Source organism: Oncorhynchus tshawytscha, linkage group LG03, assembly GCF_018296145.1.
Source record: "Oncorhynchus tshawytscha isolate Ot180627B linkage group LG03, Otsh_v2.0, whole genome shotgun sequence".
Taxonomy (NCBI): Eukaryota; Metazoa; Chordata; class Actinopteri; order Salmoniformes; family Salmonidae; genus Oncorhynchus; species Oncorhynchus tshawytscha.
In genome coordinates, this window is record NC_056431.1 from 73629494 (window position 1) to 73767611 (window position 138118).

Genomic DNA, 138118 nt, shown 5'->3' on the forward strand with positions numbered 1-138118 from the left:
TGGTGTGTAATGAGGAGCAACCAGACGCTGCTGGTCTGTGGTGTGTAATGAGGAGCAACCAGACGCTGCTGGTCTGTGGTGTGTAATGAGGAGCAACCAGACGCTGCTGGTCTGTGGTGTGTAATGAGGAGCAACCAGATGCTGCACTTGACACATTTATGAAACTACTTATTCCAGTTACTAATAAGCACACATCCATTAAGAAAATGACTAAAAACTGTTCAATCTCCTTGGATTGATGAGGAATTTGAAAATTGTATGTTTGAGAGGGATGAGGCAATAGGAATGGCAAATAAGTCTAGCTGCACAGCTGATTGGCAAACATACTGCAAATTAAGAAATGTGACTAAACTAAATAAAAAAGAATGACAAGCCACCGGGGTCTGACAATCTGGATGAAAAATTACTGTCGATAATAGCGAACGATATTGCCACATCTTCAATTTAAGCCTACTAGAGAGCATGTGCCCTCAGGCCTGGAGGGAAGCTAAAGTCATTCCGCTGCCCAAGAATAGTAAATCCTCCTTTACTGGCTCAAATAGCCAACCACTCAGCCTGTTACCAATCCTTACTTCTGAAAAAAATGGTGTTTTACCAGATACAATGTTATTTCACAGTAAACAAATTGACAACAGACTTTCAACACGCTTATAGGGAAGGACACTCAACAAGTACGGCACTTAAATGACTGATGATAAACTTATTGTGGGGGCTGTCTTGTTCGACTTCAGTGCAGCTTTTGACATTCTCGATCATAGTCTGCTGCTGGAAAAACTTGTGTTATGGCTTTACACCCCCTGCTATAATGTGGACAAAGAGTTACCTGTCTAACAGAACAAAGAGGATGTTCTTTAATGGAATGCTCTCCAACATAATCCAGGTAGAATCAGAATTCCCCAGGGTAGCTGTTTAGGCCCCTTACTTTTTCAATCTTTACTAACGACATGCCACTGACTTTGCGTAAAGCCAGTGTGTCTATGTATGCGGGTGACTCAACACTATACATGTCAGCTGCTACAGTGACTGAAATGACTGCAACACTTAACAAAGAGCTGCAGTTAGTTTTGGAATGGGTAGCAAGGAATAAGTTAGTCCTACATATTTCCAAAACTAAAAGAGTTGTATTTGGGACAAATCATTCACTAAACTACTTCTCGTAATGAATAATGTGAAAATTGAGCAAGTTGAGGTGACTAAATTGCTTGGAGTAACTCGGGATTGTAAACTGTCATGGTCAAAACATATTGATACAACAGTAACTAAGATGGGGATAAGTCTGTCCATAATAAAGCTCTGCTCTGCCTTCTTAACAGCACTATCAACAAGGCAGGTCCTACAGGCCCTAGTTTTGTAGCACCTAGGCAACTGTGCAGTAGTGTGGTCAGGTGCCAGAAAGAGGGACTTAGGAAAATTGCAGTTGGCTCAGAACAGAGCAGCACGACTGGCACTTAAATGAACACAGAGAGCTAATATTAATAATACGCAGGTCAATCTCTCTTGGCTGAAAGTGGAAGACAGATGGACTTCATCATTACTTGTTTTTGTAAGAGGTGTTGACAAGCTGAATGTACCGAGCTGTCTAAAATACTAGCACACAGCTCGGACACCCATGCATACCGCACAAGACATGCCACCAGAGGTGTCTTCATAGTCCGCAAGTCCAGAACAGACTATGAGAGGCACACAGTACTACATAGAGCCATGACTACATGGAACTCTATTCCACATCTGATAACTGATGCAAACAGTAGAATCAGATTTAAAAAGCAGGTAAAAATACAACAGGGACCGTGAAGAGACACAAAAGGTACAGACACATGTAAACACTACGCACACATTGTTTATTGTTTATTGTTTATTATTGTTTATTGTTTTATTTATTGTTTTATTGTTTTATTATTGTTGTATGGTGGTATTGAACATGTTGTGTTGTGGACGCGTGGTGGTGTAGGGATGTTATATATGTCCTGTTTTATCTTTAGTTCATTCAGTACAAACATAGTTCACTGTTTTATCTGTTATTTTATATGTAATGTGGGTGTTTTGGACCCCAGGAAGAATAGCTGCTGCCTTGGCAGGAACTAATGGGGATCCATAATAAACCCCAGGAAGAGTAGCTGCTGTCTTGGCAGCAGCTAATGGGGATCCATAATAAACCCCAGGAAGAGTAGCTGCTGCCTTGACAAGAACTAATGGGGATCCATAATAAACCCCAGGAAGAGTAGCTGCTGCCTTGGCAGGAACTAAATGGGGATCCATAATAAACCCCAGGAAGAGTAGCTGCTGTCTTGGCAGGAACTAATGGGGATCCATAATAAACCCCAGGAAGAGTAGCTGCTGCCTTGGCAGGAACTAATGGGGATCCATAATAAACCCCAGGAAGAGTAGCTGCTGCCTTGGTAAGAACTAATGGGGATCCATAATAAACCCCCAGGAAGAGTAGCTGCTGCCTTGGCAGGAACTAATGGGGATCCATAATAAACCCCAGGAAGAGTAGCTGCTGCCTTGGCAGGAACTAATGGGGATCCATAATAAACCCCAGGAAGAGTAGCTGCTGCCTTGGCAGGAACTAATGGGGATCCATAATAAACCCCAGGAAGAGTAGCTGCTGCCTTGGCAGGAACTAATGGGGATCCATAATAAACCCCAGGAAGAGTAGCTGCTGTCTTGGCAGGAACTAATGGGGATCCATAATAAACCCCAGGAAGAGTAGCTGCTGCCTTGGCAGGAACTAAATTGGGATCCATAATAAACCCCAGGAAGAGTAGCTGCTGTCTTGGCAGGAACTAATGGGGATCCATAATAAACCCCAGGAAGAGTAGCTGCTGTCTTGGCAGCAGCTAATGGGGATCCATAATAAACCCCAGGAAGAGTAGCTGCTGCCTTGGCAGCAGCTAATGGGGATCCCTAGTAAATACAAATACAAAGTGTGTAGATTGATGAGGATTTTTTTAAATATATATTTTTAATACATTTTAGAATAAGGCTGTAATGCAACAAAATGAGGAAAAAGTCAAGGGGGCTGAATACTTTCAGAATCCATTGTAGACCCATTGCTGATGATGTCATGATGTCTTGACTGCTGTGTCTGTCACAAGCTAAATACAAAAACGCCATTTTCCATTAAATTATTTGGAGTGTGTCGTATCAGTCGGCTCATAATGAGAACTCTCTCTGGTGGAATAGTGGGTCACCATTCCATTGCCCAATACTCACAATATCATAAAATGCCAGTGTACCAAGGCCAATAATGAATAAAAGGCATTATTGATCATTATCATACACATTACACCAGGGTTCCCTAACTGGCAGTGGTTATATTCGCCCCCCAAGTTCTCAGTCAAATGTTTTATTTTATTTTTAACAGCAGGAAATCAGCTCGTAGTGATTTTAGGCATAATAAAGAGGAATGTGATCGTATACAAATGAAAACCAGGTCTGAAATTATTGTTTCAGTCAAATATATTTGTTTGGGTTCTTGCGGCTAATTTGCACACGATCACAAATGATTTGTAATTATTTTTTCCGAACCCCCAAGAGATAAAAAAAAAAAAAATTGGGGCCTGCAGCTGAATCTAGTAGATGACACCTGCATTACACTAAATGATCTCTCTTAGAATTTCATCACAGGGATGAATAAATAACTAAACCCCTGATGTCAGTTAGACTATTATTTCTCACTAAGAGATACGTCCTCTTCTCTGCCATCCATTGATGTCTTCGTTTCTTCCTCACGTCAGTCTTTCACCCATATTTTCCCCATCCACTTCAAGATCTTTGTGATTGGGTGCAGCCGACATTAAAGGCGAGTCGAGACTGACTGATCAACCAATCACCTTGCATCATAAACAACAACTTAATATTGTTTATAGATCGGCCTGTCAGTCGCGGTGTTGATGCTCTCCAACACTGCCTTTCTTTTGTATTGTCAGTCAGTCTGGTTATGTGCTTTATGTTCTGTCCACCAGAGGGCGCTCTCTCTCTCTGTCTCTGTCCCCCCAGGCATGATGCTGACCTCATGGTACACCTCATCAGGCTGGGGGCTGCTCTGCAAGGCCAGGATGGAGGAGCACTGAGGATCCAACAGGTACTGTATGGGGTGGAGAGGGGAGAGGAGCGGAGACTTTGGTCACACTAAAGGCATCAGCTTGAAAACCGAATTAGTGTGCTCGCATACTCCCTTAATTAAAAGATATTCACTTAAAAAATTGGAACAAAAACACCAATAGTACTGTTTGTCTATCTAAATAGAATTCTAGAATTAATAGACAGAATGAATCTAATATAACTCAAGAAATCTAACATTCATTTTGACATTTTTTTTTGCAGAAGAGATCTTAGTCACGCAATTTTACATCTAAGATCTTTGGTGCAGAATTTCTCAAGTGAAAAAATGTGCATGATTTGTCTCTTGTTGAAAGACAATAAACACTTAATTTAAGAATCCCTACTGTTGACCAATCACAGACAAGGTGTGTAGGCTACCAACTTCGGCTTGCCTCAAGAAAAAAATGCTGTGCGCACAAAGAGCCAAAGAAACAACAACTCTTGACGAAGACTAAACCGAACGAAAAAGTCACAAAATGTTGTCATAATATATGCACGAACTGTTCTGAACTGTTTCGGATGGGAAGCAGGCGGACGCCTTAAAGGCCTTTAAAAGTAATCTCTTTAAAGGCCTTTCAGACTAATCTCAATTAACCAAAAACCTTGTGAAATTTGGTCATATTTTATTTATTTAACGAGGCAAGTCAAGTAAGAACAATTCTTATTTACAATGACGGCCTACCATAAGGCAAAAGGCCTCCTGCGGGGACGGGGGGTGGGATTAAATATAGGACAAAACACACATCACGACAACAGAGCTACACTACATAAAGAGAGACCTAAAGACAACAACATGGTAGCAACAACACAGAGTACAAACATTATTGGGCACAGACAACAGCGCAAAGGGCAAGAAGGTAGAGACAACAATACATCACACAAGCAGCCACAACTGTCAGTAAGAGTGTCCATGATTAAGTCTTTGAATGAGGAGATTGAGATAAAACTGTCCAGTTTGAGTGTTTGTTGCAGCTCGTTCCAGTCGCTAGCTGCAGCGATCTGAAAAGACGATCGGCCCAAGGATGTGTGCACTTTGGGGACTTTTAACAGAATGTGTCTGGTGTAACAGTTTAACTTTCATCCGTCCCCTCGCCCCAACCCGGGCTCGCACCCTCTGCACACACATCGTTACCCATCGCGCCACAAACGCCGCGACAGCACTTGCAGAGCAAGGGGAACAACTACTTTAAGGTCTCAGAGCAAGTGACTTCACCGATTGAAACGCTATTAGCGCGCACCACTGCTAACTAGCTAGCCATTTCACATCCTTTACACTGGCAGAACAGATGCACATTTATGTTTAAGCAGTCTGTCCACAAGAGATTAGACTAAAACCATTCATCATTATGCAAAGATATAACAGGACACACTGATTACATGGAACTCAGCCAAAGACAGAGCCTCATTGACAGTCCCCCCCCCTAAACAGCAGCATGAACATGTCATTTATGGGTTTGCAAAAGAACAACTGATACAGTTACTACACACAAAGAAACACACAGTGTATTATTCATTAAAACACACTGATCATGCGCCATACTGACCACTGTGAAATGTCCAGGCAGCTTGACCTTGGGTCTGAGGAAGCTGACCACCCTGTAGCAGTGCCAGAATGCTAGAACCACCAGGGGCACTGACACAGCCATCACCACAAACATCCCCAGGGCCATCACCCAGGGCCTGTCCTTGCCTGCAGACGGTTTGGGGTTGGGGAAAGTGGACACCGGGGACGAAGAATTGAGTTGAGCAAGAGTAGACTTGTACACGGAGAATCATTGAAGGCAACAATCTAATACTCATAATTTGTGTTTTTAACAGATGTAAAAACAAGGGGAGGACAAGAAAGAGAGAGAGATGGCGCTCACCCTTAGCGGTGCTCTCACACGTAACGTTGCTGGGCTGGCTTTGTTTGAAGAACCTTTCGGTTACCACCCAGACCTGAAAACAGTACCTGGTCCATTGCTCCAGCTCCAACACCACTTCATGCAGTTGGATGCCATTCATCCGTTTGACCTGCAGGGGGTGATAGAGGAGAATTAAGGAAGCAGTGAGCGCCACGCAATGAGTATGTTTTACATACATTGTAATTCTTTCATGTTAAACTGATTGGCAGCCGGGCACATTATGCAATAGTCATGTAAACACCTTACTCTGATTATCTTAAACATCGGCGTACGGTCAAAATTAAAGTAAGCATTCGCCGATTTAAACATCTGTTTTTTTCTGAGCCATCTTTTAAATGATTAGGACATGTAAAATCGGCGATCCAGCAGTGTAATTGATCTGCGCACGGGGCTAGCACCAACCGAGCCGTCCTCCCTCAGCGCGATTTAAGTGAGTTCGGGAACAACTGAATGTATGTGTGTCTCAGAAGTAGCTTTCACATACAGTAGTACAAACTTCGGTAACACTTCCTTTGAAAAGGGATCTTTACTACACCGCAATCAACCATGCATTTACACTGTAACAACTATTAGAGTTAACAATAACAACCCCGAGTAGTAGTTGCAGTATGTAATTACAGATGTGTACCAATGAATGGTTGTTACCATGCTTGTTTCAAATGGGCAGGTTTCCCACTAAATTCACCAACTTTGTGTGTTTTCCCTTCTTATCAGCTGCATACAAGCTACAACAGTCACAAAGGTTGTGACCCCTCGTCGGTGTGCCACCACATTCACCAACGCAGTGTTGTGTTTCTTCTCAGCTGCATCTGATTCAGCAACAACTGTCACAAAGGTTGTGACCCCTCGTCGGTGTGCCACCACATTCACCAACGCAGTGTTGTGTTTCTTCTCAGAATCATACAGTTATAACTGTCACAAAGGTTGTGACCCCTCGTCGGTGTGCCACCACATTCACCAACGCAGTGTTGTGTTTCTTCTCAGAATCATACAGTTATAACTGTCACAAAGGTTGTGACCCCTCGTCGGTGTGCCACCACATTCACCAACGCAGTGTTGTGTTTCTTCTCAGAATCATACAGTTATAACTGTCACAAAGGTTGTGACCCCTCGTCGGTGTGCCACCACATTCACCAACGCAGTGTTGTGTTTCTTCTCAGAATCATACAGTTATAACTGTCACAAAGGTTGTGACCCCTCGTCGGTGTGCCACCACATTCACCAACGCAGTGTTGTGTTTCTTCTCAGAATCATACAGTTATAACTGTCACAAAGGTTGTGACCCCTCGTCGGTGTGCCACCACATTCACCAACGCAGTGTTGTGTTTCTTCTCAGCTGCATCTGATTCAGCAACAACTGTCACAAAGGTTGTGACCCCTCGTCGGTGTGCCACCACATTCACCAACGCAGTGTTGTGTTTCTTCTCAGAATCATACAGTTATAACTGTCACAAAAGTTGTGAACCCTCGTCGGTGTGCCACCACATTCACCAACGCAGTGTTGTGTTTCTTCTCAGAATCATACAGTTATAACTGTCACAAAGGTTGTGACCCCTCGTCGGTGTGCCACCACATTCACCAACGCAGTGTTGTGTTTCTTCTCAGAATCATACAGTTATAACTGTCACAAAAGTTGTGAACCCTCGTCGGTGTGCTGGATGCCTGAGAAACTGCAGTAATAACTGCAGTCGACTGTGGTATTTTGGGCACATTAATTGCAGAACAACTGCAGTTACACTGCAAAAGTACTGCAGTAAAAAAGTTATTTATTTATTTTGGAGCGTACTGCACTATAACTGCCTTTATACTGCAGTGTACTGCGGTGATACTGCACTATAACTGCCTTTATACTGCAGTGTACTGTGGTGATACTGCACTATAACTGCCTTGATACTGCAGTGTACTGCGGTGATACTGCACTATAACTGCCTTTATACTGCAGTGTACTGCGGTGATACTGCACTATAACTGCCTTTATACTGCAGTGTACTGCGGTGATACTGCACTATAACTGCCTTTATACTGCAGTGTACTGCGGTGATACTGCACTATAACTGCCTTTATACTGCAGTGTACTGCGGTGATACTGCACTATAACTGCCTTTATACTGCAGTGTACTGCGGTGATACTGCACTATAACTGCCTTTATACTGCAGTGTACTGCGGTGATACTGCACTATAACTGCCTTTATACTGCAGTGTACTGTGGTGATACTGCACTATAACTGCCTTTATACTGCAGTGTACTGTGGTGATACTGCACTATAACTGCCTTTATACTGCAGTATAACTGCCTTTATACTGCAGTGTACTGCGGTGATACTGCACTATAACTGCCTTTATACTGCAGTGTACTGTGGTGATACTGCACTATAACTGCCTTGATACTGCAGTGTACTGCGGTGATACTGCACTATAACTGCCTTTATACTGCAGTGTACTGCGGTGATACTGCACTATAACTGCCTTTATACTGCAGTGTACTGCGGTGATACTGCACTATAACTGCCTTTATACTGCAGTGTACTGCGGTGATACTGCACTATAACTGCCTTTATACTGCAGTGTACTGCGGTGATACTGCACTATAACTGCCTTTATACTGCAGTGTACTGCGGTGATACTACACTATAACTACCTTTATACTGCAGTGTACTGCGGTGATACTGCACTATAACTGCCTTTATACTGCAGTGTACTGTGGTGATAAAGCTTACTGTGGTAAAGCTTCCCGGAAGTTTCACTTCACAACAAGGTACAGAGATGAAGTGAATTCTGGAATTAAACTTGCGGAAGCTTTAAAATGGAGGGCCAGATTGTCCGTATGGATCATGTACTGTAGTTAGTTACATTACATTAGTTACAAGTAAGTACACCTCAAGATACACTTCATTTGAACTAACTCCTAGTAATTACATTGTACTTAGGCAAACATTTAAATATAATATGCTTTGAAACAGGGTATTTATCCTCATCTGGGATGACCAAGTTAACCCAGATTGGTACATTTTATTTTGGCGGCAACCACTAGCAATAACATTGAGTGGAGATATATTTACAACAGTGCACTTTCATGGCTAAGTAATCAGAGCCTATTGAATAAAAAAATATATTGGGACACCCAGCGCACCGACGAGGGGTCACAACCTTTGTGACAGTTGTAACTGTACGCAGCTGATAAGAAACTAAACACTAAGTTGGCGAATGTATTGGGCAACCTGCCCTTTTATCACAAGCATGGAAAACAAGCATTCATTGTTACACCTTTTTTTTGTAATTACAGACCACAATTACTGCCATGTGGTTGTTACAGTGAATTACAATACTTGTTAAAGTGTAATTACACACACTGTAATAAGGACCACTAATAGGAACCACTAATAAGGACCACTAATAAGGACCACTGTAATAAGGACCACTGTAATAAGGACCACTGTAATAAGAATCACTAATAAGGACCACTAATAAGGACCACTAATAAGAACCACTAATAAGGACCACTGTAATAAGGACCACTGTAATAAGGACCACTGTAATAAGAATCACTAATAAGGGCCACTGTAATAAGGACCACTGTAATAAGGACCACCAATAAGAACCACTAATAAGGACCACCAATAAGAACCACTAATAAGGACCACTGTAATAAGGACCACTAATAAGGACCACTGTAATAAGGACCACTGTAATAAGGACCACTAATAAGGACCACTGTAATAAGGCCCACTAATAAGGCCCACTAATAAGGCCCACTAATAAGGCCCACTAATACGGGCCACTAATAAGGGCCACCAATAAGGACCACTAATAAGGACCACTAATAAGGACCACTAATAAGAACCACCAATAAGAACCACTAATAAGGCCCACTAATGAGGACCACTGTAATAAGGACCACTGTAATAAGGACCACTGTAATAAGGCCCACTAATAAGGCCCACTAATAAGGCCCACTAATAAGGACCACCAATAAGAACCACTAATAAGGCCCACTAATAAGGACCACTAATAAGGACCACTAATAAGGACCCCTGTAATAAGGCCCACTAATAAGGCCCCCCATTTAAAATGAAAAGCGTTAAGCCAAACTTTATACGTCCAAACTCAAATATACTTCCCAAAAATAAACAGATTGCTGTGGTATAATATTATTTCCATTGCCGATTTCCTGCATTTATCAGAGTGCCATCCGGTAGTCTGATTTCAGATGTATCCATGTTAAAAGTGGATTATTAGGGGAATCATTCTTCTTGCAAAGGATGTAAACGTTTTATATCAAACTATTATATTAATCTATCTACAATAATCCCATTATATATTAATCTATCTACAATAATCCCATTATATATTAATCTATCTACAATAATCCCATTATATATTAATCTATCTACAATAATCCCATTATATATTAATCTATCTACAATAATCTCATTATATATGAATCTATCTACAATAATCCCATTATATATGAATCTATCTACAATAATCCCATTATATATTAATCTATCTATAATAATCCCATTATATATTAATCTATCTACAATAATCCCATTATATATTAATCTATCTACAATAATCCCATTATATATTAATCTATCTACAATAATCCCATTATATATTAATCTATCTACAATAATCCCATTATATATTAATCTATCTACAATAATCATTATATATTAATCTATCTATATATTATATATTAATCTATCTACAATAATCCCATTATATATTAATCTATCTACAATAATCCCATTATATATTAATCTATCTACAATAATCCCATTATATATTAATCTATCTACAATAATCCCATTATATATTAATCTATCTACAATAATCCCATTATATATTAATCTATCTACAATAATCCCATTATATATTAATCTATCTACAATAATCTCATTATATATGAATCTATCTACAATAATCCCATTATATATGAATCTATCTACAATAATCCCATTATATATGAATCTATCTACAATAATCCCATTATATATGAATCTATCTACAATAATCCCATTATATATGAATCTATCTACAATAATCCCATTATATATGAATCTATCTACAATAATCCCATTATATATGAATCTATCTACAATAATCCCATTATATATTAATCTATCTACAATAATCCCATTATATATTAATCTATCTACAATAATCCCATTATATATGAATCTATCTACAATAATCCCATTATATATGAATCTATCTACAATAATCCCATGATATATGAATCTATCTACAATAATCCCATTATATATGAATCTATCTACAATAATCCCATTATATATGAATCTATCTACAATAATCCCATTATATATGAATCTATCTACAATAATCCCATTATATATGAATCTATCTACAATAATCCCATTATATATTAATCTATCTACAATAATCCCATTATATATTAATCTATCTACAATAATCCCATTATATATTAATCTATCTACAATAATCCCATTATATATTAATCTATCTACAATAATCCCATTATATATTAATCTATCTACAATAATCCCATTATATATATTAATCTATCTACAATAATCCCATTATATATTAATCTATCTACAATAATCCCATTATATATTAATCTATCTACAATAATCCCATTATATATTAATCTATCTACAATAATCCCATTATATATTAATCTATCTACAATAATCCCATTATATATTAATCTATCTACAATAATCCCATTATATATTAATCTATCTACAATAATCCCATTATATATTAATCTATCTACAATAATCCCATTATATATTAATCTATCTACAATAATCCCATTATATATTAATCTATCTACAATAATCCCATTATATATTAATCTATCTACAATAATCCCATTATATATTAATCTATCTACAATAATCCCATTATATATTAATCTATCTACAATAATCCCATTATATATTAATCTATCTACAATAATCCCATTATATATTAATCTATCTACAATAATCCCATTATATATTAATCTATCTACAATAATCCCATTATATATTAATCTATCTACAATAATCCCATTATATATTAATCTATCTACAATAATCTCATTATATATTAATCTATCTACAATAATCCCATTATATATTAATCTATCTATAATAATCCCATTATATATTAATCTATCTACAATAATCCCATTATATATTTATCTACAATAATCTCATTATATATTAATCTATCAACAATAATACCATTATATATTAATCTATCTACAATAATCTCATTATATATTAATCTATCTACAATAATCTCATTATATATTAATCTATCTACAATAATCCCATTATATATTAATCTATCTACAATAATCCCATTATATATTAATCTATCTACAATAATCTCATTATATATTAATCTATCTACAATAATCTCATTATATATTAATCTATCTACAATAATCCCATTATTGTGTGCATGTAACCGTACTCAATGTGTCACCAGATGATCACCCCTACGGTTATCAAGTTCACCATTGGCAGATGGAAAGTAGTTTATGTGCTCAGACCCTAAACCTGCATCTCATACTCCTTATTGGCTACTGTCACTATGACATCAGATGTGAAAGGTCAGGCAAACTGCTATACTTTGTTTCGCCATTCCTCAGATCCCCTGGTTGTAGGCAGTGGACATTACACTCCAAATGTATAATCCCAGATGGAAAGTAAAATGGCCACCATACCTTCTTCTCCTGGCCCTCCTTCCAGTAGGTGATGTTAAAGGTTGCATGATTGTAGATCTCTTTAAACTCAGAGATCCTGAGCACTGGGTCTTCGATGCTCACTTCAATGTTCGCACCACTGGAGACTAGAGTCACACTGGGAGGGCCTAAAGTGGCTGTGGAGAGAGACAGAGAGACATGGGAAAGAAAGTGATGACCTCTCAGGGGTAAAGAAATGACATGGCACCTGCTAGCGGATCACCATAGTCCATTAAAGAGCAAAAGCTGTCAGGCTCCAGTCTGTAATGATACACTCTGCTTTGCCCTAACCTCTGGTTAAACAGTACCTGTTATTACACTTTCATACCCATCTCTAGTGCACGGCAAAAAAAACTACTATGAAATGCCCATGTATGTCTTAGGGATAGGTTATGAATGTGTTATGAAATCCTTATGTAGATTGAAGTTACAGATGGGTAACTAGGAACTCACTGTGTTCATCCATGACAAACTCCTTAGTCTCCACCCAGTGAGATGTCTCTCCCTCTCGTTCTGCCCTCACTTGGAAAGTGTACACTCCAAATTTGTTTAGATGACTGGTGAAGTCACAGCATAGGGCAGTTGTGTCCAAACATACGACCCGGTAGCTGTTCCTGATGCTCTTCCTGTGTTCAAAACAAGACACCCCTGTATTGTTATTGCGGTAGACGGCAGGGTAGCCTAGTGGTTAGAGCGTTGGACTAGTAACCAGCAGGTAGCCTAGTGGTTAGAGCGTTGGACTAGTAACCAGCAGGTAGCCTAGTGGTTAGAGCGTTGGACTAGTGACCAGCAGGTAGCCTAGTGGTTAGAGCGCTGGACTAGTGACCAGCAGGTAGCCTAGTGGTTAGAGCGTTGGACTAGTGACCAGCAGGTAGCCTAGTGGTTAGAGCGTTGGACTAGTGACCAGCAGGTAGCCTAGTGGTTAGAGCGTTAGACTAGTAACCAGCAGGTAGCCTAGTGGTTAGAGCGTTGGACTAGTAACCAGCAGGTAGCCTAGTGGTTAGAGCGTTAGACTAGTAACCAGCAGGTAGCCTAGTGGTTAGAGCGTTAGACTAGTGACCAGCAGGTAGCCTAGTGGTTAGAGCGTTAGACTAGTGACCAGCAGGTAGCCTAGTGGTTAGAGCGTTGGACTAGTAACCAGCAGGTAGCCTAGTGGTTAGAGCGTTGGACGAGTAACCAGCAGGTAGCCTAGTGGTTAGAGCGTTGGACGAGTAACCAGCAGGTAGCCTAGTGGTTAGAGCGTTGGACTAGTAACCAACAGGTAGCCTAGTGGTTAGAGCGTTGGACTAGTAACCAGCAGGTAGCCTAGTGGTTAGAGCGTTGGACTAGTAACCAGCAGGTAGCCTAGTGGTTAGAGCGTTGGACTAGTAACCAGCAGGTAGCCTAGTGGTTAGAGCGTTGGACTAGTAACCAGCAGGTAGCCTAGTGGTTAGAGCGTTGGACTAGTAACCAGCAGGTAGCCTAGTGGTTAGAGCGTTGGACTAGTAACCGAAAGGTTGCAAGAACGAATCCCCGAGTTGACAAGGTACAAATCTGTCGTTCTGCCCCTGAACAGGCAGTTAACCCACTGTTCCTAGGCTGTCATTGAAAATAAGAATTTGTTCTAAACTGACTTGCCTAGTAAAATAAAGGTAAAAAATGTTTTAAAGACTATTGTTACCAGTGTTTGTAAGCTGTTTGTTTGTCCAGTGTTTGTACACTGTTTGTGTGCCTGAAACCAGTTCTGACAAGTAATTGTGTAAAAAAAAAAAGTGAAATAGTTGCACCTATTCCTTATAGATATAGTGAGTGTATGTTGATGTGTGTGTGTGTGAGGGTGTGTGTGTGAGGGTGTGTGTGTGAGGGTGTATGACACAGATTCTTCTGGGGACGACAACTTGTGGGTGTGTCATTTCTCCTCTTTCCCAGCACCCATAAGCAGGAAGTGTGCCATATTTAAATGTTCACCCTCACTTGGTTGTGTTGTTTGGTTCTGTTCATATTACCACTTGTATTCTGATCTGTAGGTGAGGTTTCCCATGTGGTTCTGAGGGGGATCCCACTCCAACACTAGTCCCATGTTGATGGAGGTAATTCTGATGTTACTGGGACTTGGAAGTTCAGCTGACACTGCTGGAAAAGCACAGTTATACACAGTTGAACATACTGACAAATACACATCATTCAGGGGGATTACAGGCTTTAGATACACAAGGGTATTGAGTCAGATGAGGAACATTTTATTTTATATATATTGGCCGATTTAAAGAGTTTTTTTTTAAGTTTTTTTTTTTAGAGAGAAATTAAGCCCATTGCACTTCCTCGAGATGACCACATATGGTATGTGGGTAAAACCTTAAGCCATTTGTGTATGTATATATTTAGCCTACATCATCAGTATGTCAATCTAACAGAGAGACCAACATGCGACGTGTTTCCATTGGTCCCCACTCTAGTGACAGTAAAAGTAGATTATGGAATGTATAAATGCTAAATAAATGTAGCCTATAAAAAAAGACTGTGAAATGATCACGAAATATCAACAACAACAACAAAAAGTTCGTAAACCAGTCGTGATATTGAATGGTTTAAAACAGTCATCTACAATCAAAGCCAATCGATTGACAACACGTTGGTAGACTCTGCTGTGGTAAAGTCGAAAGAGAAATACTGACCTGTCATTCCAGGTAAAGTTAAGCATAATAGTTTGACAAACGAGATAGTAAACACCGTAGATTGCATGTTGCCCAAGAGATGTTCTGTGTAGTCCAGCGACACTGAAATGTTCTGCTATATTTGCTTCAGGCCGCTCTTGAGAGTTTATTGTGTACTTTCTGAAAGGGCGGAGAATTGCGGGGAAGCGAAACCAAGCTGAGTGATATAAATACAGAAGAAGCCCGGGCAGGTTTCCATTGAACCACGTTTAGTCGATGTCGGAAAAAACCTTTAGGCTTGTTTTTAGCTTAATGGAAACGGCAGATATAATATTCATTTTCAAAAGATCGACAAAATGTGTATCCGTTCGACAGGGGTGGATCTTTATTTTGTCTTACTTTATTGCGACAAATTATGATTGAATGAGCAGTGTTTTTCGAGTAAATGATTGCCTAATACGTTCGATAGAAAACAGGGCACGTGATGTTTCGCCATAACTATATAGTTTCACTCCACATTTCATCCTAAATGCCTACTGCTTGTCAAGTAAATTTTCTAATATAAAAATGATATTTATTTGTCAAGTATTGTTCTGACTTGCAAGATTGCCTGAACTGCTGCTTCACCTTGCTTCTTTGTAACGTTACATTCGTTACTTTGATTTCTGAGTCAAAACGGAAAAAGGCTCATTTATTGTTCCCGAATTTGAAAAACGGAAATCGACATTGTTTGTCATTTATGGTGTCAGAATTAGACAGGGAATAATGGGAAACAAACAACAATATTTATTAAATTTATATTTCCGTTTTGTTCCTACCAAGAAGTACAGAATATTCTGTACTTCTTGGTAGGAATATAGAATATTCCTGGTGCTTTAGGAGTGTTTTCAGCCTGGGTTACCAGCACAAAGAAAGGAGTCGACTGTGTGAGTGTGACAGGAAATCAAAATACTCATCTTATTTTAAAGACAGGCTCCTGAAAGAGGGACATTTCTTTTTTTGCTGAGTTTATATATACAGTTGAAGTCGGAAGTTTACAGACACTGAAGTTGGAGTCATTAAAACTTTTTTTTTTTTCAACCACTCCACAAATTTCTTGTTAACAAACTATATTTTGGCAAGTCGATTAGGACATCAACTTTGTGCGTGACACAAGTAATTTTTCCAACAATTGTTTACAGACAGATTATTTCACTTATGATTCACTGTATCACAATTCCAGTGGGTCAGAAGTTTACATACACTAAGTTGACTGTGCCTTTAAACAGTTTAGAAAATTCCAGAAAATTATGTAATGGCTTTAGAACATTCTGATAGGCTAATTGACATCATTTTAAAAATAGAATTATTTGGCCATAATGACCATCGTTATGTTTGGAGGAAAAAGGGGGACGCTTGCAAGCCGAAGAACACCAAGCCAACCGTGAAGCACGGGGGTGGAAGCACCATTTTGTGAGGGTGCTTTGCTGCAGGAGAGACTGGGGCTCTTCACAAAATAGATGGCTTCATGAGGAAAGAAAATGATGTGGATATTTTGATGCAACATCTCAAGACATCATTCAGGAAGTTAAAGCTTGGTCACAAATGGGTCTTCCAAATGGACAATGACCCCAAGCATACTTCCAAATTTGTTGCAAAATGTCTTAAGGACAAAGTTAATAAATTGGAATGGCCATCACAAAGCCCTGGGCAGAACTGAAAAAGCATGTGCGAGCAAGGAGGCCTAGAAACCTGACTCAGTTACACCAGCTCTGTCAGGAGGAATGGGCCAAAATTCACCCAACCTGAAACATTTGACCCAAGTTAAACAATTTAAAGGCAATGCTACCAAATAGTAATTGAGTGTATGTAAACTTCTGACCCACTGGGAATGTGATGAAAGAAATAAAAGCTGAAATGATTCTCTCCACTATTATTCTGATATTTCACATTCTTAATATAAAGTGGTGATCCTAACTGACCTAAGACAGGGAATTTTTACTAGGATTAAATGTCAGGAATTGTGAAAAACTGAGTTTAAATGTATTTGGCTAAGGTGTATGTAAACTTCCGACTTCAACTGTATATCATCTCTCAGTATGTGATCACACATTTTGGTACTTGTTTCTCTACGTTAATAATCTTGATTTATGTTCAACCAAATAGAGAAATGAGCCGGATGAGGCACAAGTTCGGATTTGAGGAGATTTTTCGAGAAAGCTATCGCACAGCATTACACTTTCAATTTGTAGCTGTAAGTGATATTTCTTTCCATTTCCCCAGTATAGTGAAGGGCGACTCTGGCAGCACCGGAGTGAAGGGCGACTCTGGCAGCACCGGAGTGAAGGGGCAGCACCTGAAGCAGCACACCGGAGTGAAGGGCGACTCTGGCAGCACCGGAGTGAAGGGCGACTCTGGCAGCACCGGAGTGAAGGGCAGCACCGGAGTGAAGGGCGACTCTGGCAGCACCGGAGTGAAGGGCGACTCTGGCAGCTACTGACTGACGGGCGGCTCTGGCGGCTCCGGACAGGCGGGAGAACCTGGAGGGAGGAGACGGAGAGACAGCCTGGTGCGTGGTGCTGCCACAGGACCCACCAGGCTGGGGAGACCTACAGGAGGCCTGGTGCGTGGAGGAGGCACCAGATGGACCGGGCTGTGGGGGAGCACTGGAGCTCTGGTGCGCAGCCTTGGCACCACTCCCCAGGCTGGATGACCACTTTAGCCCGGACCCTCCAGAGTGCAGGCACAGGTTGAACCGGGCTGTTGGTAAGCACTGGAGATCGAGTGCATACCACTCGCACCTCTCCCTTAGGCTCAATGCCCACATTCGCCCGGCACGTGCAGAGTGCAGGCATAGGGCGTTGAGCCCTCTCCCCCTGAACCTGTGGGTTACAGATGAGCCCTCTCCCCTGAACCTGTGGGTTAGAGATGAGCCCTCTCCCCCTGTGGGTTAGAGATGAGCCCCCTCCCCTGAACCTGTGGGTTAGAGATGAGCCCCTTCCCCCTGAACCTGTGGGTTAGAGATGAGCCCTCTCCCCCTGAACCTGTGAGATGAGCCCCCTCCCCTGTGGGCTAGAGATGAGCCCCCTCCCCTGTGGGTTAGAGATGAGCCCCCTCCCGCTGTGGGTTAGAAATGAGCCCCCTCCCCTGTTGGTTAGAGATGAGCCCCCTCCCCTGAACCTGTGGGTTAGAGATGAGCCCACTCCCCTGAACCTGTGGGTTAGAGATTAGCCCCCTCCCCTGAACCTGTGGGTTAGAGATTAGCCCCCTCCCCCTGAACCTGTGGGTTAGAGATGAGCCCCCTCCCCCTGAGGGTTAGAGATGAGCCCCCTCCCCCTGAGGTTTAGAGATGAGCCCCCTCCCCTGAGGTTTAGAGATGAGTCCCCTCCCCTGAGGTTTAGAGATGAGCCCCCTCCCCTGAGGGTTAGAGATGAGCCCCCTCCCCTGAGGGTTAGAGATGAGCCCCCTCCCCTGAGGGTTAGAGATGAGCCCCCTGAGGGTTAGAGATGAGCCCCCTCCTCCTGAGGGTTAGTGATGAGCCCCCTCCCCTGAGGGTTAGAGATGAGCCCCCTCCCCCTGAGGGTTAGAGATGAGCCCCCTCCCCCTGAGGGTTAGAGATGAGCCCCCTCCCCCTGAGGGTTAGAGATGAGCCCCCTCCCCTGAGGGTTAGAGATGAGCCCCCTCCCCTGAGGGTTAGAGATGAGCCCCCTCCCCTGAGGGTTAGAGATGAGCCCCCTCCCCTGAGAGTTAGAGATGAGCCCCCTCCCCTGAGGGTTAGAGATGAGCCCCCTCCCCCTGAGGGTTAGAGATGAGCCCCCTCCCCTGAGGGTTAGAGATGAGCCCCCTCCCCTGAGGGTTAGAGATGAGCCCCCTCCCCTGAGGGTTAGAGATGAGCCCCCTCCCCCTGAGGGTTAGAGATGAGCCCCCTCCCCCTGAGGGTTAGAGATGTGCCCCCTCCCCTGAGGGTTAGAGATGTGCCCCCTCCCCTGAGGGTTAGAGATGAGCCCCCTCCCCCTGAGGGTTAGAGATGAGCCCCCTCCCCTGTGGGTTAGAGATTAGCCCCCTCCCCCTGAACTTGTGGTGGTGTAATTCTTAGAGCGAGAGGTGAGTTTCCTTGAACACAAACAGTGTGTGTTCTGGTGAGAGGAAGTAGTCGGAAAAAAACACACGTATCTACATCTGCAGTACGAGGTAAAGAACCCCTCAGAGAGGAAAAATGTGCCGGATGTAATTATTATATTAGACTAAATACTGATCTACTTTGTCATCCTCAGTCCTGGTGTTATTGTCAGGTTCTATTCAAAAGAAAATGTGAGTGGGTTTGGACCAGATTCTCAGAACTTGCTTTCTTTTCTAGGTATATGTACCTTTTGACGCATCTCTACACTGTAAAACAACAACAACCTCCAAATGATGTAGATCCAGTGCATTCGGAAAGTATTCAGACCCCTTCTTCACGTTACAGCCCTTACATGGATTAAATCACTTTTTTCCCCTTTCTCTCTATTTCTACCAATGGTGTGCCTGTCCTAGACTACAGTGAGTCAGTCTTTTGCCTTTACCATGTAACCAGCTGAAATGAAAGCACTTACTCAGCAGCTACACGAGAAGGATCGAATAAGGAAAGCAGTTAACTCAGCAGCTACACAAGAAGGATAGAACAAGGAAAGCACTTACTCAGCAGCTACACGAGAAGGATTGAAAAAGGAAAGCACTTACTCAGCAGCTACACGAGAAGGATAGAACAAGGAAAGCACTTACTCAGCAGCTACACTAGAAGGATAGAACAAGGAAAGCACTTACTCAGCAGCTACACTAGAAGGATAGAACAAGGAAAGCACTTACTCAGCAGCTACACTAGAAGGATAGAACAAGGAAAGCACTTACTCAGCAGCTACACTAGAAGGATAGAACAAGGAAAGCAGTTAACTCAGCAGCTACACTAGAAGGATAGAACAAGGAAAGCATGGGACTGAAGAGTAAGAGTGTACCTGAGGCTCTGAACTGTGAAGTGGGTGTTGGCAGGAGTCCCTGAACAGGGCAGTCAGGTCAGAGTGTGCTCAAGGTTGAAGGAGACAATGGACACGTTGCTAAAGACTGGGGGCAGGCACACCACTGAAACATATAGACATATAGAGAGAGAGGGAGGGAGACGCAGACAAAAAAAATATAAAATGATAAGACAGTCACAGAACAGGACAGCCAGAGAGACAGGTATTAAACAGGACACCAGCCAGAAAGACAGGTATTAAACAGGACACCAGCCAGAAAGACAGGTATTAAACAGGACACCAGCCAGAGACAGGTATTAAACAGGACACCGGCCAGAAAGACCGGTATTAAACAGGACACCAGCCAGAGAGACAGGTATTAAACAGGACACCAGCCAGAGAGACAGGTATTAAACAGGACACCAGCCAGAGAGACAGGTATTAAACAGGACACCAGCCAGAGAGACAGGTATTAAACAGGACACCAGCCAGAGAGACAGGTATTAAACAGGACACCAGCCAGAGAGACAGGTATTAAACAGGACACCAGCCAGAGAGACAGGTATTAAACAGGACACCAGCCACAGGTATTAAACAGGACACCAGCCAGAGAGACAGGTATTAAACAGGACACCAGCCAGAGAGACAGGTATTAAACAGGACACCAGCCAGAGAGACAGGTATTAAACAGGACACCAGCCAGGACACCAGCCAGAGACAGGTATTAAACAGGACACCAGCCAGAGACAGGTATTAAACAGGACACCAGCCAGAGAGAGGTATTAAACAGGACACCAGCCAGAGAGACAGGTATTAAACAGGACACCAGCCAGAGACAGGTATTAAACAGGACACCAGCCAGAGAAACAGGACAGCCAGAGGGTATTAAACAGGACACCAGCCAGAGACAGGTATTAAACAGGACACCAGCCAGAAAGACCGGTATTAAACAGGACACCAGCCAGAGAGACAGGTATTAAACAGGACACCAGCCAGAGAGACAGGTATTAAACAGGACACCAGCCAGAGAGAGATATTATAGTAGAGCAAAATATTAGTACCAGAGATACACAAATCAAACATGTCAAGATACTGTAGGTAACGGAAGCTGCTCTTTCCATGACACACTGACCAAGTGAATCCAGATTAAAGCTATGATCCCTTATTGATGTCACTTGTTAAATCCACTTCAACCAGTGTAGATGAAGGGGAGGAGAGGGGTTAAAGAAGGATTTATAAGCCTTGGGACATACATTGTGTGTGCCATTCAGATGGTGAATGGGCAAGACAAAATATTTAAGTGTCTTTGAATGGGGTATGGTAGTAGGTGTCAGGCGCACCGGTTTGAGTGTCAAGAACTGCATCGCTGCTGGGTTTTTCACGCTCAACAGTTTCTTGTGTGTATCAAGAATGGTCCACCACCACATCCAGCCAACTTGACACAACTGTTGGAAGCATTGGAGTCAACATGGGCCAGCATCCCTGTGGAACGCTTTCGACACTATGTGGAGGCCATGGCCCGACGAATTGACTGATCTGAGGGGTGCAACTCAATATTAGGAAGGTGTTCCTAATGTTTTGTACACTCAGTGTATTTCTTTGCTGTCCATTTTGATGTAATATTTTGAAGTGTTTGCTGTATTAGTTGTGTTTCTGTGGTTTGAAGGATATCTGTCAGGAACATGAAACTTATAATGTTGTACTGAATAGTTTCTTAACTGTGTTTATAACAAACAATGAAACAAAATGTTCAGATGGTAGAAAAATGTTTTATTACATACAACATTAAGGATTTAAAAAAGATTTATAAAAAATTAATTGGCGTGAACAAATATGACATTTATTTTACCGATAAACGTTGATTGCAAAATTTGTATAATACACACTTCAAAAGGACTACTTTTTCCTGAATATATAACAGATTAAATGTTTCTTACAATATAGCAAAAAGCAAGTAAACAAGTACTACTACGATGATCGCATAAACACTAAAAAGTATGTTGACCTTCTGAATAAGTACAGAATACTGTATTGTATAGCTTGACCAGTGATGACCTTGACGTTTGCCCGTTAGCATTAGTACTACTGGCTAATGCGGTCTGTGAACATCGATAATATAACCCCAAAGTACTTGTAGACCGAATGTAACTTTTGATAATGGCTCTCACATTCAAGTTAGCAACTTGAGAACTCCGCTGAGGTAATATGTACTTTACATTGCTAACACACTAAAACGACATGCACAGCACACTTATTTAAAATGACACACAGGGAGCAAAACCTCTTCTCAATTCTCCAAAAGTCTAAAGACATTTTCTGCTTTCCACACATTTTGCATTCAAAATGACACTTTTTTAAATGCACTACACACGGTTCTCTGCATAAGACACAACAATCTGACATAAAGTCACATGTGTACCATTTCAAAACACTGCCATTCAAAATGACACTTTTTTAAATGCACTACACACGGTTCTCTGCATAAGACACAACAATCTGACATAAAGTCACATGTGTACCATTTCAAAACACTGCCATTCAAAATGACACGACATGAGCTAATTGGCCAATACATGTGCCACCTGGCCAAACACCTCAATGGTTCATTGTTACCACTTCAATCAGGAAGTAAGCACCATGAAAAGACCACAGGTGAGCACCTTTTGTTTTACAACAATGGAAGCCGTTGCAGAGAGAGGAAGAGGAAGGGTGAGAATGAGAGGGGGAGGAAGAGTGAGAGGTAGAGGTAGAGCTGGTAGAGGAATTCATGGCCAAAGACAACTTTCAAATGAAATCAGAGCAACCTTAGTTGATCATGTCATCAACCATGCGCTGACAATGCGAGAGGCTGGACAGAGAGTGCAGCCCAACTTGAGACGTTTTACTGTCGCCTGTGTCCTCCGGACATTGAGACTGGAGTACAGGTATGTAACCAACACTTATTTCACACTATGTAGTACACCCCATGTCATAGTGTATCAGTTGGGTGACACCTGTTTACTTCATGAATGGCTGATGTCATACACTAACTGCAGAACATTTCAGCAAACCCACCATTTCTCGTGCAATACCTCCCACCATACTCACCATTTCTGAACCCCATAGAAGAGTTATTTTCGGCACGGCGGTGGAAGGTTTAGGACCGGCAGCCCTTTGTGAGCATGCCTCTTGTGCAGGCTATGGAACAGGTATGTGATGAGATTGATGTGGGTGCGATTCAGGGATGGATAAGGCACTCAAGGCACTTCTTCCCTCGATGTCTGGCAAGGGAAGATATTGCCTGTGATGTGGACGAGGCGTTGTGGCCAGAACCAGCTGTGCGGTTCATATTTTTGTTCAGTCCAATGTAAATATATCTGCTGTGCGTATGTTGCACTGACTTGTTTTGGTGAAAAATTAAATGTTTCAACAGCATGTGTGTGTATCTGCAAATATTTCTGTGAATCTGAAGAATCTTCTAGAATTTGAACTATTATAGTATTATGGCAAAGCATCCTAAAGATGAGAGTGCTTTTCATTATGCCCAACAGTGTGCAGTTGGTTAGACAAACATCTGGGAATATGAATGAAGTGTGCGCCCATTTCGTGCTAATGTTTGATTTTGATATATGAAGTTTGTTGCAGTGCTTCATTTTGCAGTTTGGGTGTGTGGTTTTGTGAATTGTGTTAAGTATTTGGATAAAACCAGCCTAGTTTACAAAATTGTGTTTTAGCAATTGGGAAAAACTAACAATTTAATGATGTAAAAAAACCAACATAATTCTATGTCTAAATACTTTAAAAAAAACTGCAATAATATAGTACAGTCCATATCAATACTATTGGTTGGCCGATGACTCAAACTAAATACTCCGCTGTTCTGTCGTTCGCTACATACTTCAGTCAAACTGACATTAAAAGGAGGGGTGTTGTACAAAACAAAGTCATCAGCGATTGGATCATCTCTGACCAATCAGAGTATCAAAAACCCAATGACACATTTTCTAAATGCCGCTTTATCCACGTGTTCTGGCTCTGGTCCAATCCATCAGTTTCTGGGACCAATCAGAATGGTTAGAAAGTGTTTGCATTCTAGAAATCGTTGGGGAGGTACTCGGATCCAGACTCATTGCGGAGAAGAAACTAATGTCTGTGGGCGTGGCGTAGCATATGGCCAGAGCAAGGAGTCTGGGTAGTCAGGCAAATACATTGGCTCTTCTCTTTTAAATTTGAACTGGTCTGAAAATACAAGAGAAGTCAAAGCAATATGATGGAGAGATAAACAGTTATTTTCACCTAATGCAGATAAAGGAGCAGTCGGTAGCCTAGTGGTTAGAGCGTTGGACTAGTAACCGAAAGGTTGCTGGATCGAATCCCGAGCTGACAAGGTCAAACATCTGCCGTTCTGCCCCTGAACAAGGCAGTTAACCCACTGTTCCCCGGTAGACGGTCATTGTAAATTAGAATTTGTTCTTAACTGACTTGCCTAGTTAAATAAAGGTTATAACAAAAATAAAGGAAGGACAAGGAAGCCCCTTCAGGCTACCTTGGGACCTTGATATTTATGCTAGAAGAGTACACTGAATGTCCACAGGTAGGCACCATATGGCTTTCATTAACAAATAAAAAAAACCTCCTGGCAAAAAAAAAAAAATGGAATGGTTAATTGTGCAACAAATTACTTCTCTCATCGCCTCATGTAACCAAAATACTCCTCATCTTCCTCCTCCTCTTCCTCAGAGGTAGCAGTGTGCGTCTGTGTTATGGCAGGCTCTGTGGCCCAACACTTGGTGTCAGAGGGCAGGAAGGGAGTGGTGGGCTCAGGGGGCTCCCCCAGAGCGCGGGGTTCTGGATCCTTCATCTCCTCATGTCTACCTAGGGTTACAGACAGCAGGTTGACATCCAAGCAGCTCTCCTCCTCCTCCTCCGGATGAAATCCCCCTGTGTCCCTCTCTGCGGAAAGACTGAAGCTCAAGTCCCGTCCCCGTGAGGCACATTGAGCTGGCTCTGTAAGCTGACTGGTTTGTGAGGGTCCAGACGGTGGATGGTTGTTTGATAGAGACATTGAGAGGCCATCAGGTCTGAGCAGAGATTCAGGCTGCTGGTCGCTGGTTATGAAGAGAGGAACGTGAGGGCGGTTGGACTGCGTCTCAGCGGTGGTCTGAGTGTCAGTGGGATATGCCAGCGAGCGTGTGCTTAGACAGGGGTGTAGGAACACCTCTGCTCTAGAGGAAGAGGAGGAAGAGAGGGGGTTATGAGAGGTACGACCAGCAGTGATCCCTCGTGTCTTGTATCCTTGTCCTCCCCCACTGCTTCGCTCTGTCTCTGCCTCGCTTTCTTCCTCACTCTCTGTGTCCTTCCCAGTGCTTCCTGAAAGGGGCGATGGTGGCACGAGAAGCACTAAGGGACATGGTTTCTCATCACAGGGCACTGGGTATAGGCTCTCCTCGTGGTGTTGTATTGAGCTCTGCAGAGGAGAGATAGAGTTAATCTGTGAGGTGAGTAGTCGGACACGTACCACAGAATAAGACCATGGCTACCGAAAATGTTTGTAAATACGTAGATTTAAAAAAAAAAAAAAAAAGTCTTAAATCAACAGAGCGTTGTGCCTCTTTTGACACCATGTCAAAAGAGGCACAACGTGACTAAGGTCACCTCATGAATACTAAAAGCACCGCTGTGGTCAACACTTCATGATAGAACAAATCAAACAGTGAGCAGATGGGAAACAACCTAGCTTTCATTGGCACATTGTTAGCCTGGACTCCCCCACTGTGTGATATGTTAATTCAGCTGTGTGGTTTAAATCAGACCCCCTCCGTGATATGTTAATTCAGCTGTGTGGTTTAAATCAGACCCCCTCCACTGTGTGATATGTTAATTCAGCTGTGTGGTTTAAATCAGACCCCCTCCGTGATGTGTTAATTCAGCTGTGTGGTTTAAATCAGACCCCCTCCGTGATATGTTAATTCAGCTGTGTGGTTTAAATCAGACCCCCCTCCGTGATATGTTAATTCAGCTGTGTGGTTTAAATCAGACCCCCTCCACTGTGTGATATGTTAATTCAGCTGTGTGGTTTAAATCAGAACCCCCCTCCACTGTGTGATATGTTAATTCAGCTGTGTGGTTTAAATCAGACCCCCTCCACTGTGTGATGTGTTAATTCAGCTGTGTGGTTTAAATCAGACCCCCTCCGTGATATGTTAATACAGCTGTGTGGTTTAAATCAGACCCCCTCCACTGTGTGATGTGTTAATTCAGCTGTGTGGTTTAAATCAGACTCCCCCCACCTCCGTGATATGTTAATTCAGCTGTGTGGTTTAAATCAGACCCCCCCTCAACTGTGTGATATGTTAATTCAGCTGTGTGGTTTAAATCAGACCCCCTCCACTGTGTGATATGTTAATTCAGCTGTGTGGTTTAAATCAGACCCCCTCCACTGTGTGATGTGTTAATTCAGCTGTGTGGTTTAAATCAGACCCCCCTCCGTGATATGTTAATACAGCTGTGTGGTTTAAATCAGACCCCCTCCACTGTGTGATGTGTTAATTCAGCTGTGTGGTTTAAATCAGACTCCCCCCACCTCCGTGATATGTTAATTCAGCTGTGTGGTTTAAATCAGACCCCCTCCCCACCTCCACTGTGTGATATGTTAATTCAGCTGTGTGGTTTAAATCAGAACCCCCTCCACTGTGTGATGTGTTAATTCAGCTGTGTGGTTTAAATCAGACCCCCTCCACTGTGTGATATGTTAATTCAGCTGTGTGGTTTAAATCAGACCCCCTCCGTGATGTGTTAATTCAGCTGTGTGGTTTAAATCAGACCCCCCCCGTGATGTGTTAATTCAGCTGTGTGGTTTAAATCAGACCCCCTCCACTGTGTGATGTGTTAATTCAGTTGTGTGGTTTAAATCAGACCCCCTCCACTGTGTGATCTGTTAATTCAGCTGTGTGGTTTAAATCAGACCCCCTCCACTGTGTGATATGTTAATTCAGCTGTGTGGTTTAAATCAGACCCCCTCCACTGTGTGATGTGTTAATTCAGTTGTGTGGTTTAAATCAGACCCCCTCCACTGTGTGATATGTTATTCAGTTGTGTGGTTTAAATCAGACCCCCCCTCCACTGTGTGATATGTTAATTCAGCTGTGTGGTTTAAATCAGACCCCCTCCGTGATGTGTTAATTCAGCTGTGTGGTTTAAATCAGACCCCCTCCGTGATATGTTAATTCAGCTGTGTGGTTTAAATCAGACCCCCTTCCCCACCTCCACTGTGTGATATGTTAATTCAGCTGTGTGGTTTAAATCAGACCCCCTCCACTGTGTGATGTGTTAATTCAGCTGTGTGGTTTAAATCAGACCCCCCCTCCACTGTGTGATGTGTTAATTCAGTTGTGTGGTTTAAATCAGACCCCCTCCACTGTGTGATGTGTTAATTCAGCTGTGTGGTTTAAATCAGACCCCCTCCACTGTGTGATGTGTTAATTCAGCTGTGTGGTTTAAATCAGACCCCCTCCACTGTGTGATATGTTAATTCAGCTGTGTGGTTTAAATCAGACCCCCTCCGTGATGTGTTAATTCAGCTGTGTGGTTTAAATCAGACCCCCTCCGTGATGTGTTAATTCAGCTGTGTGGTTTAAATCAGACCCCCTCCACTGTGTGATGTGTTAATTCAGCTGTGTGGTTTAAATCAGAACCCCCCTCCAGTGTGTGATATGTTAATTCAGTTGTGTGGTTTAAATCAGACCCCCTCCACTGTGTGATATGTTAATTCAGTTGTGTGGTTTAAATCAGACCCCCCCAGTGTGTGATATGTTAATTCAGCTGTGTGGTTTAAATCAGACGCCCCCCCTCCGTGACATGTTAATTCAGCTGTGTGGTTTAAATCAGACCCCCTCCACTGTGTGATGTGTTAATTCAGTTGTGTGGTTTAAATCAGATCCCCACTGTGTGATGTGTTAATTCAGCTGTGTGGTTTAAATCAGACGCCCCTCCACTGTGTGATATGTTAATTCAGCTGTGTGGTTTAAATCAGACCCCCCTCCACTGTGTGATATGTTAATTCAGCTGTGTGGTTTAAATCAGACCCCCCACACTGTGTGATATGTTAATTCAGCTGTGTGGTTTAAATCAGACCCCCCTCCACTGTGTGATGTGTTAATTCAGCTGTGTGGTTTAAATCAGACCCCCTCCACTGTGTGATGTGTTAATTCAGCTGTGTGGTTTAAATCAGACCCCCTCCACTGTGTGATGTGTTAATTCAGCTGTGTGGTTTAAATCAGACCCCCTCCTCCACTGTGTGATATGTTAATTCAGCTGTGTGGTTTAAATCAGACGCCCCCTCCGTGATATGTTAATTCAGCTGTGTGGTTTAAATCAGACCCCCTCCACTGTGTGATGTGTTAATTCAGTTGTGTGGTTTAAATCAGACCCCCTCAACTGTGTGATATGTTAATTCAGCTGTGTGGTTTAAATCAGACCCCCTCCACTGTGTGATATGTTAATTCAGCTGTGTGGTTTAAATCAGACCCCCCTCCACTGTGTGATGTGTTAATTCAGCTGTGTGGTTTAAATCAGACCCCCTCCGTGATATGTTAATACAGCTGTGTGGTTTAAATCAGACCCCCCTCCACTGTGTGATGTGTTAATTCAGCTGTGTGGTTTAAATCAGACTCCCCCACCTCCGTGATATGTTAATTCAGCTGTGTGGTTTAAATCAGACCCCCTCCCCACCTCCACTGTGTGATATGTTAATTCAGCTGTGTGGTTTAAATCAGAACCCCCTCCACTGTGTGATGTGTTAATTCAGCTGTGTGGTTTAAATCAGACCCCCCTCCACTGTGTGATATGTTAATTCAGCTGTGTGGTTTAAATCAGACCCCCTCCGTGATGTGTTAATTCAGCTGTGTGGTTTAAATCAGACCCCCTCCGTGATGTGTTAATTCAGCTGTGTGGTTTAAATCAGACCCCCTCCGTGATGTGTTAATTCAGCTGTGTGGTTTAAATCAGACCCCCCCTCCACTGTGTGATGTGTTAATTCAGCTGTGTGGTTTAAATCAGACCCCCTCCCCCCTCCACTGTGTGATGTGTTAATTCAGCTGTGTGGTTTAAATCAGACCCCCTCCACTGTGTGATGTGTTAATTCAGCTGTGTGGTTTAAATCAGACCCCCTCCACTGTGTGATATGTTAATTCAGCTGTGTGGTTTAAATCAGCTGTGTGTTAATTCAGCTGTTTTAAATCAGACCCCCCTCCACTGTGTGATGTGTTAATTCAGTTGTGTGGTTTAAATCAGACCCCCTCAACTGTGTGATATGTTAATTCAGCTGTGTGGTTTAAATCAGACCCCCCCTCCACTGTGTGATATGTTAATTCAGCTGTGTGGTTTAAATCAGACCCCCTCCACTGTGTGATGTGTTAATTCAGCTGTGTGGTTTAAATCAGACCCCCCCCCCTCCGTGATATGTTAATTCAGCTGTGTGGTTTAAATCAGACCCCCTCCACTGTGTGATGTGTTAATTCAGCTGTGTGGTTTAAATCAGACCCCCCACCACTGTGTGATATGTTAATTCAGCTGTGTGGTTTAAATCAGACCCCCTCCACTGTGTGATATGTAAATTCAGCTGTGTGGTTTAAATCCCCCCCCCCGTCCACTGTGTGATGTGTTAATTCAGCTGTGTGGTTTAAATCAGACCCCCCTCCACTGTGTGATATGTTATTCAGTTGTGTGGTTTAAATCAGACCCCCTCCACTGTGTGATATGTTAATTCAGCTGTGTGGTTTAAATCAGACCCCCCCCTCCGTGATGTGTTAATTCAGCTGTGTGGTTTAAATCAGACCCCCCTCCGTGATATGTTAATTCAGCTGTGTGGTTTAAATCAGACCCCCCCTTCCCCACCTCCACTGTGTGATATGTTAATTCAGCTGTGTGGTTTAAATCAGACCCCCTCCACTGTGTGATGTGTTAATTCAGCTGTGTGGTTTAAATCAGACCCCCTCCAGTGTGTGATATGTTAATTCAGTTGTGTGGTTTAAATCAGACCCCCCTCCACTGTGTGATATGTTAATTCAGTTGTGTGGTTTAAATCAGACCCCCCCTCCAGTGTGATATGTTAATTCAGCTGTGTGGTTTAAATCAGACCCCCTCCACTGTGTGATGTGTTAATTCAGCTGTGTGGTTTAAATCAGACCCCCTCCACTGTGTGATGTGTTAATTCAGCTGTGTGGTTTAAATCAGACCCCCTCCACTGTGTGATGTGTTAATTCAGCTGTGTGGTTTAAATCAGACCCCCCTCCGTGATATGTTAATTCAGCTGTGTGGTTTAAATCAGACCCCCTCCACTGTGTGATATGTTAATTCAGCTGTGTGGTTTAAATCAGACCCCCCTCCACTGTGTGATGTGTTAATTCAGCTGTGTGGTTTAAATCAGACCCCCCTCCACTGTGTGATGTGTTAATTCAGCTGTGTGGTTTAAATCAGACCCCCCTCCACTGTGTGATGTGTTAATTCAGCTGTGTGGTTTAAATCAGACCCCCTCCACTGTGTGATATGTTAATTCAGCTGTGTGGTTTAAATCAGACCCCCTCCACTCCGTGATATGTTAATTCAGCTGTGTGGTTTAAATCAGACCCCCTCCACTGTGTGATGTGTTAATTCAGTTGTGTGGTTTAAATCAGACCCCCACTCCACTGTGTGATATGTTAATTCAGCTGTGTGGTTTAAATCAGACCCCCCCCCCACTGTGTGATATGTTAATTCAGCTGTGTGGTTTAAATCAGACCCCCCTCCACTGTGTGATGTGTTAATTCAGCTGTGTGGTTTAAATCAGACCCCCCTCCGTGATATGTTAATTCAGCTGTGTGGTTTAAATCAGACCCCCCTCCACTGTGTGATGTGTTAATTCAGCTGTGTGGTTTAAATCAGACCCCCACCCACTGTGTGATATGTTAATTCAGCTGTGTGGTTTAAATCAGACCCCCCTCCACTGTGTGATATGTTAATTCAGCTGTGTGGTTTAAATCAGACCCCCTCCACTGTGTGATATGTTAATTCAGCTGTGTGGTTTAAATCAGACCCCCTCCACTGTGTGATGTGTTAATTCAGCTGTGTGGTTTAAATCAGACCCCCCCTCCGTGATATGTTAATACAGCTGTGTGGTTTAAATCAGACCCCCTCCACTGTGTGATGTGTTAATTCAGCTGTGTGGTTTAAATCAGACTCCCCCACTGTGTGATATGTTAATTCAGCTGTGTGGTTTAAATCAGACCCCCTCCCCTGTGTGATATGTTAATTCAGCTGTGTGGTTTAAATCAGAACCCCCCTCCACTGTGTGATGTGTTAATTCAGCTGTGTGGTTTAAATCAGACCCCCCCTCCACTGTGTGATATGTTAATTCAGCTGTGTGGTTTAAATCAGACCCCCCTGTGATGTGTTAATTCAGCTGTTGGTTTAAATCAGCTGTGATGTGTTAATTCAGCTGTGTGGTTTAAATCAGACCCCCTCCACTGTGTGATGTGTTAATTCAGCTGTGTGGTTTAAATCAGACCCCCTCCACTGTGTGATAATTCAGCTGTGTGGTTTAAATCAGACCCCCCCCTCCACTGTGTGATATGTTAATTCAGCTGTGTGGTTTAAATCAGACCCCCTCCACTGTGTGATGTGTTAATTCAGCTGTGTGGTTTAAATCAGACCCCCCCTCCACTGTGTGATATGTTAATTCAGCTGTGTGGTTTAAATCAGACCCCCCTCCACTGTGTGATATGTTAATTCAGCTGTGTGGTTTAAATCAGACCCCCCTCCACTCCGTGATATGTTAATTCAGCTGTGTGGTTTAAATCAGACCCCCCTCCACTGTGTGATATGTTAATTCAGCTGTGTGGTTTAAATCAGACCCCCCCCCTCCACTGTGTGATATGTTAATTCAGCTGTGTGGTTTAAATCAGACCCCCTCCACTGTGTGATGTGTTAATTCAGCTGTGTGGTTTAAATCAGACCCCCTCCAGCTGTGTGGTTTAAATGTGTGTGATGTGTTAATTCAGCTGTGTGGTTTAAATCAGACTCCCCCCACCTCCGTGATATGTTAATTCAGCTGTGTGGTTTAAATCAGACCCCCCTCAACTGTGTGATATGTTAATTCAGCTGTGTGGTTTAAATCAGACCCCCTCCACTGTGTGATATGTTAATTCAGCTGTGTGGTTTAAATCAGACCCCCTCCACTGTGTGATGTGTTAATTCAGCTGTGTGGTTTAAATCAGACCCCCTCCGTGATATGTTAATTCAGCTGTGTGGTTTAAATCAGACCCCCTCCACTGTGTGATGTGTTAATTCAGCTGTGTGGTTTAAATCAGACTCCCCCACCTCCGTGATATGTTAATTCAGCTGTGTGGTTTAAATCAGACCCCCTCCCCCACCTCCACTGTGTGATATGTTAATTCAGCTGTGTGGTTTAAATCAGAACCCCCTCCACTGTGTGATGTGTTAATTCAGCTGTGTGGTTTAAATCAGACCCCCCCTCCACTGTGTGATATGTTAATTCAGCTGTGTGGTTTAAATCAGACCCCCTCCGTGATGTGTTAATTCAGCTGTGTGGTTTAAATCAGACCCCCTCCGTGATGTGTTAATTCAGCTGTGTGGTTTAAATCAGACCCCCTCCACTGTGTGATGTGTTAATTCAGCTGTGTGGTTTAAATCAGACCCCCTCCACTGTGTGATCTGTTAATTCAGCTGTGTGGTTTAAATCAGACCCCCTCCACTGTGTGATATGTTAATTCAGCTGTGTGGTTTAAATCAGACCCCCCTCCACTGTGTGATGTGTTAATTCAGTTGTGTGGTTTAAATCAGACCCCCCTCCACTGTGTGATATGTTATTCAGTTGTGTGGTTTAAATCAGACCCCCCTCCACTGTGTGATATGTTAATTCAGCTGTGTGGTTTAAATCAGACCCCCTCCGTGATGTGTTAATTCAGCTGTGTGGTTTAAATCAGACCCCCTCCGTGATATGTTAATTCAGCTGTGTGTGGTTTAAATCAGACCCCCCTTCCCCACCTCCACTGTGTGATATGTTAATTCAGCTGTGTGGTTTAAATCAGACCCCCCTCCTCCACTGTGTGATGTGTTAATTCAGCTGTGTGGTTTAAATCAGACCCCCTCCACTGTGTGATGTGTTAATTCAGTTGTGTGGTTTAAATCAGACCCCCTCCACTGTGTGATGTGTTAATTCAGCTGTGTGGTTTAAATCAGACCCCCTCCACTGTGTGATGTGTTAATTCAGCTGTGTGGTTTAAATCAGACCCCCCTCCACTGTGTGATATGTTAATTCAGCTGTGTGGTTTAAATCAGACCCCCCTCCGTGATGTGTTAATTCAGCTGTGTGGTTTAAATCAGACCCCCTCCGTGATGTGTTAATTCAGCTGTGTGGTTTAAATCAGACCCCCTCCACTGTGTGATGTGTTAATTCAGCTGTGTGGTTTAAATCAGAACCCCCCTCCAGTGTGTGATATGTTAATTCAGTTGTGTGGTTTAAATCAGACCCCCCTCCACTGTGTGATATGTTAATTCAGTTGTGTGGTTTAAATCAGACCCCCTCCAGTGTGTGATATGTTAATTCAGCTGTGTGGTTTAAATCAGACGCCCCCTCCGTGACATGTTAATTCAGCTGTGTGGTTTAAATCAGACCCCCCTCCACTGTGTGATGTGTTAATTCAGTTGTGTGGTTTAAATCAGATCCCCCCCCACTGTGTGATGTGTTAATTCAGCTGTGTGGTTTAAATCAGACCCCCCCTCCACTGTGTGATGTGTTAATTCAGCTGTGTGGTTTAAATCAGACCCCCCCCACTGTGATATGTTAATTCAGCTGTGTGGTTTAAATCAGACCCCCTCCACTGTGTGATATGTTAATTCAGCTGTGTGGTTTAAATCAGACCCCCTCCACTGTGTGATGTGTTAATTCAGCTGTGTGGTTTAAATCAGACCCCCCTCCACTGTGTGATGTGTTAATTCAGCTGTGTGGTTTAAATCAGACCCCCCTCCACTGTGTGATGTGTTAATTCAGCTGTGTGGTTTAAATCAGACCCCCTCCTCCACTGTGTGATATGTTAATTCAGCTGTGTGGTTTAAATCAGACGCCCCCTCCGTGATATGTTAATTCAGCTGTGTGGTTTAAATCAGACCCCCCTCCACTGTGTGATGTGTTAATTCAGTTGTGTGGTTTAAATCAGACCCCCCCAACTGTGTGATATGTTAATTCAGCTGTGTGGTTTAAATCAGACCCCCCCTCCACTGTGTGATATGTTAATTCAGCTGTGTGGTTTAAATCAGACCCCCTCCACTGTGTGATGTGTTAATTCAGCTGTGTGGTTTAAATCAGACCCCCTCCGTGATATGTTAATACAGCTGTGTGGTTTAAATCAGACCCCCCTCCACTGTGTGATGTGTTAATTCAGCTGTGTGGTTTAAATCAGACTCCCCACCTCCGTGATATGTTAATTCAGCTGTGTGGTTTAAATCAGACCCCCCTCCCCACCTCCACTGTGTGATATGTTAATTCAGCTGTGTGGTTTAAATCAGAACCCCTCCACTGTGTGATGTGTTAATTCAGCTGTGTGGTTTAAATCAGACCCCCTCCACTGTGTGATATGTTAATTCAGCTGTGTGGTTTAAATCAGACCCCCTCCGTGATGTGTTAATTCAGCTGTGTGGTTTAAATCAGACCCCCTCCGTGATGTGTTAATTCAGCTGTGTGGTTTAAATCCCCCCCACTCCGTGATATGTTAATTCAGCTGTGTGGTTTAAATCAGACCCCCTCCACTGTGTGATGTGTTAATTCAGCTGTGTGGTTTAAATCAGACCCCCCCCCCTCCACTGTGTGATGTGTTAATTCAGCTGTGTGGTTTAAATCAGACCCCCCTCCACTGTGTGATGTGTTAATTCAGCTGTGTGGTTTAAATCAGACCCCCTCCACTGTGTGATATGTTAATTCAGCTGTGTGGTTTAAATCAGACCCCCCCACTCCGTGATATGTTAATTCAGCTGTGTGGTTTAAATCAGACCCCCTCCCACTGTGTGATGTGTTAATTCAGTTGTGTGGTTTAAATCAGACCCCCCTCCACTGTGTGATATGTTAATTCAGCTGTGTGGTTTAAATCAGACCCCCCCCCACTGTGTGATATGTTAATTCAGCTGTGTGGTTTAAATCAGACCCCCCTCCACTGTGTGATGTGTTAATTCAGCTGTGTGGTTTAAATCAGACCCCCTCCGTGATATGTTTAAAATCAGACCCCCCTCCACTGTGTGATGTGTTAATTCAGTTGTGTGGTTTAAATCAGACCCCCCTCCGTGATATGTTAATTCAGCTGTGTGGTTTAAATCAGACCCCCTCCACTGTGTGATATGTTAATTCAGCTGTGTGGTTTAAATCAGACCCCCCTCCGTGATGTGTTAATTCAGCTGTGTGGTTTAAATCAGACCCCCTCCGTGATAATTCAGCTGTGTGGTTTAAATCAGACCCCCCTCCACTGTGTGATATGTTATTCAGTTGTGTGGTTTAAATCAGACCCCCCTCCACTGTGTGATATGTTAATTCAGCTGTGTGGTTTAAATCAGACCCCCTCCGTGATGTGTTAATTCAGCTGTGTGGTTTAAATCAGACCCCCTCCGTGATATGTTAATTCAGCTGTGTGGTTTAAATCAGACCCCCTTCCCCACCTCCACTGTGTGATATGTTAATTCAGCTGTGTGGTTTAAATCAGACCCCCCTCCACTGTGTGATGTGTTAATTCAGCTGTGTGGTTTAAATCAGACCCCCTCCACTGTGTGATATGTTAATTCAGTTGTGTGGTTTAAATCAGACCCCCCTCCACTGTGTGATATGTTAATTCAGTTGTGTGGTTTAAATCAGACCCCCTCCAGTGTGTGATATGTTAATTCAGCTGTGTGGTTTAAATCAGACCCCCTCCACTGTGTGATGTGTTAATTCAGCTGTGTGGTTTAAATCAGACCCCCCTCCACTGTGTGATGTGTTAATTCAGCTGTGTGGTTTAAATCAGACCCCCCTCCACTGTGTGATGTGTTAATTCAGCTGTGTGGTTTAAATCAGACGGTGATATGTTAATTCAGCTGTGTGGTTTAAATCAGACCCCCTCCACTGTGTGATATGTTAATTCAGCTGTGTGGTTTAAATCAGACCCCCTCCACTGTGTGATGTGTTAATTCAGCTGTGTGGTTTAAATCAGACCCCCTCCACTGTGTGATGTGTTAATTCAGCTGTGTGGTTTAAATCAGACCCCCCACTGTGTGATGTGTTAATTCAGCTGTGTGGTTTAAATCAGACCCCCCCTCCACTGTGTGATGTTAATTCAGCTGTGTGGTTTAAATCAGACGCCCCCCGTGATATGTTAATTCAGCTGTGTGGTTTAAATCAGACCCCCCTCCACTGTGTGATGTGTTAATTCAGCTGTGTGGTTTAAATCAGACCCCCCCTCAACTGTGTGATATGTTAATTCAGCTGTGTGGTTTAAATCAGACCCCCTCCACTGTGTGATATGTTAATTCAGCTGTGTGGTTTAAATCAGACCCCCTCCACTGTGTGATGTGTTAATTCAGCTGTGTGGTTTAAATCAGACCCCCTCCACCGTGTGATATGTTAATTCAGCTGTGTGGTTTAAATCAGACCCCCTCCACTGTGTGATGTGTTAATTCAGCTGTTGGTTTAAATCAGACTCAGTGATATGTTAATTCAGCTGTGTGGTTTAAATCAGACCCCCCTCCACTGTGTGATATGTTAATTCAGCTGTGTGGTTTAAATCAGACCCCCCTCCACTGTGTGATATGTTATGTGTGTGGTTTAATTCAGCTGTGTGGTTTAAATCAGACCCCCCTCCACTGTGTGATGTGTTAATTCAGCTGTGTGGTTTAAATCAGACCCCCCCTCCACTCCGTGATATGTTAATTCAGCTGTGTGGTTTAAATCAGACCCCCTCCACTGTGTGATATGTTAATTCAGCTGTGTGGTTTAAATCAGACCCCCCTCCACTGTGTGATGTGTTAATTCAGCTGTGTGGTTTAAATCAGACCCCCTCCACTGTGTGATATGTTAATTCAGCTGTGTGGTTTAAATCAGACCCCCTCCGTGATGTGTTAATTCAGCTGTGTGGTTTAAATCAGACCCCCTCCGTGATGTGTTAATTCAGCTGTGTGGTTTAAATCAGACCCCCCCCCCTCCACTGTGTGATATGTTAATTCAGCTGTGTGGTTTAAATCAGACCCCCTCCACTGTGTGATATGTTAATTCAGCTGTGTGGTTTAAATCAGACCCCCTCCACTGTGTGATATGTTAATTCAGCTGTGTGGTTTAAATCAGACCCCCCCTCCACTGTGTGATGTGTTAATTCAGCTGTGTGGTTTAAATCAGACCCCCCTCCACTGTGTGATATGTTAATTCAGCTGTGTGGTTTAAATCAGACCCCCTCCACTGTGTGATATGTTAATTCAGCTGTGTGGTTTAAATCAGACCCCCCTTCCCCACCTCCACTGTGTGATATGTTAATTCAGCTGTGTGGTTTAAATCAGACCCCCCCTCCACTGTGTGATGTGTTAATTCAGCTGTGTGGTTTAAATCAGACCCCCCTCCACTGTGTGATGTGTTAATTCAGCTGTGTGGTTTAAATCAGACCCCCTCCGTGATGTGTTAATTCAGCTGTGTGGTTTAAATCAGACCCCCTCCACTGTGTGATATGTTAATTCAGCTGTGTGGTTTAAATCAGACCCCCCCCTCCACTGTGTGATATGTTAATTCAGCTGTGTGGTTTAAATCAGACCCCCCTCCGTGATGTGTTAATTCAGCTGTGTGATATATGTTAATTCAGCTGTGTGGTTTAAATCAGACCCCCCCACCCCACCTCCACTGTGTGATATGTTAATTCAGCTGTGTGGTTTAAATCAGACCCCCTCCACTGTGTGATGTGTTAATTCAGCTGTGTGGTTTAAATCAGACCCCCCCCTCCACTGTGTGATATGTTAATTCAGCTGTGTGGTTTAAATCAGACCCCCCCTCCACTGTGTGATATGTTAATTCAGCTGTGTGGTTTAAATCAGACCCCCTCCACTGTGTGATATGTTAATTCAGCTGTGTGGTTTAAATCAGACCCCCCTCCACTGTGTGATGTGTTAATTCAGTTGTGTGGTTTAAATCAGACCCCCCTCCACTGTGTGATGTGTTAATTCAGCTGTGTGGTTTAAATCAGACCCCCCTCCACTGTGTGATGTGTTAATTCAGCTGTGTGGTTTAAATCAGACCCCCCCTCCACTGTGTGATATGTTAATTCAGCTGTGTGGTTTAAATCAGACCCCCTCCACTGTGTGATATGTTAATTCAGCTGTGTGGTTTAAATCAGACCCCCCTCCACTGTGTGATGTGTTAATTCAGCTGTGTGGTTTAAATCAGACCCCCTCCACTGTGTGATGTGTTAATTCAGCTGTGTGGTTTAAATCAGACCCCCTCCACTGTGTGATGTGTTAATTCAGCTGTGTGGTTTAAATCAGACCCCCCCTCCACTGTGTGATATGTTAATTCAGCTGTGTGGTTTAAATCAGACGCCCCCCTCCGTGATATGTTAATTCAGCTGTGTGGTTTAAATCAGACCCCCTCCACTGTGTGATGTGTTAATTCAGTTGTGTGGTTTAAATCAGACCCCCTCAACTGTGTGATATGTTAATTCAGCTGTGTGGTTTAAATCAGACCCCCCCTCCACTGTGTGATATGTTAATTCAGCTGTGTGGTTTAAATCAGACCCCCTCCACTGTGTGATGTGTTAATTCAGCTGTGTGGTTTAAATCAGACCCCCTCCGTGATATGTTAATTCAGCTGTGTGGTTTAAATCAGACCCCCCCTCCACTGTGTGATGTGTTAATTCAGCTGTGTGGTTTAAATCAGACCCCCTCTCCAATTCAGCTGTGTGGTTTAAATCAGACCCCCCTCAACTGTGTTAATTCAGCTGTGTGGTTTAAATCAGACCCCCTCCACTGTGTGATATGTTAATTCAGCTGTGTGGTTTAAATCAGACCCCCTCCACTGTGTGATGTGTTAATTCAGCTGTGTGGTTTAAATCAGACCCCCTCCGTGATATGTTAATACAGCTGTGTGGTTTAAATCAGACCCCCCCACTGTGTGATGTGTTAATTCAGCTGTGTGGTTTAAATCAGACCCCCCCACCTCCGTGATATGTTAATTCAGCTGTGTGGTTTAAATCAGACCCCCCCTCCCCACCTCCACTGTGTGATATGTTAATTCAGCTGTGTGGTTTAAATCAGAACCCCCTCCCACTGTGTGATGTGTTAATTCAGCTGTGTGGTTTAAATCAGACCCCCTCCACTGTGTGATATGTTAATTCAGCTGTGTGGTTTAAATCAGACCCCCTCCGTGATGTGTTAATTCAGCTGTGTGGTTTAAATCAGACCCCCCACCGTGATGTGTTAATTCAGCTGTGTGGTTTAAATCAGACCCCCCCCCTCCACTGTGTGATGTGTTAATTCAGCTGTGTGGTTTAAATCAGACCCCCCTCCACTGTGTGATGTGTTAATTCAGCTGTGTGGTTTAAATCAGACCCCCTCCACTGTGTGATATGTTAATTCAGCTGTGTGGTTTAAATCAGTCCACTGTGTGATGTGTTAATTCAGCTGTGTGGTTTAAATCAGACCCCCTCCACTGTGTGATATGTTAATTCAGCTGTGTGGTTTAAATCAGACCCCCCCTCCACTGTGTGATATGTTAATTCAGCTGTGTGGTTTAAATCAGACCCCCTCCCCACCTCCACTGTGTGATATGTTAATTCAGCTGTGTGGTTTAAATCAGACCCCCCCCTCCACTGTGTGATGTGTTAATTCAGCTGTGTGGTTTAAATCAGACCCCCCTCCACTGTGTGATGTGTTAATTCAGCTGTGTGGTTTAAATCAGACCCCCCTCCACTGTGTGATATGTTAATTCAGCTGTGTGGTTTAAATCAGACCCCCCTCCACTGTGTGATATGTTAATTCAGCTGTGTGGTTTAAATCAGACCCCCTCCACTGTGTGATATGTTAATTCAGCTTGTGGTTTAAATCAGACGCCCTCCGTGACATGTTAATTCAGCTGTGTGGTTTAAATCAGACCCCCCTCCACTGTGTGATGTGTTAATTCAGCTGTGTGGTTTAAATCAGACCCCCCCTCCACTGTGTGATGTGTTAATTCAGCTGTGATCAGACCCCCCTCCACTGTGATAATTCAGCTGTGTGGTTTAAATCAGACCCCCCCCCCTCCACTGTGTGATATGTTAATTCAGCTGTGTGGTTTAAATCAGACCCCCTCCACTGTGTGATATGTTAATTCAGCTGTGTGGTTTAAATCAGACCCCCTCCACTGTGTGATGTGTTAATTCAGCTGTGTGGTTTAAATCAGACCCCCCCCCACTGTGTGATGTGTTAATTCAGCTGTGTGGTTTAAATCAGACCCCCTCCACTGTGTGATGTGTTAATTCAGCTGTGTGGTTTAAATCAGACCCCCTCCTCCACTGTGTGATATGTTAATTCAGCTGTGTGGTTTAAATCAGACGCCCCCCTCCGTGATATGTTAATTCAGCTGTGTGGTTTAAATCAGACCCCCTCCACTGTGTGATGTGTTAATTCAGCTGTGTGGTTTAAATCAGACCCCCCTCCACTGTGTGATATGTTAATTCAGCTGTGTGGTTTAAATCAGACCCCCCTCCACTGTGTGATGTGTTAATTCAGCTGTGTGGTTTAAATCAGACCCCCCTCCGTGATATGTTAATACAGCTGTGTGGTTTAAATCAGACCCCCTCCACTGTGTGATGTGTTAATTCAGCTGTGTGGTTTAAATCAGACTCCCCCCACCTCCGTGATATGTTAATTCAGCTGTGTGGTTTAAATCAGACCCCCCCCCCCCACCTCCACTGTGTGATATGTTAATTCAGCTGTGTGGTTTAAATCAGAACCCCCTCCACTGTGTGATGTGTTAATTCAGCTGTGTGGTTTAAATCAGACCCCCTCCACTGTGTGATATGTTAATTCAGCTGTGTGGTTTAAATCAGACCCCCTCCGTGATGTGTTAATTCAGCTGTGTGGTTTAAATCAGACCCCCTCCGTGATGTGTTAATTCAGCTGTGTGGTTTAAATCAGACCCCCTCCGTGATATGTTAATTCAGCTGTGTGGTTTAAATCAGATCCCCCTCCACTGTGTGATGTGTTAATTCAGCTGTGTGGTTTAAATCAGACCCCCTCCCCTCCACTGTGTGATGTGTTAATTCAGCTGTGTGGTTTAAATCAGACCCCCTCCACTGTGTGATGTGTTAATTCAGCTGTGTGGTTTAAATCAGACCCCCCTCCACTGTGTGATATGTTAATTCAGCTGTGTGGTTTAAATCAGACGCCCCCCTCCGTGATATGTTAATTCAGCTGTGCCAGACCCCCTCCACTGTGTGATGTGTTAATTCAGTTGTGTGGTTTAAATCAGACCCCCTCAACTGTGTGATATGTTAATTCAGCTGTGTGGTTTAAATCAGACCCCCTCCACTGTGTGATATGTTAATTCAGCTGTGTGGTTTAAATCAGACCCCCCTCCACTGTGTGATGTGTTAATTCAGCTGTGTGGTTTAAATCAGACCCCCTCCGTGATATGTTAATTCAGCTGTGTGGTTTAAATCAGACCCCCTCCACTGTGTGATGTGTTAATTCAGTTGTGTGGTTTAAATCAGACCCCCTCCACTCCGTGATATGTTAATTCAGCTGTGTGGTTTAAATCAGACCCCCTCCACTGTGTGATATGTTAATTCAGCTGTGTGGTTTAAATCAGACCCCCTCCAGCTGTGTGAAATCAGACCCCCTCCGTTAATTCAGCTGTGTGGTTTAAATCAGACCCCCCTCCACTGTGTGATATGTTATTCAGTTGTGTGGTTTAAATCAGACCCCCTCCACTGTGTGATATGTTAATTCAGCTGTGTGGTTTAAATCAGACCCCCTCCGTGATGTGTTAATTCAGCTGTGTGGTTTAAATCAGACCCCCTCCGTGATATGTTAATTCAGCTGTGTGGTTTAAATCAGACCCCCTTCCCCACCTCCACTGTGTGATATGTTAATTCAGCTGTGTGGTTTAAATCAGACCCCCTCCTCCACTGTGTGATGTGTTAATTCAGCTGTGTGGTTTAAATCAGACCCCCTCCACTGTGTGATGTGTTAATTCAGTTGTGTGGTTTAAATCAGACCCCCTCCACTGTGTGATGTGTTAATTCAGCTGTGTGGTTTAAATCAGACCCCCCTCCACTGTGTGATGTGTTAATTCAGCTGTGTGGTTTAAATCAGACCCCCTCCACTGTGTGATATGTTAATTCAGCTGTGTGGTTTAAATCAGACCCCCCTCCGTGATGTGTTAATTCAGCTGTGTGGTTTAAATCAGACCCCCCTCCGTGATGTGTTAATTCAGCTGTGTGGTTTAAATCAGACCCCCTCCACTGTGTGATGTGTTAATTCAGCTGTGTGGTTTAAATCAGAACCCCCCTCCAGTGTGTGATATGTTAATTCAGTTGTGTGGTTTAAATCAGACCCCCCTCCACTGTGTGATATGTTAATTCAGTTGTGTGGTTTAAATCAGACCCCCCTCCAGTGTGTGATATGTTAATTCAGCTGTGTGGTTTAAATCAGACGCCCCCTCCGTGACATGTTAATTCAGCTGTGTGGTTTAAATCAGACCCCCTCCACTGTGTGATGTGTTAATTCAGTTGTGTGGTTTAAATCAGATCCCCCCTCCACTGTGTGATGTGTTAATTCAGCTGTGTGGTTTAAATCAGACCCCCTCCACTGTGTGATGTGTTAATTCAGCTGTGTGGTTTAAATCAGACGCCCCCCTCCGTGATATGTTAATTCAGCTGTGTGGTTTAAATCAGACCCCCTCCACTGTGTGATATGTTAATTCAGCTGTGTGGTTTAAATCAGACCCCCTCCACTGTGTGATGTGTTAATTCAGCTGTGTGGTTTAAATCAGACCCCCTCCACTGTGTGATGTGTTAATTCAGCTGTGTGGTTTAAATCAGACCCCCTCCACTGTGTGATGTGTTAATTCAGCTGTGTGGTTTAAATCAGACCCCCTCCTCCACTGTGTGATATGTTAATTCAGCTGTGTGGTTTAAATCAGACGCCCCCCTCCGTGATATGTTAATTCAGCTGTGTGGTTTAAATCAGACCCCCCCCCACTGTGTGATGTGTTAATTCAGTTGTGTGGTTTAAATCAGACCCCCTCAACTGTGTGATATGTTAATTCAGCTGTGTGGTTTAAATCAGACCCCCTCCACTGTGTGATATGTTAATTCAGCTGTGTGGTTTAAATCAGACCCCCTCCACTGTGTGATGTGTTAATTCAGCTGTGTGGTTTAAATCAGACCCCCTCCGTGATATGTTAATACAGCTGTGTGGTTTAAATCAGACCCCCTCCACTGTGTGATGTGTTAATTCAGCTGTGTGGTTTAAATCAGACTCCCCCCACCTCCGTGATATGTTAATTCAGCTGTGTGGTTTAAATCAGACCCCCTCCCCACCTCCACTGTGTGATATGTTAATTCAGCTGTGTGGTTTAAATCAGAACCCCTCCACTGTGTGATGTGTTAATTCAGCTGTGTGGTTTAAATCAGACCCCCTCCACTGTGTGATATGTTAATTCAGCTGTGTGGTTTAAATCAGACCCCCTCCGTGATGTGTTAATTCAGCTGTGTGGTTTAAATCAGACCCCCCTCCGTGATGTGTTAATTCAGCTGTGTGGTTTAAATCAGACCCCCCCCCCTCCACTGTGTGATGTGTTAATTCAGCTGTGTGGTTTAAATCAGACCCCCCCCCCACCTCCACTGTGTGATATGTTAATTCAGCTGTGTGGTTTAAATCAGACCCCCTCCACTGTGTGATATGTTAATTCAGCTGTGTGGTTTAAATCAGACCCCCCTCCACTGTGTGATGTGTTAATTCAGCTGTGTGGTTTAAATCAGACCCCCTCCGTGATATGTTAATTCAGCTGTGTGGTTTAAATCAGATCCCCCCCACTGTGTGATGTGTTAATTCAGCTGTGTGGTTTAAATCAGACCCCCTCCCCTCCACTGTGTGATGTGTTAATTCAGCTGTGTGGTTTAAATCAGACCCCCCCCACTCCACTGTGTGATGTGTTAATTCAGCTGTGTGGTTTAAATCAGACCCCCCTCCACTGTGTGATATGTTAATTCAGCTGTGTGGTTTAAATCAGACGCCCCCCTCCGTGATATGTTAATTCAGCTGTGCGGTTTAAATCAGACCCCCCCTCCACTGTGTGATGTGTTAATTCAGTTGTGTGGTTTAAATCAGACCCCCCTCCACTGTGTGATATGTTAATTCAGCTGTGTGGTTTAAATCAGACCCCCCTCCACTGTGTGATATGTTAATTCAGCTGTGTGGTTTAAATCAGACCCCCTCCACTGTGTGATGTGTTAATTCAGCTGTGTGGTTTAAATCAGACCCCCCTCCACTGTGATATGTTAATTCAGCTGTGTGGTTTAAATCAGACCCCCCTCCACTGTGTGATGTGTTAATTCAGCTGTGTGGTTTAAATCAGACCCCCTCCGTGATATGTTAATTCAGCTGTGTGGTTTAAATCAGACCCCCTCCACTGTGTGATATGTTAATTCAGCTGTGTGGTTTAAATCAGACCCCCTCCACTGTGTGATGTGTTAATTCAGCTGTGTGGTTTAAATCAGACCCCCCTCCATGTTAATTCAGCTGTGTGGTTTAAATCAGACGCCCCCCTGTGATATGTTAATTCAGCTGTGTGGTTTAAATCAGACCCCCTCCACTGTGTGATAAATTCAGCTGTGTGGTTTAAATCAGACCCCCCCACCTCCACTGTGTGATGTGTTAATTCAGCTGTGTGGTTTAAATCAGACCCCCCTCCACTGTGTGATATGTTAATTCAGCTGTGTGGTTTAAATCAGACCCCCCTCCACTGTGTGATGTGTTAATTCAGCTGTGTGGTTTAAATCAGACCCCCCTCCCACTGTGTGATGTGTTAATTCAGCTGTGTGGTTTAAATCAGACCCCCCTCCACTGTGTGATGTGTTAATTCAGCTGTGTGGTTTAAATCAGACCCCCTCCACTGTGTGATATGTTAATTCAGCTGTGTGGTTTAAATCAGACCCCCCCACTCCACTGTGTGATATGTTAATTCAGCTGTGTGGTTTAAATCAGACCCCCTCCACTGTGTGATGTGTTAATTCAGTTGTGGTTTAAATTCACTGTGTGATGTTAATTCAGCTGTGTGGTTTAAATCAGACCCCCTCCACTGTGTGATGTGTTAATTCAGCTGTGTGGTTTAAATCAGACCCCCCCACTGTGTGATGTGTTAATTCAGCTGTGTGGTTTAAATCAGACCCCCCCCCCCCACTGTGTGATATGTTAATTCAGCTGTGTGGTTTAAATCAGACCCCCCCTCCACTGTGTGATGTGTTAATTCAGCTGTGTGGTTTAAATCAGACCCCCCTCCACTGTGTGATGTGTTAATTCAGCTGTGTGGTTTAAATCAGACCCCCCCTCCACTGTGTGATCCAGCTGTGTGGTTTAAATCAGACCCCCCTCCACTGTGTGATATGTTAATTCAGCTGTGTGGTTTAAATCAGACCCCCTCCACTGTGTGATATGTTAATTCAGCTGTGTGGTTTAAATCAGACCCCCTCCATGTGTTAATTCTGTGTGATGACCCCCTCCACTGTAATTCAGCTGTGTGGTTTAAATCAGACCCCCCCTCCACTGTGTGATATGTTAATTCAGCTGTGTGGTTTAAATCAGACCCCCCCTCCCCTCCACTGTGTGATGTGTTAATTCAGCTGTGTGGTTTAAATCAGACCCCCTCCACTGTGTGATATGTTAATTCAGCTGTGTGGTTTAAATCAGACCCCCCCACTCCCAGCTGTGTGGTTTAAATCAGACCCCCCTCCACTGTGTGATGTGTTAATTCAGCTGTGTGGTTTAAATCAGACCCCCTCCACTGTGTGATATGTTAATTCAGCTGTGTGGTTTAAATCAGACCCCCTCCACTGTGTGATGTGTTAATTCAGCTGTGTGGTTTAAATCAGACCCCCCTCCGTGATATGTTAATACAGCTGTGTGGTTTAAATCAGACCCCCTCCACTGTGTGATGTGTTAATTCAGCTGTGTGGTTTAAATCAGACTCCCCACCTCCGTGATATGTTAATTCAGCTGTGTGGTTTAAATCAGACCCCCTCCCCACCTCCACTGTGTGATATGTTAATTCAGCTGTGTGGTTTAAATCAGAACCCCCCTCCACTGTGTGATGTGTTAATTCAGCTGTGTGGTTTAAATCAGACCCCCCTCCACTGTGTGATATGTTAATTCAGCTGTGTGGTTTAAATCAGACCCCCCCCCACCTCCGTGATGTGTTAATTCAGCTGTGTGGTTTAAATCAGACCCCCCTCCGTGATGTGTTAATTCAGCTGTGTGGTTTAAATCAGACCCTCCGTGATATGTTAATTCAGCTGTGTGGTTTAAATCAGACCCCCCTCCACTGTGTGATGTGTTAATTCAGCTGTGTGGTTTAAATCAGACCCCCTCCCCCCTCCACTGTGTGATGTGTTAATTCAGCTGTGTGGTTTAAATCAGACCCCCTCCACTGTGTGATGTGTTAATTCAGCTGTGTGGTTTAAATCAGACCCCCCCTCCACTGTGTGATATGTTAATTCAGCTGTGTGGTTTAAATCAGACCCCCCCCCACTCCGTGATATGTTAATTCAGCTGTGTGGTTTAAATCAGACCCCCTCCACTGTGTGATGTGTTAATTCAGTTGTGTGGTTTAAATCAGACCCCCCTCCACTGTGTGATATGTTAATTCAGCTGTGTGGTTTAAATCAGACCCCCCTCCACTGTGTGATATGTTAATTCAGCTGTGTGGTTTAAATCAGACCCCCTCCACTGTGTGATGTGTTAATTCAGCTGTGTGGTTTAAATCAGACCCCCCTCTGTGATATGTTAATTCAGCTGTGTGGTTTAAATCAGACCCCCTCCACTGTGTGATGTGTTAATTCAGTTGTGTGGTTTAAATCAGACCCCCCCCACGTGATATGTTAATTCAGCTGTGTGGTTTAAATCAGACCCCCTCCACTGTGTGATATGTTTCAGCTGTGTTCAGCTGTGATGTTTAATTCAGCTGTGTGGTTTAAATCCCCCCTCCGTGATCTGTTAATTCAGCTGTGTGGTTTAAATCAGACCCCCTCCACTGTGTGATATGTTATTCAGTTGTGTGGTTTAAATCAGACCCCCCTCCACTGTGTGATATGTTAATTCAGCTGTGTGGTTTAAATCAGACCCCCTCCGTGATGTGTTAATTCAGCTGTGTGGTTTAAATCAGACCCCCTCCGTGATATGTTAATTCAGCTGTGTGGTTTAAATCAGACCCCCCCCACCTCCACTGTGTGATATGTTAATTCAGCTGTGTGGTTTAAATCAGACCCCCTCCTCCACTGTGTGATGTGTTAATTCAGCTGTGTGGTTTAAATCAGACCCCCCTCCACTGTGTGATGTGTTAATTCAGTTGTGTGGTTTAAATCAGACCCCCCCTCCACTGTGTGATGTGTTAATTCAGCTGTGTGGTTTAAATCAGACCCCCCTCCACTGTGTGATGTGTTAATTCAGCTGTGTGGTTTAAATCAGACCCCCTCCACTGTGTGATATGTTAATTCAGCTGTGTGGTTTAAATCAGACCCCCTCCGTGATGTGTTAATTCAGCTGTGTGGTTTAAATCAGACCCCCTCCGTGATGTGTTAATTCAGCTGTGTGGTTTAAATCAGACCCCCTCCACTGTGTGATGTGTTAATTCAGCTGTGTGGTTTAAATCAGAACCCCCCTCCAGTGTGTGATATGTTAATTCAGTTGTGTGGTTTAAATCAGACCCCCCTCCACTGTGTGATATGTTAATTCAGTTGTGTGGTTTAAATCAGACCCCCTCCAGTGTGTGATATGTTAATTCAGCTGTGTGGTTTAAATCAGACGCCCCCCTCCGTGACATGTTAATTCAGCTGTGTGGTTTAAATCAGACCCCCTCCACTGTGTGATGTGTTAATTCAGTTGTGTGGTTTAAATCAGATCCCCCCCTCCACTGTGTGATGTGTTAATTCAGCTGTGTGGTTTAAATCAGACCCCCCCTCCACTGTGTGATGTGTTAATTCAGCTGTGTGGTTTAAATCAGACCCCCCCTCCGTGATATGTTAATTCAGCTGTGTGGTTTAAATCAGACCCCCCTCCACTGTGTGATATGTTAATTCAGCTGTGTGGTTTAAATCAGACCCCCTCCACTGTGTGATGTGTTAATTCAGCTGTGTGGTTTAAATCAGACCCCCCTCCACTGTGTGATGTGTTAATTCAGCTGTGTGGTTTAAATCAGACCCCCCTCCACTGTGTGATGTGTTAATTCAGCTGTGTGGTTTAAATCAGACCCCCTCCTCCACTGTGTGATATGTTAATTCAGCTGTGTGGTTTAAATCAGACGCCCCCCCCTCCGTGATATGTTAATTCAGCTGTGTGGTTTAAATCAGACCCCCTCCACTGTGTGATGTGTTAATTCAGTTGTGTGGTTTAAATCAGACCCCCTCAACTGTGTGATATGTTAATTCAGCTGTGTGGTTTAAATCAGACCCCCCTCACTGTGTGATATGTTAATTCAGCTGTGTGGTTTAAATCAGACCCCCTCCACTGTGTGATGTGTTAATTCAGCTGTGTGGTTTAAATCAGACCCCCCTCCGTGATATGTTAATACAGCTGTGTGGTTTAAATCAGACCCCCCTCCACTGTGTGATGTGTTAATTCAGCTGTGTGGTTTAAATCAGACTCCCCCACCTCCGTGATATGTTAATTCAGCTGTGTGGTTTAAATCAGACCCCCCCCCCCCACCTCCACTGTGTGATATGTTAATTCAGCTGTGTGGTTTAAATCAGAACCCCCCTCCACTGTGTGATGTGTTAATTCAGCTGTGTGGTTTAAATCAGACCCCCTCCACTGTGTGATATGTTAATTCAGCTTAAATTCAGCTGTGCTGTGTTTTAAATCAGACCCCCCTCCGTGATGTGTTAATTCAGCTGTGTGGTTTAAATCAGACCCCCTCCCCCTCCACTGTGTGATGTGTTAATTCAGCTGTGTGGTTTAAATCAGACCCCCCCCTCCACTGTGTGATATGTTAATTCAGCTGTGTGGTTTAAATCAGATCCCCCCCCACTGTGTGATATGTTAATTCAGCTGTGTGGTTTAAATCAGACCCCCCCCCTCCACTGTGTGATGTGTTAATTCAGCTGTGTGGTTTAAATCAGACCCCCTCCGTGATATGTTAATTCAGCTGTGTGGTTTAAATCAGATCCCCCCTCCACTGTGTGATGTGTTAATTCAGCTGTGTGGTTTAAATCAGACCCCCTCCCCCTCCACTGTGTGATGTGTTAATTCAGCTGTGTGGTTTAAATCAGGCCCCCTCCACTGTGTGATGTGTTAATTCAGCTGTGTGGTTTAAATCAGACCCCCCCCTCCACTGTGTGATATGTTAATTCAGCTGTGTGGTTTAAATCAGACCCCCCCCACTCCGTGATATGTTAATTCAGCTGTGCGGTTTAAATCAGACCCCCTCCACTGTGTGATGTGTTAATTCAGTTGTGTGGTTTAAATCAGACCCCCTCCAACTGTGTGATATGTTAATTCAGCTGTGTGGTTTAAATCAGACCCCCTCCACTGTGTGATATGTTAATTCAGCTGTGTGGTTTAAATCAGACCCCCTCCACTGTGTGATGTGTTAATTCAGCTGTGTGGTTTAAATCAGACCCCCACTGTCCGTGATATGTTAATTCAGCTGTGTGGTTTAAATCAGACCCCCTCCACTGTGTGATGTGTTAATTCAGTTGTGTGGTTTAAATCAGACCCCCCCTCCGTGATATGTTAATTCAGCTGTGGTTTAAATCAGACCCCCTCCACTGTGTGATATGTTAATTCAGCTGTGTGGTTTAAATCAGACCCCCTCCACTGTGTGATGTGTTAATTCAGCTGTGTGGTTTAAATCAGACCCCCCTCCGTGACATGTTAATTCAGCTGATGTGTTTAAATTCAGTGACATGTTAATTCAGCTGTGTTTTAAATCAGACCCCCCCTCCCCAACTGTGTGATGTGTTAATTCAGCTGTGTGGTTTAAATCAGACCCCCTCCGTGATGTGTTAATTCAGCTGTGTGGTTTAAATCAGACCCCCTCCACTGTGTGATATGTTAATTCAGCTGTGTGGTTTAAATCAGAACCCCCCTCCACTGTGTGATGTGTTAATTCAGCTGTGTGGTTTAAATCAGAACCCCTCCACTGTGTGATGTGTTAATTCAGCTGTGTGGTTTAAATCAGACCCCCCCACTCCGTGATATGTTAATTCAGCTGTGTGGTTTAAATCAGACGCCCCCCCCACTGTTAATTCAGCTGTGTGGTTTAAATCAGACCCCCCCTCCACTGTGTGATCTGTTAATTCAGCTGTGTGGTTTAAATCAGACCCCCTCCACTGTGTGATATGTTAATTCAGCTGTGTGGTTTAAATCAGACCCCCCTCCACTGTGTGATGTTTAATTCAGCTGTGTGGTTTAAATCAGACCCCCTCCACTGTGTGATATGTTAATTCAGCTGTGTGGTTTAAATCAGACCCCCTCCACTGTGTGATGTGTTAATTCAGCTGTGTGGTTTAAATCAGACCCCCCTCCGTGATATGTTAATTCAGCTGTGTGGTTTAAATCAGACCCCCCTCCACTGTGTGATGTGTTAATTCAGCTGTGTGGTTTAAATCAGACCCCCTCCACTGTGTGATGTGTTAATTCAGCTGTGTGGTTTAAATCAGACCCCCCTCCACTGTGTGATGTGTTAATTCAGCTGTGTGGTTTAAATCAGACCCCCTCCACTGTGTGATCTGTTAATTCAGCTGTGTGGTTTAAATCAGACCCCCCTCCACTGTGTGATCTGTTAATTCAGCTGTGTGGTTTAAATCAGACCCCCTCCCACTGTGTGATATGTTAATTCAGCTGTGTGGTTTAAATCAGACCCCCCCACTCCGTGATGTGTTAATTCAGCTGTGTGGTTTAAATCAGACCCCTCCGTGATATGTTAATTCAGCTGTGTGGTTTAAATCAGACCCCCTCCCCACTCCACTGTGTGATATGTTAATTCAGCTGTGTGGTTTAAATCAGACCCCCCTCCACTGTGTGATGTGTTAATTCAGCTGTGTGGTTTAAATCAGACCCCCCCTCCACTGTGTGATGTGTTAATTCAGCTGTGTGGTTTAAATCAGACCCCCCCACTGTGTGATATGTTAATTCAGCTGTGTGGTTTAAATCAGACCCCCCTCCACTGTGTGATATGTTAATTCAGCTGTGTGGTTTAAATCAGACCCCCCCTCCGTGATATGTTAATTCAGCTGTGTGGTTTAAATCAGACCCCCCTCCACTGTGTGATTCAGCTGTTAATTCAGCTGTGTGGTTTAAATCAGACCCCCTCCACTGTGTGATGTGTTAATTCAGCTGTGTGGTTTAAATCAGACCCCCTCCACTGTGTGATATGTTAATTCAGCTGTGTGGTTTAAATCAGACCCCCTCCACTGTGTGATGTGTTAATTCAGCTGTGTGGTTTAAATCAGACCCCCTCCACTGTGTGATGTGTTAATTCAGCTGTGTGGTTTAAATCAGACCCCCCCCTCCACTGTGTGATATGTTAATTCAGCTGTGTGGTTTAAATCAGACCCCCCCCAGCTGTGTGGTTTAAATCCCCCCCCTCCACTGTGTGATGTTAATTCAGCTGTGTGGTTTAAATCAGACCCCCCCCTCCACTGTGTGATGTGTTAATTCAGCTGTGTGGTTTAAATCAGACCCCCCTCCACTGTGTGATATGTTAATTCAGCTGTGTGGTTTAAATCAGACCCCCTCCGTGATGTGTTAATTCAGCTGTGTGGTTTAAATCAGACCCCCTTCCCCACCTCCACTGTGTGATATGTTAATTCAGCTGTGTGGTTTAAATCAGACCCCCCTCCACTGTGTGATGTGTTAATTCAGCTGTGTGGTTTAAATCAGACCCCCCTCCACTGTGTGATGTGTTAATTCAGCTGTGTGGTTTAAATCAGACCCCCCCTCCACTGTGTGATGTGTTAAGCTTCAGAACCCCCTCCACTGTGTGATGTTAATTCAGCTGTGTTTTAAATCAGACCCCCCTCCACTGTGTGATGTGTTAATTCAGCTGTGTGGTTTAAATCAGACCCCCTCCACTGTGTGATGTGTTAATTCAGCTGTGTGGTTTAAATCAGACCCCCTCCACTGTGTGATGTGTTAATTCAGCTGTGTGGTTTAAATCAGACCCCCCCTCCACTGTGTGATGTGTTAATTCAGCTGTGTGGTTTAAATCAGGCCCCCTCCACTGTGTGATGTGTTAATTCAGCTGTGTGGTTTAAATCAGACCCCCCTCCACTGTGTGATATGTTAATTCAGCTGTGTGGTTTAAATCAGACCCCCTCCACTGTGTGATATGTTAATTCAGCTGTGTGGTTTAAATCAGACCCCCCTCCGTGATATGTTAATTCAGCTGTGTGGTTTAAATCAGACCCCCTCCGTGATGTATTAATTCAGCTGTGTGGTTTAAATCAGACCCCCTCCGTGATATGTTAATTCAGCTGTGTGGTTTAAATCAGACCCCCCTTCCCCACCTCCACTGTGTGATATGTTAATTCAGCTGTGTGGTTTAAATCAGACCCCCTCCACTGTGTGATGTGTTAATTCAGCTGTGTGGTTTAAATCAGACCCCCTCATATGTTAATTCAGCTGTGTGTTTAAATCAGACCCCCCCCACTGTGTGATATGTTAATTCAGCTGTGTGGTTTAAATCAGACCCCCTCCACTGTGTGATATGTTAATTCAGCTGTGTGGTTTAAATCAGACCCCCAACCCTCCACTGTGTGATATGTTAATTCAGCTGTGTGGTTTAAATCAGACCCCCTCCGTGATATGTTAATTCAGCTGTGTGGTTTAAATCAGACCCCCCCCTCCCACTGTGTGATATGTTAATTCAGCTGTGTGGTTTAAATCAGACCCCCTCCCTCCACTGTGTGTGATTGTTAATTCAGCTGTGTGGTTTAAATCAGACCCCCCCCACTGTGTGATATGTTAATTCAGCTGTGTGGTTTAAATCAGACCCCCCTCCACTGTGTGATGTGTTAATTCAGCTGTGTGGTTTAAATCAGACCCCCCTCCACTGTGTGATGTGTTAATTCAGCTGTGTGGTTTAAATCAGACCCCCCCACCTCCACTGTGTGATATGTTAATTCAGCTGTGTGGTTTAAATCAGACCCCCTCCGTGATATGTTAATTCAGCTGTGTGGTTTAAATCAGACCCCCCTCCACTGTGTGATATGTTAATTCAGCTGTGTGGTTTAAATCAGACCCCCTCCACTGTGTGATGTGTTAATTCAGCTGTGTGGTTTAAATCAGACCCCCCTCCACTGTGTGATATGTTAATTCAGCTGTGTGGTTTAAATCAGACCCCCTCCGTGATGTGTTAATTCAGCTGTGTGGTTTAAATCAGACCCCCTTCCCCACCTCCACTGTGTGATATGTTAATTCAGCTGTGTGGTTTAAATCAGAACCCCCCCCTCCACTGTGTGATGTGTTAATTCAGCTGTGTGGTTTAAATCAGACCCCCTCCACTGTGTGATGTGTTAATTCAGTTGTGTGGTTTAAATCAGACCCACCCCTCCACTGTGTGATATGTTATTCAGCTGTGTGGTTTAAATCAGAACCCCCCTCCACTGTGTGATAAGTTAATTCAGCTGTGTGGTTTAAATCAGACCCCCCTCCACTGTGTGATGTGTTAATTCAGCTGTGTGGTTTAAATCAGACCCCCCTCCACTGTGTGATGTGTTAATTCAGCTGTGTGGTTTAAATCAGACCCCCTCCACTGTGTGATGTGTTAATTCAGCTGTGTGGTTTAAATCAGACCCCCTCCACTGTGTGATGTGTTAATTCAGCTGTGTGGTTTAAATCAGACCCCCCTCCACTGTGTGATGTGTTAATTCAGCTGTGTGGTTTAAATCAGACCCCCCCTCCACTGTGTGATATGTTAATTCAGCTGTGTGGTTTAAATCAGACCCCCCTCCGTGATGTGTTAATTCAGCTGTGTGGTTTAAATCAGACCCCCTCCGTGATATGTTAATTCAGCTGTGTGGTTTAAATCAGACCCCCCCCTCCGTGATGTATTAATTCAGCTGTGTGGTTTAAATCAGACCCCCTCCGTGATATGTTAATTCAGCTGTGTGGTTTAAATCAGACCCCCTCCACTGTGTGATATGTTAATTCAGCTGTGTGGTTTAAATCAGACCCCCTCCACTGTGTGATGTGTTAATTCAGCTGTGTGGTTTAAATCAGACCCCCTCCGTGATATGTTAATTCAGCTGTGTGATTTAAATCAGACCCCCCCGTGTGATATGTTAATTCAGCTGTGTGGTTTAAATCAGACCCCCCTCCGTGATATGTTAATTCAGCTGTGTGGTTTAAATTCCGTGATGTAAATTCAGCTGTGTGGTTTAAATCAGACCCCCCAACTCCGTGATATGTTAATTCAGCTGTGTGGTTTAAATCAGACCCCCCTTCCCCACTGTGTGATATGTTAATTCAGCTGTGTGGTTTAAATCAGACCCCCCCCCTCCACTGTGTGATGTGTTAATTCAGCTGTGTGGTTTAAATCAGACCCCCCTCCGTGATATGTTAATTCAGCTGTGTGATTTAAATCAGACCCCCTCCACTGTGTGATATGTTAATTCAGCTGTGTGGTTTAAATCAGACCCCCCCCCACTGTGTGATATGTTAATTCAGCTGTGTGGTTTAAATCAGACCCCCCAACCCTCCACTGTGTGATATGTTAATTCAGCTGTGTGGTTTAAATCAGACCCCCCTCCGTGATATGTTAATTCAGCTGTGTGGTTTAAATCAGACCCCCCCCCACTGTGTGATATGTTAATTCAGCTGTGTGGTTTAAATCAGACCCCCCCTCCACTGTTGTGTGATATGTTAATTCAGCTGTGTGGTTTAAATCAGACCCCCCACTGTGTGATATGTTAATTCAGCTGTGTGGTTTAAATCAGACCCCCTCCGTGATATGTTAATTCAGCTGTGTGGTTTAAATCAGACCCCCCTCCACTGTGTGATATGTTAATTCAGCTGTGTGGTTTAAATCAGACCCCCCCTCCACTGTGTGATCTGTTAATTCAGCTGTGTGGTTTAAATCAGACCCCCTCCACTGTGTGATCTGTTACTTCAGCTGTGTGGTTTAAATCAGACCCCCTTCCCCCCCTCCACTGTGTGATATGTTACTTCAGCTGTGTGGTTTAAATCAGACCCCCTTCCCCACCTCCACTGTGTCATGTGTTAATTCAGCTGTGTGGTTTAAATCAGACCCCCCCCTCCGTGATATGTTAATTCAGCTGTGTGGTTTAAATCAGACCCCCTCCACTGTGCGATATGTTAATTCAGCTGTGTGGTTTAAATCAGACCCCCCTCCACTCCGTGATATGTTAATTCAGCTGTGTGGTTTAAATCAGACCCCCTCCACTGTGTGATATGTTAATTCAGCTGTGTGGTTTAAATCAGACCCCCCCTCCGTGATATGTTAATTCAGCTGTGTGGTTTAAATCAGACCCCCCCTCCCCAACTCCACTGCGTGATATGTTAATTCAGCTGTGTGGTTTAAATCAGACCCCCTCCCCAACTCCACTGTGTGATGTGTTAATTCAGCTGTGTGGTTTACATCAGACCCCCACCTCCACTGTGTGATATGTTAATTCAGCTGTGTGGTTTAAATCAGACCCCCCTCCGTGATGTATTAATTCAGCTGTGTGGTTTAAATCAGACCCCCCTCCGTGATATGTTAATTCAGCTGTGTGGTTTAAATCAGACCCCCCTCCGTGATGTATTAATTCAGCTGTGTGGTTTAAATCAGACCCCCTCCATATGTTAATTCAGCTGTGTGGTTTAAATCAGACCCCCCTTCCCCCACCTCCACTGTGTGATATGTTAATTCAGCTGTGTGGTTTAAATCAGACCCCCTCCACTGTGTGATGTGTTAATTCAGCTGTGTGGTTTAAATCAGACCCCCCCGTGATATGTTAATTCAGCTGTGTGATTTAAATCAGACCCCCTCCACTGTGTGATATATTAATTCAGCTGTGTGGTTTAAATCAGACCCCCTCCGTGATATGTTAATTCAGCTGTGTGGTTTAAATCAGACCCCCCCCTCCGTGATGTATTAATTCAGCTGTGTGGTTTAAATCAGACCCCCCTCCGTGATATGTTAATTCAGCTGTGTGGTTTAAATCAGACCCCCCTTCCCCACCTCCACTGTGTGATATGTTAATTCAGCTGTGTGGTTTAAATCAGACCCCCCTCCACTGTGTGATGTGTTAATTCAGCTGTGTGGTTTAAATCAGACCCCCTCCGTGATATGTTAATTCAGCTGTGTGATTTAAATCAGACCCCCCTCCACTGTGTGATATGTTAATTCAGCTGTGTGGTTTAAATCAGGCCCCCCCCCACTGTGTGATATGTTAATTCAGCTGTGTGGTTTAAATCAGACCCCCCCTCCACTGTGTGATATGTTAATTCAGCTGTGTGGTTTAAATCAGACCCCCTCCGTGATATGTTAATTCAGCTGTGTGGTTTAAATCAGACCCCCCTCCACTGTGTGATATGTTAATTCAGCTGTGTGGTTTAAATCAGACCCCCCTCCCACTGTGTGTGATATGTTAATTCAGCTGTGTGGTTTAAATCAGACCCCCCCCCACTGTGTGATATGTTAATTCAGCTGTGTGGTTTAAATCAGACCCCCTCCGTGATATGTTAATTCAGCTGTGTGGTTTAAATCAGACCCCCCCTCCACTGTGTGATATGTTAATTCAGCTGTGTGGTTTAAATCAGACCCCCCCCTCCACTGTGTGATCTGTTAATTCAGCTGTGTGGTTTAAATCAGACCCCCCTCCACTGTGTGATCTGTTACTTCAGCTGTGTGGTTTAAATCAGACCCCCTTCCCCACCTCCACTGTGTGATATGTTAATTCAGCTGTGTGGTTTAAATCAGACCCCCCTTCCCCACCTCCACTGTGTCATGTGTTAATTCAGCTGTGTGGTTTAAATCAGACCCCCCCCACTCCGTGATATGTTAATTCAGCTGTGTGGTTTAAATCAGACCCCCCCTCCACTGTGCGATATGTTAATTCAGCTGTGTGGTTTAAATCAGACCCCCTCCCGTGATATGTTAATTCAGCTGTGTGGTTTAAATCAGACCCCCCCCCTCCACTGTGTGATATGTTAATTCAGCTGTGTGGTTTAAATCAGACCCCCCTCCGTGATATGTTAATTCAGCTGTGTGGTTTAAATCAGACCCCCCCCCCCAACTCCACTGCGTGATATGTTAATTCAGCTGTGTGGTTTAAATCAGACCCCCCCTCCCCAACTCCACTGTGTGATGTGTTAATTCAGCTGTGTGGTTTAATCAGACCCCCACCTCCACTGTGTGATATGTTAATTCAGCTGTGTGGTTTAAATCAGATGCCCCCCACTCCCTGATATGTTAATTCAGCTGTGTGTTTTAAATCAGACCCCCTCCGTGATATGTTAATTCAGCTGTGTGGTTTAAATCAGACCCCCCCCTCCACTGTGTGATGTGTTAATTCAGCTGTGTGATTTAAATCAGACCCCCCTCCACTGTGTGATAAATTCAGCTGTGTGGTTTAAATCAGACCCCCCTCCACTGTGTGATCTGTTAATTCAGCTGTGTGGTTTAAATCAGACCCCCTCCGTGATGTATTAATTCAGCTGTGTGGTTTAAATCAGACCCCCTCCGTGATATGTTAATTCAGCTGTGTGGTTTAAATCAGACCCCCCCTCCACTGTGTGATATGTTAATTCAGCTGTGGTTTAAATCAGACCCCCCTCCACTGTGTGATGTGTTAATTCAGCTGTGTGGTTTAAATCAGACCCCCCTCCACTGTGTGATGTGTTAATTCAGCTGTGTGGTTTAAATCAGACCCCCCATCCACTGTGTGATGTGTTAATTCAGTGTGTGGTTTAAATCAGACCCCCCTCCCCTGTGTGATGTGTTAATTCAGCTGTGTGGTTTAAATCAGACCCCCCCTCCACTGTGTGATGTGTTAATTCAGCTGTGTGGTTTAAATCAGACCCCCTCCACTGTGTGATATGTTAATTCAGCTGTGTGGTTTAAATCAGACCCCCCTCCGTGATATGTTAATTCAGCTGTGTGGTTTAAATCAGACCCCCCCTCCACTGTGTGATCTGTTAATTCAGCTGTGTGGTTTAAATCAGACCCCCTCCACTGTGTGATATGTTAATTCAGCTGTGTGGTTTAAATCAGACCCCCTCCGTGATGTGTTAATTCAGCTGTGTGGTTTAAATCAGACCCCCTCCGTGATATGTTAATTCAGCTGTGTGGTTTAAATCAGACCCCCCTTCCCCACCTCCACTGTGTGATATGTTAATTCAGTTGTGTGGTTTAAATCAGACCCCCCTTCCCCCTCCACTGTGTGATGTGTTAATTCAGCTGTGTGGTTTAAATCAGACCCCTCCCCTCCACTGTGTGATGTGTTAATTCAGCTGTGTGGTTTAAATCAGACCCCTCCCCTCCACTGTGTGATATGTTATTCAGCTGTGTGGTTTAAATCAGATCCCCCCACTGTGTGATATGTTAATTCAGCTGTGTGGTTTAAATCAGACCCCCCCCCACTCCGTGATGTGTTAATTCAGCTGTGTGGTTTAAATCAGACCCCCTCCGTGATATGTTAATTCAGCTGTGTGGTTTAAATCAGACCCCCTCCGTGATGTGTTAATTCAGCTGTGTGGTTTAAATCAGACCCCCTCCACTGTGTGATGTGTTAATTCAGCTGTGTGGTTTAAATCAGACCCCCCCCACTGTGTGATGTGTTAATTCAGCTGTGTGGTTTAAATCAGACCCCCCTCCACTGTGTGATGTGTTAATTCAGCTGTGTGGTTTAAATCAGACCCCCCTCCACTGTGTGATGTGTTAATTCAGCTGTGTGGTTTAAATCAGACCCCCCACCTCCACTGTGTGATATGTTAATTCAGCTGTGTGGTTTAAATCAGACCCCCTCCGTGATATGTTAATTCAGCTGTGTGGTTTAAATCAGACCCCCTCCACTGTGTGATCTGTTAATTCAGCTGTGTGGTTTAAATCAGACCCCCCCTCCACTGTGTGATGTGTTAATTCAGCTGTGTGGTTTAAATCAGATCCCCCCTCCACTGTGTGATATGTTAATTCAGCTGTGTGGTTTAAATCAGACCCCCTCCGTGATGTGTTAATTCAGCTGTGTGGTTTAAATCAGACCCCCTTCCCCACCTCCACTGTGTGATATGTTAATTCAGCTGTGTGGTTTAAATCAGAACCCCCCTCCACTGTGTGATGTGTTAATTCAGCTGTGTGGTTTAAATCAGACCCCCTCCACTGTGTGATGTGTTAATTCAGTTGTGTGGTTTAAATCAGACCCACCCCTCCACTGTGTGATATGTTATTCAGCTGTGTGGTTTAAATCAGAACCCCCCTCCACTGTGTGATAAGTTAATTCAGCTGTGTGGTTTAAATCAGACCCCCCTCCACTGTGTGATGTGTTAATTCAGCTGTGTGGTTTAAATCAGACCCCCCTCCACTGTGTGATGTGTTAATTCAGCTGTGTGGTTTAAATCAGACCCCCTCCACTGTGTGATGTGTTAATTCAGCTGTGTGGTTTAAATCAGACCCCCTCCACTGTGTGATGTGTTAATTCAGCTGTGTGGTTTAAATCAGGCCCCCCTCCACTGTGTGATGTGTTAATTCAGCTGTGTGGTTTAAATCAGACCCCCCTCCACTGTGTGATATGTTAATTCAGCTGTGTGGTTTAAATCAGACCCCCTCCGTGATGTATTAATTCAGCTGTGTGGTTTAAATCAGACCCCCCCGTGATATGTTAATTCAGCTGTGTGGTTTAAATCAGACCCCCTCCGTGATGTATTAATTCAGCTGTGTGGTTTAAATCAGACCCCCTCCGTGATATGTTAATTCAGCTGTGTGGTTTAAATCAGACCCCCCCCTTCCCCACCTCCACTGTGTGATATGTTAATTCAGCTGTGTGGTTTAAATCAGACCCCCTCCACTGTGTGATGTGTTAATTCAGCTGTGTGGTTTAAATCAGACCCCCTCCGTGATATGTTAATTCAGCTGTGTGATTTAAATCAGACCCCCTCCACTGTGTGATATGTTAATTCAGCTGTGTGGTTTAAATCAGACCCCCTCCCCCACTGTGTGATATGTTAATTCAGCTGTGTGGTTTAAATCAGACCCCCAACCCTCCACTGTGTGATATGTTAATTCAGCTGTGTGGTTTAAATCAGACCCCCTCCGTGATATGTTAATTCAGCTGTGTGGTTTAAATCAGACCCCCCCCACTGTGTGATATGTTAATTCAGCTGTGTGGTTTAAATCAGACCCCCCTCCACTGTTGTGTGATATGTTAATTCAGCTGTGTGGTTTAAATCAGACCCCCACTGTGTGATATGTTAATTCAGCTGTGTGGTTTAAATCAGACCCCCCTCCGTGATATGTTAATTCAGCTGTGTGGTTTAAATCAGACCCCCCCTCCACTGTGTGATATGTTAATTCAGCTGTGTGGTTTAAATCAGACCCCCCTCCACTGTGTGATCTGTTAATTCAGCTGTGTGGTTTAAATCAGACCCCCTCCACTGTGTGATCTGTTACTTCAGCTGTGTGGTTTAAATCAGACCCCCTTCCCCACCTCCACTGTGTGATATGTTACTTCAGCTGTGTGGTTTAAATCAGACCCCCCTGTGTCATGTGTTAATTCAGCTGTGTGGTTTAAATCAGACCCCCCCACTCCGTGATATGTTAATTCAGCTGTGTGGTTTAAATCAGACCCCCTCCACTGTGTGATATGTTAATTCAGCTGTGTGGTTTAAATCAGACCCCCCCCCACTCCGTGATATGTTAATTCAGCTGTGTGGTTTAAATCAGACCCCCTCCACTGTGTGATATGTTAATTCAGCTGTGTGGTTTAAATCAGACCCCCCTCCGTGATATGTTAATTCAGCTGTGTGGTTTAAATCAGACCCCCTCCCCAACTCCACTGCGTGATATGTTAATTCAGCTGTGTGGTTTAAATCAGACCCCCCTCCCCACTGTGTGATGTGTTAATTCAGCTGTGTGGTTTAAATCAGACCCCCACCTCCACTGTGTGATATGTTAATTCAGCTGTGTGGTTTAAATCAGACCCCCCTCCCTGATATGTTAATTCAGCTGTGTGTTTTATCAGACCCCCCGTTATGTTATTCAGCTGTGTGGTTTAAATCAGACCCCCTCCACTGTGTGATGTGTTAATTCAGCTGTGTGATTTAAATCAGACCCCCTCCACTGTGTGATCTGTTACTTCAGCTGTGTGGTTTAAATCAGACCCCCTTCCCCACCTCCACTGTGTGATATGTTACTTCAGCTGTGTGGTTTAAATCAGACCCCCTTCCCCACCTCCACTGTGTCATGTGTTAATTCAGCTGTGTGGTTTAAATCAGACCCCCTCCGTGATATGTTAATTCAGCTGTGTGGTTTAAATCAGACCCCCCTCCACTGTGCGATATGTTAATTCAGCTGTGTGGTTTAAATCAGACCCCCTCCGTGATATGTTAATTCAGCTGTGTGGTTTAAATCAGACCCCCTCCACTGTGTGATATGTTAATTCAGCTGTGTGGTTTAAATCAGACCCCCTCCGTGATATGTTAATTCAGCTGTGTGGTTTAAATCAGACCCCCTCCCCAACTCCACTGCGTGATATGTTAATTCAGCTGTGTGGTTTAAATCAGACCCCCCTCCCCAACTCCACTGTGTGATGTGTTAATTCAGCTGTGTGGTTTACATCAGACCCCCACCTCCACTGTGTGATATGTTAATTCAGCTGTGTGGTTTAAATCAGATGCCCCCTCCCTGATATGTTAATTCAGCTGTGTGTTTTAAATCAGACCCCCTCCGTGATATGTTAATTCAGCTGTGTGGTTTAAATCAGACCCCCCCTCCACTGTGTGATGTGTTAATTCAGCTGTGTGATTTAAATCAGACCCCCCCTCCACTGTGTGATGTGTTAATTCAGCTGTGTGGTTTAAATCAGACCCCCCCTCCACTGTGTGATCTGTTAATTCAGCTGTGTGGTTTAAATCAGACCCCCTCCGTGATGTATTAATTCAGCTGTGTGGTTTAAATCAGACCCCCCTCAGCTGTGTGGTTTAAATCAGACCCCCTCCACTGTGCGATATGTTAATTCAGCTGTGTGGTTTAAATCAGACCCCCCCCCCACTGTGTGATGTGTTAATTCAGCTGTGTGGTTTAAATCAGACCCCCTCCACTGTGTGATGTGTTAATTCAGCTGTGTGGTTTAAATCAGACCCCCCTCCACTGTGTGATGTGTTAATTCAGCTGTGTGGTTTAAATCAGACCCCCATCCACTGTGTGATGTGTTAATTCAGTTGTGTGGTTTAAATCAGACCCCCTCCCTGTGTGATATGTTAATTCAGCTGTGTGGTTTAAATCAGACCCCCTCCACTGTGTGATGTGTTAATTCAGCTGTGTGGTTTAAATCAGACCCCCCTCCTCCACTGTGTGATATGTTAATTCAGCTGTGTGGTTTAAATCAGACGCCCCCTCCGTGATATGTTAATTCAGCTGTGTGGTTTAAATCAGACCCCCCCCCACTGTGTGATGTGTTAATTCAGTTGTGTGGTTTAAATCAGACCCCCCTCAACTGTGTGATATGTTAATTCAGCTGTGTGGTTTAAATCAGACCCCCTCCACTGTGTGATATGTTAATTCAGCTGTGTGGTTTAAATCAGACCCCCCTCCACTGTGTGATGTGTTAATTCAGCTGTGTGGTTTAAATCAGACCCCCTCCGTGATATGTTAATACAGCTGTGTGGTTTAAATCAGACCCCCTCCACTGTGTGATGTGTTAATTCAGCTGTGTGGTTTAAATCAGACTCCCCCCACCTCCGTGATATGTTAATTCAGCTGTGTGGTTTAAATCAGACCCCCTCCCCACCTCCACTGTGTGATATGTTAATTCAGCTGTGTGGTTTAAATCAGAACCCCCTCCACTGTGTGATGTGTTAATTCAGCTGTGTGGTTTAAATCAGACCCCCCTCCACTGTGTGATATGTTAATTCAGCTGTGTGGTTTAAATCAGACCCCCCTCCGTGATGTGTTAATTCAGCTGTGTGGTTTAAATCAGACCCCCCGTGATGTGTTAATTCAGCTGTGTGGTTTAAATCAGACCCCCCTCCGTGATATGTTAATTCAGCTGTGTGGTTTAAATCAGATCCCCCTCCACTGTGTGATGTGTTAATTCAGCTGTGTGGTTTAAATCAGACCCCCCCCTCCACTGTGTGATGTGTTAATTCAGCTGTGTGGTTTAAATCAGGCCCCTCCACTGTGTGATGTGTTAATTCAGCTGTGTGGTTTAAATCAGACCCCCTCCACTGTGTGATATGTTAATTCAGCTGTGTGGTTTAAATCAGACGCCCCCCTCCGTGATATGTTAATTCAGCTGTGCGGTTTAAATCAGACCCCCTCCACTGTGTGATGTGTTAATTCAGTTGTGTGGTTTAAATCAGACCCCCCTCAACTGTGTGATATGTTAATTCAGCTGTGTGGTTTAAATCAGACCCCCCTCCACTGTGTGATATGTTAATTCAGCTGTGTGGTTTAAATCAGACCCCCCCTCCACTGTGTGATGTGTTAATTCAGCTGTGTGGTTTAAATCAGACCCCCCCCACTCCGTGATATGTTAATTCAGCTGTGTGGTTTAAATCAGACCCCCTCCACTGTGTGATGTGTTAATTCAGTTGTGTGGTTTAAATCAGACCCCACTCCGTGATATGTTAATTCAGCTGTGTGGTTTAAATCAGACCCCCTCCACTGTGTGATATGTAAATTCAGCTGTGTGGTTTAAATCAGACCCCCCTCCGTGATGTGTTAATTCAGCTGTGTGGTTTAAATCAGACCCCCCTCCGTGATCTGTTAATTCAGCTGTGTGGTTTAAATCAGACCCCCTCCACTGTGTGATATGTTATTCAGTTGTGTGGTTTAAATCAGACCCCCTCCACTGTGTGATATGTTAATTCAGCTGTGTGGTTTAAATCAGACCCCCTCCGTGATGTGTTAATTCAGCTGTGTGGTTTAAATCAGACCCCCTCCGTGATATGTTAATTCAGCTGTGTGGTTTAAATCAGACCCCCCTTCCCCACCTCCACTGTGTGATATGTTAATTCAGCTGTGTGGTTTAAATCAGACCCCCTCCTCCACTGTGTGATGTGTTAATTCAGCTGTGTGGTTTAAATCAGACCCCCTCCTCCACTGTGTGATGTGTTAATTCAGTTGTGTGGTTTAAATCAGACCCCCTCCACTGTGTGATGTGTTAATTCAGCTGTGTGGTTTAAATCAGACCCCCCTCCACTGTGTGATGTGTTAATTCAGCTGTGTGGTTTAAATCAGACCCCCTCCACTGTGTGATATGTTAATTCAGCTGTGTGGTTTAAATCAGACCCCCCCTCCGTGATGTGTTAATTCAGCTGTGTGGTTTAAATTAGACCCCCTCCGTGATGTGTTAATTCAGCTGTGTGGTTTAAATCAGACCCCCTCCACTGTGTGATGTGTTAATTCAGCTGTGTGGTTTAAATCAGAACCCCCCCTCCAGTGTGTGATATGTTAATTCAGTTGTGTGGTTTAAATCAGACCCCCTCCACTGTGTGATATGTTAATTCAGTTGTGTGGTTTAAATCAGACCCCCTCCAGTGTGTGATATGTTAATTCAGCTGTGTGGTTTAAATCAGACGCCCCCCCTCCGTGACATGTTAATTCAGCTGTGTGGTTTAAATCAGACCCCCCTCCACTGTGTGATGTGTTAATTCAGTTGTGTGGTTTAAATCAGATCCCCCTCCACTGTGTGATGTGTTAATTCAGCTGTGTGGTTTAAATCAGACCCCCCTCCACTGTGTGATGTGTTAATTCAGCTGTGTGGTTTAAATCAGACCCCCCCCCCACTCCGTGATATGTTAATTCAGCTGTGTGGTTTAAATCAGACCCCCTCCACTGTGTGATATGTTAATTCAGCTGTGTGGTTTAAATCAGACCCCCTCCACTGTGTGATGTGTTAATTCAGCTGTGTGGTTTAAATCAGACCCCCCTCCACTGTGTGATGTGTTAATTCAGCTGTGTGGTTTAAATCAGACCCCCTCCACTGTGTGATGTGTTAATTCAGCTGTGTGGTTTAAATCAGACCCCCTCCTCCACTGTGTGATATGTTAATTCAGCTGTGTGGTTTAAATCAGACGCCCCCCTCCGTGATATGTTAATTCAGCTGTGTGGTTTAAATCAGACCCCCTCCACTGTGTGATGTTAATTCAGCTGTGTGGTTTAAATCAGACCCCCTCCACTGTGTGATATGTTAATTCAGCTGTGTGGTTTAAATCAGACCCCCTCCACTGTGTGATATGTTAATTCAGCTGTGTGGTTTAAATCAGACCCCCCACTCCGTGATATGTTAATTCAGCTGTGTGGTTTAAATCAGACCCCCTCCACTGTGTGATGTGTTAATTCAGCTGTGTGGTTTAAATCAGACTCCCCCCACCTCCGTGATATGTTAATTCAGCTGTGTGGTTTAAATCAGACCCCCTCCCCACCTCCACTGTGTGATATGTTAATTCAGCTGTGTGGTTTAAATCAGAACCCCCTCCACTGTGTGATGTGTTAATTCAGCTGTGTGGTTTAAATCAGACCCCCCCTCCACTGTGTGATATGTTAATTCAGCTGTGTGGTTTAAATCAGACCCCCCTCCGTGAGTGTGCTGTGTGGTTTAAATCAGATGTGTTAATTCAGCTGTGTGGTTTAAATCAGACCCCCCCTCCACTGTGTGATGTGTTAATTCAGCTGTGTGGTTTAAATCAGACCCACCCCTCCACTGTGTGATATGTTATTCAGCTGTGTGGTTTAAATCAGATCCCCCTCCACTGTGTGATATGTTAATTCAGCTGTGTGGTTTAAATCAGACCCCCCCTCCGTGATGTGTTAATTCAGCTGTGTGGTTTAAATCAGACCCCCCTCCCGTGATATGTTAATTCAGCTGTGTGGTTTAAATCAGACCCCCCTCCACTGTGTGATGTGTTAATTCAGCTGTGTGGTTTAAATCAGACCCCCTCCACTGTGTGATGTGTTAATTCAGCTGTGTGGTTTAAATCAGGCCCCCTCCACTGTGTGATGTGTTAATTCAGCTGTGTGGTTTAAATCAGACCCCCACTGTGTGATATGTTAATTCAGCTGTGTGGTTTAAATCAGACGCCCCCCCTGTGTGATATGTTAATTCAGCTGTGTGGTTTAAATCAGACCCCCCCTCCACTGTGTGATGTGTTAATTCAGCTGTGTGGTTTAAATCAGACCCCCCCACTCCACTGTGTGATATGTTAATTCAGCTGTGTGGTTTAAATCAGACCCCCTCCACTGTGTGATATGTTAATTCAGCTGTGTGGTTTAAATCAGACCCCCCCTCCACTGTGTGATATGTTAATTCAGCTGTGTGGTTTAAATCAGACCCCCTCCACTGTGATATGTTAATTCAGCTGTGTGGTTTAAATCAGACCCCCCCCACTGTGTGATGTGTTAATTCAGCTGTGTGGTTTAAATCAGACCCCCTCCGTGATATGTTAATTCAGCTGTGTGGTTTAAATCAGACCCCCTCCACTGTGTGATGTGTTAATTCAGCTGTGTGGTTTAAATCAGACCCCCCTCCGTGATATGTTAATTCAGCTGTGTGGTTTAAATCCCCCCCTCCACTGTGTGATATGTTAATTCAGCTGTGTGGTTTAAATCAGACCCCCTCCACTGTGTGATATGTTAATTCAGCTGTGTGGTTTAAATCAGACACCCCCCACTCCGTGACATGTTAATTCAGCTGTGTGGTTTAAATCAGACGCCCCTCCGTGACATGTTAATTCAGCTGTGTGGTTTAAATCAGACCCCTCCCCTCCCCAACTCCACTGTGTGATGTGTTAATTCAGCTGTGTGGTTTAAATCAGACCCCTCCCCTGTGTGATGTGTTAATTCAGCTGTGTGGTTTAAATCAGACCCCCCTCCACTGTGTGATATGTTAATTCAGCTGTGTGGTTTAAATCAGAACCCCCTCCACTGTGTGATGTGTTAATTCAGCTGTGTGGTTTAAATCAGAACCCCCCTCCACTGTGTGATGTGTTAATTCAGCTGTGTGGTTTAAATCAGACCCCCCCCCCTCCGTGATATGTTAATTCAGCTGTGTGGTTTAAATCAGACGCCCCCCACTATGTTAATTCAGCTGTGTGGTTTAAATCAGACCCCCCCTCCACTGTGTGATATGTTAATTCAGCTGTGTGGTTTAAATCAGACCCCCTCCACTGTGTGATATGTTAATTCAGCTGTGTGGTTTAAATCAGACCCCCTCCACTGTGTGATGTTAATTCAGCTGTGTGGTTTAAATCAGACCCCCCCCTCCACTGTGTGATATGTTAATTCAGCTGTGTGGTTTAAATCAGACCCCCTCCACTGTGTGATGTGTTAATTCAGCTGTGTGGTTTAAATCAGACCCCCCTTCCCCTCCACTGTGATATGTTAATTCAGCTGTGTGGTTTAAATCAGACCCCCTCCACTGTGTGATGTGTTAATTCAGCTGTGTGGTTTAAATCAGACCCCCTCCACTGTGTGATGTGTTAATTCAGCTGTGTGGTTTAAATCAGACCCCCTCCAGCTGTGTGGTTTATATGTTAATTCAGCTGTGTGGTTTAAATCAGACCCCCTCCACTGTGTGATATGTTAATTCAGCTGTGTGGTTTAAATCAGACCCCCCTCCACTGTGTGATGTTAATTCAGCTGTGTGGTTTAAATCAGACCCCCTCCACTGTGTGATATGTTAATTCAGCTGTGTGGTTTAAATCAGACCCCCTCCACTGTGTGATGTGTTAATTCAGCTGTGTGGTTTAAATCAGACCCCCCCCCCTCCACCGTGTGATATGTTAATTCAGCTGTGTGGTTTAAATCAGACCCCCCCCCCTCCACTGTGTGATATGTTATTCAGCTTCCCCCCTCCACTGTGTGATATGTTAATTCAGCTGTGTGGTTTAAATCAGACCCCAATCAGACCCCCCTCCACTGTGTGATCTGTTAATTCCCCAGACCTCCACTGTGTGATGTGTTAATTCAGCTGTGTGGTTTAAATCAGACCCCCTCCTGTGTGGTTTAAATCAACCCTCCACTGTGTGATATGTTAATTCAGCTGTGTGGTTTAAATCAGACCCCCCTCCACTGTGTGATATGTTAATTCAGCTGTGTGGTTTAAATCAGACCCCCTCCACTGTGTGATATGTTAATTCAGCTGTGTGGTTTAAATCAGACCCCCTCCACTCCATGTGTTAATTCAGCTGTGTGGTTTAAATATGTTAATTCAGCTGTGTGGTTTAAATCAGACCCCCACTCCGTGATATGTTAATTCAGCTGTGTGGTTTAAATCAGACCCCCTCCACTGTGTGATATGTTAATTCAGCTGTGTGGTTTAAATCAGACCCCCCTCCACTGTGTGATGTGTTAATTCAGCTGTGTGGTTTAAATCAGACCCCCTCCACTGTGTGATGTGTTAATTCAGCTGTGTGGTTTAAATCAGACCCCCCCCTGTGTGATGTGTTAATTCAGCTCCACTGTGTGATGTGTTAATTCAGCTGTGTGGTTTAAATCAGACCCCCTCCACTGTGTGATATGTTAATTCAGCTGTGTGGTTTAAATCAGACCCCCTCCACTGTGTGATGTGTTAATTCAGCTGTGTGGTTTAAATCAGACCCCCCCTCCACTGTGTGATCCAGCTGTGTGGTTTAAATCAGACCCCCTCCACTGTGTGATGTGTTAATTCAGCTGTGTGGTTTAAATCAGACCCCCTTCCCCACCTCCACTGTGTGATATGTTAATTCAGCTGTGTGGTTTAAATCAGACCCCCTCCACTGTGTGGTTTAAATCAGACCCCCCACTGTTAATTCAGCTGTGTGGTTTAAATCAGACCCCCCCCACCTCCACTGTGTGATATGTTAATTCAGCTGTGTGGTTTAAATCAGACCCCCTCCACTGTGTGATATGTTAATTCAGCTGTGTGGTTTAAATCAGACCCCCCCCTCCACTGTGATATGTTAATTCAGCTGTGTGGTTTAAATCAGACCCCCTCCACTGTGATATGTTAATTCAGCTGTGTGGTTTAAATCAGACCCCCCTCCACTGTGTGATATGTTAATTCAGCTGTGTGGTTTAAATCAGACCCCCTCCACTGTGTGATATGTTAATTCAGCTGTGTGGTTTAAATCAGACCCCCTCCGTGATATGTTAATTCAGCTGTGTGGTTTAAATCAGACTCCACTGTGTGATATGTTAATTCAGCTGTGTGGTTTAAATCAGACCCCCTCCCCAACTCCACTGTGTGATGTGTTAATTCAGCTGTGTGGTTTACATCAGACCCCCACCTCCACTGTGTGATATGTTAATTCAGCTGTGTGGTTTAAATCAGATGCCCCCCCCTGTGTGATATGTTAATTCAGCTCCCTGATATGTTAATTCAGCTGTGTGTTTTAAATCAGACCCCCCCCTCCGTGATATGTTAATTCAGCTGTGTGGTTTAAATCAGACCCCCTCCACCACTGTGTGATGTGTTAATTCAGCTGTGTGATTTAAATCAGACCCCCTCCACTGTGTGATGTGTTAATTCAGCTGTGTGGTTTAAATCAGACCCCCTCCACTGTGTGATCTGTTAATTCAGCTGTGTGGTTTAAATCAGACCCCCCCCCACCGTGATATGTTAATTCAGCTGTGTGGTTTAAATCAGACCCCCCTCCACTGTGATATGTTAATTCAGCTGTGTGGTTTAAATCAGACCCCCTCCACTGTGTGATATGTTAATTCAGCTGTGTGGTTTAAATCAGACCCCCTCCACTGTGTGATGTGTTAATTCAGCTGTGTGGTTTAAATCAGACCCCCCCACTCCACTGTGTGATGTGTTGTGTTAATTCAGCTGTGTGGTTTAAATCAGACCCCCCCTCCACTGTGTGATGTGTTGAATTCAGCTGTGTGGTTTAAATCAGACCCCCATCCACTGTGTGATGTGTTAATTCAGCTGTGTGGTTTAAATCAGACCCCCCCTCTGTTAATTCAGCTGTGTGGTTTAAATCAGATCCACTGTGTGATATGTTAATTCAGCTGTGTGGTTTAAATCAGACCCCCCTCCCCTGTGATATGTTAATTCAGCTGTGTGGTTTAAATCAGACCCCCCCTCCCTGATATGTTAATTCAGCTGTGTGTTTTAAATCAGACCCCCCCTCCGTGATATGTTAATTCAGCTGTGTGGTTTAAATCAGACCCCCCTCCGTGATATGTTAATTCAGCTGTGTGGTTTAAATCAGACCCCCCTCCACTGTGTGATGTGTTAATTCAGCTGTGTGGTTTAAATCAGACCCCCCTCCCCTGTACGACACATTAATGTAAATTCCGCAGTGGTTTAATGCTGTGTTCAAAACAACTGGGAACTTTGAAAAATACAAGGTCAAATAATGACGTCATTGATCTTCAGAGACAAAGCTGTAGAAAGAGGCCTGGGTTGGATTACTGTTTTTCCACATTTAGTTACGTTACAGCCTTATTCTAAAATGTATCACATTTGTTTTTTTCCCCTCATCAATCTACACACAATACCCCATAATGACAAAGCAAAAACTGTTAAAAAAATAAATAAATGTTTGCAAATATGGACTTCGACCTCATTGGTTGTTTTTTTTGCTCTGACATGCACCGTCTACTGTGGGACCTTAAATAGACAAGTGTGAGCCTTTCCAAATCATGCCCAATCAATTTAATTTACCACAGGTGGACTCCAATAAAGTTAATCGAAACATCTCAAGGATGATCAATAGAAACAGAATGCACCGGAGCTAAACTGAGTCTCATCGCCAAGGGTCTGAATTTTTTACGTAAATACGTTTCTTTTTTATATACATTTGCAAAAATGTTTAATAACTTGTTTTTTGCTTTGTCATTACGGGGTATTGTGATGTCATTACGGGGTATTGTGATGTCATTACGGGGTATTGTGATGTCATTGTGATGTCATTACGGGGTATTGTGATGTCATTACGGGGTATTGTGATGTCATTATGGGGTATTGTGATGTCATTATGGGGTATTGTGATGTCATTACGGGGTATTGTGATGTCATTACGGGGTATTGTGATGTCATTATGGGGTATTGTGTGTAGATTGATGAGGGAAATGTTTTATTTCATAAACTTTAGAATACAGCTGTAACGTAACAAAATGTGGAAAAAGTCAAGGGGTCCGAATGGTTTCTGAATGCACCGTATACAAAAGTATCCGATAAAGAGACTAGGAGAGAAACAAGAAGGCTTTTGTTTGAACCAAGTTGGTTGCAGCAGCCTGGGGCTTCAGCTGTCTGGTAAACACGGTGCCGTTTCAGTCTTTGTGACCACAGCACAACTACATGCATCACAGTTGGTTGGGTTTGTGTGTGACTTGCAGCTCTTTCCGGCATTGTGCAGGGCTGTCTTTCTTTTAGGGTATAGATCAGCTTTAACAGTGCAGACAGATTGTAGCTTCTATCAATGTAATTGTCTGCATCACTTCCAATCCCCCTGTATATTTTTGTTGTTGTAAACATATACAGTACCAGTCAAAAGTTTGGACACCTACTCATTCAAGGGTTTTTCTTTATTTTTACTATTTTCTACATTGTAGAATAATAATGAAGACATTGACTGGTACTGTATATATTAAAATATATTTATATTTTCCTTTATTATTTCCCCCTAACTTTACCACTCCTCCTCTAATTGGAGTAAACTAATGGACAACAACACTTAGGCTTCTACTTCCAGTTTATACATACTACTGTATATACATTTTACTTGACACAATGTATTTTACAATAGTTATCGTGTGTTTTTTATTTATTTTTAAATCCCATCCTTCAGCTACCACGAACCCCTCCCATCGATCTCTGAAGTCCATCCAGTTTTATTTATATTTTTCAACTGTGCTGTTATTTTTCACAAAAGTTCTGAACTTATATACACGGACAAAGTATACTTTACATTAGTTATCTTGTAGTTTCTAATCCCATTCTTCAGCTCCACACAACCCCTCTCAGAAAATCTCTTCACACCATCACTTTTGTATTTCTACTTGCCATATATTTTTCAACTGTGCTATAAAGTTCACAAAATATTTTTCAACTTTTCACAAAAGTTTTGAATCTTTCTTTATTGTCATAGTTTCTACTGATTGTATATTTAAGATTTTTTTTTAAATTGCTAAAAGTATTACTATATTATTTATCAAATCACCCAGTAGTGCTAACTGCTGAGTTAGTTCCAAGTCAATGTTGCACTTCTCCAACCATCCTGGACCTGCGACCAAAAACAATCTACACATGTACAAAATTATTTATTCAAATTTTTTATACTAATTTAAATAGACAAAATTAAAGTTTTGAATCCACCGTTATTTTGCTGCAATTAGTTGATTGTAATTCTGGGTACAGCAGACATTAGAATCCTGACTAGAACCAAAAAATTTGATCATATTACTCCAGTGCTAGCCTCTCTACACTGGCTTCCTGTCAAAGCAAGGGCTGATTTCAAGGTTTTACTGCTAACCTACAAAGCATTACATGGGCTTGCTCCTACCGATCTCTCTGATTTGGTCCTGCCGTACATACCTACACGTACACTACGGTCACAAGACGCAGGCCTCCTAATTGTCCCTAGAATTTCTAAGCAAACAGCTGGAGGCAGGGCTTTCTCCTATAGAGCTCCATTTTTATGGAATGGTCTGCCTACCCATGTCAGAGACGCAAACTCGGTCTCAACCTTTAAGTCTTTACTGAAGACTCATCTCTTCAGTGGGTCATATGATTGAGTGTAGTCTGGCCCAGGAGTGGGAAGGTGAACGGAAAGGCTCTGGAGCAACGAACCGCCCTTGCTGTCTCTGCCTGGCCGGTTCCCCTCTTTCCACTGGGATTCTCTGCCTCTAACCCTATTACAGGGGCTGAGTCACTGGCTTACTGGGGCTCTCTCATGCCGTCCCTGGAAGGGGTGCGTCACCTGAGTGGGTTGATTCACTGATGTGGTCATCCTGTCTGGGTTGGCGCCCCCCTTGGGTTGTGCCATGGCGGAGATCTTTGTGGGCTATAATCGGCCCTGTCTCAGGATGGTAAGTTGGTGGTTGAAGATATCCCTCTAGTGGTGTGGGGGCTGTGCTTTGGCAAAGTGGGTGGGGTTATATCCTTCCTGTTTGGCCCTGTCCGGGGGTGTCCTCGGATGGGTCCACAGTGTCTCCTGACCCCTCCTGTCTCAGCCTCCAGTATTTATGCTGCAGTAGTTAATGTGTCGGGGGGCTAGGGTCAGTTTGTTATATCTGGAGGACTTCTCCTGTCCTATTCGGTGTCCTGTGTGAATCTAAGTGTGCGTTCTCTAATTCTCTCCTTCTCTCTCTCGGAGGACTTGGTTTACATACTCATCTCATATGTATATACTGTACTCGATATCATCTACTGTATCTTGCCTATGCTGCTCTGTACCATCACTCATTCATATATCCTTATGTACATATTCTTTATCCCCTTACACTGTGTATAAGACAGTAGTTTTTTGGAATTGTTAGTTAGATTACTTGTTCGTTATTACTGCATTGTCAGAACTAGAAGCACAAGCATTTCGCTACACTCGCATTAACATCTGCTAACCATGTGTATGTGACAAATAAAAATTTGATTTGATTTGAGCCCTAGGACCATGCCCCAGGACTACCTGACATGATGACTCCTTGCTGTCCCCAGTCCATCTGACCATGCTGCTGCTCCAGTTTCAACTGTTCTGCCTTATTATTATACGACCATGCTGGTCATTTATGAACATTTGAACATCTTGGCCATGTTCTGTTATAATCTCCACCCGGCACAGCCAGAAGAGGACTGGCCACCCCACATAGCCTGGTTCCTCTCTAGGTTTCTTCCTAGGTTTTGGCCTTTCTAGGGAGTTTTTCCTAGCCACCGTGCTTCTACACCTGCATTGCTTGCTGTTTGGGGTTTTAGGCTGGGTTTCTGTACAGCACTTTGAGATATCAGCTGATGTACGAAGGGCTATATAAATACATTTGATTTGATTTTGATTTGATTTCCATGTATTTCTGTAAACTGCATGTGTGACTTAACTCCACCAGTCATATTTATGATATAATTTATAAAGATTATACTTTTTTTTGTAATGTTTTTTTTTTTTTTTAATCTATTAGTATATTTGAGTTTAACCACAATATCTGTTTTATTATTTGTTCTGTCTTTTCTGGTGGATTAAACTGAAATTGAAACCAACTTTCTAAGGCTTGTTTTAAATATAGCAATATTTTGGAGATTATTTCATTTAAAAATATCCGAAAGTAATAGATCGTAATCTGAATAAAGGGAAAAAGGCCATTCTTGAACATGGGGTGAGACATTCTTACTAATTTGCTAGAGAACCAGTCTAGATTTAATATAACGTTTGTATGACTGAAGCTTTTAGTAAGAGGTCTAATCCTTCAATATTTAATCATTTCTGCCCTCCGAATTCATCTTCATTATATAAATAATCCTGTTTAATTTTGTCTGATTTGCCATTTCAGATAAACTTGAATATTTTTTGATGATATCATTTAAAAAAAACAGGTTGTTAGGTATAGGCAGGGTCAAATCCAGTCAGCTGATGTTCTGAAAGAGCTGCAAAATCTGGACCCATACAAATCAGCCGGGCGAGACAATCTAGACCCTTTCTTTCTAAAATGATCTGCCGAAATTGTTGCAACCCCTATTACTAGCCTGTTCAACCTCTATTTCGTGTCATCTGAGATTCCTTTTATTTTACCCCTTTTTCTCCCCAATTTTGTGGTATCCAATTGTTTAGTAGCTACTATCTTGTCTCATCCTTTATCTCATCGCTTATAAATTCCAGGCATACTTAATCAAAATCCTTTTTAAAGTCAGCTATGAATACCAGGCCTGGTTTCCCAGATTATTTTTTATAGTGTTCTATTGTTTCCAGTATTTATCTTATATTATCTCCATTGTATCATCGATAGTCTTCTGACTATATTAAAAGTGTGGTATACTTCCACTGGTATGCCATCCAACCCTGGAGTTCTCTCAGACATACATAAAGCCTTTAATTGTGTCAAGAAATTCATCCTTTGTAATTTGGCCTTCACATGAGTCTCTGTACAGTTGTTAATTTTACATTAATAGTAGAAAAAAAATCCATACAATTATCTTCGGCTAGTGGACTAAAACAAAAAACATGTGCTTAAAGTACTTTGCTTCCCCTTTCAAAATATAGTTTGGTGAATCATTGGTTATTTTTAGTAGCATTTTCTATGTTGAAGATTTAAAAAATAATTGTGCAGGGCTGTCAATCTCCACTGTCTGAGCCTCCTGTTGACATTTTAGCATGAGCTAATGTTAAGATTTGTGACCCAACACTCTTCAGTCAGTTCTACCTTGTTCCAGACTTCTTTTTCCTCCCCAATTTCATGGTATCCAATTGGTAGTTAGAGTCTTGTCTCATCGCTGCAACTCCTCAAGAGAGGCGAAGGTCGAGAGCCATGCGTCCTCCGAAACACAACCCAGCCAAGCCGCACTGCTTCTTGACACACTGCTTGGTTAACCCGGAAGCCAGCTGCAACCGTGTGTCGGAGGAAACGCCGTACAGCTGGCGACCAAAGTCAGCGTGCATGCGCCCGGCTCGCCGCATGGAGTCGCTAGAGCACGATGGGACAAGGACTACGCCAAACCCTCCCCTAACCTGGACTAACTTGCGAGCCGCCTCATGGGTCATCCGGTCTCGGCCAGATGCGTCACAGCCTGGGATCAAACCCGGGTCTGTAGTGACGCCTCTAGCACTGTGATGCAGTGCCTTAGACCGCTGCGCCACTCGGGAGGCCAGTCCCAGACCCCTTCTGATCGAGTATTCCAACCATGTCCTGCCTTCTAGGGTGTTTTTCCTAGTTTCTGTGCTTCTGCATTGCTTTCTCTCTGGGGTTTTAGGCTGGTATCTGTGAAGCACTTTGTGACAACTGCTGTTGTTAAAAGACATAAAATGTATTTTATTTATTGATTGATTGAAACCAGGGTTAGAATAGATCTATCTGTATCAGTCTATAGCTTACCAGTACTTCTGGAAGGTGTTGTCTCAGACAGATGAATCCAGTGCGGAACAGTAGGGTAGTAGTAAACAGCCCAGACAACACAAGCAAACACAAAACCACTGAGATCTCTGCGCCTGTGGAGAGAGATCGACAGTCAGAACACAAAGACCACATATGTGCTTGCGCGCGCACAAACACACACACACACGTGTACCTGCGTTGTACTTGGCAGCTGTGAAGGCACAGCGTGGTTGGCTGTAGGAAGAGTTCTTGTCGCTTCTCTCCTCGCTGTCCCTTATTCTGACGGAGACACAGTACTCTCTGCCTGGAGCCAGGTTATTTAGAATCTTTTCTTTCAGAGACTTCATCTCCTCAGAGTACTGGACACAACAGAAACCAATCAAACCAATGCGTCATGCTTGAATACACCGAGTTATTCAGCACTGAAATGTGAACATGGCATGCAATAAGTAAAGCATCTCTGACGATGCAGTGATGATGTTATACTGTGTGTGAATCTGTCACTCAATATCAAAATGACCCATGTAGCTCCAACCCTTAGGCATGTTTTAGATTTTCAAAAGGTTTGGCTCTTCCTGTCCTCACCTTAGCTCCATGCCTGTTGCTTCTGATGCTTAAACTGTAGCGGAAACTGTCGTAGACATCCCACAAGCCGTCCACAGGAGGCCTCAGGTTCACACACAGAGTGCTGCCGCAGGCCTTAACACTCACCACGGGCGGGTCCAGGATGGCTACAGGACACACAGAGGAACAAACAGCACTTAGTGGCTGCTGTTCAACCAAGCAGTTTTAAAGTCTCTCCAGAAAGGGGAGAACATGTTTTTAAAATGAAGAACGTGTCAGCCTACTAGTTGTTCTGCTAGCGCTTCTGAACACAACTCCAAAGTATTATAACATTAACCCTACAAACTCCATTCCCGGCCCCTCCTTCCCCCACAACCCTGATAAGCACTGGCCTGCTCTCCTTTTTCGGGCGTGACTGAGGAAATGCTGACACTCACTGCCATCGATGGGTTTAAAGCCGCTTTGGTTGCCCGGGGGTGAAACTTCGTTCCCAGACACAGCGAACACCCTGTTGTAGTAGGTGTGACTGCGGCTTGAGAATGCTTTAGTCAGGTTACACACCAGAGGGGACTCCACGTGCTCACAACCAGCCACCACCTCCCAAGACTGGCCACCCCTATTTTAAATGAGGGGGAGAAAAGAGAGAGGTAATGATAGACAGAGAGAGAGAGAGAAGTTCAAGTCTAGTTTATTTGTTTGCTAGTTGGCCATTACACAGTACCGTAATTTACGGACTATAAGCCGCTACTTTATTCCCACGCTTTGAACCTCGCGGTTTATACAATGACGCGGCTAATTTATGGATTTTTCCCCGCTTTCACAAGATTCATGCCACCAAAAAAACTGAGCACCGTCACATAATGTGACGTAAATCGAGCGCGCTCAAACTTCCCATCATTCTGATTACGGTAGTAATCGGTAGTAATCATTTTGTCACCCTCATCATGGCAAAGACACGGAGAAATGCATACGATGCATCTTTCAAGTTGAAGGCGATCGATCTGGCTGTTGGAAAAGGAAAGAGAGCTGCTGACAGCGTGGAGCATTGTCAAAACATCCACTATCATCAACGGGTTTCGAAAGGCTGGACCGCTGCGTGTTGAAGAGGGCAGCGATCCAACATCGGATGAAGCAATTCTGAGGTTATTCAACTCCGACACCGAAGGAGATGACTTCAGTGGTTTCAGTGCACAAGAGGAGGAAGATAGTGACCAATGACTTTCTTGGTAGGCTACTGTTTACTGCTATTTAAAAAAACTTTTTGTTACAAGCCGTGTTTCGTTTAAAAGCTGTGTAAAGTTCATTAGTTTCAATGTACCGGTAGGCACTTGCGTCTTATAGACATGTGCGGCCTATTTATGTACAAAATAAAATAAATAAAAAAATTCAGTGGGTGCGGTTTATAGTCCAGAAATTACGGTAGTTAGTATGGTGTGTGTGTATCATTGAGCTAAAATACAAGAAGACACTCCCAAGTCATGTTCTGACAAGTCTATCTTCACCTAGGTATATGATATAGTTCGGTTCTAATTCTCATTATGAAAGCTTAACCAAGTTTATTCTTCCCAGAGGGTCAATACAACTGCATTAGACAAAACGTGTTTCCACCACTAGTATATATATATACACTCCAATTTAGGCACAACTCCTTCTCTCCAATCCTTACATCTATTATGGTTTGACAGGAAGACTAAGTAATAGGGCAATAAAGCATCATTTCTCCTTTTAAGGGGACCTGATCTGACCTCAACCCCTCATTTTCCTAACCCACAGATCACCGTCCGTATCCCCTATAGCAATCCTGTGACTTCCTCCCGTCCACCCAAACACATTCCAAAGCCATCTAGCTCCTATAGATAACCATTAACTTCTGATGTAAAACAAAACCAGTCGCTATCACTCCTTAAACAAGATACTTCTGAATATAAACAATGGTCTAAGTTTAACCCAGAATCAAACAATATGTTGTGATTACAGTACTGAATCATTCAAAGAGCAAAGACATCAAGGGAAAGCAGTTTGGCCTATTTAACTGAGAGGATCAAAGAGCGAGAGAGATACTCATACTGAATGACACACCTACATCATACCTGCTAGAGAAAATCATTACGCGGTAGTACACGCTCCTGGGGGACCCCGAGCCTGGGTCCCACCTCAGCTGGTGGACAAAATGTCTGGAGGAGAGAGTCACATTGACTGGAGCAGGCAGATCACACACAGCTGAGAAAGAAGAGGAAAATACATTTTATTTAGTGTGTCGTTTGGGTCCTGGATGCTGATTGGCTGAAAGCCTGTGGTATATCAGACTGTATACCACAGCATACTATGACACAAAAATCACTTGTTTTACTGCTCTAATTACATTGGTAACCAGTCTTTAATAATAGCAGTAAGGCATCTTGGGGGGGGGTGTGATATATGGCCAATATACCACAGCTAAGAGTTTTATCCAGGCACTCCACTTCGTGTCGTGTGTAAGAACAGTCTTTAGCCGTGCTATATTGGCCAAATACCGCACCCCTTCGGGCCATATTGCTTAAATATACCACACCCACTCAGGCCTTATTGATAAAAGTAACTTAAAGTATAGGCCTACACCCACACCATTTTGTTGTTGGGGTACGGACACACCATTCAAACTCAGGAAAGATTATTTTTAACATATTTAGTTTTCCATCCCCCAAAAAATGCTATTTCACTCATAATGTAATTAATTATAGGTCATTATTTCAAAGAAATCACACTGGACAGTCACTCGGAAATACAGTAATGATGACTACAATTATGAAGCCGTAACATTACTGAGGAAAATATATATTGTGCAAGATGCAGAGGGACGACAAGCTATTCAAAAATGTCTCACCTGAATGTGCCTGTAGTAACCAGGTAACCATCCATATCACTGGAGACATGACACCATTGCCACAACACTCGGTGTGTCATGTCAATCAAGTTGACTGGTACATCCTCCACCTTGACTCCACTGTGCAGCAGCGCTCATGTCCATCCTCTTCTAGCTGAAAAGGACAGACGGGCTTCATTGTCTCTTTGGGTGTGGTGTTTGTTCACTTGGTTTCAAAGGATCGGATGATTGAGTTGTGGATGTACTGTTTAACCATGTTCATTCTTATGTGGTTGAGGGCGTCTGGGGTTCATAATTCACAACTCAAACCAACATTGTGCTGGAATTTTGGAAAGATAAAAGGAAAAACAGACTAATTTGGTAAGCTACATTAGGCTATTGCAACCGGGGTGGTGTCAGAATGTGTTTCTTTTCCTTAACTCTTTTTTTTACAGAAATCTGCTGCTTTGTGATAATGGAAATGGGAACTTTTGTAGCTATGTGGCATAACTAGTTGATATCACAAATTCTCGTTTCAGGTGGCCAACTAGCAGAGGTGGATACTTGAGTAAAAGTACCTCAATAGAAAATGACTCGAGTAAAATTCACCCAGTAAAATACTTACTTGAGTAAAAGTCTAAATGTATTTAACTTTAAATATACTTCAGTATCAGAAGTAGAAATCTTTTAAAATTGCATATATTAAGCAAACCAGACCGCATAAATGTATGGTTTTTTATTTACGGATCGTCAGGGGAACACTCCAACACCCAGACATAATTTACAAGCTGAATCATTTGTTTAGTGAGTCCGCAGATCAGAGGCAGGAGGACCAGGGATGTTCTCTTGATTAAGTGCGTGAATTGGACCATTTTCCTGTCCTGGCTAAGCATTCAAAATGTAACATGTACTTTTGGGTTGTCAGGGTTAAAATGTATGGAGTAAAAAAAGTACATCATTTTCTTTAGGAATGTAGTGAAGTAAAAGTTGTCAAAAAAATATAAAATAGTAAAGCAGATAAGTAGTTTTACGGGGGTAACGTTAAGTGGTACTTAAAGTATTTTTTACACCCCTGCCAACTAGCTACATCAACATTACCAAAATAAACGTGCAGAGAGATAGTAAGAACAAAACACGATAACCGCTAGTAAAACAACAGCTGTCGGTTCCACTAATGCCATGATTCCGTTAGCTTCTCGCTAACAAAGCCTAGGCCAAACGGTGGATATCCTTTGACAACACCAAGCATAATGCAATTACAATAAAACATAGCTACCGTTATGAGATGACATTTCTGCCTGGTTGGCAACAGAAAGTCAAACAAGAAGAGCCAGTCCTCTGCCACAATTGGGGTGCTTTCCGTAACTGCTGCCTTGCCAGCTTGTAGAAATACAAAAAGGGTTTTGCCGCGTTCAAATCAACTGGGAACTCGGAAATCTCCGATTTACAGGCGTTAAAAAAACGAGTTACGGTTGGGAAAATCATTTCGAACGGTCATCCAACTCGGAATTCCAAATCGGGAACTCGGGCCTCTTTCTAGAGATCAGATTTTCTCACATGAAGATCATCGACCTCGTATTTTTCCGAGTTCCCAGTTGTTTTGAACGCGGCATAACAACGCTGCTGCTGGAAATGACGACAATGTTGAGCAACCAACCATAGATCTTTATAAGAACGGATTGGCTTTTCCAGGGGAACATTGTTTCACACGAAGCATTTCTTTTTTAGAGAGCAGTGTACTTTAACATGACACACAAGTCTCGACGTATCAAGGAATTTCCCACATAATAACTTTTACAAACAATAGCCTAAAAAACACACACATTCTACACAAAAACCGGGTCACGATTTGATCATTGAGCTCTAATTATTCTCTCATCAAGGAATTTCCCACATAATAACTTTTACAAACAATAGCCTAAAAAACACACATTCTACACAAAAACCGGGTCACGATTTGATCATTGAGCTCTAATTATTCTCTCATCAAGGAATTTCCCACATAATAACTTTTACAAACAATAGCCTAAAAAACACACATTCTACACAAAAACCGGGTCACGATTTGATCATTGAGCTCTAATTCTTCTCTCATAAAATTGCACGTACATTACAATGAATGAAACGGACACATCAGTGGTATTCAAAGTCGGGGTGGAGGAACTGCATTAATGTCACCAAATAACAAAAACAAATTAATGGTACATGCTATAGTATGGGACAATATACAAACGTTTTTGAGAAAGATCATTTAAAAAATCAAGTGTATCTGAATGAACAGAATCCTGATAACACGTAGAGACATTTTAAGGCTGTCATTAGTTTTTAGGGTGAGGATCGGGAAAGTGTGAATACCTCTGTTTTACACACTTTCTCAACAGAAGACAATATTTGGGAAGGAATGGACGTGATAGAAGGCATATCCAACCAAGTGGAATATCTGTGCAATTATCAGCTAAGACACTTACACTGTAGGCCTACACGGCATGCATGTGTAGCAGTGTGATGTTGTTCCCCTAGATTATGCACCAAGTTGCACACAATGACCAATTCAAATAGGCCAGGTCACTGAGGGGATGTTAATCATTTGATAATAATAATTCAGTGTATTTTTTAAATTTAATTACAGCTGCATAGCTAATGTTTTTCTTTGGTGTACAAACACTTTTTCATATCAATATTGTACATGTGATTGTAAAAGTTTTGTATATTTTGGTTTGGCCCATCGCGGGTTATCTGTATTTCCATACACCCTTATTGTTCTCTTTTGCCTGACCTTCGGCTAGCAAGGTGCCTGAGAGCTATGACTGTGCCAAGGGTTAACATAATGTGTGTTGTCTCTTCGTGTGCAGGGCAAATAAAAATAATTCAACTAGCAGACCTTCAGTTGTGGCAGCGTCCTAATTAAAAGTACACACCGCAGAACGAACCACGCTACACACGCACGCATCAATGTCCCATATAGCCTGAGAAGTCTTCTTCTTCCTCCTCCTCCTCCTCTGTCTCATTGTGAGACTGCACAGTGCCAGTGTGCGTTACCAGGCAGTCAGAGTATGTATTTGTACAGCTGGCAGCATGTCTATCTGAATATTCAAAGTATTTGTATGTGCAGTCTGCCCGTGACAGTACTAGGCCTGTATCCTCCTGTATCTCACCCTGTGATCCCATGCTGTCCAGTCCTAATGTCCTCTGTAAGGAGTCTATGGGAAGTAGAGGCTTCTGCTCCTGTTTGGAACAGCCTAATAAAACATCTGTCTCATGCTCCTCCTCCTCCTTCTTTAAAGCCCCCAGAGTCACAGAGAACAGATTGACGTTACCAGAGGTCTCCTCCCTCATCTCTTTCTCCTCCTCTCCACCCAACCCTACAAGTCCCAGAGGTCTGGGTTGATCTCCGTCTAGGCTGGAAATGACCTTCGTTAGTTCACCTTTGACCTCGCTCTGACCCTGACCTCCAAGCACCACCACTCCCACAGGAACTTCCTCTTCCTCCTCAGCTGCTGTCTCAAAACTCAACCCCCCAGAATGCCCTGCTACGTTAAGAAGGGCAACATTAGCCCCTGATGCTTCCTGGGACTGTATGGTGCTGGAGCTGCTATCAAAGGAGAGCCCCGCATCGCGGTCCATGTAGACCGCGCCGTTTCCCCCCTCCTCCTCTTCATCCTCCTCCTCTTCCTCCCCTGCTCGGTTCGAGTTCTCTCTGTTGTGGTGTGCTTTTGTTGTGAGGGCCTTCCCTTGTTGCTCTGGCTCAGAGGATATGGAGACCAGGTCAGGAACTGTTCTCTCTGGGGTGACTAGGTAGCCCTCAACCAGGGCAGTCTGCAAGGGGAGAGGGAGAAGAGAGAGGCTGTGTTAGACACAGAGAAAAGCACAGTGATGTCACTGCCTGAAGCTGATTTAACTTTAGGTGGACAACAGGGCATGAAAGAGTTGAAGTTAATGTTATTTGCCTTTTGCAGGAATTTACGTTGGCTTTGCATTTCTTAAGCTCCTCAAACTCACATCCAGGACCAACAAATCAACAATGGCAAAGCCAAACAAATAATATCATAGACAAACAGTGAGAGAGTTGTGAGAAATGGGTTTGATAAATGTAAACATATGTTTCCCATGCCACTAAAGCCCTTTAAATTGAAACAAATGAGTGAGAGTGTAAGGTGTGGTTAGCTACAAGATAGAGCCATTTCTCACCAGTGATCTAGGCAGATGGGTCTTCAACTTGCACAAGAACCCAGTGTAGAACAAGATAAACATGAGAACCATCAGGCCTGCCCCACTCACAATGAGGAGAGCCGACACCCCAGCTACAACAGCAGGGACTGGAGGGGGGGACGGACAAGTCATGGTTATACCCCAATCCAAGGTACACTGAATGAACAGAATAATCCTGATAACATAAAGAATTCCATGCAATATATTTAAAATAGTAAAACAATGCCAACACATGACCTAATATCTGGCATGGTAAAACTGAGGATGAAGCATTGACTAACATAACTATAGACAATATTCACCTCTGTTAGCCTTCACAATACTGGTGTGTGCACACTTCCACTCAGAAAGCTGTGTTTTTTGGTTGGTGGTGATCATCGTATGCACCCTCACACAGTACTCTGTGTCCACATTCAAGTTCTCCAGCATATAACTTAAATGAGTTGTACGGGTCTCTTTGATCTGAAAATGAATATGATCAAAGAGTATTCATTTTTTGATTAAATGGTCCTCATTCTCATTAAATGGACATCATTTGTAAAAAAAAAAAAACATAAAAAATTAAATAATAATATGTATAGAATTTGACACTACAATGAAGACAGGGAAAGGAGAGGCAGGAAAGGATAGGCATTGTTGTTTTTACCCGAGTCTCTCCTGCGCTCTTCCAGTCGATCTGAAAGGATACACTGCCCCGTAGACATTTTGAATGGTTTCCATCTCAGGCAGTGTGATGTTGATTACCAGACAATTGCCACATCCATCCAAAGACAGTGTCGGAGGACCAATAACAGCTGTAGAAGATATGATACTGTAGCATCATTTCACAATTAAATATTTGTATTTTTTATTTTTTTACAACAACATATTATATTACATATTATAAGACACATTGACACACAAATACATGCCTAGATTGTGTTATGTGATGTCAAAGAATGGCCCTCACACAAACACCTGGTTAAAATCCCTAGCAGAAGTATAGTCATCCACCAATTAGCAAGACAGAATGACCAGTAGACGTACTCTGTGTGTAGGGGGTGAAGGTGATCACGGTCAGGGGCGACTCTAAGAGCTCGTGGGAAGCCTGAACACACAATCTGTATTCTTCTTTGGGGTACTTCAGATCCAGCTTCTGATTTGTCATGTTGGTTTGATGCTGTAGCTGTAGGGTCATGTTGTTTTCTCTGTTAGGATAGAAACGAGGAGGTACATTTTTAATGTAGCGAATAAAATTACAAAGTAGACCCAGTTAAATTACTTCATTGACAAAATACAGTGAGTTCATTTTGGATTCCAAATCATTATAATTTTGAATCAATGTGGCCTTCAGACCTCAACAAGATATATTCTCTCAGAGTGGTGTTGTGTAACCACATTTCCAACCAGAAAGTAGTCTTTCCTGTTCCATAATGGCTTACGAGTATTTATCCATGCATATATTATATTCCAAAAAGATTGGAAATGTATCTGATGATTTATCCATATTGGAAATGTATCTGATGATTTATCCATATGTACATTAGATGATGCCCACATTGATCATGTCCAGGGTTAATACATATCTGGGTATCTGGATTGACGAAAAAGCTATCTTTCTAAAAAAGCAAATTGCTGAGTTAGTTAAGAGGTCTTTAGGAATAGGGAATGTCTTTCGTTAAATAGCAGAAAACAAATCATTCAGTGTACATTCATTCCGATTTTAGACTACGGCGATGTCCTCTATATCAGGTTTTCCCAAACTGGGGAACACGCAATGCCGTCGGGGGTACGCCAAATAAAAATGTGATTCACAGACCAAAAATATTATAATCAAACAGCACATTTTATATTTTTCCAACGGGACTATACATTTGGGTGAGTTTTTTTTCTTCCCCTCACCTGAGTAGCCTCATTTCACTGCCAGAAAGAAGATAAACCATCTGGCGAAATAACAACAATGTCAAATACAGGTAGCCTTGTCAAATTATTAACATCCAATCACATTAGCCGTTACTCATCCAATCACATTAGCCGTTACTCATCCAATCACATTAGCCGTTACTCATCCAATCACATTAGCCGTTACTCATCCAATCACATTAGCCGTTACTCATCCAATCACATTAGCCGTTACTCATCCAATCACATTAGCCGTTACTCATCCAATCACATTAGCCGTTACTCTCTCGATCGAAACCTTCACTCTTGCGCAGACATTTAGAAATGAAACATGACAATGTGAAAAATAAACCACATTTTTTTTGAGCGAGAATTAAGATGACTTTCGAGTAGTAAGACATGTATAAAAGCAACAGATACCATTAATAAGAAGGGGCTAGAAGCGTCTTATATGGTGAGTTACCGAGTGGCTAGGACAGGCAAGCCCCATACTATTGTGGAGGACTTTATTCTTCCTGCTGCCGCGGATATGGGCTGGGACAATGCTGGGGGAAAAGGCCCAAAACAACGATACAGACAATGCCTTCATCAAACAACACTGTTTCACAACGCATAAGTGACATGGCATGAGATGTTTTGAAACAAATACTGCTTCGCATACAAGTCAGTGAATTCCCTGCGTTACAGCTGGATGAGTCAACAGACGTGGCGCGCCTGGCACAGCTCCTGGTGAGTGTCCGTTACGCTTACGGGGGGGTCAATTAAGGAAGACATCCTCTTCTGCAAACCACTGGAAACCAGGACAACAGGAGAGGATATTTTTAAAGTACTGGACAGATTTGTGACATCAAATGGACTTTGGTGGTCAAGATGTGTTGGGATCTGTACTGATGGAGCAAAAGCCATGACAGGGAGACATTATCATTACTACACCTAACGTCTGACACACGTTACAACCCAGTCATATCAAGTGTCATGGGAATCAGATCTCCATCATTCGTCTAAAGTCCATAAACCTTAACCACAATGCAGTAATAGCATTATCCAATATGATAAACACAAACAAAATCATGATGATGGGTGATACTATAATCTAGAATTTAATATGGGGGAAGGGGGGGGTGTAGGTGACAACCTGTGTAAGATCTTGTACATGGTCCCGGGTGGTGTGCCTGGCCCAGGGGTCCAGCGGAGAACATGGTGGAAGTTGAGAGAATCGATGGTAACATTGACCGGAGCAGGGAGGGTACACAGGGCTAGGATGGCAAAAGGGGATACAGAGAGGGACTGTATCGTTAAACTCGTAAATGAAGATAACATACAGTATGTCAGTACAAGACACTATACTGCCCACAGACACAGACTGTTTGTGGGTGTGTCTTATCCCAGCCAAGGTACAGTAAATCAATAACTTGCTACCTAGCCGCCAGTAACCCCACCATGTTATGTAATCAACGGCCAATGGTTCCTTTCTTAATTTGACTATGACAGTTTATTACAAATCAGTCTTCAGTCTAAAAGACAGTATGGTTTGAAGTTTTTACCTTTTTTTAACTAGGCAAGTCAGTTAAGAACAAATTCTTATTTTCAATGACGGCCTAGGAACAGTGGGTTAACTGCCTGTTCAAGGGCAGAACCTTGTCAGCTTGGGGATTTGAACTTGCAACCTTCCGGTTACTAGTCCAACGCCCTAACCACTAGGCTACCCTGCCGCCCCTGACATGCATCCGAAAGGTACTGAGAAGTTCAGGAGACCATCAGGCAATAACGTTGTGTGATCTTCTGTGTTGAAAATAACACCATCATTGACAATGTTCTTTCCCCCTCTGATTTAGAGCCTGGTTTTGTCCGCGCCATTCTAACATCTTGTGGGCATAGTAGCTGGAAACAAGTGTTCCTGAGTCGTGTCTTTCAGTGAAAGGCGTCATAATATTGTTACGCTTAAAACGTTAAAAAGAGAGCGACATTTACAGGAAGAAAACAGAAACCGGTCTGTTAATTACAACCGCATCTTGAATCTGCCCCAAATTTTGTCTTGCGACCGCATTTTCAACTTGACCCCTAGTTTGGGAAACTCAGCACTGTTTAGCAGTAAACACGCTCAGCGGTAAACACGCTCAGCGGTAAACACGCTCAGCGGTAAACACGCTCAGCGGTAAACACGCTCAGCGGTAAACACGCTCAGCGGTAAAACACGCTCAGCGGTAAAACACGCTCAGCGGTAAAACACGCTCAGCGGTAAACACGCTCAGCGGTAAACACGTTCAGCTGTAAACACGCTCAGCGGTAAACACGTTCAGCGGTAAACACGCTCAGCGGTAAACACGCTCAGCGGTAAACACGCTCAGCGGTAAACACTAAACACGTTCAGCGGTAAACACGTTCAGCGGTAAACACGCTCAGCGGTAAACACGTTCAGCGGTAAACACGTTCAGCGGTAAACACGCTCAGCGGTAAACACTAAACACGTTCAGCGGTAAACACGCTCAGCGGTAAACACGTTCACTAAACACGTTCAGCGGTAAACACGCTCAGCGGTAAACACTAAACACGCCAGCGGTAAACACGTTCAGCGGTAAACACGTAAACACGCTCAGCGGTAAACACTAAACACGCTCAGCGGTAAACACGCGGCGGTAAACACGCTCAGCGGTAAACACGTTCAGCGGTAAACACGTTCAGCGGTAAACACGTTCAGCGGTAAACACGCTCAGCGGTAAACACTAAACACGTTCAGCGGTAAACACGTTCAGCGGTAACCACGCTCAGCGGTAACCACGTTCAGCGGTAAACACGTTCAGCGGTAAACACGCTCAGCGGTAAACACGCTCAGCGGTAAACACGCTCAGCTGTAAACACGCTCAGCGGTAAACACGTTCAGCGGTAAACACTAAACACGTTCAGCGGTAAACACGTTCAGCGGTAAACACGCTCAGCGGTAAACACTAAACACGTTCAGCGGTAAACACGCTCAGCGGTAAACACGCTCAGCGGTAAACACTGCTACGTTGAACCTGTTCATAAACCCATAATAGCAGTGGACAACTTACCATAAAAACACTGCAACATCAAATAAATAGATAGAAGGAAATATTTCATATCTTTTTTTATTCCTAAAACCCTTTAAAAAGATTATCGAGAGGACTGGTCCATTGTTGGTCAACGTTCTGAAAAACAAAAGACATTGAATACAGAAGTGAAAATGAAGTTCTCAGTCACACAAAAGGTTAAGGTAATGCAGTACTGTGAGGTTTGTGTGGCGTCTATTGCTCTAACGATCAGGTTGTATGATCTAACGTTGGGACAGGTGAACAACACTTGACTCAATCTATGCTTACTTTAGGCTACTGTTACGTGTTTATATAAATATGTTGTCTACAACCAGCATGCAACTCTTGAAACGATTAAACAACAAACAATTTTAATGAAGAAAATAAAATATAGAGATTTGTGTCGTCTTCCAAGTCTACAGTGTTTCTAATAATGACTTCGCTTGTAAAAGGGGTAACGTTTTACGCTTGTCCTACACGTTTCTTGATCCGAACTAAATGCTGGCATTAAATAAATAATTGTACCTGAAGATATGCCTTCCTTGATGAATCCCTTTCAAAGAACGTGATATTTTCCCCCGTGGGTAAAAGCAGAAGAGAAAATAGACATGTAAACACAAACAGTCTGACCGTGCTGTGAATACTAGCAATTTGTTCGTTTCTTTCGGTCACGTGTGTTTTCCAAACGTCACTAGTTTTCGTGAAATCACATGATAACCAGGTCGGACGCTCCCAAAAGGCAATGGGCAAATATGTGTATAACTAAACCAAGATAGACCAGGGCATGCCATTTGCAATGGGAACAAATGAGTCATATTGAGAGGAGATCCTATTCGCCCATTCTAGCAGATATCTGCATATTCACGTTAGGGAACCCTACTCGGTGAAGTGCGCGTGTGCAATAACTAAATTCGTCTTTGCGTTCCTTCTAAACAATGCATTTTTTTACAACTTTGGCAAATGTTAAAGTCTACAAAACGTAGTCCACTCTGTTTACAACAGATTCTAGTTTTCGGAACAGAAAACTGTATTGAGATAAAAAAAATGTTTAATCGATGAGAAAATGTGCAGAATGTTGGCCAAAATCCATCTCGTTGCGTCTTCTACCACTGCCGGCCACTGGGCTTCCTCTCACTACCATATTTGGTAGGGAGTTTAAACGCCAAGCGGATGCTTTACATTTATACATCTGGTGAAATATCTGTCTCATTGTTCTATTTGTGGAATGGACTTCTTCTATGGTATATTGACGATCGCACAATTAAATGTGCATCCGGCAACCTGCTGTGCGGGATGGAAACAGGATTCCCCAAAATGGAACAAAATACCAACAACAACAAAAAACTAACAAAAAATAAACTAAATCAAACAACTTTTCTGTTAACAAAATAAACCATATGATCCATACACAGGCTCACGGGGAACATGGGAGGGCGGGCCTTCAGAAGTAAGATCCTTAAGTCCCAAAAATGTCTGGCGCAAACACAACAATGTCCAGTTTCTTATTCTTATTCTTATACTTATTTGAGACTTGTGCCGCACAGTTTATAACTGTGAAATGAAATGAACGCCACAAAATCCATCTTTTGGCTGGCAGCAAACATTTACTACAGACTGTGTTGCGTCCACAACCACATATTCACTAGCATCACTTATTTTCTCAATTCTGTTAATCGCTTCTGCATAAGAGATTCGATTGACCGCTCTGATTTTTGTCACCTCAATCTCCTTCACGTTTACAGGGCACTCCAGGATGTCTGGATTAGTTTATTTTGTAAATATTTTCTTAACTATATTTTCTGAAAACTGCATTGTTCGTTAAATAAAGGCTTGAAAAGAATCATTTCACGGTAAGGTCTACACTTCACCAGGGCGTAGCCTAACGTGATCAGAAATCTGAACTAGCAAGCAAATCGCAGCAATGAAGAATTGAGTGCGTGCGCGTTCACGCGAATGGTGGATTCTGGCAGGGGGGAGATTTTCCGCACAACACCGGTCCTTGGCGTTATGCCGGAAGAGGCGAGACCAAAAAAATTCGCCCCCGCACAAAACTAGAATAGTCCCAGTAAGCATAATGACGTTAAAAGGACGTCTAAAATACGTATTTACAAGACGAAGTCCAGGATTTCCAGGATTTCCAGGATTTTGAAAAGGCATCTTTTCCTGAAAAAAAAACATATTTTATGGATGTTGAAATCAGGTTCATTTTCGGTTCTGAATGAAAGTTGAAAATAAGTAATTTATATACGTCTATGTTTGGGCCAAATCAAGAATGGTCTAGACTGGACAAAAACTGAACCTTGCATATGATTGGTTCAAATTTGGTCCGGATCAAAAATCTATGTCTGTGGACGTTGAAATCAAGGCCTGTTCGGAACTGCACCAAAAAAAGACATCCTCCTGTGCTAACTGAGGTATAACTTACAGTGTTGCCTAAAATTACATTCTTTATGAATGCCCATAGATGTGGTAAACTTAGATGTCGGCTTGTGCTTACTGGGGTGTGGCCTACAATGTCATCCGGCAATGGAATTTTATGAATGCCCATCCATGTGGTAGGCCCACCATTTGTAAAACAGGAAGTTGCATTGGCTTTATTAGTCCTGATTCCTGTGACTAATTCATTTGTCTATTTAAGCTCTGAAATCAGCTACTCAACTTCATCAGGAGTTCTCGAGCCTATTTGCAGTGTGTTTACACATAGTGGGAAATGTAGAAGTATTTGTCTTGTTTCGCTATGATCAGCTTGTCAAACATGGACCGATATAAACTTGAAACCACTGATCATGACAATGGGAGTGAAACTCCTGGACAACAGTTGTGATTTCTCCATTCTTGTCCTGTTTTTAGGATATGAGTGCCATTTAGGTTCCGGTATTTGATCTGGAGAAACCTACATGATGTAAAAAGTGTCTGCATCATTATATATATTTTTATTTCCAGTCTGTAGGCAATAGAAAAGGCCACACTCTTTCTACCATATCCTATTTCTGCTACATGATTTACGTTAGATTAATGAAAAACATTGGTGGAGCACTTAAGAGATGCGTCCCTCCACCCTGGAGAGGTGCGCAGGGAATGGACAAGCAAAATATGTTGCAGTGGGTACTGCTTATTAAATGCGGCATAAGCACACACCTAAAAAGCCCATATGCTACTGGTTGAGAGAAATTGTAATTGTTTGTGGGCAGAATTATGTGAGGTTTTGTGTGTGTTGTTAATGGAGGTGCATCTTGGTCAGTTTAGGTCGTTGATCTGCCGCCATATTCGGCCGCCTAATGCCCCATGAGCGTGCCCGACAAGCTCTTTATCAAAAAACGACAGGTCCTCAGACTTTCTTTTTCTTCATTCACCCAGTGGCAGCGGATCAGACACCAGAGGATCAGACACCAGAGGATCAGACACCAGAGGATCAGACACCAGAGGATCAGACACCAGTGGATCAGACACCAGAGGAACAGACACCAGAGGAACAGACACCAGAGGATCAGACACCAGCGGATCAGACACCAGAGGAACAGACACCAGAGGATCAGACACCAGAGGATCAGACACCAGTGGATCAGACACCAGCGGATCAGACACCAGTGGATCAGACACCAGCGGATCAGACACCAGCGGATCAGACACCAGAGGATCAGACACCAGCGGATCAGACACCAGAGGAACAGACACCAGCGGATCAGACACCAGCGGATCAGACACCAGAGGATCAGACACCAGCGGATCAGACACCAGAGGAACAGACACCAGCGGATCAGACACCAGCGGATCAGACACCAGAGGATCAGACACCAGCGGATCAGACACCAGCGGATCAGACACCAGAGGATCAGACACCAGTGGATCAGACACCAGCTGTCAGACACCAGCGGATCAGACACCAGAGGAACAGACACCAGCGGATCAGACACCAGCGGATCAGACACCAGCGGATCAGACACCAGCGGATCAGACACCAGCGGATCAGACACCAGCGGCTCAGACACCAGTGGATCAGACACCAGCGGATCAGACACCAGCGGATCAGACACCGGAAACCAACCACAGCAGGAGTTTTCAGGTAAATGGTATTCAAACTGAACATCTGTCGTCACCCTTGAGATGACTCCTTTGACGGGTGCTCTACAGCGAAGTTCAAAACCCAACACTTCTGTTGTTCGGATTCTTTTCAGGCTCACTGCAATCTTCCTCTGTTCTTCAGAAAAACAATTAATACATTTGTACTCCACTTTTTCCCAGCGTTTTCACAATTTTCGACACCTCAAACGGGTTTCCCACATATGCATCCCAACAAGAAGCGATTCATTATCATTCATACACATATCCTCCACTCCAATTTTAGCCAATTTCCTTTTTGTTACAGTTTTCACTACTACCGTTGTCCATTCAGAACATTCGTCTTCATCAACTTGGCTCGACGCGCTGTTTGATTCGAACTCAGGATCCACTTCCGCCATCTTTTTCTTTAGCCGGAACCATAGTCCTCAACGAATGGACTTCTTCTACGATATAATGGCAGTCCGCAAACCAACGTTAAAGGTGCATGCCGCCACCTACTGGGCTGGAGTGTGTGGTCAATCACAGTTTGCAACATTTCTAAATCCTCCTACCTAACTCAGTACTTCTGAGAAAATACAAAATAACCCTACTAACTTCTAATAGACCCTCCCCTTCCCACGAATGCCTTCCAACCCCCCCAACCCCCCCAACCTCAATGACCCCACACTTCAATCTTTCCCTCTCTTCAACATACTTACAACAATATAACAACACATGCTGCACAGTTTCGCGACCATTCACTTCAGACACAAACCATTGACATGCTTGCTAACCAGTTGTAATGACGAGTTCAATGTACAATGTCCTAAGCGCTGTCGAGCAAACACCACCTCTTCCTTCCTGATCTGACCTTTGAATCTTGGTCCACCGACATTTCTTTGGAGGGCATATAAAATGCCGGCCATTGGGCTCAGAGTCCCATCTCTTCTGCATCTCTCAAAATGTCTCTGATCTTAAATTTGGTCTCACCTCTACCCAGTGGAACATTAATATAAATTATGTCTCGTTTCAAAGCTCTTTGAGCTAACTGGTCTACAATTTCATTCCCTTCCACACCTGAATATGCTGGGACCCAGCAGAATCTCACTATCACACCCAGTGTCTCAACTCTCCATAATAACATGAATACCTCCAATAGTAAATCCCTCCTATCAGATTTACCAGATGATAAACTATCCAATCCAGACAGAGAATCTGAGCATCCTATAATTCTAACAGGTTGTACGTCCTCCACCCACTGGAGGGCAACTATTATCACCAACAGTTCAACTGAGTGTTCTGACAGTTCATCTGTCACTCTTCTACATATCTGCACATCAAATCCAGGAAGGTCAACGCTCCTGTGCTCCACTATCTGGGTTCTTGGATCCATCTGTAAAAAGTGGTAAAAAAGCATAACTTCTACCAATGTAAATGTCAACCAGTTTCCCTTTATCACTGACTTCTGACCAATCTTTCCTTTTTCTCTAGCAAGGTTATATCAACAACAGGATCTGGGAGTAACCATGGAGGAACATCCTCTATCAACACAGAAAAGGCCAACCTCCAACTCCCTTAAACCACTGTCATCAGCAAGCTTTCCAACGGTCCAACCAAAACCACTGCCTTGTCTACTAGTATATTCCCAACAGTCATCTAGAACAGTAGCAGTGGGAGGCTCAACCTCACAGCCGTTCAACCCAATAAGCTAATGACAATTTATTACACCATATATCCAAAGGCATCTCACCTGCCTCCACTAGTAAGACACATACAGATGTTGATTTAAATGCACCGATACGTATCCTTTAAGCTATATACCAGATTCTGTCCAGCTTCTGAATCAAAATCTTTGCTGCTGTTCCATAAACTATACACCTGGAAAAGGGAATGGATTTGAGTTGGTGCCCCTCAAAACATTGAATGTTTTTGTACTTTGCTGTTTGTGTAGCTCCAAGGTGCCCTCTATGGGCCATGCACTGACACCTGTAAATGTGTGCGCACATCGACACAGAAATAATTGCGTTTTAGACATTGTCACTTTTATTGGTTTTTAATAACATAATACTCATATTCAACATTAATGGAGTGTAGACAGAGGCCATAACCCACACTCACCTATATAAACAAATTATTTCTACCTTATAAAACAGTCAATAATCTGCCTCGAACCAAATTATACACAAATAAAAGCCACCAAACTGTGATACGTGATTTATTGATGACGTATTAAATATGTCATCGAAGGCTTGTACCCAGAGCAATTTATACAGCCAGTCCCAACACCAGAGAGCCTGTACTTATCTATATGTCATTTATACATGTTTCTGCAAAGCATACATTTGAAGTCGAAAGTTTACATACACTTACGTTGGAGTCATTAAAATTCGTTTTTCAACCACTCCACAAATTTCTTGTTAACAAACTATAGTTTTGGCAAGTCGGTTAGGACATCTACTTTGTGTGACACAGGTAATTTTTCCAACAATTGTTTACAGACAGATTATTTAACTTATAATTCACTGTATCACAATTCCAGTGGGTCAGAAGTTTACATACACTAAGTTGACTGTGCCTTTAAACAGCTTGGAAAATTCCAGAATATGATGTCATGGCTTTAGAAGCTTCTGGTAGACTAATTGACATGATTTGAGTCAATTGGAGGTGTACCTGTGGATGTATTTCAAGGCCTACCTTCAAACTCAGTGCCTCTTTGCTTGACATCATGGGAAAATCAAAAGATATAAGCCAATACCTCAGAAAAATAATTGTAGACCTCCACAAGTCTGGTTCATCCTTGGGAGCAATTTCCAAACGGCTGAATGTAACAAGTTCATGTGTACAAACAATAGTATGCAAGTGTAAACACCATGGGACCAAGCAGCCGTCATACTGCTCAGGAAGGAGACGCCTTCTGTCTCCTAGAGATGAACATACTTTGGTGCAAAAAGTGCAAATCAATCCCAGAACAACAACAAAGGATCTTGTGGAGATGCTGGAGGAAACAGGTACAAAGGCCTCTATATCCACAGTAAAATGAGTCCTATATCGACATAACCTGAAAGGCCGCTCCGCAAGGAAGAAGCCACAGCTCCAAAACTGCCATAAAAAAGCCAGACTACGGTTTGCAACTGCACATGGGGACAAATATCATACTTTTTGGAGAAATGTCCTCTGGTCTGATGAAACAAAAATATAACTTTTTGGCCATAATGACCATCTTGGAGGAAAAAGGGGGAGGCTTGCAAGCCGAAGAACACCATCCCAAAAATGAAGCACGGGGGTGGCAGCATCATATTGTGGGTTTGCTTTGCTGCAGGAGGGACTGGTGCACTTCACAAAATAGATGGCATCATGAGATAGGAAAATTATGTGAATATAATGAAGCAACATCTCAAGACTTCAGTCAGGAAGTTAAAGCTTGGTCGCAAATAGGTCTTCCAAATGGACAATGACCTCAAGCATACTTCCAAAGTTGTGGCAAACTGGCTTAAGGACAACAAAGTCACGGTATTGAAGTGGCCATCACAAAGGCCTGACCTCAATCCTATAGAAAATTTGTGGGCAGAACTGAAAAAGCGTGTGCGAGCAAGGAGGCCTACAAACCTGACTCAGTTACACCAGCTCTGTTAGGGGGAATGGGACAAAATTCCCCCAACTTATTGTGGGAAGCTTGTGGAAGGCAACCTGAAACGTTTGACCCAAGTTAAACAATTTAAAGGCAATGCTACCAAATACTAATTGAGTGTATGTAAACTTCTGACCCACTGAGAATGTGATGAAAGAAATAAAAGCTGAAATAAATCACTCTCTACTGTTATTTTGCCATTTCACATTCTTAAAATAAAGTGGTAATCCTAACTGACCTAAAACAGGGAATTTTTACTATGATTAAATGTCAGGAATTGTGATAAACTCAGTTTAAATGTATTTGGCTAAGGTGTATGTAAACTTCAAACTTCAACTGTAGCTACCTTCAAAAAATGTCCTGATATGATACAGTGAAGAAAAAAAGTGCTTGAATCAAAAGGTGCTTTAAAATCAAAGTAGCAACACTAGTTAACAAACATAACATGAAACACAAGCACCCATCTCCTGCTACGGAGGCTCATGGATCGTTCTGCCTGGATTGTGAGTGACTGAGATATACTTTAGGGTGCAGACAGTGAGCGTGAGGAGCGACACATTTTGTGATGACCTAGCCTAAATAAATCACAGTAAATGGTTCCCCAGAGGTGTGACCTAAATTCCCCAAATGGGAAGCACTAGCGTCAGATTGCTGTCTCTACAGAGAGAGCCTGTGCTTGAGAGATTGTATCCAAGATGTGTTCGGTCCTCATTAACATGACATAGGAAATGTTTTAATATTCCACTGGAATATTTCACTAATGCTATGTAACCGAATGTGTAGAATTAGAGACCATATTCAACATTGCCAGCTGGTTCATCTGGTTGGGATCTGATGCGTCTGAATGTTGTAGTGTCATGTCAATGTAGAATAATCCAGAAAACTTAATTTCCCAACTGTCATTAGTGAGTGTGTTCTGGAGTGACCTAATCTAGAAAACTTCATTTCCCAACTGTCATTAGTGAGTGTGTTCTGGAGTGACCTAATCTAGAAAATACCCACCATTGCTCACCACAGGGCAGGCAGAGGAACTGAAGCGTCACGTCACCCATCTTCAACAATTATTTACAAGACGAATATAAGAATATGCATGTACACTCGCACGCCTAGGCACACGCAGAACAGAAGTGTTGGCTGCAGTCGGTTTGTGAGGGTGGTTTTAGATGAATGATATGACTATGTCTCTCTCCGGATGTCAGCTAAAAATAAAACATGTGCTATTTGTTTTTTGAGTTGGAGATTAGAAAATATTTCCTAACACCTCTTGTGACGTTTCTTCTTCTCCCTCTTATTATTATTTTTTTTTTTTAAACCAAAGGGTAAGATTTATTAACTTTTACTAACATAGTCTAATCCCTGGCCAGGGTACTACTTAAAAACTAAAAGGGTACAGACATGCTCATTCTAGAACATGAGCAGAATGACATATTGTGGACCATAGGGGTGAGACCAAGGCCGTTCCAGGACAAGCCTGTATTCTAGAACACCAGAAACGCAGTGATGTAATCAATCCAACATGGGCCGGACGGACCCAGTCACCAGAGCACACCAGTCCAAAAGGCTTCTACGTCAGCTTCATCTTGAATTACAAAACCCAACCAAGTCCAGCTTAAGGTGGGCCCACAACCGTACAGTTCAACTAAGAACATGACCTGACGATGACCTCACATGACCTGACGATCCATTAGGGTTCCAACCAGGAAGACCCATTTATAGGGGAGCCATGGTAACCTGCTTCAAAACAACATGCCTTAATAGGCCATCTGCACCGAATAACTGAAGAAAAGAGCAGCTGGCAAAGCTAACTGTCAGATAGCATTCATAACAGCAGGCCTATAAGCTAACTGTCTGATAGCATTCATAACAGCAGGCCTACAAGCTAACTATCTGATAGCATTCATAACAGCAGGCCTACAAGCTAACTATCTGATAGCATTCATAACAGCAGGCCTACAAGCTAACTATCTGATAGCATTCATAACAGCAGGCCTCCAAGCTAACTATCTGATAGCATTCATAACAGCAGGCCTACAAGCTAACTATCTGATAGCATTCATAACAGCATTCATAACAGGCCTACAAGCTAACTATCTGATAGCATTCATAACAGCAGGCCTACAAGCTAACTATCTGATAGCATTCATAACAGCAGGCCTACAAGCTAACTGTCTGATAGCATTCATAACAGCAGGCCTACAAGCTAACTGTCTGATAGCATTCATAACAGCAGGCCTACAAGCTAACTGTCTGATAGCATTCATAACAGCAGGCCTACAAGCTAACTGTCTGATAGCATTCATAACAGCAGGCCTACAAGCTAACTGTCTGATAGCATTCATAACAGCAGGCCTACAAGCTAACTATCTGATAGCATTCATAACAGCAGGCCTACAAGCTAACTATCTGATAGCATTCATAACAGCAGGCCTACAAGCTAACTATCTGATAGCATTCATAACAGCAGGCCTACAAGCTTTCTGTTAGTCTTTAGAGCAGCAGACGGATGCCGTCCTTGTCTCGTTCTCTGTCTCGTTCGCAGTCTCTTTCCATCTCTTCTTCTCTGCCTTGCTCTTGCATTGATACTGCAAGATGTCTCCTTCTTCTTCTCAGAGATGGTTGTCTTGTCTTGTCCAGAGTCTTCTTGTGGATATTGGAATAGTGTTTTCTGCAGCGTAGAAACGCACTATATAGAAACAAATTGAAAAGCAGCATAGCTCTCTGCACATCAAGTCCATTCAGTAACATCAGGGTGAATGGAGCTCTTGCACTTACCACTTCAGTGTTATCCATCCAGCCCAGTCTAGTTTCCATAGATCTATTTAGCTGAGGGACTGACCCAGCCCTGCTCTCTGCTCAGAGCCTACAGGTCTAGTAGATGAAGGTGAAGAGGCAGTCCTGTTGGGGGTCTGGGGGCTGGTCCAGAGGGGTGGAGGGGTACAGGGGCTGGTCCAAGGTGGTGGAGGGGTACAGGGGCAGGTGGGGGAAGTACTGGGAGAGGGTGGGCATGGGAGGGGCGCTCACACTGTAGGCCTTTAGGGACGATAAGCCATTAAGCAATGCTACATCCAGGAAGGAGACATGGAGGATAGACGAGGGGTCAGTGGAGGCTAGGGACCCCATCCCGTCTATATCCTCAGTCCCAGAGGCGATTGTGAGGACCTGCTCCGGGTGTGGGGCACCCTGGGCAGCGCTGTGGACCCTCAGCTTACGGAGACCGAACAGGGCCAGGTACTGGGTGGGGATAGCCAGGGACCCGGGTCCACAGTAGGACAGGCGCAGGTCTGGCACCACACTCCCATTCAGTAGCTCTGTGAGGACCCAAGGCTCTCTGAGCCACATGGTCAAGCTACCCTGCTCCCTCAGGCCCCCAGGGGTCAGCTCTGAGTGTGACATGGTGCGGCAGCTGCACAGCAGGTTTGCCAACGCCTCGTCACAGTCCTGGATGTGGGTGGAGCAGCTGCATTTCCGCAGGCTGTTGCCGTGGGCGGCACTGTTGAAGAGCAGGGTGCTGTTGCCGGGGCCCGTGGTCGAGGCGACGGTCGTGGGGAGGAGTAGAACCCACAGAGTCCACAGTAGCCACGGCAACAGGGCAGGAGAGAAGCGACAAGAGGAGGCCCTGTTTAGAGACATCTCCACGGAAACCAAATGGACTACATCTTCACTGAGTGGATATCCTGAAGCCTGTAAGCAAATCTGTAGGATGGGAGGTGAAAGTTATGCAGATTTTTAAAGAGCAAAGTGTACTTTGAGATAGATTTCAACCTAATATAGACACCAAGACAAATCAAAAACAAAGCAAAATTGAAACCAAGACAAATCTTACCAGTGGGAAAAATGTGTCAGATAACCTTCTGCCTCCGTCACAGAAGAACTCAATCATACTCACTCGCTCAGAATAGCACATGATAAATAGCTGTTCTGTCCTACAGTAACCTAGCTGCTTCTTATTTAAAATGCCAGTTTATTGGTTGGAGGTCCGTGAGAGACAACCAGCTGAATTCAGCTCTTTATTTCCAGGCGCCCGTAATTTAGCACTTTTTTTTTTGTTGCTCTCCAACTTTATTGGGGAGAGGTCCTTCAGGCCTTGGGCTACTGCGGATGGCATACGACTGTCTATAAAAATGCCTGCACCGTGCTGCAGTAAAGGCAGAAGCCAGCCACATTAATACTGTCAGGAAAAATAAAAAATGCCTCTTTCTTTCCCCATCGAGGAGCAGAGGAAAGGTGGGATGAATAAAGGACTTCCAGAATAACTTTTTCCCTCTTTTTGTTTTTAAAGGAGAGGACTTTCCGATGTTGTGATTGGCATCACAGTTGGACAAAATGTACTTAGTTGTCTGAAACAAGTCTGAAAAAAAAAGGATGGCTCTGGTCACAAAGAATCCTATTTATTTATCTCTTATATAACCAGCATATAGCACTGATGATAGTCTGCCAGTCTGGCACTGTCGTGGCAACTGAAGCTATGTAAGAGGATATGTTTGGTTGAAAACCCAGACTAACAGAGGATTCGGCTATGTCGATCCCCACTCCTCAGCCTAGCATCAAACATCTCTTATCCATCACAAAACATCAAGACATTCTCAGTCTTTAAACGGAATATACCATAGACCTTAAACCTAAACTAGAAGCTCAGCAGCCATGAATCCATACAACACTGTGTCAACTTACTCCCACTCTGTGTTAAGGTGTCTGACTGCTCCATGTAGCCTCTGTATCCTTCAATCACCGGGTCCCTACTAAGTACACAGACCACAGCCCAGTCTACATTACCGGAGCCCGAGCTCTACAGACTACTGCTCTGTTCCATTCCTATACAGACCACAGCCCAGTCTACATTACCGGAGCCCAAGCTCTACAGACTACTGTTCTGTTCCATTCCTATACAGACCACAGCCATGACTCACAGGTCTGCATTACTATAGAGCTCAGTGCAGCTTTATAGACTACTGTTCTGTTCCCTTCCTTCCCACTCCTTTACTGTTCCAGTCCAACTTATCCCCCCTCTCTTTATGTCACACCAAACTTTGCCTCTCCCTCTGTCTCTCTCCCTTTTTGCCTCCCTTGCTCCCTTCATTAGCTTCAAGCTCCAGCTGCTGGGCCGGATGCTGAAGGAAAGGAAGACGGGGAGGGAGAGAGAGAGAGGAAGGTGGCTGCTGTTCCAGTCAGCTATGAGGAGCGGCGCAGGGCATTCCTCTGACATCATGTTCCGCATGCGGCCGCAAGCACCCAACCGAATCCTCCCTCTCTTTCTCTTTCTCTGCCTCTCCAAATCATCCCTCTCTTTCTCTTTCTCTGCCTCTCCAAATCATCCCTCTCTCCCTCTCCAAATCATCCCTCTCTCCCTCTCATCCCTTTCTCCCTCTCTGCGTCTCCAAATCATCCCTCTCTCCCTCTCTAAATCATCCCTTTCTCCCTCTCTGCCTCTCCAAATCATCCCTTTCTCCCTCTCTGCCTCTCCAAATCATCCCTTTCTCCCTCTCTGCCTCCCCAAAACATCCCTTTCTCCCTCTCTGCCTCTCCAAAATACTCACTCTTTTTCTCTGCCTCTCCAAATCCTCCCTCTCCTTCTTCCTCGAAATCCCATTTTCTGTCTGAGTCTGTCTGTCACGTACACACACACACACACACACACACACATACATAGGATAAATGAGACGATGTGGCTTGATTATTAAAAGTATGGCTACTTACAGGGAAGAGCGCAGGCAGCAGTCAGGGAGGCATGTGCTTCTCAGACGTTATGATTCAGCTCTGCTCCAGACGCAGCAACTTAGCCTTCCCCATCTGTTGGCAGACACAGTGGAACTCCTCACCCGTCTAGCAGACGCAAGGGGGAGAAACAGTCAGCCCAGAGAGAGGCACAGAGGGGAGAGACAGAGAGAGCTGGGAAGAGTGAGAGAAGGAGAGGAGAAAGAAAGACAGACTTACTCTCTGAACATGGGATAGCACGGACAGTCTTCGGTGATGATGACACGGGACATAAATAATCTGCCCATTTTCTCCGCATGTCACTCGCTTTCATTCCCTCTCCCTCTTCTTTCTTCCCTCCCTCTTCCTCCCCCCCTCCCTCTCTTATTTCCCTCCCTCCCTCTCTTATGTCACTCCCTCTCTCTCTTATTTCACTCCCTCCCTCTCTTATTTCCCTCCCTCCCTCTCTTATGTCACTCCCTCCCTCCCTCTCTTATGTCACTCCCTCCCTCTCTTATGTCACTCCCTCTCTCTCTTATTTCACCCCCTCTCTCTCTTATTTCACTCCCTCTCTCTCTTATGTCACTCCCTCCCTCTCTTATGTCACTCCCTCTCTCTCTTATGGCACTCCCTCCCTCTCTTATGTCACTCCCTCCCTCTCTTATTTCCCTCCCTCCCTCTCTTATGTCACTCCCTCTCTCTCTTATTTCACTCCCTCCCTCTCTTATTTCCCTCCCTCCCTCTCTTATGTCACTCCCTCCCTCTCTTATGTCACTCCCTCCCTCTCTTATGTCACTCCCTCCCTCTCTTATGTCACCCCCTCTCTCTCTTATTTCACCCCCTCTCTCTCTTATTTCACTCCCTCTCTCTCTTATGTCACTCCCTCCCTCTCTTATGTCACTCCCTCCCTCTCTTATGTCACTCCCTCTCTCTCTTATGGCACTCCCTCCCTCTCTTATGTCACTCCCTCCCTCTCTTATGTCACTCCCTCCCTCTCTTATTTCCCTCCCTCCCTCTCTTATGTCACTCCCTCCCTCTCTTATGTCACTCCCTCCCTCTCTTATGTCACTCCCTCCCTCTCTTATGTCACTCCCTCTCTCTCTTATTTCACCCCCTCTCTCTCTTATTTCACTCCCTCTCTCTCTTATGTCACTCCCTCCCTCTCTTATGTCACTCCCTCCCTCTCTTATGTCACTCCCTCTCTCTCTTATGGCACTCCCTCCCTCTCTTATGTCACTCCCTCCCTCTCTTATGTCACTCCCTCCCTCTTATGTCACTCCCTCCCTCTCTTATGTCACTCCCTCTCTCTCTTATTTCACCCCCTCTCTCTCTTATTTCACTCCCTCTCTCTTATGTCACTCCCTCCCTCTCTTATGTCACTCCCTCCCTCTCTTATGTCACTCCCTCCCTCTCTCTCTTATGTCACTCCCTCTCTCTCTTATGGCACTCCCTCCCTCTCTTATTTCCCTCCCTCCCTCTCTTATGTCACTCCCTCCCTCTCTTATGTCACTCCCTCCCTCTCTTATGTCACTCCCTCCCTCTCTTATTTCACTCCCTGTCTTATTTCCCTCCCTCCCTCTCTTATTTCACTCCCTCCCTCTCTTATTTCACCCCCTCTCTCTCTTATTTCACTCCCTCCCTCTCTTATTTCCCTCCCTCTCTTATTTTCCTCCCTGCCTCTCTTATTTTCCTCCCTGCCTCTCTTATTTCCCTCCCTCCCTCTCTTATTTCCCTCCCTCCCTCTCTTATGTCCCTCCCTCCCTCTCTTATTTCCCTCCCTCCCTCTCTTATGTCACTCCCTCCCTCCCTCTCTTATTTCCTCCCTCCCTCCTTCTTTTTCCCTCCCTCCCTCTCTTATTTCCCTCCCTCCCTCTCTTATTTCCCTCCCTGCCTCTCTTATTTTCCTCCCTGCCTCTCTTATTTTCCTCCCTCCCTCTCTTATTTCCCTCCCTCCCTCTCTTATTTTCCTCCCTCCCTCTCTTATTTTCCTCCCTGCCTCTCTTATTTCCCTCCCTCCCTCTCTTATTTTCCTCCCTCCCTCTCTTATTTTCCTCCCTGCCTCTCTTATTTTCCTCCCTGCCTCTTATGTCACTCCCTCCCTCCCTCTCTTATTTCCCTCCCTCCCTCATGTCGATGTTCCTCAAGCTGCCATCTGCTGGTAGAATATAATAAGCCTACTACTGAACAAATCTTTTATCATTCAGACTAATACAGACTACTTACACTATTAAAATTGCAGTATTCAAGATCATATCTATCAGATCATGTTATTTGAATACCAAACAATGAATCTGAAATGTTTTTAACCCCCCCCACACACACACACACACGTTTGTCTTCCATGGAACATTGTGAGACTGGGGCTCATGGGTAAGGACTGACAGTGTACAGAATAGAACCAAAAAATCTAAGAGATACCTCTGCTTGCAGGACCATGCATGATTTGTAGTATTCAAACCCTCTCTGCCATGACTCACTCACCAAAGCACACTAATACACTTGCTGTGTCCGAGTACCATTACTTGTGTAACAGTATAACTTTAGACCGTCCCCTCGACCATACCCGGGCGCGAACCAGGGACCCTCTGCACACATCAACTCTTCACAGATGAAAGCAGGTGCACACTGAGCACGTGACAGACGTGACAGTCTGGAGATGCCGTGGAGAACGTTCTGCTGCCTGCAACATCCTCCAGCATGACCGGTTTGGCGGTGGGTCAGTCATGGTGTGGGGTGGCATTTCTTTGGGAGGCCGCACAGCCCTCCATGTGCTCGCCAGAGGTAGCCTGACTGCCATTAGGTACCGAGATGAGATCCTCAGACCCCTTGTGAGACCATATGCTGGTGCGGTTGGCCCTGGGTTCCTCCTAATGCAAGACAATGCTAGACCTCATGTGGCTGGAGTGTGTCAGCAGTTCCTGCAAGAGGAAGGCATTGATGCTATGGACTGGCCCGCCAGTTCCCCAGACCTGAATCCAATTGAGCACATCTGGGACATCATGTCTCGCTCCATCCACCAATGCCACGTTGCCACAGACTGTCCAGGAGTTGGTGGATGCTTTAGTCCAGGTCTGGGAGGAGATCCCTCAGGAGACCATCCGCAACCTCATCAGGAGCATGCCCAGGCGTTGTAGGGAGGTCATACAGGCACGTGGAGGACACACACACAACTGAGCCTCATTTGGACTTGTTTTAAGGACATTACATCAAAGTTGGATCAGCCTGTAGTGTGGTTTTCCACTTTAATTTTGAGTGTGACTCCAAATCCAGACCTCCATGGGTTGATAAATTTGATTTCCATTGATGATTTTTGTGTGATTTTGTTGTCAGCAAATTCAACTATGTAAAGAAAAAAGTATTTAATAAGAATATTTCATTCATTCAGATCTAGGATGTGTTATTTTAGTGTTCCCTTTATTTTTTTGAGCAGTGTAGATCAAAATAATATAAATAATATATACAGTAACACAAGTAACAAGAAAATATTTCCCACAGAGCAAGACACATGACATTTAACTCATGTTAATGTAACAGTATAACTTTAGACCGTCCCCTCGCACATACCCGGGCGCGAACCAGGGACCCTCTGCACACATCAACAACAGTCACCCACGAAGCATCGTTACCCATCGCTCCACAAAAGGCAAGGCCCTTGCAGAGCAAGGGGAACTACTACTTCAAGGTCTCAGAGCAAGTGACGTCACCGATTGAAACGCTATTAACTAAGCTAGCCGTTTCACATCCGTTACATTGACATAGCTGTCTCTTTGCTCAATGTGAGGGCCAAGGCCAGTGGTAAGCAACCCTGTTCCTGGAGTGTCGAAGGTACTGAAGGATTTTGTTTCAACTAGGCACCACACCTACCAACTGAGCTAATTGATCAGTTCAGAGATAAATTCAACACACCTGGTCTTCCAGGTTGGTTAAATGAAAAACAGGAAAAGCCTGAGGCAGTCTAGAGTTGTGTTTGAATACTGGTGTGACCACTATCTGCCCCATGCAGCGTCACATCTCCTTTGCATAGAGTTGGGCCTCTATAGAAAACACACAATCCTGTGGCCCAGTGGGTGATGTGGCTCAATCTCAGGAGCTCCAGTGCCCCAAACGATTCTGGGATGATGGATTCACTGAGACCCCCAAAGAGTTCCAGATTGACATCAACTTTGTACTGCATGCGTGTGTGTGAGTGCACGTGCATACTTGTGTATACACAAACTCAACCCCCCAAAAAAACAAACTCAAAATAGTTCTGGGCCACTAAAGTCCATGGAGAATAAGAACACCTCCTCCCAGCTGCCCACTGCACTGAAGATAGGAAACACTGTCACCACAGATAAATCCACTATAATTGACAATTTCAATAAGCATTTTTCTACGGCTGGCCATGCTTTCCACCTGGCTACCCCTACCCCGGTCAACAGCACTGCACCCCCCACAGCAACTCGCCGAAACCTTCCCCATTTCTCCTTCTCCCAAATCCAGTCAGCTGATGTTCTGAAAGAGCTGCAAAATCTGGACCCCTACAAATCAGCCGGGCTAGACAATCTGGACCCTTTCTTTCTAAAATGATCTGCCGAAATTGTTGCCAATCCTATTACTGGGGGTGGCAACCTCTGTTCAACCTCTCTTTCGTGTCGTCTGAGATTGCCAAAGATTGGAAAGCAGCTCCGGTCATCCCCCTCTTCAAAGGGGGGGACACTCTTGACCCAAACTTCTACAGACCTATATCTATCCTACCATGCCTTTCTAAGGTCTTCGAAAGCCAAGTCAACAAACAGATTACCGACCATTTTGAATCCCACCATATCTTCTCCGCTATGCAATCTGGTTTCAGAGCTGGTCATGGGTGCACCTCAGCCACGCTCAAGGTCCTAAACGATATCTTAACCGCCATCGATAAGAAACAATACTGTGCAGCCGTATTCATTGACCTGGCCAAGGCTTTCGACTCTGTCAATCACCACATCCTCATCGGCAGACTCGATAGCCTTGGTTTCGCAAATGTTGCCTCGCTTGGTTCACCAACTACTTCTCTGATAGAGTTCAGTGTGTCAAATCAGAGGGCCTGTTGTCCGGGCCTCTGGCAGTCTCTATGGTGGTGCCACAGGGTTCAATTCTTGGACCGACTCTCTTCTCTGTATACATCAATGATGTCGCTCTTGCTGCTGATGAGTCTCTGATCCACCTCTACCCCGACGACACCATTCTGTATACTTCTGGCCCTTCTTTGGACACTGTGTTAACAACCCTCCAGACGAGCTTCAATGCCATACAATTCTCCTGGCCTCCAATTGCTCTTAAATACATGTAAAACTAAATGCATGCTCTTCAACCGATTGCTGCCTGCACCTGCCCGCCCGTCCAACATCACTACTCTGGACGGTTCTGACTTAGGTATTTGTAGTTGTCCAAATATTCTAGGTGTCTGGTTAGACTGTAAACTCTCCATCCAGACTCACATCAAACATCTCCAATCCAAAGTTAAATCTAGAATTGGCTTCCTATTTCGCAACAAAGCATCCTTCACTCATCATGCTGCCAAACATACCCTTGTAAAACTGACTATCCTACCGATCCTTGACTTCAGCGATGTCATTTACGAAATAGCCTCCAATACCCTCCTCAATAAATTGGATGCAGTCTATCACAGTGCCATCCGTTTTGTCACCAAAGCCCCATATACTACCCACCACTGCGACCTGTACTCTCTCGTTGGCTGGCCCTCGCTTCATACTCGTCGCCAAACCCACTGGCTCCAGGTCATCTACAAGACCCTGCTAGGTAAAGTCCCCCCTTATCTCAGCTCACTGGTCACCATAGCAGCACCCACCTGTAGCACGCGCTCCAGCAGGTATATCTCTCTGGTCACCCCCAAAACCAATTCTTCCTTTGGCCACCTCTCCTTCCAGTTCTCTGCTGGCAATGACTGGAACGAACTACAAAAATCTCTGAAACTGGAAACACTTATCTCCCTCACTAGCTTTAAGCACCAGCTGTCAGAGCAGCTCACAGATTACTGCACCTGTACATAGCCCATCTATAATTTAGCACAAACAACTACCTCTTAGCCTACTGTATTTATTTATTTTGCTCCTTTGCACCCCATTATTTCTATCCCTACCTTGCACATTCTTCCACTGCAAAACTACCATTTCAGTGTTTTACGTGCTATATTGTATTTACTTCGCCACTATGGCCTTTTGTTGCCTTTACCTCCCTTATCTCACCTCATTTGCTCACATTGTATATAGACTTATTTTTCTACTGAATTATTGACTGTATGTTTGTTTTATTCCATGTGTAACTCTGTGTTGTTGTATGTGTTGAACTGCTTTGCTTTAACTTGGCCAGGTCGCAGTTGTAAATGAGAACTTGTTCTCAACTTGCCTACCTGGTTAAATAAAGGTGAAATAAAAAAAATAAAAAAAATACAAGGTTGTACATTTGAGAAAGGAAACCAGTAAAAAAAATCCTTCTATATTCCTGTTCTGAAGAATCATGTCAAATACCAACAGTTCCCCTGACTTTATATTCACATTACATCATCGTCATCAGAACTGAGAGATCTTCTGAGTCACACATTTACAGCACTCTGAAGAGGGAGAGCCCCAACCACATTCCATAACCCAGCCTTTGATTAACTGTAAGGGCACACCTATAGCTCTGCACCGATGAATAGTCTACTTCAACACAATTAAATTAAAAACAATATCAACCGTTTTTTTTTTCTTCATAATACTACAATAACCTACTTGCTGCACTAGTACCAGTTGACAAATGTACCTTTTACAGTAGTTTACTTACCGGAGATGGTTTCAACAGTTTCTCAGAGATTGTTTTTGGTGGTGTGTTCAAAACAACCTACATCTGTCTTTTACAAACTAATTATGACAAATGTTGAGCAATGTAATAAAGTAATGACTTTGCAAATATGTTATGTTACACGTTAGGTTAAGCTGTCCTTATGAACCACATAGCATATCAGCACAGCAGTGTGTACCGGTATGTTAGCCAGCTACCTAATGTTAGTTGGCTACTTATACATCAAACTTGCCAGTATATTAACTATATGCTATCTAACTACCCAACGTTTATTGACTTGATTATTCCCGTCATTCTTAGCTAAATAGTATCGTTTTTGTGCATTCTCAATGGATATTCGGGTGCTTTTGTAAAGTAGCTCTGGCTATCTACTCCGATTTCAGAGCACTCTCGTCTGAGTGTACCAGAGCGCATAATAATGAATTTAAGAGGGCTAAACACCAGGTGAATATGGCCAGTGTCAGTAAACGTTGGCAAAAAAAAAAGCTTAATTAAATGGTTGCCAGCAGCACAGTCACCAACGCACTGGATAACTACCTCTCCAGCTCTGCTAAGGCGAGTAAAATGGTCAGAGTTGTCTCATGTGTCTGGAAGTAGCTAGCAAGCTTAGCCAATGTTAGCTCGGCTGCTTGACTGCCTGTTGTAAAGGTCAGAAACGGTCAAAACAACCCTACTCCTCTGCCCGAACATCCAGTGTGCGCTCCGAGAGCCAAATGCTCAGAAATTACAAAAGTACAATGCTCTGAATTTACGAGTGCACTCTGGCACTTCAGATTGAATTTAACAACACACCCGAAGACATAAAATGTCTAACTTGTTATTTGTTATGCTAACTAGCTAGCAAGAGGTTGCCTAGCAACAGCATCAACTTCCGGGAGACAGGCGAAGAGCTCGTAAACTCAACTGAAAGGATACTGTTAGTTTACAGACTTCTAAAATAAACTAATAATATAGTATATACACTCATTCAGTATGTACAGTATGTTAGTATGGGTATTGAAACACAGGTTAGGGCATTCTGGGATGGCAGGGTATCCTTGTGGTTAGAACATTGGACTAATAACTGGAAGGTTGCAAGTTCAAATCCCCCAGCTGACAAGGTAAAAATCTGTCCATCTGCACCTGAACAGGCAGTTAAACCCACTGTTCATAGGCTGTCATTGAAAATAAGAATTTGTTCTTAACTGACTTGCCTAGTTAAATAAAAATAAATTTTGGGAACCTTTAAAGAACAGGCTATGTGTTCTGGGAACGTTCTTGCAACATTAAGTAAATTATAAAAACATTTTATAATTATCAGCACAAGGACAGTTTTTGCGTTCCGAGAACAGAACCAACCTTGGTTTGCTGGGAGGTTGGAAGAATAACAGACAGGGGAAAGAGATGGAGAGAGATTAGGTATTCTTTCAATCTAAATTCTTAATGCGGTCCTTTCTACTGTTTGTTCACTACTGCGTGTTCCTTCTAAAAGCACATGGTATAAGCAATAAACAGCCTACTGCAATAACCTACATATAATATAGCCTGTAATTCAATTACAGCAACGTTTCCAAGGATTTTCAAAGTCGTTCAGTTCAGATACTGTCCCCCCTTCATCTTGGCCTTTGACCCAGTTCTGGATTGATCCCCAGGAGACTTCTAGTTGGATCAGCCCTCACCTGAAAAAATTATTAGCTCAGGGCTACCAAGGGCCAGTTAAATCAGCCCTCAGCTGAAACAAGAATTTAAAGACAAAAGATCACTTCATAAGATGTCACAAAAGAAGATCACGCTCAATTTGGTCATTAAGCAGGGTCTGTAATCACAACATCTCAGAGTAGGACCCTCTAATTATTGGGACAGTAAAGCATTTTTTTGCCCCTTCTGGCTCTGTACTCTAGCACTTTGCATTTGAATTGATACAAAGTGAAGACTTGTCAGCTTTAATCTCAGGGTATTTCCATCATTATCGGGTGAACCGTTTAGAAATTACACCAATTTGTGTACATAGTCCCCCCATTTTAGGAGACCAAAAGTATTTGGGCAAATTCAAATAAAGTAAAGTCTTTGATCCCATATTCATAGCACGCAATGACTACATCAAGCTTCTGACTCTACAAATGTGTTGGCTGCATTTGCTGTTAATTTTGGTTGCGTTTCAGATTATTTTGTGCCAATAGAAATGAATGTATAACGTATAGTGTCATTTTGGAGTCACTTTATTGTAAATAAGAATATAATGTTTCTTAACACTTCTACATGAATGTGGATGCTATCATGGTTACGGATAAACTGGAATTAATTGTGAATAATGATGAGTTAGAAATGTACAGACAGAGGCACAAATATTATACCCCCCAAGACATGCTAACCTCTTAAGATTATTTTAGTGCTACGATGTTTGAGAAACTCAGTACAGAACGTTAAGCTGAATTTTCTAAAAAATCTAGTCCAACGTTAATTCAGTGCCAAGTGACAGCGCTTACCATGCGACCCTGGCTGTAGCCAGCTAGCTAACTTTACCCAATGTTAACGTTGCTGTAACGTTAGTAGTAAGCACACCAGCAGCAACAACCTTATGATAGCCAGCAGGTCTACATAGTTAGGCCAGTGAAATTGTTTATGATGAGGTGCTCAATATTGAGAATTTAAAATCCCGAGTGAACCAAAGTTAGCTAGCCTAGCTTAGTAACTAGCTAAACTTTGCCACCTATACGGCAACTAACCGTCCAGGCAATAACGCAATAAATATTACGGAGCTAGGTTATATGCCAATAAATTACTTTACAGCAACTATCGTAAAACAGTTTAGCTAGATGTGTACTTTGTATTAAACCAACTTTTACTAACTAGATATTGTTAATTATATTTTAGCATAACATTATATGTCCAGTAGCTGTCAGAAAACGTATACCCTAAATCTGGGGTACTGATTCACAGCAGTATGTGGAGCCAAACATAGTCTGGATGTATAGTGCCAGTTTCATGTGAACAGGGACATCGGCTGCAGGCAACATCTTTCCCCAGAAAGTAACAGGGTCACAATCACTAGCCTGCTCCTTCAAAGACACATTTTCTTGCAGCTCAATCAACTCCATCTGCAGTGAGGCAATATCTACCCATCTGAAGATCTGTTTTGCTTCTTCTGACAACTCACATTTGTGATCAAGAAGGGGTTCTGGATGAGCAGTAGCAATTCTCCTCCAACAGTGAAGTCATCAAAGCGAGCCTTGAAGCTATCCATTGGTTTTGGATGAAATCGACATGGTTGGGCAACATCTTTGTCTCCATCCATTTGCACCAGAAGATTGGGGAGTTGGCAAGTTCTCCCTGGGGATTCTTAAAAAGCGAACATTTCTGGAAAGCCTTGAACTGCTGACAGTGGGATCTGTTTGATCTTTTCTCTGAGCTCATCTTTTTGTTTACCTTCAAGCAAGGCGTCAGCAACTTCACACATACATTCTTTTTACCATCTCAGTGTCTGAAAATGTTTTTTTTGTTTTCACTAAACCCAAGCTATCAGGGAATTGACAAGGACTTTGGTGGACCTCTCATATTGGAATTTGAATTGGTTAAAACCTCTACAGGATCGGTGTCCCTCCACCAGGACGGTTGAGCTAACTTGCGCTAATGTGATTAGCGTGACGTTTTAAGTAACAAGAACATTTCCCAGGACATAGACATGTCTTATATGGGCAGAAATCTTAAATTCTTGTTAATTTAATTGCACTGTCCAATTTACAATAGCTTTTACTGTGAAAATACCACGCTATTGTTTGAGTAGAGTGCACAACAGAACTTTTACCACGGCAACTGGTTTGATACATTCACCTCTGAAGGTAAATTATGTACTTACATTCAGTAATCTGGCTCTGATTTGTCATCCTGAGACTCCCAGAGATAAAATGTAGAATAGTTTTGTTTGATCAAATAAGTTTTTATATTCAAATGTAGGAACTGGATTCTTAAGTTTGAACCCCTGCTGTTTCTTTCTGCCTTCTTGGCCCAAGGTTCTGCAGAGGATATTTAGATTGTGATTGGGTAAGATGCGGCCTCTTGTATTTGCATATAACCAAGCGATTGGATTAGACAGGGCACTACTAGAGGTGGGTGTTGCTTCGAGAGAGAGCGAGAAAGAGAGATTGCTGAGTTAGAGGCCGCTGCGCAACGGTTGAAAAAAATAAATAATCAACTGTCTAAAAATAATGTGTTCACTTTTATATAACAAAATACAATGTTGTACTGTCCCAATTGACCCTTCTCTAGGTCCAAACCGTGGTCCGCCGGTTGAGTTTGGCTGCCCTAAGTTATTTACCACAGACGTGTTCAACATTCAGGGCGAAACTTATCCTGAAAACAAAAGGTTGGCAACAGGGCAGTCGGCAGACGTCTCTGTAGTGACACTGCCTAATACCGAACAGGCAGTAGTGCGTGTTTGGGTAAATAGTGTAAATGACCTGTAAAGTGGTTAAACGGAAAATTTGTTGGGAAAATACAGAAGATCATCCAGTAAAACATTAGATATATTTTTTTAGAGTACACACAATACCATACAGGCTAGACTGTAAACTCTCCTTCCAGACTCATATCAAACATCTCCAATCGAAAATCAAATCAAGAGTCAGCTTTCTATTCCGCAACAAAGCCTCCTTCACTCACGCCGCCAAACTTACCCTAGTAAAACTGACTATCCTACCGATCTTCGACTTCGGCGATGTCATCTACCTACAAAATTGCTTCCAACACTCTACTCAGCAAACTGGATGCAGTTTATCACAGTGCCATCTGTTTTGTCACTAAAGCACCTTATACCACCCACCACTGCGACTTGTATGCTCTAGTCGGCTGGCCCTCGCTACATATTCGTCGCCAGACCCACTGGCTCCAGGTCATCTACAAGTCCATGCTAGGTAAAGCTCCGCCTTATCTGAGTTCACTGGTCACGATGGCAACACCCATCCGTAGCACGCGCTCCAGCAGGTGTATCTCACTGATCATCCCTAAAGCCAACACCTCATTTGGCCGCCTTTTGTTCCAGTTCTCTGCTGCCTGTGACTGGAACGAATTGCAAAAATCGCTGAAGTTGGAGACTTTTATCTCCCTCACCAACTTCAAACATCTGCTATCTGAGCAGCTAACCGATCGCTGCAGCTGTACATAGTCCATCGGTAAATAGCCCACCCATTTTTACCTACCTCATCCCCATACTGTTTTTATTTATTTACTTTTCTGCTCTTTTGCACACCAATATCTCTACCTGCACATGACCATCTGATCATTTATCACTCCAGTGTTAATCTGCAAAATTGTAATCATTCGCCTACCTCCTCATGCCTTTTGCACACAATGTATATAGACTCTTTTTTTTCTACTGTGTTATTGACTTGTTAATTGTTTACTCCATGTGTAACTCTGTGTTGTCTGTTCACACTGCTATGCTTTATCTTGGCCAGGTCGCAGTTGCAAATGAGAACTTGTTCTCAACTAGCCTACCTGGTTAAATAAAGGTGAAATAAAATAAAATAAATAAAAATGGCCCAGCAGATGATGTGGCTGAATCTCAGGAGTCTCATCAGTGTCGCAAAGGATTCTGGACTGATGGACTCATTGAGACCCCAAGAGTTCAAGATTGACGTCAACTTTGTACAGTGTGGGAGTGCGAGTGCACATGCATACAAGTAGTGGCGGATTTAGGTATAGGCGACATGGGCGGCATCCCAGGGAGGCATCTTGCCGGGGGCGACACGAGGCACCCGCACCAACAAATTCGGAATGGTGACATTTCCCCAATCGGTTTTTCTATCGCTCATTTGCACATTACATTAATGATATCATGTCACCGTGTGGGACTGTGGGTCAATTAACCTTGTCGGAGTGGACGCCCTGATTCTAGTTTGTGAGCTAGGCAGTTTATGTTGTGGAAATATACAGTCAATTATATTTCTCAAGTACCGGAGCCTGTGAGTTCAAATCGACTTTTATAAAAGTCAAGCTGGTCCATGAGTACAACTACTTTCCAGTCTTGGCTCTTCTTATCAGGGCGATAAACCAATAGCAATAATTATCGAGGTAATTACTTCCCTCAATAACGATATAAAAAACGCCTAGATTCATTTTCGATAATGTCGATATAGAATAATTAGGTACAGCAGTCCGTTTCACCTCTGTGACGCAGCTAGGAATGTGCGGAGAAGTGACAATATGCGCGTGGAGTGGTATACGCCCACTAAAAAAAACACTTAGCACTTGGAGTGATGGAGTAGCCACGATTAACCACGGAAAAGGAGTGATGTAGGCAAAAACGGTGGCGGTGATCGCCATGGAGAAGGAGCAGCTTCCAACGAAGAAATTATTGATTAAAAAGGGTTCAACTGTTTCAGTAATTTGGAAGTGGTTTGGCTTTTTGAAGTCCGACAAAGAGCAGAGCAATGTTCGGTGCAAATTGTGTCGTAGACAGGTGGCTACGAAGTCTGGTAATACGACAAATCTTTTTCAACATCTGAAGCAAAATCACTCTTTGGAACATGCAGGGAGTTTGAGTTTGAGCCACGGTGTTGATAAATGCCCCTTAAGCACCAGCCAATCTAGGGACGTTTGCCCGAACAGTCAACACTGACAGAGTTTATGCCCTACAAGCAAACATCGAAAGGACAAAGACGTTACAAATGCTATTATGAATTGCATTGCTAAGGACATGCTACCAATTAGCACAGTTGAAAATGAAGGTTTCAAGAGGCTTATCAATTTAATTGACCCCAGGTACGTGCTCCCTCACCACAAACATGGAACAATTTTCCTTCAAGTACAATTTTATGTGTAGTTCACATATATATTTTTAAATTGTTACCTTTATTTAACCAGGCAAGTCAGTTAAGAAGAAATTCTTATTTACAATGACAGCCTATCGGGGAACAGTGGGTTAACTGCCTTCCTCAGGGGCAGAACGCCAGATTTTTACCTTGTCAGCTCAGGGATTTGATCCAGCAACCTTTTGGTTACTGGCCCAATGCTCTAATCACGGTTTGTTCAGGAATTCTCGAGTTTAAAGCAGATATGCAGCTTTTAAACATGATTTGATTGATAATATTGTGATAATTATTGTTATCGAAAGAAAAAAAATATAGAGATATTGTGATAATTTATTTGCCATATCGCACAGCCCTACTTCTTATACATTTTTCCTCCCCACGTCACACCTCTTAATGACTCCTCCCCTCTGGCATTTAGTCACCGTTATATTACATTGCACTGAGTTTAGTTTGGTTTCATATTAGAGCATGGAACCCGTAGAGCCACACTGATAGTTCAAAAATACAGACATGTATTAAGACAGGTTCATGCATGTAGGCCCATAGCAACAGTCCTTGACACTATATAAGAAATAACCATACATGTCATCCTGCTAACTCCTCTGAAAGGGACTCTCATGTTCTGGAAAAGACCCAAGAGGTGTAACCATAGCAACAGCACACATCAGGCCATAACACAGTTACAGGAATAACCAGTCGTGTCCAACCCCAGACAGGTGCATGTCTAATGGTGTTTAATGACCCATCTTACTAGCTCTTCTACAATTTTTTAAAACATTTCTTTTTGTATATATTTTTTTAATTTATTGAATATTCGAAACATCCAATATACTTGTAATGAAGGCTCTCAACAGCTACATCATACCAGTCATCCAACAGACTCCCATTCAGAGAGACACACAGAAGCATCCAGGGTCAATGCTCTGCTCAAGGGCACGTTGACAGATCTACCACCAGGCCAGAAAATGTGAACCCGTACCCTCCAAGACCCCCCCTACCGTTCCCCAATAGCTGTCCCTCAACCAATCGAGACCCCTCCCAAAGTGTGTGTGTCCCCCCAGGAAGAAAAATAAAAATACAATTAATTCCATTCCCTACCCCCAAGAGCCCCCCAATGCACCAACAACCAAGAGAACCTCAAAAAAATGGAAAAGACAGAAGAAAACAGCAAACAACAAAAATAAATAAAACATGTAAATAAACAAACAGCAAAATAAATACAAAATTATAATTTAAAACAAAGGACACCTAGGACAACTAAAATCATAACAGCAATGCCAACTGTATATGTTTGTGTACATGTCTGGCACTATTACATGTATGTGTGTGTTCTTGTGTGTGTTTATTTGAATGAGAGTGTGTGTATATGCACGTGTACAAACACCTGCAGGGCAAACACTCATTCAAATGTCATGTGTTAAGGGACTTTTTTTTAATCAATGATGACTAATTATGTATACATTTCAATCAGGACATGTACTAATCAGAATACTATTATGTTACTGTATATGTATGCATTTTCTTTTTAATCTTAGTACTGAATATACTGTGTGCAAATATAATCAAGAATTAGAACAATGACTGTCTTTACCATGGTAGAAATGAATGAACTTATAGCCAGACTGGCTAGAAGGCTTATCTACACAAGCTGGCCTAGGCTCGGTCATATATCATCTTAATAGGGAGAGACGATGTGAGAACCATACAGCCATTGTACTAGAGCGGAGATGGCACGGACTGGTACTAAAACTGATGACGTCATTTTCAGTTTATAACCTGTGGTAAAATGTGTAAGGGGCAGTACTCTCGTGAATAAACGCTACTGGTTGACTTTTAAAGACTGGTCTCTGTCCATTTTAAACAAATAAGTGTCTTACAAACTCTTATGAATTGACAGAGTGATTCATTTGAATTGGGCATTAAAAACAGAGGAATTTAATTCCTGTAACACATGAAAATTTTATTTTTTAATATCTTTCATTTATACATGTTTTTATTTTATATTTTGACTTATCTTTGACCATCATTCTCTCTCTCACACAGCAACTCCACTCCCACCTGTCTCCACTTCCACATACCAACCCTCAACCCATCCCATCTATCTCTGCTGGCCACCCTCCCACCTGTCTCCACTTCCACATACCAACCCTCAGCCCATCCCATCTATCTCTGCTGGCCACCCTCCCACCTGTCTCCACTTCCACATACCAACCCTCAGCCCATCCCATCTATCTCTGCTGGCCACCCTCCCACCTGTCTCCACTTCCACATACCAACCCTCAGCCCATCCCATCTATCTCTGCTGGCCACCCTGCCACCTGTCTCCACTTCCACATACCAACCCTCAGCCCATCCCATCTATCTCTGCTGGCCACCCTCCCACCTGTCTCCACTTCCACATACCAACCCTCAGCCCATCCCATCTATCTCTGCTGGCCACCCTCCCACCTGTCTCCACTTCCACATACCAACCCTCAGCCCATCCCATCTATCTCTGCTGGCCACCCTCCCACCTGTCTCCAGTTCCACATACCAACCCTCAGCCCATCCCATCTATCTCTGCTGGCCACCCTCCCACCTGTCTCCACTTCCACATACCAACCCTCAGCCCATCCCATCTATCTCTGCTGGCCACCCTCCCACCTGTCTCCACTTCCACATACCAACCCTCAGCCCATCCCATCTATCTCTGCTGGCCACCCTCCCACCTGTCTCCACTTCCACATACCAACCCTCAGCCCATCCCATCTATCTCTGCTGGCCACCCTCCCACCTGTCTCCACTTCCACATACCAACCCTCAGCCCATCCCATCTATCTCTGCTGGCCACCCTCCCACCTGTCTCCACTTCCACATACCAACCCTCAGCCCATCCATCTATCTCTGCTGGCCACCCTCCCACCTGTCTCCACTTCCACATACCAACCCTCAGCCCATCCCATCTATCTCTGCTGGCCACCCTCCCACCTGTCTCCACTTCCACATACCAACCCTCAGCCCATCCCATCTATCTCTGCTGGCCACCCTCCCACCTGTCTCCACTTCCACATACCAACCCTCAGCCCATCCCATCTATCTCTGCTGGCCACCCTCCCACCTGTCTCCACTTCCACATACCAACCCTCAGCCCATCCCATCTATCTCTGCTGGCCACCCTCCCACCTGTCTCCACTTCCACATACCAACCCTCAGCCCATCCCATCTATCTCTGCTGGCCACCCTCCCACCTGTCTCCACTTCCACATACCAACCCTCAGCCCATCCCATCTATCTCTGCTGGCCACCCTCCCACCTGTCTCCACTTCCACATACCAACCCTCAGCCCATCCCATCTATCTCTGCTGGCCACCCTCCCACCTGTCTCCACTTCCATACCAACCCTCAGCCCATCCCATCTATCTCTGCTGGCCACCCTCCCACCTGTCTCCACTTCCACATACCAACCCTCAGCCCATCCCATCTATCTCTGCTGGCCACCCTCCCACCTGTCTCCACTTCCACATACCAACCCTCAGCCCATCCCATCTATCTCTGCTGGCCACCCTCCCACCTGTCTCCACTTCCACATACCAACCCTCAGCCCATCCCATCTATCTCTGCTGGCCACCCTCCCACCTGTCTCCACTTCCACATACCAACCCTCAGCCCATCCCATCTATCTCTGCTGGCCACCCTCCCACCTGTCTCCACTTCCACATACCAACCCTCAGCCCATCCCATCTATCTCTGCTGGCCACCCTCCCACCTGTCTCCACTTCCACATACCAACCCTCAGCCCATCCCATCTATCTCTGCTGGCCACCCTCCCACCTGTCTCCACTTCCACATACCAACCCTCAGCCCATCCCATCTATCTCTGCTGGCCACCCTCCTCCCACCTGTCTCCACTTCCACATACCAACCCTCAGCCCATCCCATCTATCTCTGCTGGCCACCCTCCCACCTGTCTCCACTTCCACATACCAACCCTCAGCCCATCCCATCTATCTCTGCTGGCCACCCTCCCACCTGTCTCCACTTCCACATACCAACCCTCAGCCCATCCCATCTATCTCTGCTGGCCACCCTCCCACCTGTCTCCACTTCCACATACCAACCCTCAGCCCATCCCATCTATCTCTGCTGGCCACCCTCCCACCTGTCTCCACTTCCACATACCAACCCTCAGCCCATCCCATCTATCTCTGCTGGCCACCCTCCCACCTGTCTCCACTTCCACATACCAACCCTCAGCCCATCCCATCTATCTCTGCTGGCCACCCTCCCACCTGTCTCCACTTCCACATACCAACCCTCAGCCCATCCCATCTATCTCTGCTGGCCACCCTCCCACCTGTCTCCACTTCCACATACCAACCCTCAGCCCATCCCATCTATCTCTGCTGGCCACCCTCCCACCTGTCTCCACTTCCACATACCAACCCTCAGCCCATCCCATCTATCTCTGCTGGCCACCCTCCCACCTGTCTCCACTTCCACATACCAACCCTCAGCCCATCCCATCTATCTCTGCTGGCCACCCTCCCACCTGTCTCCACTTCCACATACCAACCCTCAGCCCATCCCATCTATCTCTGCTGGCCACCCTCCCACCTGTCTCCACTTCCACATACCAACCCTCAGCCCATCCCATCTATCTCTGCTGGCCACCCTCCCACCTGTCTCCACTTCCACATACCAACCCTCAGCCCATCCCATCTATCTCTGCTGGCCACCCTCCCACCTGTCTCCACTTCCACATACCAACCCTCAGCCCATCCCATCTATCTCTGCTGGCCACCCTCCCACCTGTCTCCACTTCCACATACCAACCCTCAGCCCATCCCATCTATCTCTGCTGGCCACCCTCCCACCTGTCTCCACTTCCACATACCAACCCTCAGCCCATCCCATCTATCTCTGCTGGCCACCCTCCCACCTGTCTCCACTTCCACATACCAACCCTCAGCCCATCCCATCTATCTCTGCTGGCCACCCTCCCACCTGTCTCCACTTCCACATACCAACCCTCAGCCCATCCCATCTATCTCTGCTGGCCACCCACTTCGGGTTTCTAGCTCAAAGCTCTTCTGCAATTAATAATTAAAACACATGGTCTGGAAAATTCTCAATAGCTACTGCCTGGGAAGGTCTCCCCACTGGAAGTAAGAGATGGGGCGGGGGTAGTTTGACCTCATGTCTCCCCACTGGAAGTAAGAGATGGGGTGGGGGTAGTTTGACCTCAGGTCTCCCCACTGGAAGTAAGAGATGGTGCGGGGGTAGTTTGACCTCAGGTCTCCCCACTGGAAGTAAGAGATGGGGCGGGGGTAGTTTGACCTCAGGTCTCCCCACTGGAAGTAAGAGATGGGGCGGGGGTAGTTTGACCTCAGGTCTCCCCACTGGAAGTAAGAGATGGGGCGGGGGTAGTTTGACCTCAGGTCTCCCCACTGGAAGTAAGAGATGGGGCGGGGGTAGTTTGACCTCAGGTCTCCCCACTGGAAGTAAGAGATGGGGCGGGGGTAGTTTGACCTCAGGTCTCCCCACTGGAAGTAAGAGATGGGGCGGGGGTAGTTTGACCTCAGGTCTCCCCACTGGAAGTAAGAGATGGGGCGGGGGTAGTTTGACCTCAGGTCTCCCCACTGGAAGTAAGAGATGGGGCGGGGGTAGTTTGACCTCAGGTCTCCCCACTGGAAGTAAGAGATGGGGCGGGGGTAGTTTGACCTCAGGTCTCCCCACTGGAAGTAAGAGATGGGGTGGGGGTAGTTTGACCTCAGGTCTCCCCACTGGAAGTAAGAGATGGGGCGGGGGTAGTTTGACCTCAGGTCTCCCACTGGAAGTAAGAGATGGGGCGGGGGTAGTTTGACCTCAGGTCTCTTCCACTGGAAGTAAGAGATGGGGCGGGGGTAGTTTGACCTCAGGTCTCCCCACTGGAAGTAAGAGATGGGGCGGGGGTAGTTTGACCTCAGGTCTCCCCACTGGAAGTAAGAGATGGGGCGGGGGTAGTTTGACCTCAGGTCTCCCCACTGGAAGTAAGAGATGGGGCGGGGGTAGTTTGACCTCAGGTCTCCCCACTGGAAGTAAGAGATGGGGCGGGGGTAGTTTGACCTCAGGTCTCCCCACTGGAAGTAAGAGATGGGGCGGGGGTAGTTTGACCTCAGGTCTCTCCACTGGAAGTAAGAGATGGGGCGGGGGTAGTTTGACCTCATGTCTCCACACTGGAAGTAAGAGATGGGGCGGGGGTAGTTTGACCTCAGGTCTCCCACTGGAAGTAAGAGATGGGGCGGGGGTAGTTTGACCTCAGGTCTCCCCACTGGAAGTAAGAGATGGGGCGGGGGTAGTTTGACCTCAGGTCTCCCCACTGGAAGTAAGAGATGGGGTGGGGGTAGTTTGACCTCAGGTCTCCCCACTGGAAGTAAGAGATGGGGCGGGGGTAGTTTGACCTCAGGTCTCCCCACTGGAAGTAAGAGATGGGGCGGGGGTAGTTTGACCTCAGGTCTCCCCACTGGAAGTAAGAGATGGGGTGGGGGTAGTTTGACCTCAGGTCTCCCCACTGGAAGTAAGAGATGGGGCGGGGGTAGTTTGACCTCAGGTCTCCCCACTGGAAGTAAGAGATGGGGCGGGGGTAGTTTGACCTCAGGTCTCCCCACTGGAAGTAAGAGATGGGGCGGGGGTAGTTTGACCTCAGGTCTCCCCACTGGAAGTAAGAGATGGGGCGGGGGTAGTTTGACCTCAGGTCTCCCCACTGGAAGTAAGAGATGGGGTGGGGGTAGTTTGACCTCAGGTCTCCCCACTCAGAAGTAAGAGATGGGGCGGGGGGTAGTTTGACCTCAGGTCTCCCCACTGGAAGTAAGAGATGGGGCGGGGGTAGTTTGACCTCAGGTCTCCCCACTGGAAGTAAGAGATGGGGCGGGGGTAGTTTGACCTCAGGTCTCCCCACTGGAATTAAGAGATGGGGTGGGGGTAGTTTGACCTCAGGTCTCCCCACTGGAAGTAAGAGATGGGGCGGGGGTAGTTTGACCTCAGGTCTCCCCACTGGAAGTAAGAGATGGGGCGGGGGTAGTTTGACCTCAGGTCTCCCCACTGGAAGTAAGAGATGGGGCGGGGGTAGTTTGACCTCAGGTCTCCCCACTCAGAAGTAAGAGATGGGGCGGGGGTAGTTTGACCTCAGGTCTCCCCACTCAGAAGTAAGAGATGGGGCGGGGGTAGTTTGACCTCAGGTCTCCCCACTCAGAAGTAAGAGATGGGGCGGGGGTAGTTTGACCTCAGGTCTCCCCACTCAGAAGTAAGAGATGGGGCGGGGGTAGTTTGACCTCAGGTCTCCCCACTCAGAAGTAAGAGATGGGGCGGGGGTAGTTTGACCTCAGGTCTCCCCACTCAGAAGTAAGAGATGGGGCGGGGGTAGTTTGACCTCAGGTCTCCCCACTCAGAAGTAAGAGATGGGGCGGGGGTAGTTTGACCTCAGGTCTCCCCACTGGAAGTAAGAGATGGGGTGGGGGTAGTTTGACCTCAGGTCTCCCACTCAGAAGTAAGAGATGGGGTGGGGTAGTTTGACCTCAGGTCTCCCCACTGGAAGTAAGAGATGGGGTGGGGGTAGTTTGACCTCAGGTCTCCCCACTCAGAAGTAAGAGATGGGGCGGGGGTAGTTTGACCTCAGGTCTCCCCACTCAGAAGTAAGAGATGGGGTGGGGGTAGTTTGACCACAGCTCTCCCCACTGGAAGTCTGAGGTAGGGGGAGCGGGGGAATCTATCAAATAGTGCACCTCTAACTTTGTACAGTACTAATGCAATTAGTAAAATCAGTCACACTACAAAACACTACCAAATAAACCACAATTCATTCATAATACTGTGAATATATCGTTTCACAGACATATTGTTGCTTTTTTTCTGGTTTGTGTGAAATCATTAAGAATAATATAAAACCAATCTGCACAGCACCAAGGAGAATTGGTTTAGTCTTGACTATTGGTTGACAGTGTTGCGGGATGGGTAATGTATTGATGCTTGAGGGACAAATCAACAAATTAGTTTCTATTTGTCTTTGTTACTTTCTTAAATATTTATGAGTTTTATTTTTTGTATATATTTTTATATTTATATAGTTTTAAATGTTATGATTATTTATGTGTGTTGTTCCTAATGTCTGAATAACAATGACTGTTAGTGCAAAATGGTGCTTTTCTTTGGTTCGGGGGCGCTGAAGGGGGGTTCGCCCAGGGAGACATACAAGCTAGAACCACCACTGCTTACACGGTTGGACATTAGAGAAAGGAAACCAGTAAATAATTATTCTTTGTTCCTGTTCTGAAGAATCATGTCAAATACCAACAGTTCCCCTGACGTCATATTCACATTACATCATCGTCATCAGAACTGAGAGATCTTCTGAGTCACACATTTACAGCACTCTGAAGAGGGAGAGCCCCAACCACATTCCATACTACAAATTTTCCAAAAACTGTACGGGCATACCTACACACACAGCTCTGCAACGATGAATAGCCTATGTCATCACAATTACATTTCTAAAAAACAACAACATTAATTTCCAGAATACTACAATAATATACTTGGTACACTATATATATGTTAATATACAGTGGGGAGAACAAGTATTTGATACACTGCCGATTTTGCAGGTTTTCCTACTTACAAAGCATGTAGAGGTCTGTAATTTTTTATCATAGGTACACTTCAACTGTGAGAGACGCAATCTAAAACAAAAATCCAGAAAATTACATTGTATGATTTTTAAGTAATTAATTTGCATTTTATTGCATGACATAAGTATTTGATCACCTACCAACCAGTAAGAATTCCGTCTCTCACAGACCTGTTAGTTTTTCATTAAGAAGCCCTCCTGTTCTCCACTAATTTCCTGTATTAACTTCACCTGTTTGAACTCGTTACCTGTATAAAAGACACCTGTCCACACACTCAAATAAACAGACACCAACCTCTCCACAATGGCCAAGACCAGAGAGCTGTGTAAGGACACCAGGGATAAAATTGTAGACCTGCACAAGGCTGGGATGGGCTACAGGACAATAGGCAAGCAGCTTGGTGAGAAGGCAACGACTGTTGGCGCAATTATTAGAAAATGGAAGAAGTTCAAGATGACGGTCAATCACCCTCGGTCTGGGGCTCCATGCAAGATCTCACCTTGTGGGGCATCAATGATCATGAGGATGCTGAGGGATCAGCCCAGAACTACACGGCAGGACCTGGTCAATGACCTGAAGAGAGCTGGGACCAAAGTCTCAAAGAAATCCATTAGTAACACACCACGCCGTCATGGATTAAAATCCTGCAGCGCACGCAAGGTCCCCCTGCTCAAGCCAGCGCATGTCCAAGCCTGTCTGAAGTTTGCCAATGACCATCTGGATGATCCAGAGGAGCAATGGGAGAAGGTCATGTGGTCTGATGAGACACAGATAGAGCTTTTTGGTCTAAACTCCACTCGCCGTGTTTGGAGGAAGTAGAAGGATGAGTACAACCCAAAGAACACCATCCCAACCGTGAAGCATGGAGGTGGAAACATCATTCTTTGGGGATGCTTTTCTGCAAAGGGGACAGGACGACTGCACCGTATTGAGGGGAGGATGGATGGGGCCATGTATCGCGAGATCTTGGCCAACAACCTCCTTCCCTCAGTAAGAGCATTGAAGATGGGTTGTGGCTGGGTCTTCCAGCATGACAATGACCCGAAACACACAGCCAGGGCAAGTAAGGAGTGGCTCCGTAAGAAGCATCTCAAGGTCCTGGAGTGGCCTAGCCAGTCTCCAGACCTGAATCCAATAGAAAATCTTTGGAGGGAGCTGAAAGTTCGTATTGCCCAGCGACAGCCCCGAAACCTGAAGGATCTGGAGAAGGTCTGTATGGAGGAGTGGGCCAAATTCCCTGCTGCAGTGTGTGCAACCCTGGTCAAGAACTACTGGAAATGTATGATCTCTGTAATTGCAAACAAAGGTTTCTGTACCAAATATTAAGTTTTGCTTTTCTGATGTATCAAATACTTACAGTGGGGCAAAAAAGTATTTAGTCAGACACCAATTGTGCAAGTTCTCCCACTTAAAAAGATGAGGCCTATAATTTTCATCATAGGTACACTTCAACTATGACAGACAAAATGAGAAAAAAAAAATCAGAAAATCATATTGTGGGATTTATAATGAATTTATTTGCAAATTATGGTGGAAAATAAGTATTTGGTCAATAACAAAAGTTTCTCAATACTTTGTTATATACCCTTTGTTGGCAATGACAGAGGTCAAACGTTTTCTGTAAGTCTTCACAAGGTTTTCATACACTGTTGCTGGTATTTTGGCCCATTCCTCCATGCAGATCTCCTCTAGAGCAGTGATGTTTTGGGGCTGTTGCTGGGCAACACGGACTTGCAACTCCCTCCAAAGATTTTCTATGGGGTTGAGATCTGGAGACTGGCTAGGCCACTCCAGGACCTTGAAATGCTTCTTACGAAGCCACTCCTTCGTTGCCCGGGCGGTGTGTTTGGGATCATTGTCATGCTGAGAGACCCAGCCACGTTTCAGCTTCAATGCCCTTGCTGATGGTAGGCTTTGTTACTTTGGTCTCAGCTCTCTGCAGGTCATTCACTAGGTCCCCCCGTGTGGTTCTGGGATTTTTGCTCACCGTTCTTGTGATCATTTTGACCCCATGGGGTGAGATCTTGCATGGAGCCCCAGACCGAGGGTGATTGACCGTCATCTTGAACTTCTTCCATTTCCTAATAATTGCTCCCGCAGTTGATTTCTTAAAACCAAGCTGCTTACCTATTGCAGATTCAGTCTTCCCAGCCTGGTGCAGGTCTGCAATTTTGTTTCTGGTGTCCTTTGACAGCTCTTTGGTCTTGGCCATAGTGGAGTTTGGAGTGTGACTGTTTGAGGTTGTGGACAGGTGTCTTTTATGCTGATAACAAGTTCAAACAGGTGCCATTAATACAGGTAACGAGTGGAGGACAGAGGAGCCTCTTAAAGAAGAAGTTAAAGGTCTGTGAGAGCCAGAAATCTTGTTTGTTTGTAGGTGACCAAATACTTATTTTCCACCATAATTTGCAAATAAATTCATTAAAAATCCTACAATGTGATTTTCTGGATTTTTTTTCTGATTTTGTCTGTCATAGTTGAAGTGTACCTATGATGAAAATTACAGGCCTCTCTCATCTTTTTAAGTGGGAGAACTTGCACAATTGTTGGCTGACTAAATACTTTTTTGCCCCACTGTATGTCATGCAATAAAATGCAAATTAATTACTTAAAAATCATAGATCGCTTACCAATAATTGAACACTTAAAATATTTCCATGCATGTAACCTAGCGGGAATAATAAACAACCTATTCCTGTAGCCGTACTGTGCGAAGACAAGAAGAAGAACGATACACGAGGTGAGGTCGGGACTAAGCTAAACATAACAGTTTATTTGCATCAAGGAGTGGAGCATGGGACTCAGACTATTAGGATGCGACAACAATTTTCAGCATCACAAAAAAAGGCTACATAATTTTCATGCTCTTAAGCTACCGGAGCTCCGTTCAACTGTCTTACAAGACAGATATCACATATTCAAACAGACAACAGTCTAATAATGTTTTGCAACACAAGGAGGGGGTGCCCTTTAGGACATCTACTTTGTACATGACACAGATATTTTTCCAAAAATTGTTTACAGGCAGATTATTTCACGTATAATTCACTATATCACAATTCCAGTCGGTCATAAATTTACATACACTAAGTTGACTGTGCCTTTAAACAGCTTGGAAAATAGAGATCCTAGAGATGAACGTACTTTGGTGCGAAAAGTGCAAATCAATCCCAGAACAACAGCAAAGGACCTTGTGAAGACGCTGGAGGAAACAGGTACAAAAGTATCTATATCCACAGTGAAACAAATCCTATCTCGACATAAACTTAAAGGCCGCTCAGCAAGGAAGAAGCCACCATAAAAAAGCCAGACTATGTTTTGCAACTGCACATGGGGACAAAGATCATACTTTTTGGAGAAATGTCCTCTGGTCTGATGAAATAAAAATAGAACCGTTTGACCATAATGACCATCATTATGTTTGGAGGAAAAAGGGGGAGGCTTGCAAGCTGAAGAACATCATCCCAACTGTGAAACACAGGGGTGGCAGAATCATTGTTGTGGGAGTGGCAGCATCATGTTGTGGGGGTGCTTTGCTGCAGGAGGGACTGGTGCACTTTGCAAAATAGATGGCATCATGAGGTATGAAAATGATCTGTATATATTGAAGCAACATCTCAAGACATCAGTCAGGAAGTTAAAGCTTGGTCGCAAATGGGTCTTCCAAATGGACAATGACCCCAAGCATACTTCCAAAGTTGTGGCAAAATGGCTTAAGGACAACAAAGTCAAGTTATTGGAGCGTCCATCACAAAGCCCTGACCTCAATCCTATAGAAAATGTGTGTGCGAGCAAGGAGGCCTACAAACCTGACTCAGTTACACCAGTTCTGTCAGGAGGAATGGGCCAAAATCCACACAACTTATTGTGGGAAGCTTGTTGAAGGCTACCCAAAACGTTTGACCAAAGTTAAATAACAAAGGCAATGCTACCAAATACTAATTGAGTGTATGTAAACTTCTGACCCACTGGGAATGTGGTGAAAGAAATAAAAGCTGAAATAAATAATTCTCTCTACTATTATTCTAACATTTCACATTCTTAAAATAAAGTGATGATCCTAACTGACCTAAGACAGGGAATTTTTAATAGGATTAAATGTCAGGAATGATTAAACATGGAGTTTAAATGTATTTGGCTAAGGTGTATGTAAACTTCAGACTTCAACAGTATATATATATTTATATATATATATATATATTGCAACCTTTTGGTTACTAGTCCAACACTCTAACCACTAGGCTACCCTGCCTCCCCAGATGCTGGGGCAGTGTAGTGTAGCCAAGTGGTTAGAGTGTTGGACTAGTAACCAAAAGGTTGCAAGTTCAAACGCCAAGCTGACAAGGTACAAATATGTCGTTCTGCCCCTGAACAGGCAGTTAACCCACTGTTCCTAGGCCATCATTGAAAATAAGAATTTGTTCTTAACTGACTTGCCTAGTAAAATAAAATAAATAAATACACATAAACTCATTGCTGCTGCACACTGACCGGACTGACACAAACTGGAATGTTTTTATACAAAAGGCCAAGCTCTTAATTAAAACTTCTTCGGGATAGGGGGCAGCATTTTCACTTTTTGATGAAAAGCATGCCTAGAGTAAACTGCCACCTCCTCAGTCCCAGATCCTAATTTATACATATTATTATTAGTTTTGGATAGAAAACACTCTGAAGTTTCTAAAACTGTTTGAATGATGTCTGTGAGTATAGCATAACTCATATGGCAGGCAAACACCTGAGAAAAAAATCCAAACAGGAAGTGGGAAATCTGAGGTTTGTAGTTTTTGAACTCAGCCCTATTGAATACACCGTGGGATATTGGTCAAGTTGCACTTCCTAAGGCTTCCACTAGATGTCAACCGTCTTTAGAACGTTGTTTCAGGCTTCTACTGTGAAGTGGGACCGGATGAGAGCTCTTTGAGTCAGTGGTCTGGCAGAGAGCCACGGGCTGGTCATGCGCATTTCACATGAGAGCGACCTCCGTTCCATTGCTTTTCTACAGACAATGGAATTCTCCGGTTGGAACATTATTGAACATTTATGATAAAAACATCCTAAAGATTGATTCTATACTTAGTTTGACAAGTTTCTTCGACCTGTAATATAACTTTTTGAACTTTTCGTCCGACTGGACCTGAATTTGTTTACCAAACACCCTAACAAAAGAAGCTATTTGGACATAAATTGACATAAATGATGGACATGATCAAACAAAACAAACATTTATTGTGGAACTGCGATTCCTGGGAGTGCATTCTGTTGAAGATCATCAAAGGTAAGTGAATATTTATAATGCTATTTATGACTAATGTTGACTGCGCAACATGGCGTATATTTCTTTTGGCTGGTTTGGGCTATGAGAGCCGTACTCAGATTACGCTTTTTCCGTAAGGTTTAAAAAAAATCTGACACAGCGGTTGCATTAAGGAGAAGTGTATCTAAAATTCCATTCATAACACTTGAATTTTCATCAACATTTAGAATGAGTATTTCTGTGAATTCATGTGGCTCTCTGCACAATCAAGTTTTAGAACTACTGAACGTAACGCTCCAATGTAAAATGAGATTATTTTATATAAATATGCACTTTATCGAACAAAACATACATGTATTGTGTAACATGAAGTCCTATGAGTGTCATCTGATGAAGATCATCAAAGGTTAGTGATTCATTTTATCTCTATTTGTGCTTTTTGTGACATTATCGTTGGTGGAGCTTTCGCTGTAAAGCATTTTGCAAATCAGACACTGTGGCTCAATTAACGAGAATTTTATCTTTAAAATGGTGCCTTATACTTGTATGTTTGAGAAATTTAATTTATGAGATTTCTGTTGATTTGTATTTGGCGCCCTGCAATTTCATTGGCTGTTGCCTTCCCAGACAAGTTAACAATCACAAACACCTGGCACAGGCAGGCCAACAATGGTGGATTAAAAATACTTCAACTGTTCTACCCTTTCACACACATTTCCTCACAACCTTGACATAGTACAAATGTTAAAGACATTGAAGGCAATTACATTTAAGTGTAGTTACTCAACCCTGGACCTTAGAGGATGCTTTCCTGTGGACATAGACATGGAAACGCTGGTCACTTTAATAATGTTTACGTATTGCTTTACTCATCTCATATGAATATACTGTATTCTATTCTACTGTAATTTAGTCAATGCCACTCTGACATTGCTCATCCTAATATTTATATATTCTTATTTTCATTTTTTAAAAACTTTTAGATTTCTATGCATTGTGAATTGTTACATATACAGTGCCTTGCGAAAGTATTCGGCCCCCTTGAACTTTGCGACCTTTCGCCACATTTCAGGCTTCAAACATAAAGATATAAAACTGTATTTTTTTGTGAAGAATCAACAACAAGTGGGACACAATCATGAAGTGGAACGACATTTATTGGATATTTCAAACTTTTTTAACAAATCAAAAACGGAAAAATTGGGCGTGCAAAATTATTCAGCCCCCTTAAGTTAATACTTTGTAGCGCCACCTTTTGCTGCGATTACAGCTGTAAGTCACTTGGAGTATGTCTCTATCAGTTTTGCACATCGAGAGACTGACATTTTTCGCACCCGGTCGCAAAACCGGGTCAATATGTCCTCTAAACACCCTGAAAATGTGCATACTTGATTTAATTGAAATGGAATGGAGTATCAGAGGGCAAGACCTGGCAAACTTTCAGCTCATACAAGGAAGACTGATCAGAGATGCAGCCATATGATCACTCTGGATGAACTGCAGAGATCTACAGCTGAGGTGGGAGACTCGAGTGCAGGCAAACCGTGCCAATATGTCCTCCAAACACCGTCTTCGAGGGCAGGCAAACCGTGCCAATATGTCCTCCAAACACCGTCTTCGAGGGCATTATCACTTTCATACAACGGGTTTCCCGCATATTTAAATAATGATTGACATATTTTCATTAAAAAAAAATATTTTGATGAATTGATTCCTATTTCGTCCTTCCACAAGATATAGTCCCGACACAAATCTAGGGTTGCTACCTAACCCTGCTGGTCGTTCAGTCGTTGCTCTGTCTCTCTCTGTCTCTCTTCTTTGTTCTAAATGTTCTATTGCCATACTGGCTTTCAACTTCTTATCTCTTGCTTGCTAGCTAGCCAACTATGGCTAACTTACAGTCACGTCAAAAAGTGCAGCCAGAATAACAACAAAGTAGCTTCATTTGCATTTGTTTAAGCTGTTTTCTAGTGACATTTATTTGGATACATCCATAACAATGAGCTAATGAGGTGTCATTTCACCTGGCATAGAAAATGTGCGGTCTCGTCAGGACACTGTTGTTCAGAGGAGCTAGCCAACAACACAGTTAACACAATCACTGTTGTTCAGAGGAGCTAGCCAACAACACAGTTAACACAATCACTGTTGTTCAGAGGAGCTAGCCAACAACACAGTTAACACAATCACTGTTGTTCAGAGGAGCTAGCCAACAACACAGCTAACACAATCACTGTTGTTCAGAGGAGCTAGCCAACAACACAGTTAACACAATCAATCAACACAGTGTTGTTCAGAGGAGCTAGCCAACAACACAGTTAACACAATCACTGTTGTTCAGAGGAGCTAGCCAACAACACAGTTAACACAATCACTGTTGTTCAGAGGAGCTAGCCAACAACACAGTTAACACAATCACTGTTGTTCAGAGGAGCTAGCCAACAACACAGTTAACACAATCACTGTTGTTCAGAGGAGCTAGCCAACAACACACTAACACAATCACTGTTGTTCAGAGGAGCTAGCCAACAACACAGTTAACACAATCACTGTTGTTCAGAGGAGCTAGCCAACAACACAGTTAACACAATCACTGTTGTTCAGAGGAGCTAGCCAACAACACAACTAACACAATCACTGTTGTTCAGAGGAGCTAGCCAACAACACAGTTAACACAATCACTGTTGTTCAGAGGAGCTAGCCAACAACACAGTTAACACAATCACTGTTGTTCAGAGGAGCTAGCCAACAACACAGTTAACACAATCACTGTTGTTCAGAGGAGCTAGCCAACAACACAGTTAACACAATCACTGTTGTTCAGAGGAGCTAGCCAACAACACAGTTAACACAATCACTGTTGTTCAGAGGAGCTAGCCAACAACACAGTTAACACAATCACTGTTGTTCAGAGGAGCTAGCCAACAACACAACTAACACAATCACTGTTGTTCAGAGGAGCTAGCCAACAACACAGTTAACACAATCACTGTTGTTCAGAGGAGCTAGCCAACAACACAACTAACACAATCACTGTTGTTCAGAGGAGCTAGCCAACAACACAACTAACACAATCACTGTTGTTCAGAGGAGCTAGCCAACAACACAACTAACACAATCACTGTTGTTCAGAGGAGCTAGCCAACAACACAGTTAACACAATCACTGTTGTTCAGAGGAGCTAGCCAACAACACAGCTAACACAATCACTGTTGTTCAGAGGAGCTAGCCAACAACACAGTTAACACAATCACTGTTGTTCAGAGGAGCTAGCCAACAACACAGTTAACACAATCACTGTTGTTCAGAGGAGCTAGCCAACAACACAGTTAACACAATCACTGTTGTTCAGAGGAGCTAGCCAACAACACAACTAACACAATCACTGTTGTTCAGAGGAGCTAGCCAACAACACAGTTAACACAATCACTGTTGTTCAGAGGAGCTAGCCAACAACACAGTTAACACAATCACTGTTGTTCAGAGGAGCTAGCCAACAACACAGTTAACACAATCACTGTTGTTCAGAGGAGCTAGCCAACAACACAGTTAACACAATCACTGTTGTTCAGAGGAGCTAGCCAACAACACAGTTAACACAATCACTGTTGTTCAGAGGAGCTAGCCAACAACACAGTTAACACAATCACTGTTGTTCAGAGGAGCTAGCCAACAACACAGTTAACACAATCACTGTTGTTCAGAGGAGCTAGCCAACAACACAGTTAACACAATCACTGTTGTTCAGAGGAGCTAGCCAACAACACAGTTAACACAATCACTGTTGTTCAGAGGAGCTAGCCAACAACACAGTTAACACAATCACTGTTGTTCAGAGGAGCTAGCCAACAACACAGTTAACACAATCACTGTTGTTCAGAGGAGCTAGCCAACAACACAGTTAACACAATCACTGTTGTTCAGAGGAGCTAGCCAACAACACAGTTAACACAATCACTGTTGTTCAGAGGAGCTAGCCAACAACACAGTTAACACAATCACTGTTGTTCAGAGGAGCTAGCCAACAACACAGTTAACACAATCACTGTTGTTCAGAGGAGCTAGCCAACAACACAGTTAACACAATCACTGTTGTTCAGAGGAGCTAGCCAACAACACAGTTAACACAATCACTGTTGTTCAGAGGAGCTAGCCAACAACACAGTTAACACAATCACTGTTGTTCAGAGGAGCTAGCCAACAACACAGTTAACACAATCACTGTTGTTCAGAGGAGCTAGCCAACAACACAGTTAACACAATCACTGTTGTTCAGAGGAGCTAGCCAACAACACAGTTAACACAATCACTGTTGTTCAGAGGAGCTAGCCAACAACACAGTTAACACAATCACTGTTGTTCAGAGGAGCTAGCCAACAACACAGTTAACACAATCACTGTTGTTCAGAGGAGCTAGCCAACAACACAGTTAACACAATCACTGTTGTTCAGAGGAGCTAGCCAACAACACAACTAACACAATCACTGTTGTTCAGAGGAGCTAGCCAACAACACAGTTAACACAATCACTTCAAACTGAAGCTGGAGAGACATCAAACTAACTGCACTTTGTTTCCAATTGACATTTCTTTGTATATATCCATAAAAAGGATGCCAGCTGATTCATGCTTTTGACTGTATGAGAAACGCTGTCTGTCTGTCCGTATCATCCCGACTCCCAACATGTTCATCACTATGGGACAGCTGGAAATCGAATTTGACTATTGAAACGATGTTACAAATGTCAGAGAGACAGACAGCAAGGTTAATACAAATATCTGCTGTTAAAAACTAAATATTAGACTAAAAGTAATGTGAGATAATGTCTAGATGCTTTTTATAGTGGAAATCAAGTTTATAAATTGCCTGGCTGGGCTGATGAGACAGTGGAATAGACACCAGCTAAATACTTAATTTAGTTCATGTGATGTCATGTAGGTTACAGTTTAAGCTGTTAACGTCTGTAAAACTGTAAAGGTCATATTCTGACTTGATGGTCAATTTCATTATGGGAACAATTCAAACATTTGTCTGTGTAAGTTACGTATGGTCCAAAAGGTCATGACATTTCTTGTTGTTGGTGAAAGGCATGTGTGCAGTGAGCTGGATCTACGACCTTGTTATGGGGCGGCAGGGTAACCTAGCGGTTAGAGCGTTGGACTAGTATCCGGAAGGTTGCAAGTTCAAACCCCTGAGCTGACAAGGTACAAATCTGTGGTTCTGCCCCTGAACAGGCAGTTAACCCACTGTCCCTAGACCAGTTAACCCACTGTCCCTAGGCTGTCAGTGAAAAGTGTTGTCTATCATAATTTCTAGGAAACAAAGATTTGTTATTTTTCAACTGTAGAACAGGTTTCCTCATTTTAGTTTCTATTTTCTAAGCAGCTTCTGCATTTACAGTTACTCTCTAAATTGTTTAGTAAATTGTTTTCAAGGACCGCCGCCCTCCCCCCTTACCATGACCGGATCATTACAGGCCTACAGCTCTCTGTGATCCATTTACTATGACCGGATCATTACAGGCCTACAGCTCTCTGTGATCTACTTACCATGACTGGATCATTACAGGCCTACAGCTCTCTGTGATCCATTTACTATGACCGGATCATTACAGGCCTACAGCTCTCTGTGATCTACTTACCATGACTGGATCATTACAGGCCTACAGCTCTCTGTGATCCATTTACTATGACCGGATCATTACAGGCCTACAGCCCTCTGTGATCCACTTATCATGACTGGATCATTACAGGCCTACAGCGCTCTGTGATCCATTTACTATGACCAGATCATTACAGGCCTACAGCCCTCTGTGATCTACTTATCATGACTGGATCATTACAGGCCTACAGCTCTCTGTGATCCATTTACTATGACCAGATCATTACAGGCCTGCAGCTCTATTTTACACTGATCAACATACCTAAAAGGAGGAGCTGCTGATTCTACATTTCTAAGGCTTTAATAATTCTTTATCTGAAATGTTTGGTTGCATTCTAATGTGATTGTCTCTGTCTCTCTGTCTGTCTCTCTGTCTGTCTCTCTGTTTTTCTGTCTCTCTCTGTGTCTCCCTGTCTTGCTGTCTGTCTCTCTCTGTCTCTCTCTGTCTCTCTGTCTTTCTGTCTTTCTATCTGTCTCTCTGTCTTTCTGTCTTTCTGTCTCTCTCTGTGTCTCCCTCTGTGTCTCCATGTCTCTCTGTCGCTCTGTCTTTCTGTCTCTCTGTCTTTCTGTCTGACTATTTCTCTCTGTCTGTCTCTAGCTCTGCTTCTGTCTCTCTCTCTGTGTCTCTCTCTGTCTCATTCTCTGTCTCTGTCTCATTCTCTGTCTCATTCTCTGTCTCATTCTCTGTCTCATTCTCTGTCTCCGTCTCATTCTCTGCCTCTGTCTCTCCGTATCTGTCTCTTCTTCCCCTTTCCTTTCTCTTTCCCTGATTCTTCTTCCCCTTTCCTTTCTCTTTCCCTGATTCTTCTTCTTCTTCCCCTTTCCTTTCTCTTTCCCTGATTCTTCTTCCCCTTTCCTTTCTCTTTCCCTGATTCTTCTTCTTCTTCCCCTTTCCTTTCTCTTTCCCTGATTCTTCTTCTTCTTCCCCTTTCCTTTTCTTTCCCTGATTCTTCTTCTTCTTCCCCTTTCCTTTCTCTTTCCCTGATTCTTCTTCTTCTTCCCCTTTCCTTTCTCTTTCCCTGATTCTTCTTCTTCTTCCCCTTTCCTTTCTCTTTCCCTGATTCTTCTTCTTCTTCCCCTTTCTCTCTTTCCCAAAGATTCTTCTTCTTCTTCCCCTTTCCTTTCTCTTTCCCTGATTCTTTTCTTCTTCCCCTTTCCTTTCTCTTTCCCTGATTCTTCTTCTTCCCCCTTTCCTTTCTCTTTCCCTGATTCTTCTTCTTCAGGCCTATTCAGCTTCTCTTCCCCTCCATTTCCTTTCCCTGATTCTTCTTCTTCTTCCCCTTTCCTTTCTCTTTCCCTGATTCTTCTTCTTCTTCCCCTTTCCTTTCTCTTTCCCTGATTCTTCTTCTTCTTCTTTTCTCTTTCCCTGATTCTTCTTCTTCCAGGCCTTTCTCTTTCCCTGATTCTTCTTCTTCTTTACAGGCCTTTCCTTTCTTTCCCTGATTCTTCTTCAGGCCTGCAGCTCTATTTTACTGATCCCCTTTCCTTTCTAAGGCCTGATTCTTCTTCCTTCCCCTTTCCTTTTCTTTCCCTGATTCTTCTTCTTCTTCTCTTCCTTTCTCTTTCCCTGATTCTTCTTTTTCCCCTTTCCTTTCTCTTTCCCTGATTCTTCTTCTTCTGTTTCCTTTCTCTTTCTGATTCTTCTTCTTCTTCTCTTTCCTTTCTCTTTCCCTGATTCTTCTCTCTGTCTTCTCTGTCTTTTCTGTCTCTCTCTGTGTCTCCCTGATTCTTCTTCTCTTCTCTTCCTTTCTCTTTCCTGATTCTTCTTCTTCTTCCCCTTTCCTTTCTCTTTCCCTGATTCTTCTTCTCCTTTCCTTTCTCTTTCCCTGATTCTTCTTCTTGTCTTCCCCTTTCTCTTCTCTTCTCCTGATTCTTCTTCTTCTTCCCCTTTCCTTTCTCTTTCCCTGATTCTTCTTCTTCTTCTCCTTTCCTTTCTCTTTCCCTGATTCTTCTTCTTCTTCCCCTTTCCTTTCTCTTTCCCTGATTCTTCTTCTTCTTCCCCTTTCTCTTTCCTTTCTTCTTCTCCCTTTCTCTTTCCCTGATTCTTCTTCTTCTTCCCCTTTCCTTTCTCTTTCCCTGATTCTTCTTCTTCTTCCCCTTTCCTTTCTCTTTCCCTGATTCTTCTTCTTCTTCCCCTTTCCTTTCTCTTTCCCTGATTCTTCTTCTTCTTCCCTTTCCTTTCTCTTTCCCTGATTCTTCTTCTTCTTCCCCTTTCCTTTCTCTTTCCCTGATTCTTCTTCCCCTTTCCTTTCTCTTTCCCTGATTCTTCTTCCCCTTTCCTTTCTCTTTCCCTGATTCTTCTTCCCCTTTCCTTTCT

At 43.8% G+C, this 138118-nt stretch overlaps 4 protein-coding genes across 6 annotated transcripts; all 4 read right to left on the minus strand.

The window, feature by feature from the left end:
* Positions 1 to 3788: 3788 nt before the first annotated feature.
* On the minus strand, positions 3789 to 15837 carry LOC112243261 (interleukin-10 receptor subunit beta). The gene is made up of 7 exons (XM_024411095.2): positions 15391 to 15837; positions 14722 to 14848; positions 13190 to 13362; positions 12719 to 12873; positions 5973 to 6120; positions 5652 to 5797; positions 3789 to 4090 (listed from the first exon to the last, which is right to left on the minus strand). Exons 1-7 carry the CDS (start codon positions 15455 to 15457, stop codon positions 3929 to 3931), a joined length of 978 nt encoding a protein of 325 aa, XP_024266863.1. The 5' UTR covers positions 15458 to 15837; the 3' UTR covers positions 3789 to 3928.
* Positions 15838 to 22088: 6251 nt separating this feature from the next.
* Positions 22089 to 81540, minus strand: LOC112243175. The gene is made up of 8 exons (XM_024411014.2): positions 81408 to 81540; positions 80153 to 80306; positions 79380 to 79509; positions 77727 to 77905; positions 77311 to 77456; positions 76919 to 77084; positions 76726 to 76838; positions 22089 to 25785 (listed from the first exon to the last, which is right to left on the minus strand). Exons 2-8 carry the CDS (start codon positions 80199 to 80201, stop codon positions 25006 to 25008), a joined length of 1563 nt encoding a protein of 520 aa, XP_024266782.1. The 5' UTR covers positions 80202 to 80306; positions 81408 to 81540; the 3' UTR covers positions 22089 to 25005.
* Positions 80853 to 90355, minus strand: LOC112242702 (interferon lambda receptor 1-like). Its single transcript, XM_042319998.1, is given in 9 exon segments — positions 80853 to 83947; positions 84320 to 84447; positions 84643 to 84802; positions 84987 to 85033; positions 85036 to 85134; positions 85367 to 85527; positions 87357 to 87477; positions 89272 to 89388; positions 89797 to 90355. Coding segments are annotated over 8 exon segments (1632 nt in total). The 5' UTR covers positions 89321 to 89388; positions 89797 to 90355; the 3' UTR covers positions 80853 to 83080.
* Positions 90356 to 99712: 9357 nt separating this feature from the next.
* On the minus strand, positions 99713 to 109930 carry LOC112243311 (uncharacterized protein C21orf62). 3 transcript variants are annotated; one of them, XM_042319999.1, is made up of 4 exons: positions 109436 to 109930; positions 102635 to 102826; positions 100764 to 101288; positions 99713 to 100633 (listed from the first exon to the last, which is right to left on the minus strand). In XM_042319999.1, exons 3-4 carry the CDS (start codon positions 100842 to 100844, stop codon positions 99809 to 99811), a joined length of 906 nt encoding a protein of 301 aa, XP_042175933.1. In that variant the 5' UTR covers positions 100845 to 101288; positions 102635 to 102826; positions 109436 to 109930; the 3' UTR covers positions 99713 to 99808. The 3 variants fall into 3 exon arrangements, with proteins under 3 accessions (XP_042175933.1, XP_024266915.1, XP_024266923.1); XM_024411147.2 differs by lacking the exon at positions 109436 to 109930 and adding an exon at positions 102872 to 103005 and having other exon boundaries at positions 102635 to 102760; XM_024411155.2 differs by lacking the exon at positions 109436 to 109930 and adding an exon at positions 102872 to 102990 and having other exon boundaries at positions 102635 to 102727.
* Positions 109931 to 138118: the final 28188 nt, after the last annotated feature.

Coding starts and splice junctions, on each gene's coding strand:
- LOC112243175 (XM_024411014.2), bottom strand. CDS start 80,201: ATGTCTCCAGTGATATGGATGGTTACCTGGTTACTACAGGCACATTCA. Junction 79,510..80,152: donor GTTACTACAGGCACATTCAG/GTGAGACATTTT, acceptor CTTCTTTCTCAG/CTGTGTGTGATCTGCCTGCT. Junction 77,906..79,379: donor GTAATGATTTTCTCTAGCAG/GTATGATGTAGG, acceptor CATTTAAAATAG/GGGTGGCCAGTCTTGGGAGG.
- LOC112243261 (XM_024411095.2), bottom strand. CDS start 15,457: ATGCAATCTACGGTGTTTACTATCTCGTTTGTCAAACTATTATGCTTA. Junction 13,363..14,721: donor TACAGATCAGAATACAAGTG/GTAATATGAACA, acceptor TTTTGAACACAG/GAAGAGCATCAGGAACAGCT. Junction 12,874..13,189: donor GTTTGTCATGGATGAACACA/GTGAGTTCCTAG, acceptor CTCTCTCCACAG/CCACTTTAGGCCCTCCCAGT.
- LOC112243311 (XM_042319999.1), bottom strand. CDS start 100,844: ATGTGCTATTCTGAGCGAGTGAGTATGATTGAGTTCTTCTGTGACGGA. Junction 100,634..100,763: donor CTGACACATTTTTCCCACTG/GTAAGATTTGTC, acceptor CCCATCCTACAG/ATTTGCTTACAGGCTTCAGG.